The sequence below is a fragment of the Trachypithecus francoisi genome, unplaced genomic scaffold (assembly GCF_009764315.1).
Source record: "Trachypithecus francoisi isolate TF-2019V2 unplaced genomic scaffold, Tfra_2.0 Contig00314, whole genome shotgun sequence".
NCBI lineage: Eukaryota > Metazoa > Chordata > Mammalia > Primates > Cercopithecidae > Trachypithecus > Trachypithecus francoisi.
In genome coordinates this window covers 2,605-146,783 of record NW_022680562.1, presented here as the reverse complement: position 1 = coordinate 146,783, position 144,179 = coordinate 2,605, and the positions used below count along the sequence as shown (strand labels likewise).

Here is a 144,179-nt window from a genome sequence, read left to right as displayed (position 1 = left end):
ACTATTCACAATAGCAAAGACTTGGAATCAACCCAAATGTCCATCAGTGACAGACTGGATTAAGAAAATATGGCACATATACACCATGGTATACTACGCAGCCATGAAAAAGGATGAGTTTGTGTCCTTTGTAGGGACACGGATGCAGCTGGAAGTCATCATTCTCAGCAAACTATCGCAAGAGCAGAAAACCAAACACCACATGTTCTCACTCATAGGTGGGAACTGAACAATGAGATCATTTGGACTCGGGAAGTGGAACATCACACACCGGGGCCTATCATGGGGAGGGGGTGGGGGCAGGGATTGCATTGGGAGTTATACCTGATATAAATGATGAGTGATGGGTGCTGATGAGTTGATGGGTGCAGCACACCAACATGGCACAAGTGTACATATGTAACAAACCTGCACGTTATGCACATGTACCCTAGGACTTAAAGTATAGTAATAATTTAAAAAATAAATAAAATAAATAAAAAAATAACATTAGAAAGGAAATCTAAAAAAAAAATACTTAAACATTAAAAAATAACTAACAAATCTTTTAGAAAAAAATATAGGGGAAAGACATGATATTGGTCTTGGCACTATTTTCTTAGATACCAAATTAAATGTATGAGCAAAAAAGAACAGGAAAATTTAACCAACCATACTTCAAAGTTTCTGCAGATTAAAAAAAAAAAAAATTCAAGTGCAATGTCTCCTAGGAAACTGGTAAAATATTTGCAAATCATATAATAGGAGTTAATACTCAGAACATATAAGCAGCTCTTATACTGAGCAATAAAGTTGAATAACTTGATTTAGAAAAGGATGAATAATTGAACTAAATTTTCATTTAAAAGATATACGGCTGGGTCAGGTGCGGTGGCTCATACCTCTAATCCCAGCTCTTTGAGAGGCTGAGGCAGGTGGATCATGAGGTCAGGAGATCGAGAGCATCCTGGCTAACACAGTGAAACCCTGTCTCTACTAAAAATACAAAAATTAGTCAGGTGTGGTGGCGAGCGCCTGTAGTCCCAGCTACTAGGGAGGCTGAGGCAGGACAATGGCATGAACCAGGAGGCGGAGCTTGCAGTGAGCTAAGATCATGCCACCACACTGCAACCTGGGTGACAGAATGAGACTCTGTCTCTAAACAAAACAAAACAAAACAAAACAAAAATAAAATACACACTACTGGGCATGGTGGTTCACCCCTGTAATCCCACCACTTTGGGAGGCCAAGGCTGGTGGATCACCTGAGGTCAGGAGTTCAAGATTAGCCTGGCTAACATGGTGAAACCCTGTCTCTACTAAAAATGCAAAAATTAGCCAGTTATGGTGGCACACTCCTGTAGTCCCAGCTACTCGGGAGGCTGAGGCAGGAGAATCACTTGAACCCAGGAGGTGGAGATTGCAGTGAGCCGAGATCACGCCACTGCACTCCAGCCGGAGTGACAGAGTAAGACTCTGTCTGAAAAAAACACAAACAGGCTGGTGCAGTGGCTCACACCTGTAATCACAGCAGTTTGGGAGGCTGAGGCAGATGGATCACGACGTCAGGAGTTCAAGATCAACCTGGCCAAGATGGTGAAACCCAGTCTCTACAGGCACAGTGGCAGGCGCCTGTAATCCTAACTACTCAGGAGGCTGAGGCAGGAGAATCACTTGAACCTGGGTGGCAGAGGTTGCAGCAAACCAAGATTGCGCCACTGTACTCCAAACTGAGTGACAGGGGGAGACTGTGTCTCAAAAACAAACGAAAAACACACACAAACAAAAGATACAAAAATGAGAAAGAGCATTTGAAAGGACACATAAATTTACTAATTTGTGAAGACATACATAGAAATCACAATGAAAAGCAAAATCACCCCACACCCATCATCATTAGATAAATGACCACTATCATGTTTCTAAAAAAAACACCAAATCTGGCCAGGCATGATGGCTCATGCTTATAATCCCAACACCATGGGAGGCTGGATAAAGACCATCCTGGATAATATGGTGAAACCCCGTCTCTATTAAAAATACGAAAAATTCGCCGGGCTCGGTGGCTCACGCCTGTAATCCCAGCACTTTGGGAGCCGAGGCAGGCGGATCACAAGGTCAGGAGATCGAGACCATGGTGAAATCCCGTCTCTACTAAAAAATACAAAAAAAAAAAAAAAAAAGCCGGCCGCCGTGGCGGGCACCTGTAGTCCCAGCTACTTGGTAGGCTGTGGCAGGAGAATGGCGGGAACCTGGGAGGCGGAGCTTGAGTGAGCCGAGATAGCCCACTGCACTGCAGCCTGGTGGACAGAGCGAGACTCTGTCTCAAAAAAAAAAAAAAAAAAAAACGAAAAATTAGCCAGGCATGGTGGCATGTGCCTGTAGTCCTAGCTACTTGGGAGGCTAAGGCAGGAGAATCGCTTGAACCTGGGAGGCGGGTGTTGCAGCGAGTCGAGATCGCACCACTGCACTCCAGCCTGGGCAACAGAGCGAGACTCCGTCTCAAACAAAAAACCAAAAAAAAAAAAACCACCACCAAATCTGTTGACGATGCTATGAAAATGAAACTTATGTTCATTGTTGATGGAAAACAAGGATGCAGCCATTATTTTAAAATGTTATGTTTCACACAGAATTAAAAGTGGAATTATAATTAAATACAGCAATCCCATTTATGAATCTATATCCAAAGTTTGCAACACAGGACCTAGAAGAGATACATAAACATCTATATTTATTGTACCAGCACTCACAAAAGGCAAAGGCTGAAGTAATCCAGATGTCTTTCGATTCATAAACATAAAAATGATAACATATACATACAATGGAATTTTATTCAGCCTTAAAAAAATTGTGGCCAGGCCGGGCGCGGTGGCTCAAGCCTGTAATCCCAGCACTTTGGGAGGCCGAGACGGGCGAATCACGAGGTCAGGAGATCGAAACCATCCTGGCTAACACGGTGAAACCCCGTCTCTACTAAAAAATACAAAAAAATTAGCCGGGCGAGGTGGTGGGCGCCTGTAGTCCCAGCTACTCGGGAGGCTGAGGCAGGAGAATGGCGTGAACCCGGGAGGCGGAGCTTGCAGTGAGCTGAGATCTGGCCACAGCACTCCAGCCTGGGCGGCAGAGCGAGACTCCGTCTCAAAAAAAAAAAAAAAAAAAAAAAAAATTGTGGCCAGACATGGTGGCTCATGTCTGTAATCCCAGCACTTTGGGAGGCCGAGGCGGGCGGATCACTTGAGGTTAGGAATTCAAGACAAGCCTGGCCAACACGATGAAGCTCCATCTCTACTAAAAATACAAAAAACTAGCCAGGCCTGGTGGTACATGTCTGTAATCCCAGCTACTTGGGAGACTGAGGCAGGAGAATCACTTTAACCCAGGAGTTGGAGGTTACGGTGAGCCGAGATCACACCACTGCACTCCAGCCTGGACAAGAGAGTACGACTCCATCTCAAAAAAAAAAAAAAATCAATCAAATTTAGAAGAAAATAATAGCCTTATATTGCTAAATTAAAAAGAAATATATATTTTTGCAGAATATAATTAAAGCCTCTGATATATATAAAACAAATATTTGAAAATAAATTATGTTTTTATTTAGATATAGGCTGAAGAAAGTGAGTGCAAATCCTGTAATTCCTCTTTGCCTGCAGCAAACAAATGTATAAGTATTTTAGTAAATATGGAGTGCCTACTAAGTATCTAATTTACTTTATTCATAACACTTAAATTGTGACATATTGTCCTAAATGTGTGAATCCAAAATTTTGGACAAATTTGAAATACAAAATAGAAAGAAAAATGAATAGGGTGACATTAGTTTGATGGAAAAATAAAAAGTGACATATTTTCTTATACCCTGAGAGCAAGAAAATTTGTCAGCCATCCCTAACAAAAATGTCTTTGAGAGAGCCAACCATCATGTCACACCTGTAATGACAACAACATGGTACACTGAGGTTGGAGAATTTCTTCAGACCAGCTTGGGGTATGCAGCAAGTCCTCATCTCCAAAATAAGTGCCTTTAAGGGAGCTTTAAAGGCCGGGCACGGTGGTTCATGCCTGTAATTTCAACATTTTAGGAGGCTGAGGCAGGTGGGTCACCTGAGGTCAGGAGTTCAAGACCAACCTGGCCAACATGCTGAAACACTCTCTCTACTAAAAATACAAAAATTAGCCAGGCATGGTGGTGCATGCCTATAATCCCAGCTACTTGGGAGGCTGAGATAGCAGAACTGAGTGAACCAGGCTGGGAGGCAGAGGTTGCCGTGAGCTGAGATCAGGCCACTGCACTCCATCCTGGGTGACAGAGATGAGACTCCTCTTAAAAAAAAAAAAAAGAAAGAAAGAAAAAAGGCCGGCCTTAGTGGTTCATGTCTGTAATCTCACCACTTTGAGAGGCTGAGGCGAGTGGATAATCTGAGCTCAGGAGTTCAAGACCAGTCTGGCCAACATGGCGAAACCCCATCTCTACCAAGATAAAAAAAATTACCCAGGCATGGCTGGGCACGATGGCTCATGCCTGTAATCTCAACACTTTGGGAGGCTGATGCGGGTGGATCACCTGAGGTCAGTTCAAGACAGCCTGGCCAACATCGTGAAATCCCGTCTCTACTAAAAATACAAAAATGTGCCAGGTGTGAAGGCACATGCCTGTAATCCCAGCTACTTGGGAGACTGAGACAGTAGAATTGATTGAACCCGGCCGGGAGGCAGAGGTTGCAGTAAGCCGAGATCAGGCCACAGCACTCCAGTGTGGGTGACAGAGATGAGACTCCATCTCAAAAAAAAAAGAAAAAAAAAAAAAAAAAGCCGGGCGCAGTGGCTCATGCCTGTAATCTCAGCACTTTCAGAGGCTGAGGTGGGTGAATCATCTGAGTTCAGGAGTTCGAGACCAGGCTGGCCAACATGGCTAATCCCTATCTCTACTATAAATACAAAAATCCGGGCATAGCCGGGCGGGATGGCTCACGCCTGTAATCCCAGCATTTGGGAGGCCGAGGCGGACAAATCACCTGAGGTCAGGAGTTCGAGACCAGCCTGGCCAACATCGTGAAAACCCATCTCTAGTAAAAATACAAAAATTAGCCGGGTGTGGTGGCAAGTGCGTGTAGTACCAGCTGCTTGGGAGGCGGAGGCAGGAGAATCACTTGAACCTGTGAGGAGGAGGTTGCAGTGAGCCAAGATTGTGCCATTGCACTCCAGCCTGGACAACACAGCGAGACTCCACGCCCCGCTTCCAAAAAAAAAAAAAAATTATGCAGTCATGATGGCATATGCTTGTAATCCCAGATACTTGGGAGCTGAGGGGGTAAGATCACCTGAACCTGGGAGTCGTAGGTTGCAGCGAGCTGAGATGGTGCCACTGCACTCCAGCCTGAGCAACAGTGAGACTCCGTCTCAAAAGAAAAAAGAGAGACAGAAAGAGAGAGAGAGAGAGAGCTTTGAGATCCAGGGAGGGAGTTATGGAACTGATAATGCCCCAGACTGAGGCACATCCTTTTCGGAAGGCAGGCATTCATTCAGGTGGCAAACTATAGGACCTCTGTTCTTGGCAGACCAAAAAAGAGCCCACCCAACTTGGTCCCACTGAGAATATTAAACTTACCCTGTAACAATCTCATATTCCTCCTAGTCACAGTCTGGGAGAGGTCCTGCCCTTCCACAGGGCTGGAGGAAGATACCCATTTATAGTCATGCAGGCAGGTTTGCAAGACCTTAGCCTTTACTGTGGTCCCTGAAGCAGTTCCATGACTCAGTTCAAGGCCAGTTCTGCCTACATAGAAACCCACACAGTGACCTGGCAAAATCCTCTTTGATGCTCAGTGAAAGCCATACTCAATCACATCCTGATGTAATGCTTACCACATGCAGACATGACTACAGAAACCTGCCTAGTGACTGCCCTACTGATCAAAGTCCTGAAGGATATTCAGCCTGTCCAAAAATAAAATGCAAATTACAACTACACAATCCCCTTGTAACAAGCCAACTAAAGTAAACCCTTGTGCAGACATAGCAGCCTTGTGAGCAACCTACAACCCCTCTTCATTACAAACTCAGAGGGCATCCTATTATCTTGGGAGCCCAACAAAAGATCTTTACCTCCTGAAACCAGTTGATAAAAACTTGAAGAGGTGTTTGTTTCTTGAAATTCACAGACACCAGTGCAAAACTATATGGTGCCCAGTGTCAATGTTTCTATTTTAAAATAGCACTGGAAGTATGCAGCAGAATAGTCAAAACAATTTTTAAAAAGCCATTAAAATGGAAGACAAATAGGTAAAAAGTTGCTGTTTGTAGATCATATAATCTCATATATAAAAAATCATACACAGTACATTTAAACATGTCTAAACTAATTAATATACTCAGTAAATTAGCAAAATATAAAATTAACATACATTTATAAGATAAACTTCCATAAACAAACTATCTGATAAAATAAAGGAAGAAAACAATCTTATGGTTAATAGCATTAAAATAATAAATTTCTTAGAACAAATTTAACCAAGGATCTAAAAAACCTTTGCAATAAATGATATATCAATGGAGGAAATTAGAAAAGACACAAATTTTAAAATATTTTGTGTGTATGGATTGAAAGAATAAATACTGTTAAATTGACATATTATCCAAAGTGATCTACAGATTTAATAAACTCCCTATCAAAATCCCAGTGGTATTTGTTTTCACAGTAATGAAAAATACAATCATAACATTTACTTGAAACTTCAATAAGCTCTGAATAATGAAAGCAATCTTGAGGAAAAAGAACAAAGCAGGAGGACAACATACTTTATAATTGCAAACTATATTTCAAGACTGTAGTAATGAAAACAGGATGGAATGTGCAGAAAAAAATGAACAAAAAGATGAAACAGAAACCACTATTTTCCTCATATTTCAGACATGATGTAGAAAGAAAACTTTAAAAAATAGTTTAACATAGAGTTTCTTAAAATTTCACAGATATTTATGTGTCCACCAAAACATTAAAAAAGCAGATTTTTTAGTCTTGTATATGCCAAAAAGGGGACTTTGGCTCTCATTGAAAACTAGAAAGATAACTGAAGGGAAAGTATATTCCTTAGAAAAGTTAGAAGGATAAGAAAAAAGATACCCCTATGTAAGAGAAAAAAAAAAAAAAAACTTCAGGCTTCCCAGAAACTATTTTCCTTGGATTACAACTCCCAAATTGTATTTCTTATTTTTATTCGTTTATATATTTGTTTATTTATTTGAGATGGAGTTTCACTCTTGTTGCCCAGGCTGGAGTGCAATGGCGCGATCTCAGCTCACCACAATCTCTGCCTCCCGGGTTCAAGCGATTCTCCTGCCTCAGCCTCCCGAAAAGCTGGGACTACAGGCATGTGCCACCACACCCAGCTAATTTTGTATTTTTAATAAAGACGGAGTTTCACCACATTGGTTAGGCTGGTCTCAAACACCCGACCTTAGGTAATTCGCCCACCTTGGCCTCTCCAAGTGCTGGGATTACAGGCGTGAGCCACCACACCCAGCCCCAAATCGTATTTCAAAAACTGACTTTCTCCTTGACATTTGGACCTCTCATCTGTGTCACTGTTATATTCACTATCACCTACCTGGGGGTTTGGCCACCATCTCATGTCTCTCCACATTCCAGGGTTCTTTGCCTTGCTCCAGACAGGTGATCAGGTCTGGCTTAGAGACAGCAATACCTGTTTTATTAAAAATAAATAACATGAATGCTGCTCATATTCTTCAAATAATGTGCTCAGTAAAGAGAGTGTAATTAATAGAATAGTAAATTAATTACAAAATACTAATTTAAAACAGAAATTTCTAAATATTTAGACTTTTTTAATTTGTAGGTTCTTAATTTTACTACTTAGTATTACTGAATCAAAAACTGGAGATGATAATTAGATTTTAAGGTATAGAAAACAACATTTTATGCCACTCAATTTCTGGAATTACCACTAATTTAGAGGGAAGGATATAGATCAGTTCAGGAATGTAAAAAGTCCAGATCAAAATGAAACATCTTGAATTTTTTTTTTCTACACTGACAAATCCCCAAAATTTTCTTTCTTTCTTTTTTTTTTTTTTTTTGAGATGGAGTCTCACTCTGCCACCGAGGCTCAAGTGCAGTGGTGCGATCTCGGCTCACTGCAACCTCTGCCTCCTGGGTTCAAGTGATTCTCCTGCTTCAGCCTCCCAAGTAGCTGGGACTACAGGTGTGTGCCACCACACCTGGCTAATTTTTGTATTTTTTTTAGTAGAGATGGGGTTTCACCATGTTGGCCAGGCTGGTCTTGAACTCCTGACCTCAGGTGATCCAAAGTCCTGCCTTGGCCTCCCAAAGTGCTAGGATTACAGGCATGAGCCACTGTGGTTGGCCCCCAAGACTTTCTTAGAAATAGAGATCTGATACTCATTTATACAAAGATCAATTACCAAAAAACATTCTAAAAAAAAAAATGAAATCTTTAGGGTATATTAGGAATTGTATATTGAAGTTATTCTCACCCAGGAAGACCAGGTTTCTGTAGTTCTCTAACATTACGTTCCTATATAAATTCTGCTGTGCAGTGTCCAGGCATTGCCACTCCTCCACAGAGAATTCTATGGCCACATCCATAAATGTCAATGGTCCCTGAAAAGTACACACACACATATTTACCAAGTGGCCATGGGCAAAATTTTTAATTTGACTCAAGTTGAAATGAATGACTAAAGAGTTGACTTATAAAAGTGAATGAAATTACCCAAATGAAGTAATTTTAAAGACAGAAATATTCTCTGATGTATTCTCTAACTCTGAGAAAAGACTAGAATAAGATCCACAACATCAATTTATATATGATACTTTTCTGGATAATAAAATATAAAATTAAGGGCATGAACACAAGCATGTACATTCTGGAGTGCTATATTCACATTATACATAATGAGTTCTGTTGAGATGAAAGATATGTTGAGTTACAAGGTATATTTCAAATTTTAATGTGTACAATAAACTGGAAATCTTGTTATGCTTTTTTTTTTTGCAGAAGATCTGGAATAAAGTCTGAGTTGCTGAATTTTTAATAAGCTCACAAGAAATGCCAATGATTTTGCCCCAAAGAAAAATATTTTATCAAACATCCAATAAGTGAAATAACCTGTTTTTTCCCCCTGGTTTTCACAGCCTATAAGAGAGAGATGATAGTCTTCATTTTCCAAAGACAAATATATGGAAAGAAACCTTAAGAAAGAAGAGCAGCTGCCAGATTACATTTGAAAATTTATACAAATCAGCTTCATAAAGATACTTAATAATGAAGAAAAAAATAACTCTATAGTGAAAAAATCTGTCAGAGAGCTCTTTACCAAGTGAATCATTAGCATCAACTGCACTAGGACAAATTTTCATGATGTGCTAAAACACTCAGAAGGACACAGCATCACTGCTGAAATATTGTTTCCAATTAGTAAATTATAGTCTAAATTCAACTGTGTGGAAACAACAGTTTTATGCAAATTTCAAGATACAGGTATCTTCTATCTTGATACAGGATATCTCAAAATATAGGAATCTTCTATTCAAGATCTTCTATGTTCTGTAATGTTTAATAGTGATTTTAAGTAATCTTTCTTTAGCACCCTCGAGAACAGGTATCTCCTGATAATATTTTTTCAGAACTTTCTGGGTAATAAATGCCATCCTGTTTAAATAAGCATTTTCTAAATTCTGTTCTGCATAGGGCTAATAGCAAACACAAATGGAACTTCAACATTACATGTTCTCCACCTTTACTAACGATCCCAGCTTTTCCCCAATAGTAATCTTGAGTATCCACACTTTTCCATGTTCAACAGCCACAAAAAGAACACTTTTAATACTGCAGATCATAAATTAATGGTGAGAATTTTGCAAGGCATATAAAAAGGCATAATTTAAAAAATTCATAAAAGACTCTGATATATAGGAAAGAAATATTTTTCAGAGACCCTTGATTATCACAAGAATTTTTAAAAGTAGTTAAAACAAACTCATTAGAGAGAAAAAAACACAACTATAGAAGGCAAGGTTTGCAAGTACTAAACACATAGCATTCCAGGAGGCAGAGCGGACACAGCTCTTGATTTGAGACATGTTTAGCTGAAAAAAAAAGTGCCACTTTTTCCTCTATCTCCTCCTTCTCTGGGATTTATTTTCAGATGAGATTTTCTGGACTAATTACACCTGCATCTTGAGAACATTCCACCTGTTTCCATGCTATGACCACACCCACAGGCAGAAGGACCAAGATCCTCAGAAAAAGTCCACCCATTTCTGGGTGAATCTTCAGAAAAGATTCAGAAACAATGAAGTGAAAAATAGAAGTTTCTCCTTTCCTGTCCTTAGGTACCCTCCTCACCACAGACACCAGCAATTTCTGCTACAATAATGGTAATATGAGCCATGTTGCCCTGTCTTTACTAAACCCAAACAGAACAGGCCCTGTGACCATCCTTCAGTGGAAAAGTAAAACATAACTCACATGAATGTATCTTGAACCCCTCATAGTTGATTCTGGCCTTACCTTAGAGTCACATGAGGCACTTAATTAAAACAACATAAATGTGTTCACACAAAACAATAAACAGAACCGGTGAAGAGGGCACAAGTAAAGGGATTTCTAATAATTAGCCATGTAATCTGAGTGTCTACACCTAAGTAATCCACATTACTTAGAATGGCAAAAATGTCAATTAACTTTTGCACCAACCTAATAGAAGTTCAACTGATAATCATTTAGTTAAGCATTGCCTTGCAATTTTTTTTTTAGACGGTGTTTTTTGCTCTTGTCACCCAGGCTGGAATGCAATGGCATGATCTCTGTTCATTGCAACCTCCACCTCCTGGATTCAAGAGATTCTCCAGCCTCAGCCTCCCAAGTAGCTAAGATTACAGGCACCTGCCACCATGCCCGGCTAATTTTTATACTTTTAGTAGAGACGGGGTTTTACCATGTTGGACAGGCTGCTCTCGAGCTCGATTTCAGGTGATCCACTCACCTCAGGCTCCCAAAATGCTGGGATACAGGTATGAACCACCACACCAGTTGTCTTGTAATATTTAATAAGCTTACAAATCACTTGGTAACTTTGGACCTTCCCTATGTAATTTGATTCTGCAGGTTTTCAAAGAGTTCATGAATGTATGTTTTAAATAAGTCCCCTGTCAATGCTGATGTTGCTTCTTCTAGGCTCATCATTACAATTAGCTGGAGAAGCAGGCACAGCACAGAGTCCCTTACACTCAGCACTCTTGTCACAACACAAATACTTCTGGCACAAATGAAGACAACTAATCTCCATCTTTAAGTATTATATTCTTTGCTGGTTCTGTAAAGTTTACAGAGGCAACAGAAAGTAGCAATGCCTGTGCTCAAGAGTATGTTACAGAGCACTATGCGTGGAATAACACATTATGTGATTTAATTCTCATAACAAACTGGGAGTTAGCAAGGGTATTTAATAATTCCCAGGATTTAGATTAAGGGCTCAGCATTTTTATTTAATCTTCTGTTTCTCTGTCCTTGGTTTTTTAAAAAATGTATAGAATACTAAATATTGACAGATGAGAGGGATACAGAAAGGAAGAATTTAATGTAGTTTAAATAAATGTTTATTGTGTTCATATTTACTTGTTTGTGACTTGTGGAGCAACTACTGGATCTGCAGGAATAGAAAACAGGTTGCTAAATAAAATGTCTCTGCAACTACTGGTTTAACAGAAAATTTAAAAATTAAGATGCTAAAATACATACTTTATTTTTCCAATTTTATCTGCTTTCGCGTTTCAGAAAATTGTGAGCACCAGCTCTAAAAATTGTAACAGATTCACCAGTCAAAACTTCCAATCAGTCAGTTCTGTGAGGCCAGACTTCAAGGTGGGGCCAGACAAAATAAGAGGTAAAATGGCTGACTGCTACCCTGTGAAGTTTGTAGAAATCTGAAGTGACTGGAAGCCTGAGAGGAAAAGCCCCCTCTAGAGTAAAGTTTGGCTGGAACCGTATGTGTTTATATTATGTCTAGTAATTCTAGACAATGTTTGGAAAATATAATTAAAAGAAAAAATTTCTCCAGCCCTAGAGAAACTCCAAAATGATAGAACAGAAAGTAAACTATTTCATTACACAATTAAACCAGAATGTGACATGCATCACAGTCAATCTTCTTAAGAGATTGCAGGCCGGGCGCGGTGGCTCAAGCCTGTAATCCCAGCACTTTGGGAGGCCGAGACAGGCGGATCACTAGGTCAGGAGTTCAAGACCATCCTGGCTAACACGGTGAAACCCCGTCTCTACTAAAAAATACAAAAAGCGAGCCGGGCGAGGTGGCTGGCGCCTGTAGTCCCAGCTACTCGGAGGCTGAGGCAGGAGAATGGTGTAAATCTGGGAGGCGAAGCTTGCAGTGAGCTGAGATCTGGCCACTGCACTCCAGCCCGGGCGACAGAGCGAGACTCCGTCTCAAAAAAAAAAAAAAAAAAAGAGAGATTGCAAAGACAAAAAGACACTCCCATAATTAGTCCACAAGTAAAAGAATTCACAGCACCATGTAATACATGGTTCATCCTAAATTCACCTGGTAATGGGGGAGGTGATCCGTGTATGCTAATTGGTTATATTCAATGACAAAATTAACTTTTCACATCCTCATGACAGGAGATAATTTTTGCAATTTACTAGACTCTGCTTGCCCTTTCCTGACAGCCAGTGTCCTCTCTTGACTCCTACCACAGGGCTCACAGCTGGCAGCTCACATCTTACATGAACCCCAACTGCCAGAGCAGCACTCCAGTCCCACATCAGGTAATGAAGCCTGAGCTGCAGGAGAGCCTTCAGCCCTCCTAGGTAAAATTGCACCTTCATGATAATGGGAATGGGAGCATTGTTTCAGCTTCAGTTTCTATTTATAATGGTGACATGAAAAAAAATACTGCTGGATTTTCAGCATGAGTCCACATAAAGAGTTCTCCCTTTGACAGCCCACCTCATTCACAGACACCATGGGATAGTAATAGGGCTTCTGAAACAGACACCAAAGCACTGAAGAGAAAAATCGCTCTTCATCTTAGCAAAATTATATTGAGAGTACAAAAGAAGAGCCATCTTTAAAAAAAAAAACTCAGATTAGATATAAGATTGATCATGTTGGCCAGAAAATGTTCCCCTAAAATAAACGTCTCTCTAAACACCCAAACTACACAGCCACTCTCAGCATGATAAGCATGAGTATCATGAAGAAAGGGGACATATCCTCAGCAAAATTTTATAAAATCTCTCTTTTATCTCTGCTGCTCTCTTGTCTCCTAGCCATTAAATGGGGGATTTATATTGGAATACATCTGACAATTTCCAACAGCACTTTTTAGTTTTAATTTTTTTTTTTGAGACAGAGTCTTGCTCTCTCACATACGCTGGAGTGTAGTGGCGTGACCTCAGCTCACTGCAACCTCCGCCTTCCAAGTTTAAGCGATTCTCCTTCCTCAGTCTCCTGAGTAGCTAGAATTATAGGTGCCCATCACCACCCTCCGCTAATTTTTGTATTTTTAGTAGAGACAGGGTTTCACCATGTTAGCCAGGCTGGTCTCAAACTCCTGACCTCAAGTGATCTGTCTGCCTTGGCCTCCCAAAGTGCTAGGATTAAAGAGGTGAGCCACCGCACCCAGCCTTCACTAACACTTTTTGATGAAGAATCAGAATCTGACTTTGTTTATGTAGTAAAATATATTTGAGCTTACAACATAGCTAACTGAAAAGCTACTACATTTCTTGCATGGTCACATTACCCATCACGTTTATTTGTACTGTAATAGCAGTATTCAAGTTTAGTGAAATAAAAAACACTGAAATCATGCTTACCTAGATCTATTGGGTAAATTAATATGCATGTCAGGCTAACATCTACCATAACAATTTTGTAGTGAATTTTTTTGGATATTAGATATAAACATCTAAGCATAAATAATTTTAAGGTACTAGTAATAATGTAGAATTTTTAAAAATTTTCTGTAACTATAATTTAGTTAAAATACTTCATATTTCAAAAGTACAACTAATATTAAAATGACTAAGACATTCATCCTAAATATTGTGGTCTTATATTCATACTGTTGGAGAAAATATCGTACAATTAAGGCAGGCGCAGTGGCTCATGCCCATAACTCCAGCTACTCAGGAGGCTGAGGTGGGAGAATCGCTTGAACCCAGGAGGTAGAGATTGTAGTGAGTTGAGATCGTGCCACTGAACTCCAGCATGGGCAACAGAGCAAGAATCCATCTAAAACAAAAACAAAAGGAAGAAGAAGAGAAAACAGAAGAAAATACTGTATTCATATGAAGGCAAGTTGTCTACAAACACTACACATAACAATGCTAATTGTTTTGAAGTAGTAAATAGTAGTAAATAGGAACCAAAGCGTAACCACAGACTCTACTGTTGAGTTTATACACAGAACTGTTCTTTCTTTTGCAGTGTAAGTACTTGAGCCTGCAAATATTGGATAACTACCTTGGATAATCAGTTTTTTGTCAAAGAAACTTCCTCAGCATCTTTTAGTCTTTATCATTCTGTATTGCTAAGTTTAATCCTATATTTGTGCTCCACTTTTTGTATGCTCTTAAAATAAGTTTTAATCTAAACAAATCTGTATCTACTTTAAGAGACTGAAAAAAAAAGAAAGAAAGAAAGAAAGAAAGAAAAAGAAAGAAAGAAAGAAACCTCTGGGGCCGGGTGTGGGTGGATCACAAGGTCAGCAGATCGAGACCAGACTGGCTAACACAGTGAAGCCCCGTCTCTACTAAAAATATAAAAAATTAGCCAAGCATGGTGGTGGGTGCCTGTATTCCCAGCTACTCCAGAGGCTGAGACAGGAGAATGGCGGGAACCTGGGAAGCTGAGGTTGCAGTGAGCCGAGATCAGGCCATTCCACTCCAGCCTGGGCGACAGAGCGAGGCTCCGTCTCAAAAAAAAAAAAAAGAAAAAAAAAAGAAAAAACCTTTGCCAAGGCAAAAACACTGCAATGGTTCTGAGGTCCTAGATGAAGACAATCCTGAGTCAGAAAGAATGACAAAACGTTTCTTTAGCTGTAAATATAATTTACGTACATTTCAAAAAAGCAGAGAATATCTACATATAATCAAAATGCTTCAATAAAGACAGATGAACAAAATATCCTCCCTTATGATGAGGTAAGAAAATAAAGACCAATATAAATTAATAATGGTAATTATTAATATAATTATTGATTAATAATTATAATAATCATTAATTTTACTGATTAATAAATTAATAAAATATAATAGAAATATAAATCTCTAATTTATATTTTCTCCTATAACAGCCAGATCTCGACCAGGCACAGTAGCTCATGTCTGTAATCCTTGTACTTTATAAGGCCAAGATGGTTAGATCACTTGAGGTCAGGAGACCAGCCTGGCCATCATGTTGAAACCCTGTCTCTACTAAAAACACAAAATTAGCCAGGCATGGTGGCACATGCCTGTAATCCCAGCTACTCAGGAGGCTGAGGCAGGAGAATCTCTTGAACCCAGGAGGCAGAATTTGCAGTGAGCAGAGATCGTGCCACTGCACTCAAGCCTGGGCATCAGAGTGAGACTCCATCTCAAAAAACCAAAAACAAAAACAGCTAAATGTCTGGACAGGTTCTTGATCTCTTGGAGATCTGAATTTCAGTAGATTCTAGGTTCAGGCATCTAAGGAGTAGCCTTGGGCACACAAAAGACAAAAGCAGAAGACAGAAAGGTGTTCTAAAAAAATCCATGAGTGCACATGAATATAAAACAAGTTCTTAGAGACCCCTGAAGAGAGCTAGATTCTGACACAATAATAGTGGGAGACTACAACACCCCACAGACACTATTAGTCAAATCATCAGAGCAAAAAATTAACAAAGATATCAGGACCTAAACTCAACATTTGACCAAATAGTCCTAACTGGCACCTATAGAACTGTCCAACTGAAACCAACACAGTATACATTCTTCTTATCACCACATGTCAAGTAAAAACTAAAAGGCAGAAATGAAATCCCTACAGGCAGACAGCCCGATGCCGCACCCTGGACCTGGTAGTTAAAGATTGACCCCTGAACTAATTAGTTCTGTTATCTATAGATTACAGACGTTGTATAGAAATGCACTGTGAAAATCCCTATCTTGTTTTGTTCTGATCTAATTACCAGTGCATGCAGTTCCCGGTCATGTACCCCCTGCTTGCTCAATCAATCACAAACCTCTCACAAGCACCCCCTTAGAGTTGTGAGCCCTTAAAAGGGACAAGAATTGTCCACTTGGGGAACTCGGCTCTTGAGACAGAAGTCTTGCTGATGCCCCCTGCCGAATAAACCTCTTCCTTCTGTAACTCTCTGTAACTCTGTGTCTGAGGAGTTTTGTCTGCTGCTTGTCCTGCTACATTTCTTGGTTCCCTGACCTGGAAGCGAGGTGAATGGTGGTGGACGAGGCAGCTCCTTAGGTAGCTTAAGCCTGCCCTGTGGAACATCCCTCCGGGGGACTCCAACCACCCAGAGCGATGCGGATGCTGAGAGTGCTCCTGGGTAGGCATTTGCCCCAGCGGGACAGCCAGAGCTGTGTGTGGCAGGCCCCCATGGAGGATCAATGCAGTGGCTGAACACCAGGAAGGAATGGGCACTTGGAGTCTGGACATCTACAACTTAGTAAGACTAGTCTTTGAACTTGTCCACTCTGTTTGAGTGGAAACCTGACTTGATCACCCATGGTGTGCCTTTACCGACACTCTGGTTTTGGTTTTGACTTGGTTTGAATTGCTTGACAGGACCAGTCTTGGGAACTTGCCCACTCCATTTGAGTGGAAGTGTGGCCTGATCACCCATGGCATGTCTTTATTGGCACTTTGGTTTTGGCTTTGGTTTTAACTTGGTTTGAATTGCTTAACAGGATTGGTCTTGGGAACTTGCCTACTCCATTTGAGTGGAAGCGTAGCCTGATCACCCATGGTGTGCCTGTACCAGCACTTTGGTTTCTGTTTTTGACTTGACTTGGATTCCTTGATACTTTGGTTTTGGTTTTGACCTGGCCTGGATTTCTGGATACTCTGATTTTGGTTTTGATTTTGGTTTGGTGTAAACTGCAAAAGTGTGTGTGTGTCCTTTTTACCCATTCTTTGTTTTGTGGTGTGCATGTGGTGTGAGCGTGGTGTTTGGTCTAGAGGAAACATGGGTGACACACAAAGTAAACCCACCCCATGAGGAACTATGTTGAAAATTTTCAAAAAAAAAAAAAAAAAGGATTTAAGGGAGACTATGGAGTACTATGACACCAGGAAAACTTGAAACTTTGTATAAGATAGACTGGCCAGCATTAGAGGTAGGTTGGCCATTAGAAGAAAGCCTTGATTGGTCCCTTGTTTCAAAGGTATGGTACAAGGTAACCTGTAAGCGAGGGAACCCAGACCAGCTTGTTTTAAATCCCCTGCCCCCAACACACGGTGGTTGAGAGAACGGCAGATTAAGCGGCTGGCAGAGGCAAGGAAAGACCAGCAGAGAGAAAGGAAAGAGAGAGAGAAGGGAAAGAGATAGAGAGAAAAAGAGAGAGAGGAAGAGATGGAGAGGAAGAGACAGACAAAGAGGGAGTCAAGGAGAGAGAGAGAGAGAGAAAGACAGAGGCAGAGAGAGACAGGAAGAGACAGAGGCAAAGGAAAGTCAAAGAAAAAAAGACAAAGTCAAAGAGAGAAAAAAAGAGAGAGATAAACAAGCAGTTTTTAAAAAGTGTACCCTATTCCTTTAAAAGCCAAGGTAAATTTTAAACCTATAATTCATAATTAAAAGTATTTTCCGTAATTCTATAACACTCCAATACCACTTTGTTGTCAGTGTAAATAAGGGCGCATCCCAAAAGCACTGAGGCTTTCCTAAAAGAAAAAAAAAAAAAAAATCCTTAACCCAGTAACCCACGGATGGCCCAAATGCATTCAGTCTGTAGTGACAACTGCTTTGCTAACAATGACAACAACAAAACAACAAAAAAAGTAAAAAAAAAAATAATAACTTTTAGAGAAAACCTCATCGTGAACACAACTAACCAGTTCAAAAGTATCCTAAAAAAAAAAAAAAAAAAGGAAAAAAGGGGGGGGCGGAATTTATATAAAAAGAGTGTTATATGGTAAATTCTTGTCCTAAAATAAATTAACTGGTTGTTTAAAAAGAAAAATGTTGTAGTAAGTCAGATAGTTAAGGCATGTCGGAAAATTATCTGTAAAATTCATTAAAAAAAGGTTATAAAAATATATATTAAAAAAACTTTATGCAAAAAATGTTGTATAATTTAAAAGTAACTAGGCCTCCTAAATGTAAAACTATTTTAAAAAAAGAACAGTTTTATACAAGGTGTATAAAAAAGCAAAATATATCTTTGGTAAAAAAATTATAAGGAGGCATAAGAATGTACATTTTTACCTACATTAAAAAGTTTTAAAAAGTTATTGTTTTAAAGGTTTAAATAAATTTTAAAATGTTAATTGTAAAGAACATTCTGTGTGTAAACATATTAGCTAAAGTTAAAAAATTATCATTCAGTTTTTCTGTAAACTGGACATTAAAGCAAAAGCATAACAGGTTTTTCTTAAAGCACCAACCTTCTCTTTAGCAAAAATTATAAAAAATTAAGAAGAGTCTATAAAATCTTACCTTATGGTCAAACATTAAAAAATAAATAAATATATCTACAAGGTTTTATTAAAATTAGGTTTAATCTATAACAATAATGTTGCAGAAAAGGGAAAACAATTGTCAAAGATTTGTTAGTCATAAATATTTTTGTTCTAGGAGTCCATCAGTAGGTTTAGCTCCAATATCAATATTTTGAGGCAAGAGTCTCTTGCTATTTTATTTTCATATGGGTAAGTAATTTTAGAATGATTATACATTGACCATATTAAATTGCTTCTTTTTATGTTTTTTCATTTCTGGAGTAATCATAGGACAAAGTAATGACTTTGCAGTGAATGCCAATATGTGATTCTCTCAGAGATGTGTTATTTTACTCCTCAATTTATTCTCTATATAGTTAGTGATTTGGGAATTTATATGATAACAAAAAACTCTCACTAAATGCAATGAGAGAATAAGCTATATAGATTACTGCTCAAATTGTTTATTTACATGTAGTAGAACAATACAATTCAAGCTTTTAATCACATCTAAAATACTGTTTTCACAAAACATTATATATTCACTTAAGTGTTTATTAAAGACTCATTTTCTATAGTGTTTTCATTCCACTTCAAAATTGCTATAAAGCTATCTTGTAATATTACCCAATGTGCTTTTAAATTGTAATTATTATTTGTTTAAGGAATTATACCAAGCAATGAAAAGTTAAAAAACTGTTTTTAAAATATAGGTTTACATTGTGAATAAGTACAAAAAGATTTAAAGATTCATCAGCAGCTTCAAATACAATATAATAATATTGGGGGGGAAATGTACCATATGGTAAATTTCTGTCAATAGAAAAGTCCCTTAAAATGTAAAAACATTATTAAGAATAAAGGTTTGATCTAAAGAAAAAAAAATTAGGTTTAACATTAATAGCACACTAATATAAAAATAACATTTATCTTATCTGGTATAAAAATCATACGAGAAGCATTGTTAAATGTAAAATGGTATTTGGCTTTCTTTGGTTTAAAAACCAATAAAAATAGGTGCTAAAGGAAATTTCTCAGTAAAAAGGCACTGAGAACTATAAAGTCCACTGCCAAGGTACCCACACTTAAAACAAAAGATCAATTTCTTAAAATTTATATACTTAGTTTATCTTCCACTTTCCTTTCTCACACACACACAAAAAAACTAAAAGTCTTTTAGCACATGTACCACCCCTAGTATTTCCAGCAAACCAACACCAGCCTGAAGATCACATTCTCGTGGAAAGGTGAAAAAAAAAAAAACTTGAGCCAGCCTGGGAAGGACCCTACCTTGTGCTGCTAACCACCAAGACTGCTGTTTGTACAGCAAAAAAAAAAAAAAGAATGAACTCATCACACCTGAGTCAAGAAAGCACCACCCCCTCCAGAGTCATGGGCCATAGTCCCAGGGGAAAACTCTACCAAGCTAAAGCTTTAAAAATTTAATTCTTTTAATCTATTCTATTACTCTTTTTTTCCTCGTTCTATTACTGACCATCTAGTTATTAATATAACCAAGTCAATTTAATACTTGCCTTGTTATACCTGGTGAGGACTTGCCAAGTCAAAGACAGTTTTCTACTTCAGAAAAGTACTTCTGTCCCTCCTGACTCACCTCAGACTAGGCATTAGTGAACTAGGACCATTTAATCCGGGGGCATTTTGATAAAGACCCCAGTGCCAACCAGAAGTGTTGCCCCCAGTATAGAGTTTTCATGCCATAGTTGGTCCAACGTTCTGTGGACCCGTAAAGAACAAGGATGGACTGCCCCAACCAGTTTTTGTAATTTCTCTAAAACCATGTGTTCATTTTACTAGAGAATCATAGAAGTTAAAGACTTAAAACAAAATTTAGCAATTAAGACAGGATACCAAGATGCAAATGCCTGGTTGGAATGGATCAAGTATTCCATCTGCACATTAAACAAAAGCAATTGTTATGCTTGTGCACATGGCAGGCCTGTACACATGGCAGGCCAGAGGCCCTCATTGTCCCCCTTCCACTAAGGTGATCCTCCAGTAGACCAGGCATAGGCTGCATGATAGTTCTTTTCCAGGATTCTACAGCTTAAAGTAATAAGTCACGACAAGCTCTCTCTGCTATATCCCAAAGTCCCTGTGGGTCAACCCCCGAGGGTGATCCAGCTTCCGTCTCCCAACACTAAGTTCACTTCATGTCTCTCACGGCAGGGAGAAAATTTAGCATTCCTTGGAGACCTAAAAGGATACAGTGAGCTTAAAAATTTTCAAGAGCTTATCAATCAGTCAGCCCTTGTTCATCCCTGAGCAAATATGTGGTGGTATTGAAGTGGACCTTTACTGGACACTATGCTGAATAACTGGAGTGACACTTGTACTTTAGTCCAATTGGCTATCCCTTTCACCCTGGCATTTCATCAACCAGAAGAAAAAAAATAATTAAACATCATAAAGTGAAAGAAGCCCCTTACGGGTCTTTTGACTCTCATGTCTATTTAGGCACAATTGGAGTCCCACGAGGAATACCAGATCAATTTAAAGCTTAAAATCAAACAGCTACAGGATTTGAGTCAATATTTTAGTAGGTGACAGTTAATAAAAATATAAATTAAATAAACTACATCTATTACAACCAACAGCAATGAGTTTTTCATGAGTTAAAAGAAAACTCATGTCGACCCCAGCCTTGAAGCTACCTGACCTTACAAAACTCTTTACACTCTATGTGTCAAAAAAAGAAAAAATGACAGTTGGAGTTTTAACCCAGACTGTGGGGCCCTGGCCAAGATCAGTGACCTAGCTCTCAAAACAACTAGACAAGGTTTCCAAAGGCTGGCCCCCAGGTCTAAGGGCCCTAGCAGCAAAGGCCCTGTTAACACAAGAAGCAGATAAACTAACCCTTAGGCAAAACCTAAATATAAAGCCACCCCCATGCTGTAGTAACTTTAATAAATACCAAAGAATATCACTGGTTAACAAATGCTAGATTAACCAAGTACCAAAGCTTACTATGTAAAAATCCCCACATAACCATTGAAGTTTGCAACACCCTAAACCCCACCACCTTGCTTCTGGTATCAGAGAGCCTAGCTGAACATAACTGTGTAGAGATATTGGACTCAGTTTATTCTAGCAGGCCCAACCTCCGAGACCATCCTTAAACATCAGTAGACTGTGAGCAGTATGTGAACGGGAGCAGCTTTGCCAACCCCTGCAAAGTGACTCTGAAGAAGATGACAAGCCCTGCTCCTGTCACACCTAAAAGCTGACTGGTCCACACATGGCTAAAGCATGAGGAAACTCATCACAGGACTCATTTTCCTTAAAATTTAGACTTGTTCAGTAAGAACTTCAACTAACCTTCCTCAGACTGAGGACTGCTCCCAGTGTGTACACCAAGTCACTAAGGTAGGACAAAAGGTTACTACAGTCCTATTATTTTACAGTTATTACAAGTATACTGGAACTCTAAAAACAACTTGTTTGTATAATGTTATTCTATACATGGTATGTAGCCCAGGAAATAACCAACCTAATGTATGTTATAACCCATCTGAGTCTCCCATGACCACAGTTTTTAAAAATAAGATTAAGGACTGAGGACTGGTGGGGACTCATAAATGATATGAGTAAAGTGTTAGCCAAAACAGAAGAAAAAGGGATGTCCAAACAAGTCACCTTAAAATTTGATGCCTGTGCTGTCATTAATAGTAATAAGTTAGAAATAAGGTGTGGTTCTCTTAATTTAAAAAAGGCTATATAACCAAAAATAAGTACACTTGTCATAAATTAGGACTGTGTAAAAATAAATGTAAATACTGGTCTTGTGTAATTTGGGCCACTTGAATGAAAAATTAAAAAATCCAGCCCACCTTCAAAAAAAAAGGCCCTTCCTGTACTAAGGGACAAGGTAACCTCTTAGAACTAGTAATAACTGTTAGACAAGGACCTAGGCCCTGCCTTCACTCTTACACACACCCGCAGGATTGCATGCGTCAGAGTTTCGGTTAGGCAGCTGCACTCCCTTGTGACCTTCTGCAAACCTGTAAACAGCAATTTCGGTTAAACAGTTTCTAAAGACCCCTTCCTTGTGACATTGCAGTTTCAAGACCCCCCAGGACTTATTTTGCACAACCAACTTCCCCATTGTTTGAGCTATAAAAGGTCCCTACCCTCCTCCCTCAGTGCGTCTTCCTCAGCCCGTGCCCTTGGACCGAGGAACCTCACCTACAAGCCCTAATAAAGGCTATTCTCACTGCCATTTGCCTTGTGTCTTCATTCCCAGTTTGGCTCTGGCCTCAGTTTACCTTTACATTGGTACCGAAACCCAGGAGAAGACCCCTCCCTGGACCCCTGCCAGATCGGGCAGGCTCTCCTCTCCCTGAGCCAGGATCCCCTCCTCAAGCCTGGAGCCATCTCACCAAATTTAAGACTCAATTCCATCACTGCTGGGCCTTTTAGGACTTGCGTTCCTGCCCAGATGTCTGCGCCCGATGTTCGTTGGCCCAGGCCTGGCTCATGAAATCTACTCCCTCAAGCAAGGAGAAGAATGATTCTTCCTCTTTCTCTGAGCCTCCTGATACTCTTTCCCTGCCCCCGCTTCGGTCCCCCACTCAACCTCCCCCTTACCCTGTCCCGTTGTTGTTTCTGTCCTCGTCAGCGCCACCCCTTCCCTCCACCCCTCCTATGTCCTCACCAAACCTGACGGACCCTGTCTCTCCTACCTCCTCCTCCTCTTCACCGGTTTCAGCCCATACCCAGTCCAGGAACGACCTCCTGTGCCCCTTGCAGGAAGTGGCAGGTGCCAAAGGAGTGGTCTGGGTCCATGTGCCATTTTCGCTAGCAGACCTGTCTAAGATTGAAGAGCGTGTAGGCCTTTTCTCAGCCAACCCCACTCGGTATTTGAAAGAGTTCAGATACCTGTGCCAGGTGTATGACCTCACCTGGCATGATCTCCATGTCATTATGACCTCAACCCTGTCCCCTGAGGAACGGGAGAATATCCTAGTGGCAGCCAGATAGCACACTGACCAGGTCCATTTAACTGACCCTGCCATGCCAGTTGGCACTCAGGTGGTGCCCTCGGCTGAGCCCGACGAGGACTACCAGGTTAGGCAGGCAGGCCACTGCCCCCGAAACATGATGGTTCAGTGCCTTCTTGCCAGCATGCAGGCAGCCTCCAATAAGTCAGTCAATTTTAATAAGTTAAAGGAGGTAGCCCAAGGCTCAGATGAAAATCCAACTGTTTTTCTTAACCGACTGACAGAGTCACTTATTCAGTACACCCGCCTTGACCCTACCTCCCCTGCAGGAGGAGCCATCTTAGCTTCATACTTTATTTCTCAATCAGCCCCCGATATCCAAAAAAAAGTTTAAAAGGCAGAGGACGGCCCTCAAACACCCATCCAGGATTTAGTCAAACTGGCCTTCAAAGTCTACAACTCCAGGGAGGAAGCAGCTGAGGCCCAGCAACAGGTCAGGCTAAAAGAGAACATACAACTCCAAACCCAGGCTTTAGTAGCAGCCCTGAGGCCGGCCAGCTCCAGGAGCTCTCAGAGAGGAGGTACTCCCCGAGCGCCACCTGGTGCCTGCTTCAAGTGCGGCAACAACGGCCACTGGGCCAAGCAGTGCCCCAACCCAAAGGAGCCAACTCGCCCCTGTCCAAGCTGTCGGTAAATAGGCCACTGGAAGTCAGACTGCCTCAACCTGAGGACGGTTGCTACATCTCCACGTGACGACCCTCCTCCAGGTACTGGAGGCGCCTTCCAGCTCCTCAACACTCACGAAGATTGAAGAGGCCCAGACTCAGGAACCCCTCTTACTCTCGCCAAGCCCAGGGTTATGCTCCAGGTAGCGGGTAAGTCCATATCTTTCCTCATGGACACAGAGGCTACCTACCCTGTTTTGCCTTCCTTTAGTGGCCCCAGCCACCCCTCCACTGTCACGGTCATAGGAATTGACGGCACTCCCTCCACCTACCGCCAGACTCCTCCTCTGTCTTGTCGCCTGGATGGCTCCCTCTTCTCACACTCATTTCTCATTATCCCTTTGTGCCTGGTCCCCTTACTAGGACGAGACTTCCTCTCCAAGCTAGAGGCCTCAGTTCACTTCTGACCCAATCCCTCCCCACACCTCGTGTTCCTCTTTTCCCTCCTATCACCTGATAAACCCCGCCAGGCTGACTCCCCACTCCCGTTTCCAGTCCCCATTAACCCTAAGGTGTAAGACACCTCCACCTCGATCATTGCCCAGCACCATACTCCGGTCCGCATCTGGCTAAAAGACCCTTCCAAGTTTCCCTCTAGACCCCAGTTCCCTATCTCCCTTGAACACCGACAGGGACTACAACCCATCATTATGCACCTGCTCCAGCAACACATTCTAGTCCCCGCCAACTCACCATGCAATATTCCTATCCTGCCTGTACAGAAAAGCTCTAAGGCCTATTGCCTCGTGCAGGACCTATGCCTCATCAATGAGGCAGTAGTCACCACCTTTCCAGTTGTTCCTAACCCATATACACTTCTCTCATGCATTCCCCCCGATACCACTCACTTTACTGTCCTTGACCTAAAAGATGCCTTCTTCACCATTCCCTTACTTCCCAACTGTCACTTTCTGTTTGCTTTTACACAGGAAGATCCAGACACTCATATTTCCTCCCAGCTGACTTGGACTGTTTTGCCTCAAATGTTCTGTGATAGCCCCCATTTTTTCAGACAGGCACTGGCACAGGATGTTGTCCTCTGTCCCCTGACCCACAGTACACTATTGCAGTATGTGGATGACTTATTACTATGTAGTCCTTCCTGGGAGAGCTCCCTTGCAGATACTGCTACACTTTTAAATTTTCTTGGTGACCGAGGTTACCAGGTTACCCCGGCCAAGGTTCAGCTTTGCACCCCTACTGTCACCTACCTAGGTATACTCCTCACACCCACTACAAAATACCTCATGGCGGATAGAATAAGCCTCATTGAAACTCTCCAGCCTCCTCAGGATGCGGAAGAGATCTTGTCCTTCCTAGGACTGGTAAGGTATAGGCATTGGATTCCCAACTTTGGGGTCCTAGCCAACTCCCTCTACCAGGCTGCCAAGGAGACACCCACCGGACCGCTGTCCGACCCCTCATTGGTTGCCAACTCTTTCAAGAAGCTTCAGGACTGTCTCCTTTCTGCCCCGCTCTCTCTCTCCCCAACCCCCTTCGGCCCTTTCATCTATTCACCGAGGAGCACCAAAAGGTAGCTACTGGCCTAGCCCAGCCGGTTGGGTCCACATACCAGACTGTGGCCTATCTCTCCAAGCAGTTAGACCCCACGGTCCAGGGCTGGCAACCTTGTCTACAAGCCCTGGCGGCTGCCACAGAACTTGGTGGTGGCAATCATCTGTGGCCAGTTAAGTCCTACCTTTTCTAAGCCCCTTACTAATCATTGGCTTCTTGCTACTCATAGCTCCCTGTGTCCTCCACTTTATCCAGGACCACATGAAAGAAGTCTCCCAGGTCACTTTCAATCAGATGCTGCTCCTCCCCTATACCCAAGTTCTGACCTCCGAAGAACCCCATGACGACCCATACCAGCAGGAAGCAGCCAGATGAACACGTCACCCCTTTTTCTTATTATAAAGAGATTGGAATGTTAGGCAAGGATCTAGGCCCGGCCTTCACCCTTACACACACCCACAGGATTGCATGCTTCAGAGTTTCGGTTAGGCAGCTGCACTCCCTTGTGACCTTTCTGCAAACCTGTAAACAGCAATTTCGGTTAAACAGTTTCTAGAGACCGCTTCCTCATGGCATTGAAGTTTCAAGACCCCCCAGGACTTGTTTTGCACAACCAACTTCCCCATCACTTGAGCTATAAAAGATCCCTACCCTCCTCCCTCAGTGTGACTTCCTCGGCCTGTGCCCTTGGACCAAGGAACCTCACCCGCAAGTCCTAATAAAGGCTATTCTCACTGCCATTTGCCTTGTGTCTTCGTTCCCCGTTCAGCTCCAGCCTCAGTTTACCTTTACAATAATCAATCCCCTTAATCCTCATCCTGTAGGATGACTTAATTATCTGGGACAGAAACTATATAATGACACCACAAAAACAGTCACTTAGTGGAGTTCAAATCAAACAGAGAGGAATCCATTTAGCAAATTCCCAAGGTTACAAACTGTGCAGGCCCACCCGGAGTCCCACCAGGACTGGACAGCCCCCACTGAATAGTATTGAATATATAGGCATAGAGCTTATGCCAAATTACCTGACCAGTGGACAGGTACTTGTGTTATTGACACTATTAAGCCATCTTTCTTCCTACTGCCCATAAAAACAGGCGAACTCCTGGGCTTCCCTGTCTATACTTCCCATAAAAAGAAAAGCATAACTATAAAAAATTAAAAAGATAATAAATGGCCCCCTGAGAAAATCATACAATATTATGGGCCTGCTACTTGGACACAAGACAGCTCATGGGAATACTAGACCCCCATTTACATAATCAACCGAATCACACAGTTACAAACTGTTTTAAAAATAATCACTAATAAAACCGGCAGAGCCTTGACTGTTCTAGCCTGGCAATAAACTCAGATGAGAAATGCTATCTATCAAAATAAATTGACTCTTGACTACTTGCTAGCAACTAAAGGAGGGGTCTGGAAAAATTTAACCTTACTAATTACTGTCTACACATAAATAATCAAGGGCAAGTAGTTAAAAACATAGTTAAAAATATGACAAAACTGGCACATGTGCCCGTGCAAGTGTAACATAAATTTAGTCCTGAGGCCATGTTTAAAAAATAGTTCCCAGTGCTAAAAAAATTTAAAACTCTTATAATAGAAGTTATAATAATAATAGAAACTTGCCTACTATTCCCTTGTTTAATACCTATACTTCTTCAAATAATAAAAAACTTCATTACTACCTCAGTTCACCAAAATGCCTCAACACAAATGTACTATGTAAATCACTATCAATCTGTCTTACAAGAAAACATAAGTAATAAAAATAAAAGTAAAAACTCCCACTAATAAAATAAGTAAGAGTCTCAAAAGGGGGACACAAGGGAAAAGACCAGCCCTCATATTGTCTTATGCCCAATTTCTGCCTCCAGAAAAAAAAAAAAAGTAAAAACTAAAAGACAGAAATAAAATCCACAGGCAGACAGCTGGGCGCCACACCCTGGGCCTGGCAGTTAAAAATCGACCCCTGACCTAACTGGTTCTGTTATCTATAATTACAGACATTGTGCAGAAATACACTGTAAAAACCCCTATCTTGTTTTGTTCTGATCTAATTACCAGTGCATGCAGCCCCCAGTCACGTCCCCCCTACTTGCTCAATGAATCACGACCCTCTCACGTGCACCCCCTTAGAGTTGTGAGCCCTTAAAGGGGACAGAAATTGCTCACTCGGAGAGCTCGGCTCTTGAGCGATATCTTGACAATGCCACCAGCTTAATAAACCTCTTCCTTCTTTAACTTGATGTCTGAGGAGTTTTGTCTGCCGCTCGTCCTGCTACGTCACCATATTGGTCAGGCTGGTCTTGAGCTCCTGACCTCATGATTCACCCACCTCAGCCTCCCAAAGTGCTGGGATTACAGGTGTGAGCCACCATCCGGTCCTTATAGAAGATTTTTACTGCATCTATTGAGATAATCATGTGGCTTTTGTCATTGGTTCTGTTTAGTTTACATTTATTGATTTGCATATGTTAAATGGTTTTGTATCCCAGTGACAAATGTGACTTGTTTGTGGTGGATAACTTCTTGATGTGCTGCTGGATTCGGTGTGCCAGTATTTTACTGAGGATATTCACATCAATGTTCTTCAGAGATATTGGCCTGAAGTTTTCTTTTTTTGTTGTGTCTCCGGCCAGGTTTCGGTGTCAGGATGATGCTGGCCTCATAAAATGAGTAGGGGGGAGTCTCTTCTTTTAAATTGTTTGGAATAGTTTCAGAAGAAATGGTACCAGTAGTATAGGAGTTATTAAGCAATTATTTTAGGCAGTTAGCAAGGGTAAAAAAGTTCTCAGTGAAATTTTTCTCTAATAGAAAGCACCCAAAAACCATTTCTTTTCTAACATAAAGCAGCCTGAAAAGTCAAGTTGCAAGCATAAATAAGCAAGCTGAAAGTTTGCATAAATGAATGCTGGCAGCTGTACTAAAAGCCAGGACCACCCGGTATGGCATTTCCCTCTTCCTTTTTTTTTTTTTTTTTTTTTTTTTGAGACAGAGTCTCTCTCTGTCGCCCGGGCTGGAGTGCAGTGGCCGGATCTCAGCTCACTGCACGCTCCGCTTCCTGGGTTTACGCCATTCTCCTGCCTCAGCCTCCCGAGTAGCTGGGACTACAGGCACCCGCCACCTCGCCCAGCTAGTTTTTTTTGTATTTTTTAGTAGAGACGGGGTTTCACCATGTTAGCCAGGATGGTCTCGATCTCCTGACCTTGTGATCCGCCCGTCTTGGCCTCCCAAAGTGCTGGGATTACAGGCTTGAGCCACCGCGCCCGGCTCCCTCTTCCTTTTCTTTGTCCCCACGTGTGCAGTTGTCCTGGAGCCAGCCAGGTAGAGGCCACATTTGCATTAAAAAAGATTGGGATGGGAGGGCCAGTTTTTTTGTAGGCTACATAAATGGTACACCTGGCCAAACCAATCCTTTGAGCCCTGTGTAAATCAATCACCCCCTTCTCAAGCTTTTCTAAAAAATCAGTTACATCCTGTTCCAAACCTGGAAAAAATTCTCGGGGTGCTCTGCTTTCTCTGCATAAGGAAACTGTCTTTCTCCCACTCTTCTTTCTTTTATCTATTAAACTTTCTGCTCTTAAAATCCACTTTGTGTGTGTGTTCCTGTCATTAATCTTCTCAGCATGAGATAATCAACCCCGGGTATTTACTCCAGACAACCATGCTGCTTCACCAGCTCCTCTTTTTACTGCTGGTAGAATTCGGCTGTTAGTCCATCTGGTACTGGGCTTTTTTTGGTGTTTTTTTGGTTGATAGGCTATTTATTACTGCCTAAATTTCGGAGCTTGATTGGTCTGTTCAAGGATTCAACTTCTTCCTGGTTTAGCCTTGGGAGGGTGTATGTGTCCAGAAATTGATCCATTTCTTCAGATTTTTTAATGTATTTGCATAGAGGTGATTATAATATTCTCTGTTAGTAGTTTGTGCTTATGTGGGGTCACTGGTGATATCTCATTCATCATTTTTTATTGTGTCTATTTTATTCTTCTCTCTTTTCTTTTTTATTACTTTAGCTAGTGGTGGTGTAGCAGGACAAATCAGAGACAAAACCCCTCAGATACCTAGTTAAAGAAGGAAGGGCTTTATTCAGCTGGGAGCTTCAATAAGACTCATGTCTCCAACAACTGAGCTCCCCAGGTGAGCAATTCCTGTCCCTTTTAAGGGCTTACAACTCTAAGGGAGTTCGTGTGAGAGGGTCATGATGGATTGAGCAAGCAAGGGTACATGACTGGGGGCTGCATGCACTGGTAATCACAATGGAACAGAACAGGACAGGGATTTTCACAATGCTTTTCCATACAATGTCTAGAATCTGTAGATAACATAACTGGTTAAGTCAAGGGTCCATCTTTAACCAGGCCGAGGGCACAGCGCCGGGCTGTCTGCCTGTGGATTTCATTTCTGCCTTTTAGTTTTTACTTCTTCTTTCTTTGGAGGCAGAAATTGGGCATAAGACAACAGGAGAGGTGGTCACCTCCTTTAGTGTATGTATTTTATTAGTTTCTTTAAAAAAAAAAAAAAAGGCCGTGCGCAGTGGCTCACACCTGTAATCCCAGCACTTTGGAAAGCCAAGTTGGGCCGATCACAAGGTCAGGAGATCAAGACCATCCTGGTTAACATGGTCTCTACTAAAAATACAAAAACTTAGCTGGGCATGGTGGCGGGCCCCTGTAGTCCCAGCTACTGGGGAGGCTGAGGCAGGAGAATGGCGGGAACCCGGGAGGCGGGGGTTGCAGTGAATCGACACGGCACCACCACACTCCAGCCTGAGCAAAAGAGTGAGACTACATCTCAAACAAAACAAAACAAAACAAAAGCGAAAACAAAAAACAGATTCTGGGCCAGGAACAGTGGTTCATGCCTGTAATCCCAGCACTTTTGGAGGCCAAGGTGGATGGATCACGAGGTCAGGAGTTTGAGACCAGCCTAACCAACCTGGTGATACCCCATCTCTACTAAAAATATAAAAATTGGGGCTTGGCGCAGTGGCTCACGCCTGTAATCCCAATACTTTGAGAGACCGAGGTGGTCTGATCACCTGAGGTTGGAAGTTTGAGACCAGCCTGATCAACACAAAGAAACCTCGTCTCTACTAAAAACACAACATAAGCCAGGTGTAGTGGCACATACTTGTAATCCCTGCTACTTGGGAGGCTGAGTGAGGAGAATTGCTTGAACCTGGGAGATGGAGGTTGTGGTGAGCCAAGATCGCGCCATGGCACTCCAGACTGGGCAATAAGAGCAAAACTCTGTCTCAAAAAAAAGAAAAGTGACCATTCTCTGTGATTTTGAAAGCAACATTATCTAAACAGATGTGAACTTGCATCTACATTTATCTACACATACATTTATATAGTATCTGTCTATGTATTCTTCTTCCATCCATTTATAGAATGTATAAAAAGGATGAATTTAAAATAGAGTGATTTAAAAAAGCATTTGAAATGTATTATAAAAGTTAGTTGATTACATAGTGTCCAGATACTTACATGTTCACTCAGAACATATAAAGTAAGATTATTATATCATCTTACAGATACCTAAAAAATATTTTAAAAATATGTGGCTAAGGTTATCAGCTGAAAATAAGTAAGAATATATTTATTTGCACAAATAATAAAAATGCTACTTAAACTGAATATAAAATATAAAAATATGACTGAAAAAGGCAAATAATGTACATTATCTAAAAAATGACTGTGCTACAAGAGTTATGCAGCATACAGGAATCATATATAAATATCAACTATTTATATGTATTTTTTGAGACAGGGTCTCACTCTATCACTTAGGCTGGAGTGCTGTGGTTTGATGGTGGCAGGAGAAACCACACCTTATCTAGCTATAGACATTTTAAATAATTTCAGTATGAAATACTAAATACAATTCAAAATGTATTTTCCTTATATGCAATGAGGTGAACAGTTTCAAGATCTAAACCATGAGTGAAAAAGAATTCCAACAACCTGCGGCATAATAATGCAAATAGCTCATGTGTGTAGCACTCTCGCTGTGTCAGCCTATGTTTAGAAGCATTTTAGATATTTTTGTGCATTAAATTATCATCAGAAATAACTCCTTCAGGTAAGTTTAATTATTCCCCATGTCACAGACAAGGTCACCGAACAGAAAAATATTCAGGGACTTATCCAAGATCACCCAGATAGGGAGTGAGTGAGCTAAGGTGTGCTCTGACCTCTTCTCTGCTTCCCTGGCACAGACAGTCCCATTGTTCACTGATTAAACAACTCTCACTGAGCACCTGCCATGGGTTGAGCACTGTGCCTGGTACTGGGAACATAGTGGTGAACTAGACACAGCTCCCAGGAGCAAACACTAAAGAAGTAAAAAACAAACAGCAAGATTATTTTAGAGAATGCCAAGTTGCCAAGACATGCTGCTGCTATAAAGGATGGGCGTGCATAGGGCTATTGGGGGTGGGTTCTAGTTGGAAGGAGGAGGGTGGAGCAAACCTCCTCAGGAACAGCTGAGCCCAGCCTGGAGGCTCCTGTCAGTGTGAGGATGTGGTTAGAGTCTGTCTCAGTTTCTTTCTATGCATCCCCTAAAATCTTTGGAATGTCTGAAATGAGAAGTGTCTTTTCCATGTAGGCACTGATCCTCACATACATTAGAGAACAGAACTCTTGCTGTGCCCACGGCCAGGGAAAGGGGAACAATATCTCTCTACCTCGTGGGTCTTAGAGCTCTTTGCCCTGCCAGGACACTCACCCTCACCCCCACAAGGTACAGATGGTAACCAGGGTGCCGCATACCATCCACTGGCATGCCCAAAGGATGCTGAGTCCCGTAGGGGCCGTGGGCCTGAAAAATGTTTCCTAGTCACAGTCTTTCTGATTTTCTCACTCACTAGCCCCGTGCCTCAGTTTCCCTCACTGTGGCACAAACTCAACATTCCATTCCGCATGCTAGGTGACCCAGAGAGGTCACCACAGCCCATTAAATGACTATAGCATATGAAAGTGGGAAGTGAGAATCCCTCCCTGCTCTGGGTCTTTTGCCCCAGGACAGACGTTTATTAGGCCAGCTACCTGGAGAGGGCCACATCTCCTGCCTTGGGAGTGCTGTTTCCAAATTGAGGTCACTACAGTTAAGGACCTCCAATGCATTGGGGGAGGCACAGGGGTGGGATGGGGTAAAGCAACACCGCATGACAAGAGCCTTGGATTGACCCTGGAGAGCGAGAATCAAATTTAGACTCCTCTCTGAAGCTGACCATTCGGAAGAATTAGGATTTGGGGATAAGACAATGCTCTTGGTTCAGGAAACAAAATCTTCTGGTTCTGGACTCTGTAGCTGTCCTAGGGACTTGTTTCCAACTATGTGCTTTAATTGAACCTAAGGGGATGGGGCACCCAGAAGGAACTCTGAAGCCAAGGATGAGAGTCCTGCCTTCTGCCTCCCAAACTCCCTTCCCAATGGTGGACATTGGGCGGCAAAGTTTCTTTACAAAGAAAAAAAGTATATATATCCAGAGACCAGGAAGGCTAATAAATGCTTACCAGGATTATCCAGCCTAATCATCACAACAGTCCTGCCACATTCGTCCTCTGGGACAGGTGGGGAAACTGAAGTTGGAGGAGGACACCTGGAGCCTGGTCGGGCAACGGGAAGCCTGGAGCCCCAGAGGTTCCGGAATTCACCGCCCTCCAACCCCCTCTCTCCCTCCCGGCCCCAGGAGGCTTCATTCCCAGCTCATTCACTTGTCAATCACTCAGACTCTCTGGGCCTCCAGCCCTCCATGAAGCCCCCGCACTCGTCAGGTGACGGCCTCCCTGTGTGTTGGGGGTGTCTGTGCTTCCCTGTACCAAACTGAGAGTGGCCTGTTACCAGGGGGCGGGCTTCCTCCTTGGTTGGCAGCCAGGAGTCTGGAGTGCAGGTGCCCAGCAGGCAGCACTGGGAGCGAACCCCGACTTGGCTGGAGGCCGAAGAAGCAGCCCCTCGGGGACCAGAGCGCCTTTGCAAGGTGGGCTCGCTGCACACTCTGCTCCTCTTCTGTGGCCCCTGGGCCCCTCCTAGAAGACCCTCCCCATCTCAGGGGACCTTGACCGCCAGCAGCCCCACACCAGCTACCTCTGCCTAGCGTTGGGTGCGCACCTCTAGGGACAGATGGATCCCTTAGCCCAGGGGGCTTGACAGCAGGGTGGGAACAGTGGGGAGTCCAGAGAGTATCACCCTTATGCTGGCCACCGCCGGGTAGGGGCTGGGCTCGCTGACACCCTACATCCGCCCTCCAGATTCCATTCTCTGACTTCGGCGAATCTGGCCAGGACCTGGTGTCTGGGGCCTGGACTGTGGACGTCCCTGGGCCGGGCTCCCCGCGGGGCCCTCGCACTTGGGTGGGGACCCTGCGGCTCCAGGCGCCACACACACCAATGCGTCCGCTCTGGCTGGGAATTTCGGGGAGGGGCGGCAGCAGAGCCCCGGGACTGGCTGGGTGGGGATGATCACCCGCCAGCGTCTTTTGCCACCCAGGCGCCCTTTCCAATCCCTGCGTCGCCTGCAGGGCCGCCCCTCCTCCGCCCGCTGGTTCCTTCCCACTCGCCTCTCTCCCGCCCCGCGCGACTCCGTGGCCCGGGCTCCAAGGCAGGGCCGCCCACGACGGCCACTGGCAGGGTCAGCGGGGGCAAATTTCCCAGAGCGGGAAGCCGGCAGAAGGCGGCCCCAGCAAGCCCCACGGCAGGGATGGCTCTGAATCCGAGCCCCCGACACAGCGGCCCGGTCCGCCCAGCCTGCACCCTGCGTGGATCGCTGACCGCCCGCCCCGCACCCGCTGGGTCCCTCGGGCTAGGGGCCCCTGCAGGGCGGGCGCGACCCAGAGCCACCGCGCCGGGCCTGAGCCCAAACCCCAAACCCGGACTGCAGGAACCCCGCCCTCTAGGAACCAAGACGGGCCCTCCTGGCGGGTAGTTGGGGACCTGGGTGTGTATCTGTAGAAACAGTTGGTCAAAAGTGGCTTTTTCTTTTCCCAAAGGTAAAGGCTCCTTTGTAATTATGTATTTTCTTCTTATTTACTTAAACCTGATAGAATCTCATTATTTAGATGTACCCATAATTGTGTCAGTGAATTTGAGTATACTTTTAAAACTTTTTCTCAGTTTAACTAGTCCTTTTGTTTGTTTCTATTTCAAGAAGAAGTTTAAATTCTACCTAAAATTAGTAAACTGAACTCTAAAGCATCTGAGACAGGTCTCAATTTAGATAATTTATTTTGCCAAGATTAAGGACACATCTGTGACACAGCCTCAGGAGGTCGTGACAACGCGTGCCCAAGGTGATTGGGGCACAGCTTGATTTTATACTTTTTTTTTTTTTTGAGATGGAGTTTCGCCCTTGTTGCCCAGGCTGGGGTGCAGTGGCGCGATCTCGGCTTACTGCAATCTCTGCCTCCAGGGTTCAAGTAATTCTCCTGCCTCAGCCTCCCGAGTAGCTGGGACTACAGGCGCCGGCCACCACGCCCAGCTAATTTTTTGTATTTTTAGTAGAGACGGGATTTCACCGTGCTAGCCAGGATGGCTTCGATCTCCTGACCTCATGATCCGCCCGCATCAACCTCCCAAAGTGCTGGGATTACAGGCGTGAGCCGCCGTGCCCGGCCCTGATTTTATACATTTTAGGAGACAGGAAACATCAGTCAATATATGGAAGATGCACGTTGTTCAAGAAGGTGGGAGAACTCTAAGTGGGGCGGGACCTTCCAGGTCATAGGTAGATAAAGGACTAATGGTTGCAATTTTTCTGAGATTCCGATTAGCCTTTTACTGGGTATTTCCAGGTCTGTCTTTCCTAAGCTTGCCCAAGAGAAACTTGACACCAAGTTTGTATAATTTTAATCTATTTTTGCCAAATTTTTGTGTATTTCATAACATACAACAACAGGTAATTTAACTAAAACCCTTATGGTTTTCTAGCACAATTATATTACAAACTACACATGTATTCTTAGCAAGGTAAAAGCAATAGAAATGATGATAAAATAAGAACTTTTCTGTGCATGACTAGCCCTCCCGCTGGTGATATCACACAGCCCACTGTTGAGGTTCCGAATCCTACACCCAAAGGTGGTCAAAAGATGGAAAATTGACTTGCACACATGGATCTGGTTTACAGGTTGGTTGTTGACTCTCACACCATGATTCAGCAAACCTGTAAGGTTGTGATTTTCTAAGAAGACAAAGTTTGCAGGAAGAATAGAGGCTCAGATGCAGTCCACTGTTGAGATTGTGACTCATGTACTCAGACTCAACATTCAGGAGGTGTTGACCTTCATACCTAGAACTGGGACATGTGTGGAATTATTATTGTTTTCTTTTTTTTCTTGTTTTTTTTTTTTTTTTTTTTTTTTTTGAGATGGAGTCTTGCTCTGTTGATCAGGTTGGAGTAAAGTGACGTGATCTTGGCTTACTGCAATCTCTACCTCATGGGTTCAAGCAATTCTCCTTTCTGAGCCTCCAGAGTGACTGGGATTACAGGCATGCATCAAAACGCCCAGCTAATTTTTGTATTTTTAGTGGAGACAGGGTTTCATCATGTTGGCCAGGCTGGCCTTGAACTCCTGACCTCAAGTGATCTGCCTGCCTCAGCCTCCCAAAGTGCTGGGATTACAGGTGTGAGCCACTGCATCTAGCCATGTGTGGAATTATTAATCTCACCACTGGATTTACCTGGAGATATTATTGAGACATATGCCTCTCCCAGCACCTGAGTGATTTGACTCTCCTGTGAGGTCTTAGCTGACAGATTGGATTGTGGCATATCGCTGCATCTGGCACCTAGGTGATGTGACACTATTGGGGTTTTGTGACATATGTCTGTGCTCATAACTAAGGTGATGTGATTCTCTTACCTGGTCTCTGCTTATATGGGAGATAGTGACATATTGCTGGGCCCAATAGCAAAGTGACATTACTCTTTGACCCTGACCCTCTTCTCAGAAAACATTGTGACATATTGTTGGGCCCACCACCAACATGTCAGTCTCCTGCATGGTTCCTGACCACAGAGATCATCCTGACATATCTCTGAAAGCTCAAAACTATTTGAAGCGATTATCTTGTTATGCCTGCTCTTTGCCCATAGGAGAGAATGTAACATTTCTGTGGGCCCAGCACCTAGTTGATATAAGTGTGCCTGGCCATGCCTACAAAAGGAAGAATGACTTACCCATGGGTCCAGCACACAGGTGATTCCATTCTACTGCCTTGATTCTTGCCCACAAGAATCATTGTTACATATTTTTGGACTCTCCTCCTAGATGATGTGAGACTCTTTTTCTTCCTGGGTCTTGTCCACAAAGGAGATTGGGATATATCACTTGACCCAGCACCCACGTGATCTGTCTCTCATCTGATGCCTTGGCCCTTCCCACTGGACTGATTGTGACATATAGCTGAGCACAGCTTCTAGGTTATGTGACTCTTCTCTTCTTCCTGAGTCCTGCCCACAGGGGGCATTGTGACATATCTCTAAACACTTCACCTAGATAATGGGACGCTTTCATCTGGGCCTTCCCCAAAGAGCCTATTGTGACATGTTTGGATCAAGCACCTAGGAGATGTTTCTCTTCTCTCCTACCTGTTACCTCTTACTGGCAGTGAATCCATATGGGTACAGGTCTGCAGCAACCTCAATTCTTGCCTCCTCAGAAAAAAAGAACTCAACTGAGGGGCACAAGGCAGAAGGAGAGACCAAGGCAAGTAAGAGAGCAGGAGTGAAAGTTTATGAGAACAGGAACAAAAGGAAAAAAGTACACATGGAAGAGGACCAAGCGGACGACTTAAAAGGCAAGTGCACGGTTTGACCTTTGGAGCTGGGATTTTTATGTCGGCATACTTCTGGAGTCTTGCATTACTTCTCCCCACTCACCCAACTCCTGAGATCGTATTGGGAAGCTGCTGATTACCAGTTTCAGCTGTTTTCTGTCTATTAAGAGACTGCCTTTCACTAGTGCCAGCTGTGCTGTAGCTAATTATTACTTTAGAGGGACAGGTAACAACTGCCTCACCTGACCATCACCTGATCATTGACTGACGCTCCTGGTGTGTGTGGGGTCCCTCACGTGCCCTGTTCATACCTGACTAGCTGCCTACTGCAACACTGCATGCACTGTGTATGGTGACATATAACGGGACCCAATACCTAGGTGAGGTGACTCTACTGCATGGGCCCTGCCCAATAGGGGTATTGTGATATATTTTTATATTCATGATTTAGGTAATTTGCCTTTATCTTCGTGCCAGACCCCTGCCAAAATGTGGGATGGTGACATATCACTGGGCCTAATGCCTAGGTAATGTGACTCTCGTCTTTTGCATGGGCCCCATGTATTCTGAGTACTGTGACATATCACTGGGCCAAACACCTAGAATATGGGAGGTGCCAGCCTGTGTACTGTAAACAGAACTTTAGCCCTACCACTCTCAAGAGTCTCATGACATATCTCTGCATTTATCCAGGAGATGTGACTCTCCCCTGCTGCCTTCACCTGACCCACAGGGAAGATTGTGACATAACACTGACCCAGTAACAGGATCATGTGTTTCCTTTTCCTGGGCCTTGCTCACAGGGACCATTGTGACATATCACTGGGCCCAGCACCCAGGTGCTGTGACTCTGCTGCCTGTGCCCTCCTTTCAGAACAGGATTGTAAAATATACCTGGCCGAGTAACCAGTGATGTGACCCTTCTCCCGGGTTCCTGCCATCAGAGAAGATTGTGAAAATCCCTGGCCTAGCATCAAAGTGATGTGACTCTCCTGCTCACTCTGTATCCACAGGCGGGATTATGAAGTATATCTTCGTTCAACTCATTAGTGAGATAATAACTTTCATACCTCAAACCAACCATAGGAGAGACACTATCTTTTGAAGCTAGGCTTTGGGAAATAAGATCCCATGTCTCCTCTCTGTAGGAAGATCGTAGTGGATGACTGCTGTCTTATGTATCATATCAGTCCCTCAGGTGTTACAGAGGGTGTCATCACAGGGCTCAGCAAACAGGTGACATGGCATTTCTTTCTTTTTTTTTTTTTGAGACGGAGTCTCGCTCTGTCCCCCAGACTGGAGTGCAGTGGTGTGATCTTGGTGCTCACTGCAACCTCTGCCTCCTGGGTTCAAGCAATTCTCTTGTCTCAGCCTCCCCAATAGCTGAGACTACTGATGCCCGCCACCACGCCCAGCTAATTTTTTTTTTTTTTTTTTAGTAGAGATGGGGTTTCACCGTGTTAGCCAGAATGGTCTCGATCCCTGACCTGATGATCCACCTGCCTCGGCCTCCTAAAGTGCTGGGATTACAGGCATGAGCCACCACTCCCAGCCAACATGGCATTTTTTGTATGCACACCCTGTCATCCATCAGGATTGTCGCCCTTACACATGAACAGAGCCTACTGATAAAGTCTTCAATCTCACACATGGATGCAGTCTACAGTTGAAATTGTGATTGTCATATGCGAACATCCAGCTGCAGTTGAGATGGTGACTCATTTTTAACCTAGCTCCTAGGCAGGTGAAGACTCTTTTATCTGGAAGCAGCCCATTATAGAGATGTTGACTCTCATACCTGAGCTTAGTTCCACAGGTACAATCATGGGTCCATAACGTCATGCAGGTCACAGAGCGGTTTGCAACTCTCACTAATACTGTGGAAAGCTCTCAGGTGGTACTGAGAGAGTCTTAAAGAACCTAGCACACAGGTGAGATTGTGACACTCATATGCAAATCCAGTCCACAGTAAAAATTGTCATCTTTTGACATGAACACAGCCCCCTGTTGAGGTCCCAAGTCTCCCTCATGAAAACAGTTTAAAGGTAAGAAATTGACTCTTATACATGGATTCAGTTCACAGGTGGGTTGGTGATGCTCAAACCAATATTCAGCACACCTGTGAGTCTGTGACTCCAGTAAGCTTCCGCAGTCTGGAGGAGAAACGGAGGCCCTTATAAACGAATCAAGTGCACCATTGAGACTGTGACTCTTGTACTTAGATTCAACATATAGAATGTGTTTTTTTTTGTTTATTGTGTTTTGTTTTGTTTTTGTGACAGCGCTTCGCTTTGTCACCCAGGCTGGAGTTCAGTGGCATGATCTTGGCTCACTGCAACGTCCGCCTCCTGGGTTCAAGTGATTCTCCTGCCTCAGCCTCCCAAGTAGCTGGGATTACAGGCACCTGCCACCATGCCTGGAGATTTTTTGTACTTTTAGTAGAGATGGGATTTCACCATGTTGGCCAGCCTGGTGGAGGTGTTGACTCTCAAATGTATAAATGGCACATGTGTGAGATTGTTAATGTAATCTCTAAATTGTCTTGCAGGTGTTATTGTGACATACGCCTCTGCTTAGTACTTGAGTGGTTTGACTCTCCTGCCTGGGCCCAGTCCATAGATGCAATTGTGATATATGGCAGAACCCTGCACTTAGGAGATGTGACTTCATACTCCTGCCTTGGTGCTGCCCCTCTGGTTGGAGGGGGAAGGATTGCAGCATATCACTGGGCCTTGCATCCAAGTAATGTAAGTCTTTCTTTTCTTGGCAATGCCCACAGGGGACACTGCAATATATCCCTGGGTCCCAAACCCAGTTTATATTATTCCCCTCTTTGTTCCCTGCCCACATGGGCCATCTCTACTAAAAATACAAAAATTAGGCATTGTGGTGGGTGCCTGTAATCACGGCTGAGGCAGAAGAATTGCTTGAATCCAGGAGATGGATGTTGCAGTGATCCAAGACTGAGCCACTGCACTCCCGTCTGGACGACAGAGGGAGACTCCATCTTAAAAAAAAAAAAAGTGACTGTCATATGTGAGCATCTGTGGTAGCAAAACTTTTTTGCTTTTTGTTGAGACAGAGTCTTGCTCTGTTGCTCATGCTGGAGTGCAGTGGCTTAGTTTCGGCTCACCACAACCTCCACCTCCCAGGTTCCAGTGATTCTCCTGCCTCAGCCTCCCGAGTAGCTGGGACTACAGGCATGTGCCACCAAGCCTGGCTAATTTTTGTATTTTTCGTAGAGACGGGGTTTCACTATGTTTGCCAGTCTGGTCTTGAACTCCTAATCTTGTGATCTGCCCACCTCGGCCTCCCAAAGTGCTGGGATTAAAGGTGTTAGCCACCACACCTGGCCAGCAAAACATTTTTAAATGAAACTCATAAGAAGTTGAAGGCTCTTCTATCTGGATTCAGAAAATTGAAAAGATGTTGACTCATACCTGGGCTTAATTACCTTAGATGGACTCATAGGTTTATACCAGCGTGAAAGTCTCAGACTGGCTTGTAACTCTCACTCAAACTGTATAAAGCCCTAGGATAGTACAGAGAGTGACGTAATAGGGCCAAGCACACAGGTGAGATTATGACACTCATGCACACCCTGACAACAGTAAAGACTGTCATTCTCCCATATGAACATGGCCCACTGTTGAGACTTTGAACCTCACAAAGACAGCTGAAAGTTGGAAAATCGAATTACATATGTGGATCTGGTCCACGGATGTTTTGTTGATGCTCAGAGCAAGATTCAGGACATCTGTGAGCCTCTGACTCCACTAGGGGAACACAATTCACAGACACAGGAGAGATTGAGGCTTTCATATATAGATCCAGTCCACCTTTGAGATGGTGACTCATGTAATTAGAAACAACATGCATCAGGTATTGATTCTCATACCTAGAACCAGGACATGTGTGGGATTCTTAATCTCATCCCTAGACCTTCTTGCACATGTGATTGTGACGTATGCCTCTTCCCAGCACCTGAGTGATTTAACCTTTCTGCCTGGGCCCTGCAGATGGAATTGTGGCATATCACTGAACTCATACCTAGGTGATGTGAGCCTATACTTTTGCCTTACCACTTTTCACAGAGAGCATTGTGACATATCACTGGCCCTGGCACCCAAAGAAGTGACTTTCCTCTGTTGCTTGGTCTCTGCCCAAGAACAGATTGTGATATGTCACTGGGTCCATCACCCAGGTGTTGTGATTTTTCTCTCCTACCTGGGCCCAACACTTTCATAATGCAAATCTCCTGCTTGGGCTTGCCTACAGAGGTATTATAATATATGTGTTCATTTATTACCTAGGTGATGTGACTCTCCTCTTCTGCCTGGACCCTGCTGAAAGGAGGAGTTCTTACACATCACTGGGCCCATAACCTAGATGATGCCGCTTTTCTGTTTTTCCTGGGCCACACATATTTCAGGTATTGTTACATATTGCTAGGTGTCATTCTTTTGGGCTGGGATGCTCTGGCTTGGGTCCTGCCCACAAGGAGCCTTGTAAAATATCTCTGTATCTGACACCTAAGATATGTGAGTTTCCTCTTTTGCCTACATCCTGTCCACAGATATATCACTGGACCCAGGCACCAGGTGATGTGTCTCTCCTGCCAAGGCTGTGCCCAGAGGGAGTACTGTGATGTATCACTGGGTTCAGCACTCAGGTGATATGACTCTGCTCCCTGTGCTCTGCTTTCAGGAGGGGATTGTACTACATCTGTGACTGAGCACCTAGGTGATATGACTCCCGCCTGGTTTCTGCCCTCAAGGAAGATTGTGACATATCCTTGCCCAAAACCTACCTGATGTGACTCTCATGCTTGCTCCCTAGCCACAGGTTGAATTATGACATGTATTTTGGCCAGCTACCAGGTGCATTGATTACCTCATACCTCAAACCAACCAACAGAAGAGATACTACCTCCCATAGCTAGACTTAGGAAAATGAGTAAGATCTTGGGTCTCCTCTTTGTGTAAAGGCCATAAAGGATTACTATTCTTTTACATATCGTATAAAGCCCTCCAGGGGTACAGAAAATGTCATCACAGGGCACAATTAAGGTGAGATTGTGTTTCTTGTATGTAAATTCCATCAACTGTTAAGACTGTCACCCTCACAGATGGACAGAGCCCACTGGAGAGGTCCTGAATTTCACACACTGACATAGCCCACAGTTCAGATTCTGACTGTCATATGTGAACACCCAGCTACAATTGGGATGGTGATATATTTCTAGTTTTGGCAGGTTAGATCTCTTCTATCTGGACATATCCAATTGGAGAGATGTTGACCCTCATTACCAGGCTTGGGGCCACAGGTAGGATCATGGGTCTGTATGAGCACAAATGTCCCAGAGCATATTGTGACTTTAATATATATTGTAGAAAGCCCTTTGATGGTACAGAGGGTGTCCTAATGGAGCATGGCACACAGGTGAGATTATGACACTAATGTATACACAAGCTGACAGTAAATATTGTCATTCTTCCTGATAAACACAGCCCACTGTTTAGGTTCTGAATCTCACACCCAAAGTAAGTTGAAGTTGAAAAATTGATGCCTAAATGGACTCGGTTCACAGATGGGTTGGTGACTTTCAGACCAAGATCTGGCATATCTGTGAGGTGTTGACTTCACTAAAGGGACACAGTCTGCAGGAGGGATTAAGGCTTTTATGAACAGATTCAGTAAACTGTTGAGATTGTGGGTTATACACTTAGACCAAACACACAGGAGGTGGTTCCTCTTATACCTAAAACCAAGACATGTGCAGAATTTTTCATCTCTTCTGTGGACCTTCCTGCAGCTGTGATTGTGACATATACCTCAGCCTAGCACTTGAGCAAATTTACTCTCCTGCCTGGGCTCAGCCCGCAGATTGGATAGTGACATCTTGCTGCACCCAGCGCTTAGTCAATGTGAATCTACACCCTTGTCTTCCTTCTGACCATACGAAGAATTTTGACATATCGCTGCTCCTTGCACACTGGTTATGTGACTATCCTGCCTGTGCTTTGCCTACATGGGCCATTGTGACATATTGCTGAGTACAGCACCCAGGTGATACAATCCTCCAGCCTTTCCTCTGCCTACACAAGACACTGTGACATATCTTGAAGGGGGCCAGCCCCCCTACACCTGTAGACATTTCTCCTCAGGTGGAATGAGAGACTTGAGAAAAGAAAGAGACACAGAGACAAAGTATAGAGAAAGAAAAGTGGGCCCAGGGGAGCAGCACTTAGCATACGGAGGACCAGTGCCTGCACCAGTCTCTGAGTTCTCTCAGTATTTATTGATCATTATCTTTACCATCTCGGAAAGTGGGATGTGGCAGGACAATAGGGTAATAGTGGGGAGAGGGTCAGCAGGAGAATATGTAAACAAATATCTCTGTGTCATAAAAAAGATTAAGAGAAAGGTACTGTGCTTTGATGTGCACATACATAAACATCTTGGTGCATTAAAGAGCAGTATTGCCACTAGCATGTCTCACCTCCAGCCCTAAGGCGGTTTTCTCTTGTCTCAGTAAATAGAACATACAATCAGGTTTTACACCCAGACATTCCATTGCCCAGGCATGAGCAGGAGACAGATGCCTTCCTCTTATCTCAACTGCAAAGAGGCCTTCCTCTTTTACTAATCCTCCTCAGCACAGACCCTTTACTGGTGTCGGGTGTCGACTGGGGGATGGTCAGGTCTTTCCCTTCCCACAAAGCCATATCTCAGACTATCACATGGGGAGAAACCTTGGACAATACCTGGCTTTCCTAGGCAGAGGTCCCTGCGGCCTTCTGCAGTGTTTGTGTCCCTGGGTACTTGAGATTAGAGAACGGTGATGACTTTTAACAAGCATACTGCCGTCAAGCACTTGTTTAACAAAGCACATCCTGCACAGCCCTAAATCCATTAAACCCTAAGTAAACACGGCGCATGTCTCTGCAAGCACACGGCGGGGGTAGGGTTACAGATTAACGACATCTCAAGGAAGAAGAATTTTTCTTAGTACAGAACAAAATGGAATCTCTTATGTCTACTTCTTTCTAGGTAGATACAGTAACAGTCTGATCTCTCTTTTCACCGCATATCTTTGGGTCCCTCACATAGGTGATGTGACTCTCCTGCCTCACCCTTGTTTCAAGGGATATTGTGACATACTGCTGTAACCAGCACCTAGGTTATGTGGCTATTTTCCACTGCTTGGGCCATGCCCAGTGAGGAATTGTGAAGTATCTCTCTGCCCGGTACCTAGGTGATTTGACTCTCCTCTTTTTCCTGGGCCCTGCATACATTGTGTATTTGAAAATATGGCTGAATCCAACAGCTAGGTGTCGCAACTATCCTACAAAGGCCCTGCCTAGAAGTGTATTATGATGTATTTTTTATTTATTACTTAGGAGGTGTGGCTGTCTTCTGCCTTGGCCCTGCCCAATTTGAGAACTGTGAAATATCACCGGACCCGGTACCTGAGTTATGTAATTCTCTTCTATTGCCTGGACCCTACATGTTTTGGGTATTGTGACATATCACTGCACCAAACACCAAAGAGATAAGAAGCACCTGCCTAGGCTATGCCTACAGCAGGTCTTGCGACATATCTCTGAATTCATTATGTATGAGATGTGACTCTCCTCTTCCAGCTGCACTCTTTCTGTAGAAAGATTATGACATATCACTGGGCCCAGCAATTAGGTGAGGTGTCTGTCCTGCTTAGACCTTGCCCACTGGGAGCATTATGACATATTGCTGGACCCAGCACTGAGGTGATGTGACTCTCCTTTCTGGACCTTGCCTTTAGGAAGAATTGTGACTTATCTCTAGCCCAAAACCAAAGTGATGAAACTCTCTTGCTTACTCTGTCAGCACAGGTAGGTTTGTGACATGTATCTTTGCCCAGCTCATAGGTGCGACTATGAATGATACCTTGAATTAGCCAATAGAAGAAATACTATCTCTCATAGAAAGGCTTAAGGGAAATGGATAAAACATTTGGTCCCTTTATACAAAGGGTCCAGTTGAGATTGTGACTCACATACTTTTACCAGACATACAGGAGATGTTGACTCTCATACCTAAATCCAGGACATTTGGGAGACTGTTAGTCATACCTATGGACTTTCTTGCAGGTGTAATTGTGGCATATGTTTCCGCCCAGTACCTGAGTGATTTTACTTTCCTACATGACCCAAGCCCACAGATGTGATTGTTATGTATCACTGGACCCAGCAGCTAGGTGATGCAATTATATTTTTCTCCCTTGGTGCTGTTTGCAGTGGGGCTTTGTGATGAATCACTGAACCCAGCACCCAGGTTATGAGACTCTTCTGCCTGTGCCCTACCCAGATATGCCATTGTACTATATTGCTGTATCCAACACTATGATCATGTAATTCTCTTGTCTGGGTTCTGCCTACAGAGAGAATTGTGACGTATCTCTGCACCTATTACTCAGGTGATGTGACTCTTCTCCTGCATAGTCCCTGCTCACCAGAGGGATTTTGACTAATTCATAGGCCCAGCACCTAGCTGAAATGACTCTTCTTTCTAGGTCCTGCCTGTAGGGGAGATTGTGATATATCACTGGGCTCAACACCAACGTGATGTTTTACTTCTGCTTTGGCCTGCCCTCGAAAGGCATTGTGATGTATTGCTGAGCCCAGCACCAAGGTGATGTCCGGTCTTGCCTGAATACTGCCCACAGGAGGCAATGTGACTTATCTCTGGGTCCATCAACAATTTGATGCAAACTTACTCTTTTGCCTGGGCTTTTAGCATAGAAGAGATTGTGATATATCTCTATGACCTAGGTGACATGACTGTCCTCTTCTGCCTGGGCCATGCCCACAAAAGGGAGAGTGACTTTTCACTGGGCCCAGCACACAGGTGATGTAATTTTTCTTCCTGCTCCCTGCTCACTGGGGTTATTATGACATATCTTTAGGCCCATCACCTAGGTGATATGACTATAGTTTTCCTCCTATGACTTTTTGACAGAGAGGACTGTGATATATCACTTGGCCCAGCGCCTATGTGATGTGACTCCTCTCATAATTGACCCCTGCCATCTAGGGTGATTGTGACATACACCTGATCCCAGTTTTTAAATTGTCACTCTTTTTTACTTTCTGAGTCCTAACCACAGAAAGCATTGCAACATATCTCTTGACCTCTGACGTACAATATGTAACTATCCTGCCTAAAACCTATTTTCAGGGGGTATTGTAACATATTGCTGGACCCATCATCTAGGTGATGTGACAGTCCCATATGGCATGGGCTCTGAGCAAAATGGGATTGTGATGTATCACTAGGGTCAGCACCTAAGTGAAGTGATTCTCCTCTTTTTCTCAGGCCCTGCATACATTGTGTAATGTGATATATGTTTGGATCAAATATCTAGGTGATTCGACTTTTCTGCTTGGGGCTTTCATACAGGGTACTATGATATGTCTTTTCATTTATTATCTGTGTTTTGTGACTCTCCTTTTCTGCCTGGGCCACGCCAAAAGTGGGGATTGTCACATATCACTGGGCCAAGCACCTAGGTGATGTGGCTCTCCTGTTTTATCTGGCCCCCGCATATTTTTAGTATTTTGATACATGGCTGGGCCCAACACCTAGGGGTTGGAAAGCTCCTGCCTCTGCCATGCTCACAGTGGACCTCATGACCTAACTCTGCATATATCAGTTAAGAGATGTGACCCTTTTCTGCCTGCACGCTGCCCATAAGAAAGATTGTGAAATATTGATGGGCCCCCAAACCAGGTGGTGTGTCTCTCCTGCCTAGGCCTTATTCACAGGAAGAATTGTGACATATCACTGGACTCAGCACCCAAGTGATTTGACTCTCCTGCCTGTGGCCTGCTTTCATTAGAGGATATTCACATATCCCTGGCTGAAAACCAGATGATGTGACTCTTCTTCCTGGTCCCTTCCCTCAGAGAATATTATAATGTATTCCTGACTCAAGACCCAGGTAATGTGACTCTCCTGCTTACTTCCTATCCACAGGTGGGATTGTGACATATGTCTTTGTTCAGATTATAGATGCAATAACTCTAATACCTCAAACCAACCAATAAGAGATATACTGTCTCTTCTAGCTAGGCTTAGAGAAACAGGTAAGATCCTGGGTCTCCTGTTTGCATAAAAATAATATCAAATTACTACTCTCGGCCGGGTGAGGTGGCTCAAGCCTGTAATCCCAGCACTTTGGGAGGCCGAGACGGGCGGATCACGAGGTCAGGAGTTCGAGACCATCCTGGCTAACACAGTGAAACCCCGTCTCTACTAAAAAATACAAAAAGCTAACCGGGCGAGGTGGCAGGTGCCTGTAGTCCCAGCTACTCGGGAGGCTGAGGCAGGAGAATGGTGTAAACCCGGGAGGCGGAGCTTGCAGTGAGCTGAGATCTGGCCACTGCACTCCAGCCCAGGTGACAGAGCGAGACTCCATCTCAAAAAAAAAAAAAAAAAAATTACTACTCTCTTGCATATGATATAAAGTAGTTGGGTGGTACAGAAAGTGTCATCATATGGCCCGGCACACAAATGATATGGTGTCTCTCATATACACACTCTGTGAACCATTAGAATTGTCACCCTCTGACATGAACAGAGCCCACTTTTGAGAACACAGGTAAAACTGTGACTCTCCTATGCACACTCAGCCAACAGTAAAATTATCACCCTCCTACATGGAAACCATCCACTGTTGAGGCTGTGAATCTCACACATGGAGGTAGTCAAAAGTTGGAATTGTGACTCTCATACATGGATCTGCTCCACAAGTAGAATGGTGACTCAATGACCAGGATTCAGCACACCTGTGAGACTGTGATTCAGATATTGAGACTCAGTTTGCATTTGAAATTGTGTTTTCATTCAGGGATATAGTCTACCATTGAGAGTGACTCAGGTACTTGGACCCAACTTAAAGGAGGTCTTGACTTTCATACCTGGAACCAGAAAATGTATGGAATTTTTGAATCTCATTTCTGGGCCTGCTTGCAGGAGTGATTGTGACATATACCTTTGTCCAGCACCTGAGTGATTTGACTATCCTGCCTGGGTAAAGCATCAAAATGGAATTGTGACATATGTCTGGTGCAACCATCTAAGGTATTTTACTCCCCTGCATAGACCCTGTCCTCAAGGAAAATTGTGACATATTGCTGGACCCATCGCCTTGGTTATATAATTATTCTCTCCTGCCTGGGTCCTTTACACAGGGTGGATTGTGACATATTGCTATGTCCTGCATGCAGATAACATGACTTTCCTGCCTGAACCCTGCCCACAGAAGGCACTGTGAAATACTGCTGGGCCCAGTACCCAGGTTATGTGACTTTACTGCAAGAGCCCTGCCCACAGAGTGGACATTGACATATTTTTGGTCCAGCATTCAGGTGATCTGACTCTCTTGTCTGGTCCATTCACACAGGTTAAATTTAGACATATGCATTTTGAAGCTCTTAGACATTATAGTCAAGCTTATATGGGAAGGCAGTCAATAAGAGCAATTTTGACTCTCTTAGCTAGACTTTGGACAGTGGGTAGAGTCCTGGATCACGTACATTAAGAAAGGACACAGAGGTTTATAAAATTTATGCATAACTGGCCAGGTGCAGTGACTCACACCTGTAATCCCAGCAGTTTGGGGGGCCGAGGCAGGTGGATCACCTGAGGACAGGAGTTCAAGACCAGCCTGGTGAATATGGCAAAACCCCATCTCTACTAAAAATACAACAAATTAGCCAGGTATGGTAGTATGCATCTATAACCCCAGCTACTCAGGAGGCTGAGGCAGGAGAATCACTTGAACGTGGGTGGCAGAGGTTTCAGTGAGCTGATGTCATGCCATTGCACTCCAGCCTGGGTGACAAGAGTGAGACTCTATCTCAAAAAAAATTATGCATAATTTATAAATACTTTGTGTGCTACAGAGAATGTAATAATAGGGTCTATCACACAGGTGAGATTGTGACTTCTCACAGGCATACCAAGCCAATAATTAGGATTATCACTTCCAAACATGAAAGAAGCATGCTGGTGATGTCCTGAACCTCACATACAGATGCAGTTCACAGTTAAAATTCTGACTGTCATATGTAAATCTGGGAACAGGTTGAATAGTGACTGATTTCTGGACCCAGCTCAGAGGCACAGTGATAAGCTGCATACCTGGATCTAGCCAATAGGAGATATGTTGACTCTCATAGGTAGCCTTCAAGCAATGGGCAAGGTCCTGGGCTTTCTACTTGTATGAAGGTCACAGAAGATTGTCAAACTCATGCATATTGTATGATCCCTTCTGATGGTACAGAGAGTGTCATAACAGATTCCAACATAAAAGTTAAAATTGTGATTCCTGGCCAGGCATGGTGGCTCAAGCCTATAATTCCAGCACTTTGGGAGGCCAAGGTGGGCAGATCACGAGGTCAGGAGATCGAGACCATTCTGGCTAACACGGTGAAACCCCATCTCTACTAAAAATACAAAAAACTAGCTGGGTGTGGTGGCAGGCGTCTGTAGTCCCAACTACCCAGGAGGCTGAGGCAGGAAAATGGCATGAACCTGGGAGGCAAAGCTTATAGTGAGCTGAGATCATGCCACTGCATTCCAGCCTGGGCAACAGGACAAGACTCCATCTAAAAAAAAAAAAAATATTGTGATTCTCACAGGCATACCCAGCCAACAATGAGGACTGTCATTCTCACAAATGGACAAATACTTCTGGTTTGGTCCAAAGTATCACATGTCCATACAGTCCACAGTCGAAATTGTGACTGCTATATTTGGATCTGGCCACAGGTGGGCAGATCACAGACAGGGTGAGAACTCTCATAACTGGATCTAGCCAATAAGAGAGATGTTAGCGCTCATTCCTGGGCTTAGGACAATGGGTAAGATCATGAGTTTATACCAGCACATAGATCCAAGAGTGAGTTGTGGCTCTCAGGCATACCATATAAAGCCCTCAGATGACACAAAGAGTGTGGTAACAGGGCCCAGTGCACAGGTGAGATAGTGACTATGGTACGCATGCCCAGTTCACAGTAAGAATTTTCACCCTCTTAAATAGCCACAGCCCCCTGTTGAGGTTTTGAATCTCAAACTCGAAGGAGCTGAAAGTTAGAATTGTGACTATCATATGAGGATCAGGTCCACAGATGAGATAGTGAATCTTGGACCAAGATTCAACACACCGGTGAGGCTGTGACTTTTCTACCAGGACAGTCTAAGAACTGAGGCTCTCATGCACAAATCCATTCTATCATTGAGATTCTGACTCACATACTTAGACCAAACACTCAAGATAAAGATCTTGACTATTATCCCTAGAGCCGGATATGTTTAGGATTGTTTATCTCATCCCTGAATCTTTTTTTTTTTTTTTTTTTTTTGAGGCGGAGTCTCGCTCTGTCGCCCGGACTGGAGTGCAGTGGCCGGATCTCAGCTCACTGCAAGCTCCGCCTCCCGGGTTTACGCCATTCTCCTGCCTCAGCCGTGATTGTGGCATATGTTTTTGCCCATACCCTGAGTGATTTTAGTTTCCTGCCTGAGCCCAGCCCACAGATGGAACTGCAACATATACCGAGGCCAAGCACCAAGGTAATATGACTCTTCTCATCTGCCTGAACATGTCACTTAGAAGTAATTGTGACATATTTCTGAATACCTTCAGGAAAGATTGTGTCATATCACTGAGCCCAGCACCTAGGTGATGTGCTTCTTCTGCCATAGTTCTCCCCACATAAATCATTGTGATGTATTTCTGGGCCAATTATGTAAGTTAAATGAGTCTTTGCATATGCCTGGATCTCTCCCTCAGAAGAACTTATGACATGTTGCTGGACCCAGCACCTAGGTAATTTGAGTCTTCTCCGCTGCCTGGCCACTGCCAACAGAAGGGGTTTTAAACTACTGTTTAACCTAGCACATAAATTTTATGACTCACTTCTTTTGCTAAGCCTTGCTAACCATGGGAATTACAACATATTGCTGAAACCAGGATAATGTGACAATCCTCTCTTGCCTCGGCCTTGCCCATAGTGGGCATTGCTACATATTACTGGGCCCATCTTCTAAGTAATGTGACTGTCCTCTTCTGCTTGGGACCTGCCAATATGAAAGACTGTAACATATCAGTAGGCCTAGATCCCAGTTGATGTGACTCTCTTCTTTCTTGATCCCGCTCATAGTGCAGATTGACATATTCCTGTCCTAGCATCCAAGTGATGTGACTCTTCTACCTGGTTCCTACCTACAGGTGGGATTGTGACATACACCTAGGACATGCTCACTGGTGCGATGATGACAGTCGTACCTCAACCTGCAAAACAGGAGAAATATTGATTCTCTCTGCTAGGCTTAGGGCAATAGGTAAAGTCTTCGTCTGTTACTTGTATGAAGGTCAGAGAAAATTACAACGCTCATGCAAATTGTATAAAGTTTTCAGTTGTTGCAAAGAGTGTCATAACAAAGCCCAGCACACAGGTGAAATTTTGTCTCTCAAATGCATACCCAGCCAATACTTAGAATTTTTATCCACACACAAGTTTTTAGCCCACAGTTAAGATCTCATATCTCACATGTAAATGCAGTTCACAGTTGGAATTGTGACTGGTATATGTGGATCTAGCCACAGGTTGGATGGTGACTCACTTCTGAACCCAGCTGACAGGTGCAATGATGACTCTAATACCTGGATGCAGCAAATTCGAGAGAGGTTGACTCTAATACCTGTGCTTAGGGCAATGGTACAATCATGGATCATACCAGCACAAGAGTCTCAGAGCAGATTGTGACTCTCAGGAACATTATACAAAGCCTTTGAGTGGTACACGGAGTGTCATAACAGTACCAATCACGGAGGTGAGATTTTGATTCTTACATGCACACCCACCCAAAAGTAAAAGTTGTCACCCTCCCACATGGACACTGCTCACCTTACGGTTCTGAATCTGACACTAAGAGGCAGTTGAAAGTTAAAATTGTGACTCTCATACATAGATCCCACTCACAGGAAAGAATTCAACATGCCCGTGAGCCTGTGACTTTCTTTTTTTTTTTTTTTTTTTTTTTGAGACGGAGTCTCGCTCTGTTGCCCAGGCTGGAGTGCAGTGGCCAAATCTCAGCTCACTGCAAGCTCCGCCTCCCAGGTTCACGCCATTCTCCTGCCTCAGCCTCCCAAGTAGCTGGGACTACAGGCGCCGGCCACCTCACCCGGCTAGTTTTTTGTATTTTTTAGTAAAGATGGGATTTCACCGTGTTAGCCAGGATGGTCTCGATCTCCTGACCTCGTGATCCACCCGTCTTGGCCTCCCAAAGTGCTGGGATTACAGGCTTGAGCCACCGCGCCCAGCCTAGACTGTACCCATTCTTGTACCAGCCACAATATTAGAATGTCAACTGTTCAAATCATGTTCAAATCAGGCAAATTCTAAGCTGTAATCAATCTGGCCCTTTCTGTACCTTCCTTACATTTTCTGTATGTTGCTTTGCTTTTTCCACCATGTGGCTATGCTGCAGTATCTCTGAGCCTACTCTGGATCCATGAGGTATCTGATTTGCAAATCATTTTTTGCTCAATTTAACTGTTAAATTTAATTTCTCTAAAGTTTTTGTTTTTCTTTTACAAGTTTTGAAATTATTTCTATGATGAAAACTAAATAACATTCTTGGGCTTTGACTTTCTAAGCTCATCTCTCAGCTATTCTTTCAAATTATTCTATGTCTGTTCAAAATGCTCCTGCAATTTTTTGAGACAGTGTCTCACTCTTTTATCCTGGCTAGAGTGTGGTAGGTGGTGTAACCAATTATCGCTCATTGCAGCCTTAATTGTCTTGGTTCACACAGTCCTCCTGGTTCAGCAACCTGAGTACCTGCAACTACACGTATGCAACATCATGCCTGGCTAACTTTTTAAAATTGTTTTCATAGACACAGGATCTTACTATGTTTCCCAGGCTGTACTTGAACTCCTGAATCCAAGTGATTCTTTCAACTCAGCCTCCCAAAGTGCTAGGATTACAATTGTGAGGCACCTTGTGCTTCTGCAATTTCTTGACAGGATTATTCCCAATACTAAACAGTACTACATGGGAACAAATCTAAAAAAAAAAAAAAGTCCATCTTCTATTGTAAAAGTATAATTACCCTGTATTTCATGGGTCTGCAGAAGCCAATAGTTTGATCTATGGAGGAGCATAGATCAACAAATTCAGTTTATCCTGAATTTCAGCCCAGCCACTTAGTAAGTGTGGCTCTTTGGACAAGTTTCTTGATGCAAAACAGTTGTATAAAAAAGGCAGAATAATAGTAATTGCAAAAATTGTAGCAATTTTTCTTTTTTTCTTTTTTCTTTTCTTTTTTTGAGATGGAGTCTCATTCTGTCACCTAGGCTGGAGTGCAGTGGCGTGATCTTGGCTCACTGCAACCTCTGCCTCCTGGGTTGGAGCAATTCTCCTGTCTCAGCTTCCTGAGTAGCTGAGATTACAGGTGTGCACCACCATGTCCAGCAAATTTTTGTATTTTTTGCAGAGACGGGATTTTGCCATTTTGGCCAGGCTGGTCTTGAACTCCCGACCTCAGGTGATCCACCCACCTCGGCCTCCTGGAGTGGGGGGATTACAGTCGGGAGCCACGGTGCCTGGCCATAGCAATTTTTCATCCCTCCTATATCCATGCCCATTGCCAGGTGCTTTTACAGCTGCTCCCATTGAGATACAGAATCTGTTTTACAAAGCCTAAATCTGGCTGACCTTGTTTGCTCAGGGCAGTAGAAACCCGTGAACTGACAGTGTGCTAGTTTGGGGAAGGGCTGAAATGGTCTTGAATACTACTGTTTTATTTTTAAAGTTTGGCCAATGCCAGGAGCAGTGCCTCAGGCCTGTAATCCTAGTATTTTGGAAGGCTGAAGCGGGCTGATCACCTGAGGTCAGGAGTTCAAGACCAGCGTTGCCAGCATGGTGAAGCCCTGTCTCTAATAAGTATATAAAATTAGCTGGGTGTGGTGGCAGGTGCCTGTAATCCAAGCTACTCAGGAGGCTGAGGCAGGAGAATCACTTGAGCCTGGGAGGCGGAGGTTGTAGCGAGCCGAGATTGTTCAAATGCACTCCAGCCTGGGCAAGAGAGACTCCGTATCAAAAAAGAAAAAAAAAAAGAAAAAAAAATAAAATTCACATGTGGCTCATATTTTATTTCAGAGGATTGTCTTTTTTTTTTTAATTATTTTTTATTACACTTTAAGTTCTAGGGTACATGTGCATAACGTTTATATCATGTATAACTCCCCAATGCAATCCCTCCCTCCTCCCCCTTCCCCATGATAGGCCCCAGTGTGTGATGTTCCTCTTCCTGAGTCCAAGTGATCTCATTGTTCAGTTCCCACCTATGAGTGAGAACATGCGGTGTTTGGTTTTCTCTTCTTGTGATAGTTTGCTAAGAATAATGGTTTCCAGCTGCATCCATGTCCCTACAAAGGACGCAAACTCATCCTTTTTTATGGCTGCATAGTATTCCATGGTGTATATGTGCCACATTTTCTTAATCCAGTCTGTCACAGATGGACATTTGGGTTGATTCCAAGTCTTTGCTATTGTGAATAGTGCCGCAATAAACATACGTGTGCATGTGTCTTTGTAGTAGAGTAATTTATAATCCTTTGGGTATATAGGATTGTCTTTTTTTAAAAAAACTTAAGCTGCCTCCTTAAAGAACTGAAGCCAGGAGGGTCATTGTCATGCGCGTCCGTGTGAAGAGACCACCAAACTGGCTTTGTGTGAGCAACATGGCTGTTTATTTCACCTGGGTGCAGGCGGGCTGACTCCGAAAAGAGAGTCAGCGAAAGGAGATAAGGGTGGGGCCGTTTTACAGGATTTGGGTAGGTAAAGGAAAATTACAGTCAAAGGGGGGTTGTTCCCTGGCAGGCAGGAGTGGGGGATCACAAGATGCTCAGTGGGGGAACTTTTTGAGCCAGGATGAGCCAAGAAAATGAATTTCACAAGATAATATCTTCGCTTAAGGCAAGGACCGACCATTTTCACTTCTTTTGTGGGAGGATATCATCAGTTAAGGCGAGGCAGAGCATTTGCACTTCTTTTGTGATTCTTCAGTTACTTCAGGACATCTGGGCATATACGTGCAAGTCACAGGGGATGCGATGGCTTGGCTTGGGCTTAGAGGCCTGATAGTCATAAAAGCCGAAATTTAAATATAATTGTTATTCTATTCTTTTCCTTTGTGAATTGCCATATAGTAAGTACATTACTTATAAATGTATATGACCTTATACGCAAAGCTAATGGCAAATCTCCTCTGGGGTGGGCCTGGCTCATCTCATGGAGGAAGCCCTACCTGAAAAGTCTGCAGGCTGGGCTGTCACTCTTTCTTCATTGAACCGGGCATCTGAGCACGTCTTCAGTCACTCCGGGCCTGAATGGGCGGGGCCTTAAACGACATCCAATCAGGGATGCTTGGCTAAGAATCGTCCAATCAGACCCTACGTGAAGCAGACAGGGCGGCTTCCGGGATTTGGCTGAACCTTTGTGTTTGGCAGCAGCGGGAGCTCCTGGTCTCCCTGGCCTCGTGACCTACAGGTATTGGGAGCTCCACAGCTAAGACGCCAGGACTCCCTGGAAGCCTAGAAATGGTGAGAGCGCGGGGTCCCACATCCCGAAAGAGGGGAAGGGCTGGTTGGAAGTGGTGGGAAGTGGCTGTGGCGGGACCCAGGCCTCTCCGCAGTCAGCCCTTCTGCGACTCGAGTTCTCCTAGCCCCAATCTGTCTCAGTCCGCGTCAGCCATAAGATGGCGGCTGCGCTGACAGCCTGGCTTCTCGGCCATCCTGTCTCTTCACTGCGCAGTGACTGTGCCCTGGCCTGGAGCCCTCTCTGGGCAGCTCTGCATCGCAGCGCCGCGTCTCTCCCAGATTGTGCAGGGACTACGGGAGTTCCTAAGTCCCCTTTTCTTTTAAAAATTTATGGGAGTCACCGCAAAAATATTAAAGAATTTAATTAGAGTTGTTCAAAAATTATAGAGCACCGCTATGGGTTGTAGTTTGTGGTCCATTGGAGGGGCTTGAACAAAAGACTTTTATAAGGTGCATCATGAAAAAACCCAAATTCAGTAATCAGGCACAGTTACATAGTTTCCTAATTTCCACCTTGAGCATACAAATTTCCTGGTTTGTAATCAGAGCTTAATTGGCTGTTTATATTTGGTTAAGACTGGATTTCGTTTCCTCTAATTTAGTAATTAAAAAAAAAATGCATTTGAGTTAGATTTTGTGTTTTAAAGTAGGAATCCAGAGAGTAGATTTCCACGTCAGCCTAATTCCATGTCACTTGACTATTTTCTTTTTGAGATGGAGTTTCACTCTTTTGCCCAGACTGGAGTGCAGTGGTGCACGATTTCGGCTAACTGCAATCTCCGCCTTCCTGATTCAAACTATTCTCCTGCTTCAGCCTCCCGAGTAGCTGGGATTACAGGCTCCCGCCATCATGCCCGGCTAATTTTTGTATTTTTAGTAGAGCTGGGGTTTCACCATGCTGGCTAGGGTGGTCTCGAACTCCTGACCTCGTGATCCGCCCGCCTTGGCCTCCCAAAGTGCTGGGATTACAGGAGTGAGCCACCTGTCACTTAACTGTTTTCACAGTCCACAGAGGACTGATTATGCTCTGCATAGTTTTTCTTTTCCTTTTTTTTTTTTTTTTTTGAGACGGAGTTTCATTATTGTTGCCCAGGCTGAAGTGCAGTTGTGTGCTCTCCGCACACTGCAACCTCTGCCTCCCGAGTTAAAGCGATTCCTGTGCTTCAGCCTCCCAAATAGCTGGGATTACAAGTGCCCGCCACCATACCCAGCTAATTTTTTTGTATGTATAGTAAGAGAGGGAGTTTCACTGTGTTGGCTAGGATGGTTTCGAACTCCTGACCTCGCGATCCGCCTGCCTCGGCCTCCCAAAAGTGCTGGGAGTACAGGCATGAGCCACTGTGTCTGGCTATGCCTTGCATTTTTTACATGTTTTTTCAAGCAGGGTCTCAAATGTACCGCCAGTCCTCCTTTTCTCCAGCCTAACTGTGGCTTAAAGTAAAATATCAAATTTCCAGCTCCTTCTGACAAGTCCAAATGCTAACTTTTCTTCCTCAATTCAGATTATTAACTTATTTTTTTTTATTTTTATTTTTGTAACGGAGTCTCGCTCTGTCGCTTAGGCTGGAATGCAGTGGCATGATCTCGGCTCGCTGCAATCTCAGCCACCCAGGTTCAAGCGATTCTTCTGCCTCAGCCTCCTGAGTAGCTGGGATTACAGGTGCATGCCACCATGCCCGGCTATTTTTGTAGAGACGGGGTTTCACCATGTTGAGCAGCTGGTCTTGAACTCCTGACCTCAGGTGATCCACCCACCTCGGCCTCCCAAAGTGCTGGGATTGCAGGCGTGAGCCACCGCGCCCGGCCACTATTTGTTTTTTAGTGTGCTTTTTGTTTTGTTTCTTTTTGTTTTTTTTGAGTCTCCTTCTGTTGCTGAGGCTGGAGTGCTGTGGCTCACCACAACCTCTGCCTCCAGGCTCAAGTGATTTTCCTGCTTCAGCCTCCCAGGTAGCTGGGATGACAAGCATACACCACCATGCTTGGCTACTTTTTGTATTTTTAGTAGAGATGAGGGTTCACCATTTTGGCCTGGCTGGTATCAAACACCTGACTTCAGGTGATCTGCCCACCTTGGCCTCCCAAAGTGCTGGGGATTGCAGCTGTGAGCCACTGCGCCCAGCCTGGTGTACATTCTTGATAATGTATTTTAGTTAATCATTTCTTTTTGACGGTGCATTGGTTGGAACATTAAAAGAGATTCGTTTTCTGTTTTTAAGTATTTTCCTTTAGAAGAAAGCAAAGAATAATTCCCTGACAATGCATTGTAAATAAATCTTTGTGTGTCTTTCTCTTTATCTTCCCTAGGTGCAGAGATTTTTTTTTTTTTTTTTTTTGAGACGGAGTCTCGCTCTGTCGCCCAAGCTGGAGTGCAGTGGCCAGATCTCAGCTCACCGCAAGCTCCGCCTCCCGAGTTCATGCCATTCTCCTGCCTCAGCCTCCTGCGTAGCTGGGACTACAGGCGCCCACCACCTCGCCTGGCTAGTTTTTTGTATTTTTTAGTAGAGACGGGGTTTCACTGTGTAGCCAGGATGGTCTCGATCTCCTGACCTCGTGATTCGCCCGTCTCGGCCTCCCAAAGTGTTGGGATTACAGGCTTGAGCCACCGCGCCCGGCCGCAGAGATCTTATGATCTCTTATGATCTCTTATGAAAACGTTTTGGGGTCAGTTTTTTTTTGGAAACTTTATGGGGTTTTGTGTCTGCAGCAACCATTTAGTGTTTTTCTGTTTCTGAGTTTTAGTACTCTGTATATACTTGGTATCTCTACCAAGATACCCACTATGTTTATGTCTCCTACACTATCTAGGTAGTATCAGCTCCTGGGTCATTTTCTCCCATAGGACAACTTGAGGTATGGAGTATATCATCTCCAGGGAGGAGGTGGATGCCCTGGGACTGAGAGGCATCTCCTGGCATACTCTTCCTTTGAAAGCTAACATTTAGACATTAAGATTGTCTTCACCCAACCCAGCTTCCATTTCTTGGAGACACATAGCTGGTCACCCAATCAGCTGATGGTATTGAGAGCAAAACAGAAACAATTTCTGCCACCTGGATTCTCTAAGATTAGTGAAAAAAAATAGTATCCCCAAAGACAGGAAAAAAACCTGACTCCAGTAAGAAAGTGCAAGAACTTGTGGCATAGTGCAGTGTTTCCTGAGAGCGTGGTAGAGTTGCATAGATTCATTTCTTTTTGCAAGGTAAATTTCTGACAGTGTATATTTTTGTTCTGTAGCCTGTGATCTTGATTTCTGATTTTAACGCTAAATATTATAAGATGAAACTTGGTACCTCTTAGGAGTGTTCCCATATGACTAATTGTTTACTACATAATTTTCTTTTCTTTTTTTTTTTTTTTTTTGAGATGGAGTCTCGCTTTGTCACCTAGGCTGCAGTGCAGTGGCGCAATCTTGGCTCACTGCTGCAAGCCCCGCCTCCCGGGTTCACACCATTCTCCTGCCTCAGCCTCCCGAGTAACTGGGAATACAGGCGCCTGCCACCTCTCCTGGCCAATATTTTGTATTTTTAGTAGAGACGGGATTTCACCCTGTTAGCCAGGATGATCTTGATCTGCTGACCTTGTGATCCACCCGCCTCGGCCTCCCAAAGTGCTGAGATTACAGGCATGAGTCGCCACACCTAGCCTACTACATAATTTTTAATGCAAATAATAAAATAATACATTTATTGTCTGAAAGGAATAGATACTTTGGGTTTTCTTGTTGAAGTATGAAATGTAAGCACCTTAAAATTTTTTTCCCGGATATGAACACTGTGTTTCAGTAATTTTGCTGGATGTTTCAAACACTTAGTTTTAAAAACTGAGTAAATAACTGACATAAAAATTGAAGCTTGAGCACAGTTACTCCAAGCTAAGGCTAATATTGAGCCCACAAAAGGAGGTTATTAAAGGCCTAGTTAGTTCTTCCTGGGGAACTTCCCCTGAAGATTTCCCAGCCTGCTCACCTGGGCCATGGAAGAAGCTTTTATCGTGAGAGAAGCTGCAGAGTCCTGAAAAGCTGGGGACCCTCAGGCAGACGCAGTTAAGATTAAGATGGAATGGGGCTGAAAGGATCTCACTGAAGATAAAGTTATTCTTGCTTTGAGGCAGTTTCTAGACTTTGAGAAATAAAGTCAGATTTTTGTAAATTTAAATTCTAAAGGAGTATTGTAGCAGGTGGAAGTACCAACTATAATATCTTTAAGGATTGCAAAGGATAGGCAGACAAGGGCTTTCTTTCATAGGAAGGAGCAAATAAGATTAGAAAGAAGGTGGGAGGGGAATGGCAAATGGAGGGTGAAAAGTCAGATTCTGGATCAGAGAATATTTTACCATGAAGTCAGCATGTTCTTAGAAGGGACATAAAATGGGGTTTATGTTGGCTCAGACTGAGAATAGCTCAAAGTTCAGGAGCTGTTGGAAGAAGATAAGTGAAGTTTGGATAACAAGTATTCTATTTTGACCACTAAAGACAAATTCAGCTGATTTTTCTATGAGAAAAAGATTTGCAGAGTCTCTGTCTGGCTGTGATAGGTAAGCACAAAAAGGATAGAGAATTTTATTAATTACAGCCCTTTACCAGGATTATCTTTATGCTTCATCTTTCTTCCATTTGCCATTTCCTGGGTTGTATTTTTTATTATAAACTGGTTGGCATAACTACAGTGTTTTACTGAGGTCTGAATAGCTGTATCAAATTATTGAACTTGAGGGGGATTTTGGAAGTCCCCAATTTTTAAACAGTAGCTCAGAAACATGGATGGGGCTGGCATGATTGCTCATGCCTATAATCCCAGCACTTTGGAAGGCTGAGGCAAGCAGATCCCTTGAGGTCAGGAGTTCAACACCAGCCTGGCCAACATGGTGAAATCCTGTCTCTACTAAAAATACAAAAATTACCTGGGCGTGGTAGTGTGTGGCTGTAATCCCAGTTACTCGGGAGGCTGAGGCAGGAGAATCACTTGAACCCTGGATGCAGTGGTTGCAGTGAGCCGAGATCACACCACTGCACTCCAGCCTGGGCTACAGAGCGAGAGTCTGACTCAAAAAAAAAAGAAAAGAAAAGAATAAGAAAAAGAAATATAGGTGGGCCCATGGAGTTTGTGATTGGCATCTGCAGTATCTGCAGTAAGGACAATATTGTGGGAGAGAGCCCTGAATCAAGGTCTGTGCTGACTCTGGGTGGTTTCAGAATTCAAATGTTAGACAGTGAGTGAGTTGGTGTTGAAGGATTGTTTGGTATTAACAAACAATCTGGTGCCAGAAAAAATATCATGGAGGCCTGGCCTGGATTAAAACTCTGGGCGTGTGGGAAGGAGAGGCTCTGCTGTCCTGTACACAGGCTGTCACACTGCTCATTGTTCTGATTCCAGATCTCCTCTTAGGGTGAGAGAGGACTGAAAACTTGGAGAATAGGAACTCTGGCGGGCTCAGTGGCTCACACCTGTAATCCCAGCACTTTGGGAGGCTGAGGCCGGCAGATCATGAGGTCAGGAGAGGAGACCACAGTGAAACACCGTCTCTACTAAAAATACAAAAAATTAGCCAGGCGCAGTGGCAGGTGCCTGTAGTTACAGCTACTCAGGACACTGAGGCAGGAGAATGGCATGAACCTGGGAGGTGGAGCTTGCAGTGAGCTGAGATTGCACCACTGCCCTCCAGCCTGGACAACAGAGCGAGACTCCATCTCAAAAAAAAAAAAAAGAATATGAGCTCTGATGATCCCATTTTTTCACAGCTGCCACCACAGGATTCCCACCCACTCACAATCATGCCCGCTAGACACTGCACACCACTCCCAGGACTAGGCACCACCCTCAAAAACTTAACCATGGCATTTTTGATCCTAGTGTTTTTTGCCAAAATCCCATAAAATTGTCTACAAATCTTTTGGCATATCCCTACCCCCAGACACTGAATCTGTAGCAGCAACCTGTTTTCTCCACCAACTTGGGGTTTTGGGCCACCTGTTCATAATCTCACCTGCTGTGTGGACCCAGAAATAAGCAGCACAAGCCAGACCTGCCTACATTGCACTCTTCCCCACCCATTGAGTTTCTTTCTTTTTACTGTTATTTCTGTTTTAGGGGTACAGGTGCAGGTTTACTCTATAGGTAAAGTTGTGTCGTGGAACTTCAATGTAAATTATTTTGTCACAGAGGTACTAAGCATAACATCAAATTTTTTTTTTTTTAATCTTTGCTCTCTCACCTTCCACCCTCAAGTAGGCTTCAGTGTCTGTTGTTTTCCCATTTGTGTCCATGTGTTCTTATTATTTAGCTCTTACTTAGAAAGAAAACATTCAGCTGGGCACAGTGGCTCCCGCTTGTAATCCCAGCACTTTGGAAGGCTGAGGCGAGTGGATCACGAGGTCAGGAGTTTGAGACCAGCCTGACCAACATGGTGAAACCCCGTCTCTACTAAAAATACACAAATTAGCTGGGCGTGGTGGCACACGCCGGTAATCCCAACTCAGGAGGCTGAGGCAGGAGAATCACTTGAACCCGGGAGGCAGAGGTTGTGATAAGCCGAGATCAAGCCACTGCACTCCAGCCCGGGTGACAGAGCTAGACTCTGTCTCAAGAAAAAAAGAAAAAGAACATGTGTTTGCTTTTCTCTTTCAGCATTAGTTTTCTAAGGATAATGGACTATAGTTCCATCCATGTTGCTGCAAAAAACATGATCTTGTTCTTTTTTATAGCCATACAGTATTCCATGATATTTATATACTATATTTTTCTTTTTATATAAATATTCTATTTTATTTTCTTCTTGTTTTATTATTATTTGAGATGGAGTTTCACTCTTGTTGCCCAGGCTGGAGTGCAATGGTGCAATCTCTGCTCACTGCAGCCTCTGCCTCCCGGGTTCAAGTGATTCTCTTGCCTCAGTCTCCTGAGTAGCTGGCCTTACAGGCATGCATCACTATGCCCAGCTAATTTTGTACTTTTAATAGAGATGGAATTTCTCTCTGTTGGCCAGGCTGGTCTCAAATTCCTGACCTTAGATGACCTGCCCTCCTTGGCCTCCCAAAGTGCTGGGATTACAGGCATGAGCCACCACGCCCGGCCTTCTCATTTTATTTTAAGGGGAGGCAGGGTCTTACTCTGTCATGTAGGCTGGAGGGTAATGGTGCGATCTTGGCTTACTTCAGCCTCAACATCTTGGGTCTAAGCAATCCTCCTACCTCAGTCCCTTATCTAGCTGGGACTACAGGTGCACACCACCACACCCAGCTGATTTTCCTTTAGTATACTTTGTAGAAATGGGGTTTCTCCATGTTGCCTTGGCTGTTCACAAACTCTTGAACTCAGGCAGTCTTGAGCCTCTTAAATTGCTGCGATTACAGGCATGAGCCACTGCCCTTCTCTGTATTATATTTTCTTTATCCAGTTTATGATTGATAGGATTCAGGTTGATTTCATGTCTTTGCTACTGTGAATAGTTCTGCAGTGATCATGAGTGTGCATGTGTTTTTATGGCAGAGTAACTTATATTTCTTGAGGCATACACTGAATTATGAGGTTGCTGGGTCAAATGCTAATTCTGTTTTTAGTTCTCTGAGGAGTCACCAAACTGCTTTTCACAATGGTTGAACTAATTTACACTCTCACCACCTTGCCAGGATCTGTTTTTTTTTTTTTTTTTTGAGACAGAGTCTCGCTCTGTTGCCGGCTGGAGTGCAGTGGCACAATCTCGCAATCTCAGCTCATTGCAACCTCCACGTCCTGCTTCCCAGGTTCAAGCAATTCTCATGTCTCAGCCTCCTGAATAGCTGGGATTATAGGCATTTGCCACCATGCATGGCTAATATTTTCTATTTTTAGTGGAGATGGGGTTTTACCATGTTGACCAGGCTGGTCTCGAACTCCTGGCCTCAAGTGATCCACCCACCTCAGCCTCCCAAAGTGCTAGGATTACAGGCAAAAGCCAGTGCACCCAGCCCTGCATCTGTAATTTTTTGATGTTTTAATAATAGCCATTCTGGTTTGTGTGAGATGGTATCTCATTATGTATTTTCTTTGCATTTCTCTAATGATTAATGATGAGTATTTTTTTTATATGCTTGTTAGCCACCTGTATACCTTCTTTTGAAAGGCATCTGTTCATCTTCTTGGCTTCCTTTTTAATAAAGTTGTTTGTTTTTCCTTGTAAATTTAAGTATTTTATGGATTGCGGATATTAGATGTTTGTCAGCAGCACAGTTTGCAAATACATTATTCTATTCTGTAGGTTGTTTACTCTGCTGATAGTTTCCTTTGATGTGAAGAAGTTCTTTGGTTTAGTTAGGTCTCATTTGTCAATTTTTGCTTTTGTTGCAATTGTTTTTAATATTTTCTTTTTTCTTTTTTTTTTGAGACGGAGTTTCACTCGTTTCCTAGGCTCGAGTGCAACGGCATGATCTGGGCTCACTGCAACCTCCGCCTCCTGAGTTCGAGTGGTTCTCCTGTCTAAGCCTCCTAATAAACTAGGATAACAGGCATGAGCCACCATGCCTGGCTAATTTTGTGTTTTTAGTAGAGGCAGGGTTTCACCATGTTGGTCAGACTAGTCTCAAACTCCTAACCTCAGGTGATCCACCTGCCTTAGCCTTCCAAAGTGCTGGGATTACAGGCGTGAGCCACTGCACCTGCCCTGTCCTTTGTCTTTATAATGCTCAAGTTTCTCATGTTGAGAATAGTTGTGCACTTTGGATATTTAAAGGTAATTTTTTTTTTAGGGGAATATTTTCTGGTGGACTTGATCAGTATTATATCTAATCTGAGTTTTGTTTTTAAAGATGCTTTTAACTTTTTATTTTCTCTCGATATAATCTTGCTCAGATGGAGAGCTGTTTTTTGCTCGAATCCTTTGGGTTTCTGTTCAGAAGCCCTATTAACATCCCATGGTATCTGTGAATGAGGTGGGCTGTCACAGGGAGAACTCTTAGACCTATCTCTATCCCGACTCATGCTGGAAATCAGCAGTATTTTTTCCATGTCACCATTATAAATAGAAACTGAGGCTGAAACACTGCTCCCATTCTCATTATTGTGAAGATGCAGTTTCACCCAGGAGGCCTGCAGACTCTCCTCCTGCAGCTCAGGCTTCACTGTCTGATGAGACACTGGAGTGCTGCTGTGGCAATTGGGGTTCATGTAAGATATGAGCTGCCAGCTGTGAGCTTTCTGTTGTGGCCTATGTGTCAATGGCTGATGGTAGGAGTCAAGAGAGGACACTGGCCATCAGAAGAGGGCAAGCAGGGTGCTCTAGCCCAGTGCTAAAGCAGTTAAAGAGCCATGGCTTTAAAATTTTTTGTTTTTTGTTTTTTGTTTTGTTTTTCAGAAGGAATCTCACTGTGTCACCCAGGCTGGAGTGCAGTCGTGCGATCTCAGCTCACTGCAAGCTCCACCTCCCGGGTTCACGCCATTCTCCTGCCTCAGCCTCCCAAGTAGTTGGGACTACAGGCACCTGCCACCACGCCCGGCTAATTCTTTGTATTTTTTTAGTAGAGACAGGGTTTCACCGTGTTAGCCAGGATGGTCTCGATCTGCTGACCTTGTGAACTGCCCGCCTTGGCCTCCCAAAGTGCTGGGATTACAGACGTGAGCCATCGCACCTGGCCTGCTTTAAAATATTAATAGGCAAAAAGATAACACCCTATTCAACCATTTCTGTAGGAGAGTGGGAGCCTACCTTCAGCAGGCACCTGGCTTCATGTTGCAGAATTACCTCCTGTTATGAAGATGAGAAAAGTTTATTTTGTCATTGAATATAACCAATAAGCATACACTGATGGCCTTGCTAATTGCCAGGTGAATTTAGGATGAACTACATATGACATGGTGCTGTAATTTTTTTTACTTGTGCACTTAACTATGGTGACTGTCTTTCTGTCTTGGCAGTCTCTTGAGCAGATTGACTATGATGTGTGTCACATTCAGGTTAAATTGTTTAATAAAACAGTTTTCTTTCTGTTCTATCATTTTGTAGTTTTCTGGGGCTGGAGAAAATTTTTCTTTCAATTATATTTTCCACACACTGTCTAGAATTAGCAGACATGATATAAACATTTAAGATGCCAACCAAGCTTTACTCTGCAGGGGAATTTTCCTCTCAGGCTTCCAGTCAACTCACAGAGTTCTACAAACTTCACAGGATATCAATGAACCATTTCACCTCTTTCAGTGACTCTTGTATCTTCAGACCTGAAACTGATTCAGAGACCAGGGGACCCAGAAACCCAGAGTAACATGTGAGTGTTGAGTAGGTATGTAGACATGAGAATCTCCACTTTCCCTGTCCTCTTATTGTTAAGATACCCACAAATGTGCAAGTTAACACCTGCTGCAGCTGCAAATGCTGAATCTAGGTCTTGAGATTTGGGAACCAAAAAAAGTTTCATCTGAGGAATGCAAGTCCTTTTAGTTGTCAAACTCATAGAGACATTAAAATGACAACACAATTTTGTCTTTCTCCCATCTTTGAACTGTTTTTTTTTTTTTTTTTTTTGAGACGGAGTGTTGCTCTGTCGCCAAGGCTGGAGTGCAGTGATGCCATCTCTGCTCACTGGAACATCTGCCTCCCAGGTTCATGGGATTCTCCTGCCTCAGCTTCCCAAGTAGCTGGGATTACAGGCATGTGCCATAACAGCTGGCTAATTCTTTTATTTTTAGTAGAGAAGGGGTTTCACCATGTTGGCCAGGCTGGTGTTGAACTCCTGACCTCAGGTGATCGACCCACCTCGGCCTCCCAAAGTGCTGGAAAATTACGAGCATAAGCCACTGCACCTGGCCCTGAATGAAGAGTTGTTTTTTTTTTTTTTTTTTATCTCTTAAAACTGTTAGCTATTACCACCAGTAACTATAAATTAATAATGCCACACTGGACACTATAACCCATACTCTAAATTTTAATGATGTATATCCAAACAATAATCAATGTCATTTCTGTAAATATAATAAAAATTTCTGGTAAACAACTTTATATCCATCATCTCTCTGTCCCTCGTCTTTTACCTTTTCAGATTGACTTGTAACTGCTCCTAATCAAAATGTAGATGACAGGCACCTTAAAGGTGTGCTCCCAAGTTACAATCCTCAAGATTTGCCCAAATAAACTGTCTACTTATATTCATGTTGCCTTAGCTTTTTTTTCTTTTAGGTAGACATATCTTAGTGTGTTAAAGCAGCCTCTGTAAGGTGATCTTTCCTTTGATTGTACTCTGCGTGCTGTAACACCCAAGAATGAAGAGCCAGGTTGATCCCACCTAGAATCTGCAAATAAGGTCTGGCCTCTTCCTGGAATTTACAAGATAAGGCCAGACTTTGAAGTGAGAATGTAGAGAAAACCAACAAGAGACATTTTCTGCATTGTGAGATGTCAGCATAGACATCTTAAAGTTCCCCTCTGGGAATGTGATATTTTCAGCTTCTCAGATCTTGTCCAGTGCTACCTGCCACAGTTATGTGAGGGGCACCAGGTGTAAATAGAATCTGATGGCAGAATATATGAGTGTGAACAAGCATCTTCAGAGTGAGAGATCAAGGTGATGATGTATCCAAAGCCATAACCACAGCTATACCTACCTGTAAAATGTGGGACTGGAGGAGACTATTCCTGTTCTTCCTCTTACCTAAGAGCTAGATAAATCAGGACAGGTGATCCAGGTTCTGGAGCTTCTTCAGGGCAGTTTAATTTTTTATTTAGAAGTAGCCTGAGTCCCTCCTGCCTGGCTTATCACTGGGCCATCAGCCCAGCGTCACTAGGAACTCTCACAATCTGGGTGTCTTTGAGACATTTGAGGATGCCCAGAGCAGAATTGTGCCAGGGTAACAAAAGTGGCTAATTCTGCTTCTGTCTCAGTGTAAAAATTGAGTCATCCTGTGTCTTCTCCTCCCCTCACACAAGAGATAACTTTGGTGGGTACCCAGATGAGAGTTTCTCCAGTTTTCTGGTGCTTGGGTGAAAACCAGGATGTCTGGAGACTCAAACAAATCAACCAATTGCTTTTATTTTACATGGCCATTAGAAAAATAGATGAAGCAGTCATCCAGGAACCATCCAGGAACTTTTAGTCTAGACTAGCAACTGAATAAAGGGTTGAATTAAGCATCATATGGTTGACTCATTGAAGAGATGTGTGCAAAAAACCTTGCACTTTATTTGGGTCACTTTCTTTATATTGTGGTAACTTATGTCATCACCTGGAGGGATATTTATGAACAGAAGGGTTATTATTATATGCGTTTCTATTACTTGCTAAGAATACATATTTATCTTATAATAATTACCCTAGAGAACCTTAATTATTTAAATTGCTTATTAATATGCATTATATAATTGTCAGGGCAGTGGCCAAAAAAAAAATTATACAAACTCTGAGGTTTAAGTTTCTCTTAGGCAAGCTTAGGAAAACAGAACTGGAAATACCCCAGTGGCACAGAGAACAGAATTCTACATAAGGTCCACTTCCTACCCCAGTTCTGTTCAGATTCATTCTATTTGGGGGTCTTATTTAGATCTGGCCCCGCTCTGGAGTCTTGCCTTATAGAACTGATTGGAAGAGATGAGAGTTTTGGCTGGTGAATCCTGCTGCGTTTCTAAAGCTGATGCTCACAATTTTCTGAACCCCAAAGGAGATAAATGGGAAAAGTAAAGTACATATTTTAAGGTCTTAATTTTTAAAATTTCTATTAAATCAGTGCTTGCAGATTCCATTTAGCATCTTGTTTTCTATTCCTGGAGATTCAGTAGTTGCTCCACTAGTCACACACAAAAAAATATGTAAAAACAGTAAAAGTTTCTGTAAACTGCATTAAACTTTTCTCTATTCAGGTAATTTGTGTACATTTAGCTTTTATTCTATACATTTTCTTTAAAAAACCAAGAACACAAACAGAAGGTGAAATACATATGCTGGGCCCTTCACCTAATGCTGGGAATTATTAAACACTTAGTACCAACTCCCAGTGTGTTAGGATTAAATCACATAATGTGTTATTTCTAGTGCAGTGTTCTGCAACATACTCTTGAGCACATAGTACCTGCTTAGTAAACATTGCATTAGTACATGTGTATATGTTTTCCAAATACAGGCTTATTCAGACACCGCTACCTTTTATTGCCTCTGTAAACTTTAAAGAACCAGCAAAGAATTTGATACTTTAGGATGGAGATTAGTTGTCTTCATTTGTGCCAGAAGTATTTGTGTTGTGACAAGAGTGCCAAGTGTAAGGGACTCTGTGCTGTGCCTGCTTCTCTAACAAATGCTAATGATGAGCCTGTGGGAGCATTGTCAGCATTGACAGGGGACTTATTTAAAACACACATTCATGTACCCTTTGAAAACCTGCAGAATCACATTACATAGAGAGGGACTAAAATTACCGAGTGGTTTATAAGCTCATTAAAGCTTGAGAGGCAATGCTTAGCTAAGTGGTTATAAACCCAGGGTTCTATTAGTTTGGTGCAAAAGTTATTACAGTTTCTGCCATTGTAAGTAATATGGATTACTTAGATGTGGATACTCACATTGCCAATTCACAGAAATATCTTTGCTCATGCCCTTTCCACGGGTTCCTTTTATTGTTGGACACATCCATGTTGTTTTAATTGAGTGCCTCATGTGACTCTAAGGTGAGGCCAGAATCAAGTATGAGGAGTTGAAGATACACTCATGAGAGTTCAGTTTCAGCTGTTTTCTACAGGGTGGTCATAGGTCTTGTTCTGTTTGGGTTTGGTGTGGACAGGGCAGTGTGGCCCATATTTTTATTACTGTAGCAGAGATTGTTGGTATCTGTGGCAGGGAAGGGCACCGAAGACAGGAAAGGAGAAACATGTTTCATCATGGAGCAACTAATTGTTCCTGAATTTTTTATGTTATAAAGGACAGAAGTGGGCGGACTTTTTCAGTGGGTCTTGGTACTTCTGCCTGTGGGTGTGGAGGTAGCAGGTAAACAGGTGGTGCTGACACCTTTAAAGGCATACTCTCAAGATGCAGGTGTAATTTGTCCAGAGAATCTCAACTGAAAAAGTGTCCCAGAGAAGGAGGAGATAGGGGAAAAAATACGCCTTTTTTTTTTTTTTTTTTAAGCTAAACATGTCTCAGATCAAGAGCTGTCTCCACTCTGCCTTCTGGAATTCCATCCATTTAGTACTTGCAAACCTTTAACTTCTCTTGTGTTTTTCCTCCCTAATGAGTTTGCTTTAACTACTTTTAAAAACTTCATTGATAGTCAAGGGTCTCTGAAAAATATTTCTTTTTAGAACCTTCTCTAAATTCTCAACATCATGGCTTTTTATATGCCATGCAGGATTCTAATCATAATTTATGATCTGCAGTATTAAAAATGTTTCCTTTGTGGCTGTGGAACATGAGAAGGTGGGGATACTCAAGATTTCTATTGGGGAAAAGCTGGAATCCTTAGTAAAGATGGAGAGCAGGTAATGTTGAGGCTCCATTTGTGTTCACCATTAGCACTTAGCAGAACGGGATTAAGGACATGCTTATTTAAAGAAGATGAGGGTCGGGCGCAGTGGCCTGTGATCCCAGTGGTTTGGGAGGCCGAGCAGGGTGGATCACCTGAGGTTAGGAGTTCAAAACCAGCCGGGCACGGTGGCTCAAGCCTGTAATCCCAGCACTTTGGGAGGCCGAGACGGGCGGATCACGAGGTCAGGAGATCGAGACCATCCTGGCTAACTCAGTGAAACCCCGTTTCTACTAAAAATACAAAAATTAGCCGAGCGCAGTGGCAGCGCCTGTAGTCCCAGCTACTCCGGAGGCTGAGGCAGGAGAATGGCGGGAACCCGGGAGGCGGAGCGTGCAGTGAGATGAGATCGCGCCACTGCACTCCAGCCTGGGTGACAGAGCGAGACTCCGTCTCAAAAAAAAAAAAAAAAAAAAGGAGTTCAAAACCAGCCTGGCCAACATGGCAAAACCCTGTCTCTCCTAAAAATACAAAAATTAGCCAGGCATGGTGGCGCACACCTGTAATCCCAGCTACTCAATAGGCTGAGGCAGGAGAATCGCTTGAACCCAGGAGGTGAAGGTTGCACTGAGGTGTGATTATGCCACTGCACTCCAGCCTGGGTGATACAGTGAGACTCTGTCTCAAGAAAAAAAGGTGAGATTTAGGGCCGGGCACGGTGGCTCAAGACTATAATCCCAGCACTTTGGGAGGCTGAGGTGGTGGATCACGAGGTCAGGAGATCGAGACCATCCTGGCTAACACGGTGAAACCCCGTCTCTACTAAAAAGTACAAAAAACTAGCTGGGTGAGTTGGCCGGCGCCTGTAGTCCCAGCTACTCGGGAGGCTGAGGCAGGAGAATGGCGTAAATCCGGGAGGCGGAGCTTGCAGTGAGCTGAGATCAGGCCACTGCACTCCAGCCTGGGCAACAGAGCAAGACTCCGTATCAAAAAAAAAAAAAGATTTATTACCCAGAAAGTTCAGAAGATAATTATCAGGAGATAATTCCTCTCTAGGGTGCTCAAAAAAAACTCCTTAAAATCACTACTAAAAATTACAGAAAATGGGAAATATCTGTATCTTGAACTTTAAATGAAACTGATGTTTCTGTTTGGTTACATTCAGCCTGTAATTTACTTTTTTTTTTTTTGAGATGGATTTTCACTCTTGTTGCCATGCTGGGAGCCACCACTGCTGACCAGGCTATAATTTACCTTTTGGGAACAGTATTTTAGCAGTGATGCTGTGTTCTTCTGTGTGTATCAGCACATCATAAAAATTTGTCCTATTGCTGTTGATGTTTATGATTCACTTGGATAAGCGCTCTCTGACAGATTTTATTTTTTTTACTATAGAATTAATTATTTTTTTCTTTGTTATTTTATTTTATTATTATTGTTTTTGAAACAGGGTCTCACTCTGTTGCCCAGCTTGGAATGCAGTGGTGTGATCTTGGCTCACTGCAACCTCTGCCTCCTAGGTTCAAGCGATTTTCCTGCCTCAGCCTTCTAAGTTGCTAGGACTGCAGGCACCCACCACCATGCCAGGCTAATTTTTGTAAAGGTCTTTTCTTTTTTTTTTTTTTGAGTCTCTTCATTATTAAGTATCTTTATGCAGCTGATGTGTATAAACTATCAAATTTAATCTCTCAGCTGCTCTTCTTAGGGTTTTTTGCATATATCTATCCTTGGAAAATAAAGACTTTCATCTTCTTTTGTAGTCCAGAAAAACTGGGAAAAATACAGGTTCTTCAACATACTGAATGTTTGATAAGATCTTCTTCTTTGGCCAAAATCATTGGCGTTACTGGTGAGCTTGTTAGAAATTCAGAAGCTCAGACTTTATTCCAGATGTTCTGGAAAAAAAATCTCCATTACAAGATCTCCAGTCTATTGTACACATTAAAATTTGATAGGTATGTTCTAACTCAACATGTTTTTTTCATCTCAAAAATACACAGAACTCATTGTCTAGGATGTTAACATCACACTCAAAAACATACAGGCTTAATTTTTTACTTTTATGCTTTATACTTTTTTATAATTTTATACTTTATTATCCAGAATACATGCTTTAATTTTATACTTTATTTTTATACTTTTTTTATACATGCCTTCTTTTTATACTTTATTATCCAGAAAAGTATCATATATACACTGATGTTGTGGATCTTATTCCACTCTTTTTTCAGAGTTAGAGAATACATAAGAGAGTATTTCTGTGTTGAAAATTATTTTCAACCAGGCGTGGTGGCTCACGCCTGTAATCCCAGCACTTTGGGAAGTTGTGGCTCATGGATCACCTGAAGTCAGGAGTTCGAGACCAGCCTGACCAATGTGGTGAAACCCCATCTCTACTAAAATCACAAAAATTAGCTGGGCATGGTGGCGGGCATCTGTAATCCCAGCTACTTGTGAGGCTGAGGCAAGAGAATCGCTTGAACCCAGGAGGCAGAGGTTGCAGTGAGCTGAAATTGCACCATTGCACTCCAGCCTGGGCAACAAGTACAAGACTCTGTCTTAAAAAAGAAAAAAAAATTTATTGGATGATGTAGTCATTCTTATAAGTCAGAACCTGTTCTCTTTACTCTCGTTTCACCTTTAGTCAAATTAAAAATTCTGCCCTTGGCCACCTGATGTGTGTGTGTGTACGTGTGTTTTTCAGGGACCATTGACATTCATGGATGTGGTAATAAAATTTTCTCCAGAAGAGTGGCAATTCCTGGACACTGCACAGCAGAATTTATATAGGGATGTGATGTTAGAGAACTACAGAAACCTGGTCTTCCTGGGTAAGAATAACTTCAATACACAATTCTAAGATACTCTACACTTTGTTGTTGTTGTTGTAGAATATTTTTTGGTAATTGATGCTTTGCATAAATGAGTTTCACATCACTGTTTTGAAGAAAATCTTGGGAATTTGTCAGTTTAGAAAAGGATTTCTTTAAGATAAACATCTTGAAGTTCACCTTGATTTGAACTTTCCACATTCCTGAGCAGACCTATTTTTTATTCTACATTAGTGACAATTTCAAAATTTAGTGACATAAAATATTGTTGCCCACATCTTAACATGTAATTGTCAACACCAGCTTTTGATTCATTGGTACTGAGTAAACTAGTAATTATTTGTTTATTTATTTATGAGAGGGAGTGTTCCTGTTGCCCAGGCTGGAGTACAATGGCATGATTTTGGCTCACTTGAACCTCCCGGGTTCAAGAGATTCTTCAGCCTCAGCTTTCTGAGTCACTGGGACTACAGGCGTGTGCCATCAAGCCCAGCTAAGTTTTGTATTTTTAATAGAGATGGGGTTTCACTGTGTTGGCTAGGCTGATCTCGAACTTCTGACCTCAAGTGATCCACCCTCCTCTGCCTCCCAAAGTGCTGGGATTACAGGCATGAGTCACTGTGTCCAGCCCATTTTCTAAATATTTAGAAGTTAGTGTTTTCGGGTTAATATACTAGAATATTCCATTATGTTCTCTTTACTGAGCACATTATTTGAAGAATATGAGCAACATTCATGTTACTTATTTTTAATAAAACAGGTATTGGTGTCCCTAAGCTAGATTTGATCACCTGTCTGGAGCAAGGAAAAGAGCCCTGGAATATGAAAAGACACAAGATGGTAGCCAAACCTCCAGGTAGGTGAGAGTGAACACAATAGACAACACAGATGAGAAGAGGTCCAAAGGTTAAGGAGAAAACCAGTCCTTAAAATAGATTTTGGGAAGCTGTGTTCCAAAGAAAATAGTTTCAAGGAAATCTATATTTTCAGGGGAACCATAAATATCTGCATAATTTTATAAAACTCTGTGTTAGGCTGGGCAAATGTCTCACGCCAGTAGATCCAGCACTTTGGGAGGCCAAGGCGGTGGATCACCTGAGGTCAGGAGTTCGAGACCAGCCTGGTCAACATGGTGAAACTCGTTCTCTACTAAAAATGTAAAAATTTCCAGTCGTGGTGGTGCACACCTGTAATCCCTGCTATTCGGGAGGCTGAGGCAGGAGAATCGCTTGAATTAAGGAAGCAGAGGTTTCAGTGAGCCGGTGTCGTGCCATTGCGCTTCAGCTTGTGTGAGAAGAGAGAAAATCCGTCTCAAAGTTAAAAAAAACAACAAAAAAACCCAATGTTAAACTATTTTTTAAGTTCTCTTATTTTACCATGTTTAAAATATGTGAGAGTAGTGGTTTCTGTTCCATTTGTTTTTTCATTTTTCTGCATAATTCATCCTGTTTCTATTAGTATAGTCTTGAAATACAGTTTGGGATTATTAAGTATGACATCCTCCCGGTTCTTTTTTGTCAAGACTGCTTTGGCTATTCAAAGTTTATTGAAGTTTCATGTAAATTTTAGGATTGTATTTTACATTACTATATAAAAGATACCACTGGAGTTGTTTTTTTTTTTGAGATGGAGTTTTGCTCTTGTTGCCCAGGCTGGAGTGCAATGGTGCGATCTGGGCTTACCGCTACCTCCACCTCCTGGGTTCAAGCGATTCTCCTGCCTCAGCCTCCCAAGTAGCTGGGATTACAGGCATGTGTCACCATGCCCAGCTAATTTTTGTATTTTTAGTAGAGACGGGGTTTCACCATGTAGGCCAGGCTAGTCTTGAACTCCTGACATCAGGCGATTTGCCCACCTCAGCCTCCCAAAGTGCTGGGATTACAGGTGTCAGCCACTGTGCTTGTTTTTTTTTTTTTTTTAATTGAGATTGAGTTTTGCACTTGTCACCCAGGCTGGAGTGCAATGGCGCGATCTCGGCTCACTGCAACCTCCGCCTCCTGGGTTCAAGTGATTCTCCTGTCTCAGCTTCCCCACAGCTGGGATTATAGGGAAGAGCCACCACACCCAGCTACTTTTTGTATTTTTATTTTATTTTATTTTATTTTATTTATTTATTTATTTATTTATTTATTTTTTTTTTTTTTGAGACGGAGTCTCGCTCTGTCGCCCAGGCTGGAGTGCAGTGGCCGGATCTCAGCTCACTGCAAGCTCCGCCTCCCGGGTTTACCGCCATTCTCCTGCCTCAGCCTCCGAGCAGCTGGGACCACAGGCGCCCGCCACCTCGCCCGGCTAGTTTTTTTTGTATTTTTTAGTAGAGACGGGGTTTCACAGTGTTAGCCAGGATGGTCTCGATCTCCTGACCTCGTGATCCGCCCGCCTCGGCCTCCCAAAGTGCTGGGATTACAGGCTTGAGCCACCGCGCCTGGCTTTTTGTATTTTTAGAGACAGGGTTTCATTATGTTGATCAGGCTGGTTTCAAACTCCTGATGTCAGGTGAACCACCTGCCTAGGTCTCCCAAAGTGCTGGAATTACAGGTGCGAGCCACCACTTCGGGCCAATCACATGTGATTTGCAAATAGTTTTGCCGGTTTGCAAATATTTTACCAATTTCCTTTGAAGAGACACATTGTAACTCTTTTGATTTTTTTTTTTTTTTTTTTTTTTTGATGTGCAGAAATATTGAAGTATGGTGTGGTTAAATTTCTATTTTCTTTTTTCTGTTGTTCATGTGTTTAATATCATAGCTGGCTGGGCGCGGTGGCTCAAACCTGTAATCCCAGCACTTTGGGAGGCCGAGACGGGCGGATCACGAGGTCAGGAGATCGAGACCATCCTGGCTAACACGGTGAAACCCCATCTCTACTAAAAATACAAAAACTAGCTGGGCGATGTGGCGGGCACCTGTAGTCCCAGCTACTAGGGAGGCTGAGGCAGGAGAATGGCATAAACCCAGGAGGCGGAGCTTGCAGTGAGCTGAGATCGGGCCACTGCACTCCAGTCTGGGCGACAGAGCTAGACTCCGCCTCAAAAAAAAAAAAAAAATCATAGCTAAGAAAATGGTGCCAATACCAATTTCATGTCTTTCCCTATATTTTTTATAAGGAATTGTTATTTTTATTCTAAGTATCATATAAATATATATATACCACACCCCTATATATGTGTGTGTGTGTGTGTGTATATATATATATATATATATGTAATTTTCTTTCTCTTTTTTTTTTTTTTTTTTTTACAAGATGTAAGCTTGTTCTGTTGCCCAGGTTGGAGTGCAGTGCCATCATCTCGGCTCACTCCAACATCCACCTCCTGAGTTCAAGTGATTCTCCTGCCTCTCAACCTCTCAAATAGCTGGAATTACAGACACCTGCAACCATGCTCTGCTAATTTTTGTATTTTTAGTAGATATGGGGTTTCAACATGTTCTCCAGTCTGGTCTCAAACTCCTGACCTCAGGTAGTCTGCCCACCTTGGCCTCCCAAAGTGTTGGGGTTACAGGTGTGAGCCACTGTGTGTGGCCCTAAAAGACTTTTTGTATATAGTTCAAAGAAACAATCCAGCTTTATCAGTGTAGGTATCCAGGTTTCAAAAGTATTATTTGAAGAGATTATTTTTTCTCAATTGTGTGCTCATGGTAACTTTGTGGAAGATCATTTGATCATATACAGAAGCTTTTATTTCTGAGCTCTTTATTCTTTTGTTTTTTTTCTTCTGTTTGTCTTTGTGTTAGTATCACACTGCTTTTGGGATTGTAGCTTTTAATATGTTTTGAAATCAGGAAGTATAATACCTATTTTTCAGGGGTGTTTGGCTAGTTATAGTTTATAATCAAATTTAAAATTTTTGAACAACATATTTGTTTAAAAACTCTGTGCTATTAGGATTTTATAAAGATTATATTAAATTTGTTCACACTTGTAGGTTGTATTGACATGTTAACAAAATAAAATTTGTTGACCCTTCAGCAAGTATATATTGAAGAGTGTGTTTTATGTCCATTTATTTTTCTAATCCCTTTTTAGAGACAGGGTCTTACTATGTTGTGCAGGCTAGTTTCAACCTCCTGGGCTCAAGCAGTTCTCTTGCCTTGGCTTCCAAAATTGTTAATATTACAGGCATGAACCACCATGCTTGTCCCGTGTGTTTTATTTTATATATTTTTGGATTTGCCTGTTTTTCCTAGTTTCATTCAGTTTTGGTCAGAATACTCATAGTGTATGATTTTGGTCTTCTTAAGTTTATTTGTTGTTGTTGTTTTGAGAGAATCTCACTCTGTCACTCTGACTTTTCTTTATAAGTTATCCACTTTCAGGTATTCCTCTATGTGCAAAATAATTAATACAATCTATAGCGTTGTCTACGCTTCCTGTTTTCTTATCGATCTTTTATCTGAATTTTTAATTTATTATTTAAAATGAGATTTTGGTGTCTAAAATCATTGCATTGCTATGTATTTTCTGTTTCACTTTGCCAATATTTGCTTCATATATTTTGGATATATGTCTCATATAATATATGATATTTATATATATATCATAAGATATATGATAGTTATAGATTCCTGGTAAATTGACCCCTTTGACCATTACATATCAATCTTTGTCTCACATTAGTACTTGACTTAAGGCATACTATGCGTAATATAATTATGACCACCTCACATAATTGTGGTTACTATTTGCATGGAATATAGATTTTTTCCATTATGTTACTTTCACCCTGTTTGACTCAATGCTAAAATGAGTCTCTTATAGACAGCTTATTGTATGCTTTTTTACTTAATCCTCTCACACATCTTGTTTCTTATTCTTTTTATAAATTTAATTAATTAATTATTTTTTGAGACGAAGTCTCTTACCCAGGCTGGAGTGCCAGTGGCTGATCTCAGCTCACTGCAAGCTCTGCCTCCCAGGTTCACGCCATTCTCCTGCCTCAGCCTCCTGAGGAGCTGGGACTACAGGCACCTGCCACCACGCCCGGCTAATTTTTTGTATTTTTAATAGAGATGGGGTTTCACCATGTAGCCAGGATGGTCTCGATCTCCTAACCTCGTGATCCGTCCGCCTTGGCTTCCCAAAGTGCTGGGATTACAGGCGTGAGCCACCGCACCTGCCCCTTAAATTTAATTATTTATTTAGGATAGGATCTCACTCTGTTAACCAAGCTAGTTTGCAGTGGCCATATCACAGCTCACCACACCCTCAACCTTCCCAAACTCAGATGATGTCATTTCAGCCTCTTAAGTAGCTGGGTTACAGGCATGTGCCATCATCACCCAGCTGGACTTTTTGTTTGTTTGTATTTTTTGTAGAGGCGGGGTTGCGCAGGCTGGCCTTGAACTCCTGAGATCAAATGATAAGGCCACTTGGGCCTCACAAAGTCCTGGGATTACATAATTACATTTCTGTTTTTGTTTTTTTTTTTTTTTGAGACGGAGTTTTGCTCTTGTTGCCCAGGCTGGAGTGCAACGGCGCAATCTTGGCTCCCCACAAGATCTGCCTCCCAGGTTCACATGATTCTCCTGCCTCAGCCTTTTGAGTAGCTGGGATTACAGGCATGTGCCATCATGTCCAGTTAGTTTTGTATTTTTAGTAGAGATGGGGTTTCTCCATGTTGGCCAGGCTGGTCTCAAACTCCCGACCTCAGATGATCCTCCTGCCTCGGCCTCACAAAGTGCTGGGATTATAGGCGTGAGTCATCGTGCCTGGCTACATTTCTCTTTATTAAGTTGTTTAATTTACATTTAAAATAATTGCTTAAAGATATGAAGTTACTGTTAACTGTTTATTATTGTTTTACGTATTTTTGTAGATATGTTTTTTCTCGTTTCCTGTTTTACTGCCTTAATTTTTATTTTAATTTTGTTGTGACATGCGTTGATTATTTTTTATTGTTTCACATACTTTCTATAAATATAATGCAATCATCCTGAAATACAATGTAATCATTTTGAAAAATGGAGATTAAATAAAACATCTTAAAGTTAAAACAATACATTTTAATATAACTTCAATTGAATACAAAAATCTATAGCTTTATATTTTCCAGTTTGTTATTGATATTATAAATATATTGTATATCTGTTAACAAATGTATGCAGATTTAGTCTTGGTTTTTATATTTACAGAAGTTGTTTAAGGGTTTTATGTACCATCATTATAATAGAATTCTGTATGTGTCTCTATATTTACAGTTAACAGAGAGCTCTCTTTCTATATACATATATATATATATATATATATATGTATTTTTTTTGAGACGGAGTTTTGCTCTGCCGTGCAGGCTGGAGTGCAGTGGCATGATCTTGGCTTGGCTCACTGCAACCTCCGCCTCACGGGTTCAAGCGATTCTCCTGCCTCAGCCTCCTACGTAGCTGAGATTATAGGCATGAGCCATCACATCCAAATAATTTTTCTATTTTTAGTAGAGACGGGGTTTCAGCATGTTGGTCAGGCTAGTCTTGAACTCCTGACGTCAGGTGATCTGCCCGCCTTAGCCTCCTAAAGTGCTGGGATTTTATGATGCTGTCCAGCATGATTTTCTTTTCTTTTTTTTTGAGACGAAAGAGTCTCGCTCTGTCGCCCAGGCTGGAGTGAGTGAAGTGGCACTATCTCAGCTCACTGCAAGCTCCGTCTCCTGGGTTCACGCCATTCTCCCACCTCAGCCTCCTGAGCAGCTGGGATTACAGGCGCCCACCACACGCCTGGCTAATTTTTTTGTATTTTTAGTAGAGACGGGGTTTCACCATGTTAGCCAGGATGGTCTCGATCTCCTGACCTCATGATCCACCCGCCTCGGCCTCCCAAAGTGCTGGGATTACAGGCATGAGCCACTGCGCCCAGCCTCAGATTTTATTTTTCAACATAACAGATTCATCTTAGGATTTCTTTTTATTTATATACAGTCTCACTCTATTGCTCAGGCTAATCTTGAACGCCGGGTCTCAAGTGATCTGACTGTCTTGGCCTCCTAATGCTATAGGATTACAGGCTTGAGCCACTATTCCTGGCCACCATGTAGCATTTGTTATAGGAGTGTGTTAGTGGTGATGAACTCCCTCACTTTTCATTTTGGAAAGTATTTTTATCTTGTTTTTGAAGTAAAATAATTTTAAATAAAGTATTACTTGTTAGAATTTTTTTTTTTGGAGACAGAGTTTCACTCCTGTTGCTTAGGCTGAAGTGCAGTGGTACTATCTGGGCTTACTGCTACCTCTGCCTCCTGGGTTCAAGCGATTCTCCTGCCTCAGCCTCCTGAGTAGCTGGGATTACAAGCATGCGCTGTCACGCCCAGCTAATTTCATATTTTTAGTCAAGATGAGGTTTCTCCATGTTGGTCAGGCTGGTCTTGAACTCCTAACTTCAGGTGATCTGCCAGCTTCAGCCTCCCAAAGTGCTTGGATTACAGGTGTGAGCCAATGTGCCCAGCTAGAATTTTTTTTCATAACATCAAAGTTGGTAAAGTTCTTAGTTTTTGTTGTCTTCAAGTAATCTCTGTATTACTTTTTCCTTATATTTTTCTTGTAACATTTCTTTCATAAATATATTGTTTATAGTGTCCAATAAGCTTTACATTGCATGTTTAGTGTTGTTTTACAATTTTATGTTTCTGTGTTATATATTTTAGAATATGCCACCTCATAGCAGTTGTGTTTTGATGTTTTAGGTTATATTATAATTTTGTATGACAACATTGAAGTCTGTACTTCAATGGGTGGAGCAAAATCAAATATTAATCATTCATATATCTGTTGCCAACATAGTTATCTTTGTGTTTGCTTGTATAAATATTATCTCCGTATCTTTTATGACTATATTTTTTCTGTAGGTTTGTTGTGAATGGTTGTTTAATCTTTTCTAGGTAAGCAGTCATAATAATTTTACTAGTTTAAGCCTCTCTTTATGAATCTATATTATTTTTGTATGGGGAGAAATTTTGGACTTGATAGTTTAAAACCTTATCAGAACTTTATTAAGTATTATTGTTCATTTTTACTTGTCAAAACCACATAACAATATTTACAATCAAATGTTTTTAAATATTCAGTTTAGACATGTTAATTATATTGACAATGCTATGCAACATATCCCTAGAATGCTTTTATCTCCCAAAGCTAAATCTCAATACACATTGAACAACTACCAATTTTTTTCATTTCCTGGTGCTTTTCAAACACCACTCTGTTTTCTGTTTTTAAGATGTAACTGCTACATATATCTCATTCAATCTCTGACTTTGTATGACTGGCTCATTTCATTTTGCGTAATATCATCAAGCTTTATCTTTATAGTTGTTAAGAATATTTTCTGCTTATTAAATCCTGAATGATATTCCAGTATTTTTATATTGCAAATTATTTCTACTGAATGATTTGGTGACAAATTCGCATTGCTTTTAGATATTGGCTTTCAGTAAAAACACTGCAATAATTATAGATATGCAAACAGCTCTTTATATAACCATATATATGACAGTTTATATATGTGCTGCATTCTCTTTTATTATTCTACTTTTTAACCTTTATGTTCATAGTAAATTGTTTTAATTCTGTAGCTTTGTAATGTGTTTTGAAATCAGGAACTGTAATGCCTTCAGCATCATTTCTTTTTTGGAAGACTGTTGAGGATTCTATTTTCTCTTGATATTCTATATACTTTTGGTATTGCTGTTTATACTTTTTCAAAAATGCAGTGAGAAATTGAATTAAAAATTGCCTTAAATCTGTAGATTACATTGAACAGCATGGACATCTTCAAAATATTAATTCAAATTTTGAATAGATACATTCTCAAGAGTATGCTGTTTAATTTTTATGTATACATTTTTCAGGTATTTTTCTATTATTGTTTTATATCTTCATTCCATTTTGGTCATATATAGTAATGCACAAAAATTTTGTTTTACAAAAATTTGTTAAGACTTTTTTCAAGGAGAATGTTGTATGATTATATGAGGTTTTTGTTTTCGTTTTTGTTTCTGTTTTTGTTTTGAGATGGAGCCTTGCTCTGTCACCCAGGCTGGAGTGCAATGGCCTGATCTTGGCTTAGTGCAACCTCTTCCTCCCAGGTTCAGGTGATTCTCCTGCCTCAGCCTCCCACGTAGCTGGAATTACAGGCATCTGAACCATGCCCAGCTAATTTTTGTATTTTTAGTAGTAGAGATAGGGTTTCACCATGTTGGCCAGGCTGGTCTCAAACTCCTAACCTCAGGTGATCCACCTGCCTTGGCCTCCCAAAGTGCTAGGATTACAGGCTTGAGTCATCGCAACCGGCCATATGAGCTATTGAGAAGGGTGTGTATCCTGATGTTGTTGAGGAGTGTTCTCTGTACTTCTTTTAGAAATGTTTTATACTCTTCAAATTTTCTCTTTCCTTACCAATATTCTATCTTGTTTTATTTTTATTACAGTGGGGTAGTAAAATATCCTACTATAATGATATTGCTCTCTATGTGTTTAATTCTGTCACCCTTTGCTTTATTTATTTGAAAGCCAAATGTGAGATACACAGGCACACACACACACACACACATTTATGTTTACAGTAAATGACTATTAATTTCCTTCTTTGTCTCCATGTAATTTTGACTTAGAATACATTTTATAAAATATGACAGTTTTTGACTTAAGATACAGCTTATGTAATGTTATTTTGATCTCTTCTACTCTCATTTGGTTAATATCTGCACAGAATGTCTATGTCCATCTTGCCACTTTCAGTCTTTTTTTAATCATTAGATCTCAGCTGACTCTTGCAGGAAAATAAGTTGGATTTTGGGTTTTAAGATTTTTTAAATAAATCCTTTCGTTGAAAATATGTCTCTTGATTGGAAAATTGTTTATATATTTAAATAATTTTCTGAAACAGAAGAACTTAATAATTTTTTATTGTTTTATTTGATTCCAGTATCTTTGTCCCTCATTTTCTCTCTTTGTCCTCTTTTGGGTCTGTTTTATTTTTGTATTATGCTTTTACTTCTTATTTTGTTTTGTTTATCTAAACATATATTCTTTGCAGTACCTTGGGGATTACACAAAACCTCTAAAAGATGTAAGAATATATTTTAATCTAGTAAAAAATGAACTTCAGCTGAATATAAAAATGTTTCCTCTGCTATGCTTGGTGACTTGCACCTGTAATCCCATCACTTTGGGAAGCTGAGGTGGGTAGATCACTGGAGGTCGGGAGTTTGAGTCCAGTGTGACCAACATGGAGAAACCCTGTCTCTACTAAAAATATGAAAGTACCCGGGTGTGGTGACATATGCCTGTAATCCCAGCTACTCTCTAGTCTGAGGCAAGAGAACCACCTGAACCTGGAAGGCAGAAGTCGCAGTGAGCTGAGATTGTGCCATTGCACTCCAGCCTGGGCAACAAGATTGAAACTCCATGTCAAAAAAAAAAAAAAAAAAGCTTCCTCAAATTTTTAATTTTTATGTTGTTCTCTAGAATCTTTAAATTTTGTAGCATAATTACAATTGTTTTCTGCATCATTATAACAATGGTAAGAAATTTCATTTTTATGTATGTGCATATCTTTCCTAGAAAATAATGTATTTTTATATGGTAATGTGTTATTTTCTCTCTCTTTTTTTTATTTTTGAGATGGATTCTTGCTCTGTCACCCAAGCTGGAATTCAGTGGTGCAATCTCGGCTCACTGCAACCTCCACCTCCTCGGTTCAAGTGATTTTCCCTCCTCAGCCTCCTGAATAGCTGGGATTATAGGCACACACCACCACACCTGGCAACTTTTTGCATTTTTAGTGGAGACAGGGTTTTGCCATGTTGGCCAGGCTGATCTTGAACTCCTGACCTAAGGTGATCCATCTGCTTTGGCCTCCCAAAGTGCCGTTATTACAGGTGTGAGTCAGCACACCTGGCCTGTTGTTTTTTTTTTTTTTTTTTTTTTTGAGACGGAGTCTCGCTCTGTCACCCAGGCTGGAGTGCAGTGGCCAGATCTCAGCTCACTATAAGCTCCGCCTCCCGGGTTTACGCCATTCTCCTGCCTCAGCCTCCCGAGTAGCTGGGATTACAGGCGCCGCCACCTCGCCCGGCTAGTTTTTTGTATTTTTAGTAGAGACGGGGTTTCACAGTGTTAGCCAGGATGGTCTCGATCTCCTGACCTCGTGATCCGCCCGTCTCGGCCTCCCAAAGTGCTGGGATTACAGGCTTGAGCCACCGCGCCCGGCCTGTTGTTTTCTTGAATCATGTTATTTTCAGTGGAAGAAACTGCTTTCAGCATCTTTTATACATAGGGTACACGCAGCGCCAATATACTTTTTCAGAATCTGATTACTTTGGAAGGTTTTTTTGTTTTATTTTTGGCAGGACAGATTTGCTGATGGTATTATTCTCAGTTGGCAGCTATTTTTTCAGGACTTTGACTATATCACACAGTTCCCATCTGGCCTCCACAATTTTTGTTGACAATTCAGTGGTTATCTGAAAGCCTGCTTGTAAGTGATATATCTTACAAACTGCAAGCAGTTTCCAAGATTCTCTTTTTGTCTGTGACTTTTAAAAGTGTGCCTATATATGTGTTTGCTATAAATACTTTTGTGTGTTTCCTAGTTTGTTGAGCTTCTTCATTTTTATTTTATGTTTTCTATTATAATTTTTTTGTTTGTTTTTGTTGAGACAGAGTCTTGCTCTGTCTCCCAGGCTGGAGTGCAATGGCCTGGTCTTGGCTCACTGTAACCTCCACCTCCCAGGTTCAAGCAATTCTCCTGCCTCACCCTCCTGAGTAGCTGGGAGTACAGGTGCTTGCCACCACACCCAGCTAATTTTTTGTATTTTTAGTAGAGATGGGGTTTCACCATGTTAAGCAGGATGGTCTCGATCTCTTGACCTCATGATCTTCCCGCCCTGGCCTCCCGAAGTGCTGGGATTATAGACATGAGTCACCGCGCCTGGCCAGAATTTTTTAGTTATAATTTTTTTTGTATTTTTTACCTCCACAATTTCTGTTTTTTTTTGATATTTCATACTTTCATTACGTTCATTTTTCTGTTTTTCTATAGTTCTCTGTTTCTATTTCACTCATTGAGTATTATTCACTTTATTTTCAATTTTTAAAATTAAATACAAACATCTTTTTTTTTTTTTTGAGATGGAGTCTCACTCTGTCCCCCAGCCTGGAGTGCAGTGGTGCGATCTCGGCTCACTGCAAGCTCTGCCTCCCGGGTTTACGCCATTCCCCTGCCTCAGCCTCCTTAAAAGCTGGGACTACAGGCGTACACCACCACGCCCAGCTAATGTTTTGTATTTTTAGTAGAGATAGAGTTTCACTGTGTTAGCCAGGATGGTCTTGATCTCCTGACCTCATGATCCGCCAGCCTTGGCCTCCCAAAGTGCTGCGATTACAGGCATGAGCCACCATGCCCAGCCTATAAACATCTTTTTTATAATTTATTTCTGAAAACTTTTGATATATTTGATGGAACTGTGGTGCCCTATTTTGTATACATTGTAATCTTTAAGATTCGGACGTTATTAAAAGCTACCTGTCACATAAGTTATGGCATAGTCTGAAAATAATTGTCTTGGTTAGAGATGTTGGGAGTCTGTCAGACAAGTTCTTGTGACATGTCTTGTCTGAATTTAGTGTTTACTTTCTAGTTAAAGAAGTTTCTTCATGTTTCTTTAGAGTCATGACTTGCTACACCTGTTCCCTGTCTATTATACTGCAGTTTCTCTGCTACTGTAACATTTACATTTAGTCTCAGCAAACTCAAAGTGTCACTTCAAAGTATATGACCAGTTCTTCTAGCACTTTATGTCATTGGAAACAGAAACCAAGTGTCTGGAAAAGCCCCTAGAAGACGAAAATAAAGATGAATGTGCCAGTATTTTACTTGTCTTTTAAAAAAGAATTCAGGAGCTTACAATTTACTTGTAAAGGTTCTTTGGTATATTGGGGAGCAGGGAGAGCTGTTTTGGGTAGATGTAATAAACTTTTCTCTTCATTCTATGAGGGTCTTTGGGGGCGCTGCACATACTTAACTCATTTATACATTTTCCACAAATGTATTTTGGTCTGTATGTTTTTGTTACATTTATATGTCTATGAAGTAATTATGGCCTGTGGTATTTTCCTATGCCATCTTGCTTATGTAGTTTGTGTAATTTTATAGCTTAGATTTGTAAAGTATATCCATCTGAGTCTAGTAAGTGATTTGTTATTTATATTTTTTTCAGTTGTGTATGCTCATTTTGCCCAAGACCTTTGGCCAGAGCAGGGCATAAAAGATTCTTTCCCAAAAGTAATACTGAGAAGATGTGGAAAATATGGACATGACATTTTACAATTAAGAAAAGGTTGTGAAAGTGTGGATGAGTGTAAGATGCACAACGGAGGTTATGATGAAATTAAGCAATGTTTGATAACTACCCAGAGCAAAATATTTCAATGTGATAAATATGTAAAAGTCTTTCATAAATTTTCAAGTTCAAATAGCCATAAGATAAGACATACTGGAAGTAATTCTTTCAAATGTAAAGAATGTGGCAAATCATGTTGCATGCTTTCACACCTAACTCAGCATGAAAGAAATCATACTAGAGTGAATCGTTACAAATGTAAAGAATGTGGCAAAGCCTTTAGTATGCCCTCAAGTCTTAATAATCATAAGAGAATTTATACTGGAGAGAAACCCTACAAATGTGAAGAATGTGGCAAAGCTTATAACTGGCCTTCAATCGTTAGTAAACATAAGATAATTCATAGTGGAAAGAAACCCTACAAATGTGAAGAATGTGGCAAAGCCTTTAGTGAGTCTTCAAGCCTTAATATTCATAAGAGAGTTCATACTGGAGAGAAACCCTACAAATGTGAAGAATGTGACAAAGCCTTTAGTGAGTCCTCAAGCCTTAATAATCATAAGAGAATTCATACTGGAGAGAAACCCTACAAATGTGAAGAATGTGGCAAAGCCTTTATTGTGTCCTCAAGCCGTAGTAAACATAAGAGAATTCATACTGGAGAGAAACCCTACAAATGTAAAGAATGTGGCAAAGCCTTTAATGTGTCCTCAAGCCTTAATTATCATAAGAGAATTCATACTGGAGAGAAACCCTACAAATGTGAAGAATGTGGCAAAGCCTTTAGTATGTCCTCAAGCCTTAGTCAACATAAGAGAATTCATACTGGAGAGAAACCCTACAAATGTAAAGAATGTGAGAAAGCTTTTAATGTGTCCTCAAGTCTTAGTAATCATAAGAGAATTCATACTGGAGAGAAACCCTACAAATGTGAAGAATGTGGCAAAGCTTTTAAAATACGTGCACACCTTACTAGACATAACAGAATTCATACTGGAGAGAAACCCTACAAATGTGAAGAATGTGGCAAAGCCTTTAACCGATCCTCATCCCTTACTGTACATAACAGAAATCATACTGGAGAAAAACCTTACAAATGTAAACAATGTGGCAAAGGTTTTAGCGAATCCTCATCCCTTACTAAACATAAGATAATTCATACTACAGAGAAACCCTACAAATGTGAAGAATGTGGCAAAGCCTTTAACCAATCCTCATCCCTTACTGTACATAACAGAATTCATACTGGAGAAAAACCTTACAAATGTAAACAATGTGGCAAAGGTTTTAGCCGATCCTCATCACTTACTAAACATAAGATAATTCATACTACAGAGAAACCCTACAAATGTGAAGAATGTGGCAAAGCTTTTAAAATACGTGTACACCTTACTACACATAACAGAATTCATACCGGGGAGAAACCCTACAAATGTGAAGAATGTGGCAAAGCCTTTAACCGATCCTCATCCCTTACTATACATAACAGAGTTCATACTGGAGAAAAAACTTACAAATGTAAACAATGTGGCAAAGGTTTTAGCGAATCCTCATCCCTTACTAAACATAAGATAATTCATACTACAGAGAAACCCTACAAATGTGAAGAATGTGGCAAAGCCTTTAACAAGTCCTCAATTCTTAACATACATAAGATGATTCATACTAAAGAGAAACCACAAACCTTAAAGATGTGACAATGCTTTTTACGAAATCTCAAACTTTTTTAAATATGAAAGAAATCATGCTGGTGAGAACTAGAAATGTGAAGAATATGACAAAGCCTTTAAAGGCTATTTAAATAGTTGTCTCACTTGATTGTAGGTAAGATACTTTATACTCGAGAAAACTCCTACAAGTGTGAAGAATGTGGCAGAACTTAACTAATGCTCGTACCTCAGTGCACAGGAAATTATTTTTGAGACAAATTGTACAAATATAAAGAATGTGACAAAGCCATTAATAACTGCTCACATCTTAACATTAGAGAGCTAATACAAGCATTAAAGGTGCAATTACTGTCAAAAGATCTTCCAGAAAATAGAAGCCTTTAAAATGTATTAAATTTATTGCTGTAATTTCTTATGGCTTACAATTCAGAATCTCTACATGCAAATTTTTTTTTTTAATTTTTCTGGTACTCATACTAGACCCATGATTTTCTTGATTCTTATTTCTTTTTTTTTTTTTTTTTGTGTGTACCATTTTAGTTTTTATTAATAAAATAGAAACCTAAACTCAGAGAACTGCTTTATTCTTGCATCTAATCTGACCATATATTGGAGTAGCAATTCTTTATAAAAGGACTTAGAACTGTCAATATATCAGTTCCATCAAAAACTCTAGGTTGAAATATCTTAAAAAGAGCAAGTTAAATATGAGAAAGCACAGAAATCTCTCCCTCAAACAAGAAGGGCTTCCTTTAATAGTCTTTAATATAGCTCATTTGCAATTGTATGAAAATCCATCAAGATCAATCATGTTGCACAATCCCTAAAGGATAAAACTGAGGGAACTCATGGATAATTTTCACAGCTTCGTTGTAAAGTCCAGGATCAAAAGGATGGTTATCTTCTTTAAATTGGACATAAGATGTACACAAGATGGTGGCCTTGGCAGTTACTCTTCCAACCACTTCCATAATTCCAGAGATTTCTTCATCAAGGGGTTCCATCAACTGGATGGTTCCATTTTTTCCTTCTCCATCTGAAAGAATAAACATTTTTCCAGTGGGATGAATCTTTTCCAGCCTCCCTACGAAGCAAACACGCTTGTCTATGAACTGAGCTGGCATGCCGACATTGATGCACGACCTCGGCAACTCCATCATGTCCACTGTGATTATGGTCGAAGAGTGCGGCTGGTGGGAAACCCACAGACTACTGAAACTGTGTGGCCCACGGTGTCTGTGGGGCAGATTTCTTCTTTCTGTTTTATAAAGTATTCGTTATGTTAGCCGGTCAGTGATTATAGGAATTGTTTTTATGAAATTTAGTAGTGCACACAAAGCAATTTTCAAAGGTAATTCCATTAGTGTATTAAGTTTTATTGAGTGTTAGAACATTCCATTTTGTTCTTATAAGTGCAGAAACTTACATAGGGCTTTTTTTTTTTATTTTTTTATTTTTTCAGATGGAGTTTCACTGTTATCACCCAGGCTGAAGTGCAGTGGTGCAATCTTGGCTCATTGCAGCCTCCACCTCCCGGGTTCAAGTGATTCTCCTCTCTCAGCCTCACAAGTAGCTTGGATTACAGGCATCTGCCGCCATACCTGGCTAGTTTTTGTATTTTTAGTAGAAATAGGGTTTCATTGGCCAGGCTGATCTCGAACTCCTGACCTCAAATGATATGCCCACCTCGGCCTCCCAAAGTGCTGGGATTACAGGTGTGAGTCACCGCACCCAGCCGAGCCTATCTTTATTTAGTTATTTTTTTAAAATTTTATTATTGACATAAATTTTATTTATTGAGTCAATTTGTTCAGGTAAGTACTAGGGAAGCTTTGTAACTTTTGAGGATGTTTTTATATGTAAAATATATCAACAAACATGACAGTGCTTGCTGTATAACAGATGCTCCATAATGCAGAAATATTCGTGCTGAACTTAGTTTGTAACTTTGATTCAGAAATGAAAAATATCATTGGGCCAGGTGCAGTGACTCAGCCTATAATCCCAGCACTTTGGAAGGCAGAGTTGGGCAGATCACAAGGTCAGGTGATGAGACCATCCTGGCTAACACAGCGAAACCCTGTCTCCACTGAAAATACAAATCATTAGCCAGCCATGGTAGTGGACGCCTGTAGTTGCAGCTACTCAGGTTGCTGAGGCAGGTGAATGGCATGAATCTGGGAGGTGGAGCTTGCAGTGAGCCAATATTGCACCACTGCACTCCATCCTGGGCAACAGAGCAGGACTTTGTCTCAAAAAAAAAAAAAAAGAAAATACCAGCTGGGCATGGTGGCTCATGCCTGTAATGTCAACACTTTGGGAGGCCGAGGTGGGTAGGTCACCTGAAGTCAGGAGTTCAAGACCAACCTGGCTAACATGGTGAAACCCCAGCTCTACCAAAATACAAAAATTAGCTAGGCATGATGGCAGGTGCCTGTAACACCACCTACTTGGAAGGTTGAGACATGAGAATTGCTTGCATGTGGGAGGCAGAGTTTGCAGTGAGCTGAGATCATGTCATTGCACTCCAGCGTGGGCGACAGAGTGAGACTTTTTTCTCAAAAAAATAAAATATCAATGCTGAAGATACAACATTGATTTTTTTCATGTGGAGAGAACACTTTTTTTTTCAGGCTGCAAAGCTGAATCTTGCTGAATTTAAAGAGAGATTCTGCTGCTTTAATTTCCTAATTATCTTGACTTTTTAAAAAAAAATTTTATGTGTATTCTAACTATGTGTCACACCCCTTCTTCTTCTTGCTCTATTATGGCTACAGGTTTCTCACTTATCTCCATGTGATGTCATTTCACTTGGTACTTTGTAGGTTCCGATGAGAAAGTTGGTACTTTTTAATGCATTGAAAAATTGGTTTTAACTAGAGTGTTTGTTTATTAACATAACTTTCAGATTAGTTAATTAAAAGACATAACACTTTCCACAATAATGTATCACTTAGCATAGAATATATATCAGTGAGAAGAATATCAGTTAGCATGGTTTGTTTATAAAAGGAAAACCTTGTTAGATTCTCACACAAAGAGTGAAAAATATAGTTTGCTAAAATAGATGTCTTAGAAGTTTAATTTTTAAGAGTTGATTGTGGCCGGGCGCGGTGGCTCAAGCCTGTCATCCCAGCACTTTGGGAGGCCGAGACGGGCGGATCACAAGGTCAGGAGATCGAGACCATCCTGGCTAACATGGTGAAACCCCGTCTCTACTAAAAAATACAAAAAACTAGCCGGGCGAGGTGGCAGGCGCCTGTAGTCCCAGCTACTCGGGAGGCTGAGGCAGGAGAATGGCGTGAACCCGGGAGGCGGAGCTTGCAGTGAGCTGAGATCTGGCCAGTGCACTCCAGCTTGGGTGACAGAGCGAGACTCTGTCTCAAAAAAAAAAAAAAAAAGTTGATTGTAAGTGAAGAATTTCAAATTTAATTTTTATAACGTACTTATACCATGACTTGTGTTTCTATACAGTATCTTCCATTTTTAAGTGTGAATTTTGAAGTTGGCAAAATAATAAAATGATCTCTGGATTTGACATTTGATGCAATTTTTTTTCATGTTGATACTACAATTTGGAGGAACTTCTCACTTTTTTTTCTAGTCTACAGTTTTTACTCTTTGTCACCTAATTGTAGTCAACTCCCTGGTCCTTTTCTCTGGAAAACTTTTGGAGAACATGTCTGCTTTTGGATTAAAATATTTCCCATTATTTTGCATAAAAACTAGTTTACTGTGTTCACGGAGTGGCCAGTCATGGGACCGTAAGCAACAGCTGCACCTTTTAGTGTTTTTCTTATTATTACCATCAACAACAGAAACTTTAAATACCCTATGCTTGAAATAAAAGCCCTAACGTACATTGGCTCTTCCCATACACTCTGCTGGGTCCAGAAAATGCTGTTATATATTAGAGTTTCTAAGCTGGGCATTGTGGCTCACGCTTGTAATGCCAGCACTTTGGAAAGTTGAAGTGGGTGAATCACGTGATGTCAGGAGTTTGAGACCAGCCTGGTCAACATGGTGAAACCCGATCTTTACCAAAAATAGAAAAATTAACTGGGCATGGTGGTGGGTGCCTGTAGTCCCAGCTACTCGGGAGGCTGAGGCAGGAGAATCCCTTGAATCCAGGAGGCGGAGGTTGCATTGAGCCAAGATCGTGCCATTGTACTCCACTCTGTCTTAAATAAGTAAATAAAATAAATAATAAATATCAGAGTTCCTATGGTCATGGCTGACAAACTAAATGACAACTATTTTTGATACTATTCAGCTGTTTAAGACAAACACACAGTACTTGAAACATTTGTGTGTGTGTGTATATATATATATATATATATATATACATTTTAGACAAGGGTCTTGCTGTGTTACCCAGGCTGAAGTGCAGTGGCATGGTCTCAGCTCACTAAAACTTCCACATTTCAGGGTCAAGCAATTCTCATGTCTCAACCTCTCGAATAGCTGGGATTACAGGTTGGTGGCACCATGCCTGGCTACTTTTCCTATTTTTCATGGAGATGGGGTTTCTTCATGTTGGCCAGGCTGGTCTTGCCTTGACCTCAAGCGATTCACCAACCTTGGTCTCCCAAATTGCTGGGATTACATGTGTGAGCCAGTGCATCCATTTAATTATATGTAGATATATATAATTTATATATAATTTATATATAGATATATATAATTTATATATAGATATGTATGTGTGTGTGTGTATATATATAAATCTTTTTTCCAAAATGGTCTCACTCTGTCCCCCAGGCTGATCCACCTACTGGGTTTAAGTGATTCTCCTATCACAGTCTTCTGAGTAGCTGGGACTACAGACCACCACTCCTGGCTAATTTTTGTATCTTTGATAGAGACATGGTTTCACCCTGTTAGCCAGGCTGCTCTTGAACTCCTGACCGCAGGTGATCCACCCACCTTGGCCTCTCAAAGCACTGATTACAGGTATGAGTCACCATGCCAAGCTAAAAATACACTTTTCAAATTGACAGACAAAATGTGTATTTATTCTGCAAAACAATATTTTTAGGTATGTATACATCGTCACATGCTTAATTCTAGGTAATTAATGCTTTACCTCATGTAGTTAACAATTTTGTTGTGAGATCACGTGGCATTGTCTTAACATTTTTGAAAACCAGAAATACATCAGAATGAACTATAGTCACTGTGCTGTACAATAAATATTTTGGACTTATTCCTCTTATTCAAGTATAATTGTATATTCTTTTCTTTCTAACTCCCCATTCTAAACAACTTGGCATCAGGTATTCACCATTTTATTCTCTACAGCAATGAGATTGTTCTTTAGAATTCTTGTGTAAGTGAGACCGGACCTGGTGGCTCACGCTTGTAATCCCAGCATGCTGGGAAGCCAAGGCAGGTGAATCACTTGAGGACAGGAGTTCGACACCAGCCTGGCCAACATGGTGAAACCCTGTCTCTACTGAAAATACAAAAAAAATTAGCCAGGCATGGTGGCAGGCACCTGTAATTTCAGCTACTTGGGAGGCTGAGGCAGGAGAATTGCTTGAACCCAGTGAAGGTTGCAGTGAGCCGAGATCACACCATTGCAATCCAGCCTGGGAAACTTGCAAAACTCTCTTTAAAAAAAGTGTAAGTGATATCATAAGATAGTATTCATTCTGTGTCTGGCTTATTTAAAGTAATATTATGTTCTCCAGGTTAATCCATGTTACTGAAAGTAATAAATTTTCTTTTTTAAAAGATGAATAGTATTCAATTTTGTGTGTATACCGCATTTATTTTATTTACTCATTAGATGTCAAACTGTTAACTTTGTATTTTAGCTATTGTGAGGAGTGCTGCAAACAACATAGAAGTGCAAATTTTTTTTTTTTTTTTTTTTTAGACAGGGTCTTGTTCTGTCACCCAGGCTGGAGTGCAGAGGCCTGATCTCGGCTCAGTGCCACCTCTGTCTCCCAGGTTCAGCAATTCTTCTGCCTCAGGCTCCCAAGTAGCTGGGATTACAGGCACGCACCACTGTGCCTGGCTAATTTTTTTTTTTTTTTTTTTTTGAGACGGAGTCTTGCTCTGTCGCCCAGGCTGGAGTGTAGTGGCCGGATCTCAGCTCACTGTGAGCTCCGCCTCCCGGGTTGACGCCATTTTCCTCCCTCAGCCTCCCGAGCAGCTGGGACTACAGGCGCCCGCCACCTCGCCCGGCTAGTTTTTTTTGTATTTTTTTAGTAGAGACAGGGTTTCACCGTGTTAGCCAGGATGGTCTCGATCTCCTGACCTCGTCATCCGCCCGTCTCGGCCTCCCAAAGTGCTGGGATTACAGGCTTGAGCCACCGCGCCTGGCCTAATTTTTGTATTTTTAGTAGAGACGGGGTTTCATCATGTTGGTCAGGCTGGTCTTGAACTCCTGAGCTTGTGATCTGCCCACCTCAGCCTCCCAAAGTGCTAGGATTACAGGCGTGAGCCACTGTGCCCGGCCAAATGTTTCTTCATCCTTATTTTATTTGTTGTGGATATATATCCAGTATTGAAATTATTGTATTATATAATAATTTTGATCTTATATTTTTTGTGAAATCTCTTTCATTGTTCATAATTACCGTCCTCATTTACATTAAAACCAACAGTGTGCAAGCATTCCCTTTTCTTCATATCTATGCCAACACGTTTTAGAAAATTTTTTAATTTTTATTTTTTTGAGACAGAGTCTTGTTCTTGTTGCCCAAGCTGGACTGCAATGGCACAATCTCAGCTCACCACAACCTTCGCCTTCCAGGTTCAAGTGATTCTCTTGCCTCAGCCTCCCGAGTGACTGGGATTACAAGCATGTGCCACCGCACCTGGCTAATTTTGTATTTTTAGTAGAGACAGGGTTTCTCCATGTTGGTCAGGCTGGTCTTGAACTCCCAACCTCAGGTGATCCGCCTGCCTCGGCCTCCTAAAGTGTTGGGATTACATTTTGCCAACTTCAAAAATTCACACTTAAAAAGGCATGAGCCACCACGCTTGGTCATTTTTTTTATTTTTAATAAAAATCATTTTAACAGTGGTGAGCTGGTATCTTGTAGTTTTCTTGCTTTTTGGCATGCCTTTCTCTGATAATAATTGACACTGAGTATTTTTTAATATATTTGTTGTACATGTATATGTTTTGAAATATATTTAAGGTTTTTGATCATTTTCAGTACTTATTAGTTTTTTGTTGTATAGTTATTTGAGCTTTTTTTTTTTTTTTTAGATGGGATCTTTCTCTGTCACCAGGCTGGAGTGCCGTGGCGTGATCTCAGCTCACTGGAACCTCCAACACCCTAGTTAAAGTGATTCTCCTGCCTCAGCCACCTGAGTAGCTGGGATTACAGGCATGCACCACCACCCCAAGCTAATTTTTGGATATTTAGTAGAGATGGGGTTTCGCCATGTTGGCCAAGATGGTCTCAGTCTCCTGATCTCATGATCCACCCACCTCAGCCTCTCAAAGTGCTGGGATTACAGACGTGAGCCACCCTGCCTGGCCTTGAGTTTCTTATATATTTTTGATATTAAACTCTTGCCATGTGTATGATTTGCAAATATTTTGTCCCTTTTTTTAGTTGTTTCATTCTGTTTTATCATTCTGTGCAGCAGCTTTTTAATTAAAGGTAATCTGCGTAATCCATTTTTCCTTTGGTTATCTGGAATTTTGGGATTAAATTTAAAAATTCACTGCCCAGGTCAATGTTATTATGATTTCACAATATTTTTTTGTACTCATTTTAGAGTTTCAGGCCTTACATTTAATAACCTAATTTATTTTGTGTTGATTTTTATATGTGGTGTGAGATTAGGGTCTCATTGTTCTGTATGTGGGTGTAAAGTTTCCTTAACCATTCATTGAAGATACTGTTCTTTAAGAAATTGTCACCTTTATATTTGTGTGAAATGTATTTCATTTCTTACTATAATGTTCTTTAGATTATACTCTACAGTGTTTCAACTTTTTGGTTAAAAGTATTTCAAAGTTTAGTTACTAGAGTTTTTGTAGATGGGATTTTTTTTAAATTTCATTTTGATATATTTATTGTACAGAAATGCTACTGAATTTTGGGTATTGCCTTTGTATTCTATGAGTTTAATGAATTTGTTTATTATAATAGCTTTTAGTCAAGTCAGGCTTTTCTATACTTAAGATTGCATATAGAAATACAAGATTATTAAACAGGGATAATTTACTTTTTCCAATTTGGATGCCTTTGGTGTTATTCTCTTCTCTGTTATGTTTAATAAGACTAAAAAAAGCGCACATTCTTGCCTTGTTCTAGCTCTTAGAGTAAAATCTTTAACTTTTTTTGTTTAGTATGTTGTTAGCTGTGCATTTTTTTTTTTTTTTTGGTTACATATAGCATTTATCAGCTTGAGTTGCATTGCTGCTATACCTAAGTTTTTCAGAGATGTATTATGACGGAATGTTGAATTTTGTCAAATTTTTATTCTGCATCTATTTATATAGTAGAGTTGTGAAATCACAAATAATTCTACATAAATACAAAACATCCTCAGAAACTTCTATGAACATCTCTATGCATGCAAACTACAAAATTTAGAGAAAATAGATAAACTGAATACAAACAACTTCCAAGATTGAATCAGGAATTAACAGAAGTCTTGAAGAGAGCAAAGAGCATAAAGTGTATAATGAATTAGTAATTTAAAAAAAAAAAAAAACCTACCAACCACAAAAAGCCCTGGATCGGATGAATCCGCAGAAAATTTTATCACATATGCAAAGATGAGCTGGTCCTAATTGTACTGATTGTATTCCAAAGAAATCATGTTGGGATTCCACTCTAACTTGTTACATAAAATTAGTATCGTGTTGCTCTCAAAATCTAGTGAAGACAGAACAACAAAAACAATTACAGGCCTATATTCCTGGTGAACATAGAAACAAAAATCCTCCATGAAATACTAGGAAGCTGAGTTCATAAGGAAATAAAGTTATTTTGCCACAGTCATGTGAGCTTTATTCTATGAATGCAAGAATGTTTCGTCATATGCAAGTCAGTAAGTGTAATTCAGCATGTGAATATAATTTTAAGCAAAAAAGCATGTATCACAATATATGCAGAAATAGCATTCAAGAAAATTCAATATTGACTCATGAACATATTCTCAAAAATCTTGGCATTCAAGAATCATACCTCAAAATAATAAGAGGCATGTATGACAAATCCTCAGCCAACATCATACTGAACAGGAAAAAGCTGGATACATTCTCTCTAAGAATAAAAATAATACAAGAATATTCACTCTAAACAGTCCTATTCAACATAATTCTGGAAGTCCTAGTAAGAGCAATCCAAAAAAGAAAGAAAAGGAATCTAAATTAAGAAGCCAAATTATCTGCACTGATGATATTCTTTTTCTAGAACCATTAAAGATTAGACCAGAAGACCTCTCTGCCTAAAAAAGACTAAAGCAAAGTCTTAGGATACAAAATTACTATATAGAAATGAGTAGCATTTCTGTACACCAATAACAAGCTGAGAAAAATAATTCAAGAACATAGTTCTATTTACAATAGCCACAAAGAAAAATAATATATGTAGAAATGCATTAAATCAAGGAAGTAAAGTATCTCTACAAGGAGAACATCAAACACTGCTGAAAAAATGATACAAAGCAAATAAATGGAAAAGCATTTCATGCTCATGAATTTGAAGAATTAACACTTAAAATGTTTATGCTGCATAAAGCAAGCTACAGATCAAGTGCTATTTCAAACTATCAATGACTTTTAAAAATAGAATTTAGAAAAGAAGCCTGTGAGCACTGGTTCACACTTGTAGTGCCAGCACTTTGGGAGGCTGAGGTAGGCAGATCGCTTGGGGTAGGATTTCGAGACCAGCCTGGCCAACATGGTGAAATCCTATCTCTACTAAGAGTTCAAAAAAAAAAAAAAAAGCCAAGTGTGGTGGTGTATGCCTGTAATCCTAGCTACTCAGGAGGCTGAGATGGGAGGATTGCTTGAACCTGGGAGACAGGTTGCATTGAGCCGAGATAACACCACTGCACACTCCAGACTGGATGACAGAGTGAAACTCCATCAAAAAAAAAAAAAACTTTTAAAATATATATGGAAGAATAAAAGAATCCAAATAGTAAAGGCAACTTTAGACAAAAAGGACAAACCTGGAGATCTTCCATTACTTATCTTTAAACTGTACTATAAGCTACAGTAATCTGTATAACATATTTCTGGCACAAAAATATACATATAGGCCAAAGCAAAAGATGAGAGAGCGCTGAAATAATGCTACAATACTCCAACTTATTATTGAAAAAGTCTATAGAAATAAACGAAAAATAACATCCTATGCAATAAATGACAGTGGGAAAACTGGCTAGTCATATGCAAAAAAAAATTGAATCCCTGCCTCCTATCATAAGAAGTATGACAAGATAGATTTATAACTGAGTCTTCAAGCCACAGAAATCCTAGAAGAACACATAGAAGGTACATCTCTAGATACTGGCATCTAGAAGTAACTTATGACTAACACCTTAAAAGTGAATGCAACAAAAATTAAAATTTTAAAATGGCGCCTAAGCAAACTAAGGAGCTTTTACACAGTGAAAAGCTATCCACAAAGTAAACATAGAGTCTACAGTGTGGAATAAATTATTTGTATACTGCATATTGCAAAGGATTAATACATGAAATCTATAAAAAATTTAATAAGAAAGAAAAGTGATATAAATACTTCTCAAAGGAAGACTAAAAGCTGCCAATAAACATGCAGAAAATTGCTCAATATCTCTAATCAGAGAGATGTAAAATCTTGGAGAGAAGATAATTTGTGTATTTTTAGTAGAGACCGGGTTTCACTATCTTGGCCAGACTGGTCTCAAGCTCCTGACCTCATGTGATCCACCTGCGTTGGCCTCCCAAAGTGCTGGGATGACGGGTGGGAGCCACCGTGTCCAGCCCAGATCTTTTAAAATTAGTGCTGTTTAGATTTGTGCAAAATTCATAGGCTTGCAGTAGCAGACATTTTAATATTTTTTTCTAATAGAAGAGAAAAAGTGGGCAGGCACGTGGCTCAGGCCTGTAGTCCCAGGACTTTCGGAGGCCGATACAGGTGGATCACCTGAGGTCAGGGGTTCGAGACCAGCTTGACTAAGATGGTGAAACCCTGTCTCTACTAAAAATACAAAAATTAGCCAGATACAGTGTCGGGTGTCTGTAATCCCAGCTACTAGGGAGGCTGAGGGAGGAGAATCGCTTGAACCCTGGGAGGCAGAGGTTGCAGTGAGCCAAGATTGTGTCATTGCACTCCAACCTGGGTGAAAAAGCAAGACTCAGTCTGAAAAACAAACAATGAAAACCAATAAAATTAATTTTTAAAATACGTTTAAAAGAAACTTCACATTTGTTTGTTAAATAAGATTTAAAACCACATTTTAAGTGACTGATTAGTAATTCCAATCTATTTCGTTTTAGTCACTGAAAAAACCCTAATATCCTTTAATTATTTTAAAAAAATATTTTTTTAAAAGGTATTCTTACATTAGTGTTTCTGAAACTTTCAGAAACTGTGGACCACTTAATGGATGATGACGTACATGGAGACAAATTTTCTATATGATAATAGGCTCATCCTAGCTTTTATTTATTTTCATTTTTTAAATTTTTTGAGACAGGACTTTTTGAGATAGAGTTTTGCTTCTGTTGCCCAGGCTGGAGTGCAATGGCACGATCTTAGCTCACTGCAACTTCCGCCTTCCGAGTTCAAGCGATTCTTCTGCCTCAGCCTCCCGAGTAGCTGGGATTACAGGCACGCACCATCATGCCTGGCTAATTTGTATTTTTTATAGATATGGGGTTTTTCCACATTGGTTCGGCTGGTCTCGAACTCCCGACCTTGCGTGATCTGCTCACCTTGGCCTCCCAAAGTGTTGAGATTACAGGCGTGGGCCACCTCACCCGGTCTCATACTAGCTTTAAATTTAAAAATTCAATTTATTTCAAAAGTAAAATTAATGACTCTTTTAAGTCATGAGAGGGATATCATTGGTAGAATCCATTTACCAAAGTGTATATCTTAGGCTTAGTAATGACTGCTTTAAACCAAAAATCAATTTCTACATACTATCTAGTGCAAAAAGAGGTGGTTTATAAATTCCTCTTTATTTCTGCTTAGAGAATTCAAAGCCAAAATGTTAAGTTAGGGATAAAAACAAGCATTGGATAAGAGTGTGTTGGGTGCAATGATTAAGAGTCAAACTCGACATCAAGTGGTTCCTGATTGTATCTGAGTTCTGCTATTTATGGACTGTATGACCTGAATACAGTTTCTTCACTATGTGCTTGACTATTCAGCTGTACAGTGAGAATAATGGTGCCTAAATCCTAGGGTTTTGTGACAATTAGAGCAAGTAATACAAATAATGTCCCGGAAGAGCATCCAACACATAACAAGTGTACAGAAATTTTATCTCTTATTTGTTGATTCTGTTAGATTTTGATCAATGTTAAGCCTAAAAACCAGGTGACACATCAGTGGATTCTAACCTATGTTCATTCTACTCAGCCAGTCTGAGGCTGTATAGTAGTCGAATGTTTCTAATACTATCCTTGGCAAATTCTCATATATTCACATGTGTGTGTGTTTGTGTGTGTGTGTGTGTGTGTGTGTGTGTGTGTTTCCTGAAAATTTTAAGATGAACAGCACTTTCTTCTCTGGCTAAATTTCTTAAAGCTTTTTTTCTGTCTGATTTTTTAAAAGTATTAATATTTTTTATTGGCAAATCAGAGTCATATACATTTATGGGGAATAATATGAAATTTTAGTATATGTATATAATATGGAATGAAAAAGTCAAATTAACATATCAACTCACTCAACTATCACTTTTGAGATGAGATATTTGAAATTTACTCTTGGTCATTTTGAAATATACAATACATTGTCATTTACTATAATCACACTGCTGTGCAATATATCTCAAAAGCTTTTTACCCTATTTGAAACTTTGTGCCCTTTGATCAATAGCTCCCTATTTTTCTTACTTTCTTGCTTTCTTTCTCTCTCTCTGTTGGGGTCCGCGTGTTTCCTGAACAAAGGAATGAACAGACAAGACAACAGAAGACAAGACAAAGATGGCGGCCGTGCCAAACGACATGCTCCGCTTTATTTTATATCGCCGTTTGTGGAATGTTACCAAGTCACAAGACACATTGTTGTTTTTCTGACCTTTCCCTGACTTTCTGGATTTCCAAGATGTTTACATATAAACAAGCCCACAGGGTCTGCTATTTGCAACTGGCTCCTTTGTCCTCCCTGTTTGCAGGGGAGGAATGCCCTGCTTCGTTTGCAAGAGCAGGACTTATGGGGAAAACCCTGCTTCATTTGCAAGCACATAGTCCTCTACATTTCCCCTTTCCTTATTTACAAGTTTGAATTTCTTTCAAAACCATCATTACATATTGAGCTCACTAGGATTCGGTGCTTGCCCTTTGGCACCATCTCCAGCAGACTGTGAAAATGACAAAAGCAAGAACAGCAATCAATACATTGCTAGAAACAGAGGTCAGCAAGGTTTTTACAGGGCTCATAGGGTTCAAAGATGTCAAACTTTGTGCAATACCAGTCATCAAATCTGCACCAGTCAGCAATGGTAATTGATTGCAAAATGTTTCAGAAATGTTCTTTGTTAATTCTTGTATTTCTCGGGAAAGATTATTATGACCAATTAAAAGTCTCTTTATCTCAGTCCAATTATGTACAGTGCTGTTAAAAGGAACAGGAATAATACAAAATTGGGTAGTATTCCAATCACATTTCAACAAAGCTCGTGTATTCAACACTATAAGCTGATCTCCCAACCAAGAAACCACTTGCTCCAGATTACCCACTTGCTCAGTCAAATGAGCATCTATGTCTCGCTGCTGCCACAACAAATGTGATTGTTCATGCCACTGTTGCACAAATTCTGCATTTTATATACTCTGGTGTAGAGCTAATCCAGCAACGGCAGTGGTGGAAGAAATTGCTACAAGCCCTATCACCGCGGTCACGACAATTCCAACCATCCTCCGACTGCGGTGGACAAGATCTTGCATAGCCTTGTAAATTTGAGTAACCCCAGCAGATTCACTCCAAGTACGTGTTAAGTTTACAGGTAGCCAGGTTTCTTTTCTGGCTCTTAGTATATATAAATTGGAATGAGACTCATTCCAATTATTATTCCACCAAGTAATATTTATACAACTTAAGAATGTACAATTGTTTGTACAGTTAACTACCCCTGTATTATTATCCCATTTAAAAATTCCTGTCAACAACAAGTAAGGCTTTCTCACACATGCAATAACATATCTAGAACTATTTCGATGCAAAGATATATGGAAAGGGTTAGCAGTATTAGTAAGATTTAAGGACATGTTTCCTGTGAAAGTGAACATTGGTTTACCAGCAGCTAGCAACTTCCAAATATGACCTTGTATTTGTGAGGTATTAGCCAAATGTGGCATAGGGGGTGATAGACCACCACCATGCCAAATAATAGTTTCATTGCCATCTGCAGAAATGCTGTGATTACCTTTATGCCAACGCAGGTTGACATGGCTGAATTTAGTCTGGAAATTCCCATGTACACTCCAATCTGTAACAAGGTGTTTACGACTCTTCCCTTTAATTCTAACAACAATCGTGGCCCACTACCTCTACATCTAGTCCACTCTAGTCAGGAAACAACTCCGTTCACATCAGAGATAGGGCATAAAGATAATGTATTGGGCAGAGTTTCTTTTAGTAATGCAGTATGATTATACTTAAAACTTTGAGCAACAATAATAACAGTAAAGGCAGCAATGTGACTATAATTATAATGAACAGCCCAAGCCTCATGAAAAAGATGCAGACAATGTGGACTACTCCCAAGACATATAGGTAACCCTTCAACCCCAAATTGATATGAACTATTTACTGTGCCAGTGTCTAATTCAGGATCCTGGTTTTAAAAAGGCAGTGGCATCCAAGCAGTATCATTAGTAAATAGTGGGACTTCTCTGTCTCCCCAGGCCACACCTTGATATAAGGGTGGAAAAGGAATATAAGCCCAGTATGTAAATTCTCCAGCCGTTACCTGACAATTTACTATGGCCAGCATAGCCAGGAACAAAGTCAGTGGGGTTTTGGGCTGCCCAGCTTGTTGAACAACCCCTTCGGCTTTCTGAGTAATCTTTTTCAGTTGACCTCATGTCGGGGGCTCCACACTCCCAGTCCTGAAGGTGAATGTTCTCTGAGAGTTCAGATTCAGCTCCTGAAATTCCTTGAGGAACTCTTTGGATTGGCTCCTTTTCGCCATGGCACTGTTTCAACCGTCCAGATGGAAACCACTCGTCTCCGGCACCTGTACGGACAAGAGCATAGCCTCAGCCCCATTGTAAAACTTTTCCTTTTAAATATTTCCCTTGTAATGAAGGATAATACACCCACAGATTACTGTTTTGTGGCTTTTCTAAAGGCTGTTGAAAATGTTTCACCGCTGCAGACTGCTGTAATTGGTGCCAATGGTTGAGAAAATTTAAAGTAAATAAAGCTTTAGAATTTGGTGTTTTGGGGAATCTCGCCCATTTCCCCCTTTTGTTTTGAAAGTTGTAATTTTAAAGTTGCATTGGCTTGTTCAATAATAGCTTGACCTTGACTATTAAACGGAATACCTGTTGTATGATGAATGTGATATAAAGAAAGAAAGGCGGCCAATTTATGAGAGCAATAAGCAGGGACGTTATCAGTTTTTAATTCAGCAGGAACACCCATAACTGCAAAGCAAGTAAACAAATGAGTAATAATAGAGTCAGCCTTTTCAGAAGGTAATGGTGTAGCCCATTGGAAATGTGACCATGTATCAATTGTATGATGAACATATTTTAAACGACCAAAAGAAGGGACATAAGTTACATCCATTTGCCAAATGTGATTCTGTTGAGTGCCCCGGGGGTTAATACCTGGACTTAAAAAGGGTGCAATGATAGGAGCACAGGATGGACAGGCCCTGACAATAGCTCGGGCTTGACGCGTGTGATAGAAAATCTCCATTGTAATCCTAGACTATTAGTGTGACGTAATGGATGTTCCTCTTGAGCTCATTGGACACTGCCAATAAGTAAAGAATCAATCTGACCATTACCAAAAGATAAAGGTCCTGGCAAAGCTGAATGAGAACGAATATGAGTGATGAAAAGGGGGGCAGTGCGAGAAGTAAGTGTTACAAATAATAAAGAAAATAACTTTTGTTTACATATACAGCATATTGGGAATCACTAACTATATTACAAGGGGTTTGAGGCCAGTCTTGTAGAACCATAAGAATGGCAAACATTTCTCCCTGTTGTACTGATTCAAATGGATAGCAAGGAATTTTTGAATTGTCAGATGTCCAGTACCCAGCTTTTCCATTGCTAGAAGCATCAGTAAAAATGGTGGGACCTTTAACTGGTGTAGAAGAGATAGAATTATATGGTAGTAGGGAAAATTGTTGTAGGAAGGCAAATAATTTATGACTAGGATAGGGCTGAGAAAAAGAACCAGTAAACTCAGCACAAGCCACTTGCCAACCCTCATGAGTTTCTAGCAAGGATTCAATGTATTGCTTAGATAATCGGGTAATAATTTTTACAGGGTCAGCACCAAACAGTTGACGAGCTCGATGTCGTCCTTTAATAATTAATTCAGCCAATTTATCAATGTGGGGGTGAATCTTTTTAATGGCTTTATTAGCCAAAAATAGCCACTCTAAAATGTTATTATCTTGATGTAAAATGGCCGTTGTTGAATGAGGAGTATGAAAAAGACACAAGGAAAGTGGAAGATTGGGTGCAATATAATCAAGGTGAGCTTCACTAATTCTATTTTCCACAAATGTCAATTCCTCTTCTGCTAAAGGAGATAAATGACGAGAACTATTTAAATCTGAATCTCTTTCTAAGGTAGCAAATAGATGTCGCAATTTGTAAGTGGGGATGCCTAAGATGGGGCGAAGCCAATTTATGTCTCCTAACAGTTTTTGAAAATCATTAAGGGTTAAAAGTTGATCTCATTGAATTTAAACTTTTTGTGGCTGAATATGCTTTTTTTGCTAAAAGGTATCCCAAATATTGAATAGGGAATTGAGTCTGTATTTTCTCAGAAGAAATATGTAAATTATATTGAGTTAATTGTTGTTATAAGACCTGAAAAACTTGACCTTGTAGGACTTCGTCAGGAGTTGCTAATAGAATATCATCCATATAATGGTATATTAACACAGTAGGGAATTGACATCTAACAGGATTTAAGACTCTATGAACAAACTCTTGACATAAGGTAGGACTATTAAGCATACCTTGAGGAAGAACTTTCCATTGATATCTTTGAGTAGGCTGTCCATTATTATATTCGGGAACAGTAAAAGCAAATTTTTCACAATCTTGGGGTTGTAACAGGATAGTAAAAAAAAAATCTTTAAGATCTATAACCATTAATTTCCAATTTTGTGGGATAAGAGTTGGATTAGGAAGCCCGGGTTGTAAAGTCCTCATAGGTTGAATACAAGCATTTACAGCTCTAAGATCAGTTAATAAGTGCCATTTTCCTTTTTTTTTTTTTTTTTGACAAGACAAACACAGTGGAATTCCATGCAGAAATACTTAGTTCAATATGCCCCTCGGCCAATTGTTCCTTAACTAAATTCTTTAAAGCCTTAAGTTTTTCTTTAGATAATGACCACTGTTCCACCCAAACAGGAAAGTTTGAGGCTTGTGGACAGTGGCTAAGAGTTTAAAGGATTGTAGCCCATTTTGAACATCATATTTTTGGCAGCTGAAGAAATATGAGGAATGCTTAAAAAGGCACCAAATTGTTGTAAAAGATCACAGCCCCAAAAGTTAATATTAATGAGAACAATATAAAAGCACACTTTTCCTTGTTGTCCTTCAGGTCCTACACAGCTCAGGGGCTGGACACTTTGGTAGACTATAGAAGCAGTACCTAGGCCAAATACAGTAACCGATACTTGTTTCTTTTTCCAGTGATCAGGCCATTGAACCAAGCATATAATAGATACATCCGCTCCTGTGTCGACTAATCCCTCAAAAAGTATCCCATTAATTTGCAATGAACATAAAGGTTTTTGATCAGAAACTAAAGTTTCCCAGAAAACAGTTTTCCTAGTACTACTGAAACCTCCTTAACAAGACACATCTCTAGATAAGAAAGGGAAAAAAAAAAAACAATAAAAGCAATTGTGCAATACGTTCCCCTGCCTCTAGGCGCATAAATTGTGAGACTTCTACCATGATAAGGATTTCATCAGTAAAATCAGGATCAATAATTCCTGGGACCACCATTAACCCCCGCATAGCGCTGCTGCTTTGACCTAGTAAAAGTCCTACATGTCCCTTTGGCAAAGGACCACACACTCCAACTTATATATTCCTCCATTAGGAGATAAAGTATAAGGCTGGACAATAGCTAGGTCAGCAGCAGCACTCTGCTTAGTGGCAGCATAAAGCAGAGAAACTGGTGTAGGGTAAGATTTCTTTAAGGAGGACTCGAGGTCATTCCTTGATGTTGTAAGCCACTGCTCACTGGGTGCTGGGGTAAGCCTGCATTGTAGTTGTTGGGGCCCCAAGCCTGCGGGCCCCGGCTCCCGTTTCCCAAGAGGGGTAACAATACATTCCCACTTTTATCAGTTTTTGAATGGCATTCATTGGTCCGATGTTGATCCTTGCCACATCGTTTACACATATCAGATGGTAACCTTTTTTCTTTTAGAGCAGAAGAGCCTAATTTTTTCCGGCATTCCTTTTTAAAATGACCAGGTTTCTCACATTGATAGCATATACATTGTTTAGAATTGCCTTTTAAAGCCTTAGAAAGTGCCCCAGCAAACAATTGAGCATTGTAAATAGCTCCTCCAACACCTGCACAAGCCTGAATGTATTCATCTAAATCAGCTCCACTAGCTTTTAGAGGATGCAGCAATTTTTGGCACTCGGGATTAGCACTCTCAAAAGCCAGAGTATCCAAAAGAATTTTAGCAGCAGGGCCTGAACCTACAGTCTTTAATACCGCATCTTGAAGACGGGCTACAAAATCTGGATATGGCTCAGTGGCTCCTTGTAGGATCTTTACAAAATATAAAGAAGTTTTACCCGCTATTTCAACCTTAGTCCATGCTTTTATAAACAAGGCTTTAATCTGAGTGCGAGCAATATCATCTAGGCCTGCCTGAGCATTAAGAGTGGCGTATTGTCCTGAACCCATAAGCTGCTCTTCAGTAGGTCCTGGGGGATTTTGGGTAGCATTTTTTCTAGCTTGTACTCTTGCTTCCTCCCACCACCAACTTTTTAATTGAAGCCATTGTGAACGATCAAGGACAGCCTGTCCCAACGTTTCCCAGTCAATAGGAATCATCATATGTTCTGGAGAGAAGGAATCGAGAAGGCCAAGAACAAACGGTGACTGAAGTCCATAATTAGAAATTGCAGCTTTCATTTCTTTCATTTCTTTCTTCATTTCTTTCATTTCAAAAATTTAAATTTTAGGGCTGTAAAAGTCACATTCTGGCCACCGTTTGGGAACTGAGCATTGGGGCCAAAAACAGCCCGTGTTATTGGGAATAAATTTAATTCCTCGAAATCATCCTTTTCCTTCGATTCCTTCTTTTCTCCTACAGGAGGAAAAGGCACAGAGAAAACCTGACCTGACATAGGTAAAGAGGTTGGAGGTGGAAGCAAAGGGAAATCTTTTTAACAGGGAAGGCTCTTGGCGGAGAGATAGGAGAAGCAGGAGCAGCGACACCTAGCAATTTTAACAACTGTTGTAACATCTCTAGAATATGCTGCAAATCAGAATTTCCTTCAGATGAAGGAGGCATTAGCTCTTCTTCCAATTCCTTGTCCTCAGCAACCGGGGTGTAAATATGTTTCTCTCTAGGATCATTCCTCTCTAAAGCTTCAGATGCCTCACCTCCTATGGCAGTATCGCCACATTCTCAGTCAGTTGCAAGTAACTCTAATGCCTGAATAATGGAACTACACAAAGTCCACAAAGTCAGAGGCATCGTTTGCCCTCGCTGATGAGCTCGATGCAGGACTTTAACAACTTGTAACCATTCCTTTCAATTTAATTGCATTTTGGTTTGATATTGAAACCAATAACAATTTCTTCAACATGGGCAAACAATCGCTTCAAAGTCTTATGTTCCTTAACTAACTTCTACTCCTATAGACATCAACAGTCTCTGGAGTAACCGCAAATATTCAGAGGCCAGACAGGTGGAATTCCCCATAATTTTCCCATGGGTCCCCCTTCTTATTTATTTACCTGCCCGTGGTCTCCCTGTGCCTGCCCGGGGTGTTCCCCCTCTGGTTCCTTGCTCTTATGGAGCCACGGACCCTGCTTGCTGCACCAGATGTTGGGGTCCGCGTGTTTCCTGAAAAAAGGAATGAACAGACAAGACAACAGAAGACAAGACAAACATGGCAGCCACGCCGAACTTTATTTTATAAAATAAAGCCGCTCCGCTTTATTTTATACCGTCGTTTGTGGAATGTTACCAAGTCACAAGACACACTGTTGTTTTTCTGACCTTTTCCTGGCTTTCTGGATTTCCAAGATGTTTACATATGAACAAGCCCGCAGGGTCTGCTATTTGCAACTGACTCCTTTGTCCTCCCTGTTTGCAGGGGAGGAATGCCCTGCTTCGTTTCCAAGAGCAGGACTTATCAGGAATGCCCTGCTTCGTTTGCAAGCACAGAGTCCTCTACACTCTCTCTTTTTCTTTTTCTTTTGTCTTTATTTGAAATGGTCTTGCTCTGTTGCCCAGGCTGGAGTGCATTGGTGCAATCTCAGCTCACTGCAACCTCCATCTTCTGCGTTCACGTGATTATCCTGCCCCACCCTCCCAGGTAGCTGGGATTATAAACATGCACCACCAAATCCGGCCAATGACTCCCTATTTTCTTCCCACCACACCAGTGGAACAACTGGTAACCATTGTTCCACTTTATACTTTTGTGAGATAAAATTTATTAGATTCTACATATAAATGAGGTCATGCAGTATTATTTTTTCTGTATCAGGCTTCTTCCGTCTAGCATAATGTCTTCTGAATTTATCCATATTTTTTGAACGATAAGATTTTCCTCCTGTTTGTTTTTTATTTTTATTTTTTTATTTTTTGAGACAAAGTCTTGCTCTGTCACCCAGGCTGTGGTGCAGTGGCACAGTCTTGGCTTACTGCAACCTCTGCCTCCCGGGTTCAAGTAATTTCCCTGCCTCAGCCTCCCAAGTAGCTGGGATTACAGGTGCCAGCCACCATGCCCAGCTAATTTTTTTGTATTTTTAGTAGAGATGGCGTTTCACCACGTTGGACGGGCTAGTCTTGAACTCTTGACCTCATGATCTGCCTGCCTCAGCCTCCCAAACTACTGGGTTTATAGGCATGAGCCACCACACCTGGTCAGGATTTTCCTCTTTTTAAGGCTGAATAGTACTCCATTGTGCATCTATGTCAAATTTGTTTAAAAAATTTAAATACATATTTATTATTGGTTGAAAAACTTGGGTTGTGAAAAGGTAAGGTATTTCTGTGTTAAGCATGTATTAATGTAATTCAGCATTAAATATTAATAATAGCTGGTTTGTACAGAGCACTAACCATAACACTATGCACGTGTTAATGAGTTTAATTCTCCCAGTAACTTAATACCATAAGTATTATAATTATTCTTATTTTACAGAGGAACAGAAAGAGCCACTGAGAAAGACCACTTGCTCACAATATCCCAGGCTGGAGTTTAGTGGTTTGATCTTGGCTTACTGCAACCTCTGCCTCCCGGGTTCAAACTATTCTCATGCCTCAGCCTCCCAAGTACCTGGGATTGCAGACGTGGAACACCATGACTGGCAAATTTTTGTATTTTTAGTAGAAATGGAGTTTTTACGTTTTTGCCAGGCTGGTCACAAGCTCTGGAGTTTATGTGATCCTCCCACCTTGGCCTCCCAAAGTGCTGAGATTACCAGTGAGATCCACCATGCCCAGCCTAATATGAATGTTTCTTGAACCCAGAAAAGTTATGCAGATAGTTTCTTGTAGGTTAACGAAAAGAACAATTAGCATTAGCGAAAACATTTGAAATGGGATAAAATTAACTAAAACCACATCTTTCCAATAAGTGGTCATAATTGCTGTGCTTTTTAAAATGGCTAGATTACCAACAATATGCAAAGACAAGACTTTGGCTTAAGTTTTTGAACAGTTTGACATTTGAAATCTTGGCTAAAGAATTTTTTTTTTGGCCGGGCGCGGTGGCTCAAGCCTGTAATCCCAGCACTTTGGGAGGCCGAGACGGGCGGATCACGAGGTCAGGAGATCGAGACCATCCTGGCTAATACGGTGAAACCCCGTCTCTACTAAAAAATACAAAAAACTAGCCGGGCGACGAGGCGGGCGCCTGTAGTCCCAGCTACTCGGGAGGCTGAGACAGGAGAATGGTGTGAACCCGGGAGGCGGAGCTTGCAGTGAGCTGAGAGCCGGCCACTGCACTCCAGCTGGGTGGCAGAGCAAGACTCCGTCTCAAAAAAAAAAAAAAAAAAAGAATTTTTTTTTTTTTTGATATGGAGTTTTGCTCTTGTTCCCCAGACTGGAGTGCAATGGTACGATCTTGGCCCACCACAACCTCCACCTCCTGGGTTCAAGTGATTCTCCTGCCTCAGCCTCCCGAGTAGCTGGGATTACAAGCATGTGCCACCATGCCTGGCTAAGTTTTTATTTTTTAGCAGAGATGGAGTTTCTCCATGTTGGTCAGGCTTGTCTCAAACTGACCTCAGGTGATCCACCTGCCTCAGCCTCCCAAACTGCTGGGATTACAGGTGTGAGCCACTGCACCTGGCCTAAGATTTTAAAAAGAATATTTTTTAGGTGACTTTTTAGTGCTTCCAAGGTAATACAAGAAGAATTTTAATAGGCAGGAAAATGCATTCTATATACACACATTGCACTTCTCTGATTTGCTTTAACATTGGAAGATTAAAGATTGCAAATCTAGTTTCTCAATTTAGAGTAAATTAACAAAAGATTTCTTTTTCAGCTAGTCAAATAATTGTATAGAACTAATGGATAACAGATGCCAGTAGCTGTCAAAAAGTAGCATGAGTAGATTGGGTAAGTATCTAGCCATGCAAATGACAGTCCAATAAAATTAAAACCCTAATAAAGCATTGATGTGCAGTGCCATGTACCTCCACTCAGCACCTCCTTATGCCTGTTTACAGAGATACCAATTTCTCCTTTGTGACTAAGGGTGAATTCTGGGGAACTGAGAATGCTGTGTTCAGAGTGATTACTGGCAACATGGTTAACACATTTCTTTCATATTATAAGAAATTTTATGAATCTTACTCTGCCTCACAATGCCTTTTACTAAAAGTTTATTTATTTAAAGTATTCAATTTGGATTTATAAAAAATGTCAATATTCTGGATAAGTCACAAATACTTAAATTTCAACCAAATTTTATAAAACATATTTGAATAAGATGAAGTGTTCTTAGCCAATAATTGTATTTTATTACTAAATTTAGAGACAAATAGAAAACCAGTACTTTGGGCCAAATAACAGTGTTTGGCACAGAAATACTCCCAAACAAGTACTCTTGATCATCAACATTAAAATAGCAATGGCACCACTTGCTTTCCTGAAAACAGCTGGACTCTTTTCCACTGATATAAAGTGGAGAGGACATTGAAATAGTGAAGGAAGCTGACATAAATGGAAGACTTATATAAAACAAAAGTAAATACAAGTGAAATACTTATATGAAATACTTTTTAAAATAAAGTAACATTTGATGTCGTACGACTGTAGATGAAACTATTAGTATGAGATCCTCATATTTTTACTTCTCTTGACAGAATAACTTCATTCACAATGTTCTTTTTTCAAAAAATATTCTTTCTGTTAGATATTTGCTAGCTTTCAGTCAAATATTACCTGAGCTCAATAGAAATCAACCAAAGAAATATTTTACCACAAGCATTTTATTATTGATGCATATGCTTGTTTTACTTAAAATACATTCGCTTTTGATGAAAGATTTACACTTTTTTTATCAGTGTGTTTTTTATTCTCCTTCCAGGAAACTACTCTTCTCCACACTACCCGCATTGACTAATAGTGAGTAAAAGTTCTGTTTGGTTAAGAAGCAAATGTGTCTTCTCTGCATCTCTTTTTTCAGTTGTTGGCTGAAGAAAGGAGAATGCAGATAGAAGATTAAAAAAATATAATCCCTTAAAGATTATTTAGAAGTCCTCTTAACCAGAAAAAAAACCCTCAAGGAATTGTGATACGAGCAGAAAATACAATATCTTGCTAAGCTTCTAAAATTTCTGTATAAAACCTGTATTGCTGGCCGGGCGCGGTGGCTCAAGCCTGTAATCCCAGCACTTTGGGAGGCCGAGACGGGCGGATCACGAGGTCAGGAGATCGAGACCATCCTGGCTAACACGGTGAAACCCTGTCTCTACTTAAAAATACAAAAAACTAGCCGGGCGACGTGGCGGGCGCCTGTAGTCCCAGCTACTCGGGAGGCTGAGGCAGGAGAATGGCGTAAACCCAGGAGGTGGAGCTTGCAGTGAGCTGAGATCTGGTCACTGCACTCCAACCTGGGCGGCAGAGCGAGACTCCGTCTCAAAAAAAAAAAAAAAAAAAAACCTGTATTGCTTTAACAAATATATTATTCCGGCCGGGCGCGGTGGCTCAAGCCTGTAATCCCAGCACTTTGGGAGGCCGAGACGGGCGGATCACGAGGTCAGGAGATCGAGACCATCCTGGCTAATACGGTGAAACCCTGTCTCTACTAAAAAAATACAAAAAACTAGCCGGGCGCGTTGGCGGGCGCCTGTAGTCCCAGCTACTTGGGAGGCTGAGGCAGGAGAATGGCGGGAACCCGGGAGGCGGAGCTTGCAGTGAGCTGAGATCCGGCCACTGCACTCCAGCCTGGGCGACAGAGCAAGACTCCGTCTCAAAAAAAAAAAAAAAAAAAAAAAAAAACAAACAAATATATTATTCCTTCAGTTTTGATTTTTCAGAATATGATTCAATTTCTTGGTGAATCAAAACTGAGAGGAGAATAACTTATTTGTGAAGGTAAAAAATATAGGGAATACTTACTATTTATGACCAACATCTTCTCCACCCCACATCGTTCTATGCTCTGCTTTTATTGATACCAGAGCGCAAAAGAAATTATTTAGGCAAATGGTGAGTATAAGACAGTCCTCAGCAAAGCTTCTCTTTTAACAAGAAACAGCCCGCAATTGATTTTTTTTTCAACAAAGAGCAGCCTGTAAAATCCAGCTGCAAACATAGATAAGCAAGCCGGAAGCTCACATGGGAGAATGTCGGCAGCTGTGCCAATAGGAAAAGCTACCTGGGGCCAAGCATTTTCAACATGGAGGCGCCATGTTTTTTTTTTTGTGAATCACGTGTGTAAAGGAACAGGAAACAGGGCACTGGCTGGGTAAAGAACCCATGTGCATAGTAGAAAATTAAAGTGAGGTGGCCAGCTTCTTCATGCACTGTGTAAATGGCACACCTTGTGTGACCAATCTTTTAGTCCCTATGTAAATCAAAAACACTACTTCCTCAAGCTCATCTGTAAAACCCCATGCATTTCACCACAGAACTGGAAGACCTGCTCGAGAGCCCATCTCACTCTGCAGGAGAGAGAGATTTTCTTTTTCTTTTGCCTATTAAACCTCTGCTCTTAAACTCACTCCTCATGTGTTTGCATCCTTAATTTTCTTCCTGTGAGGCAATAAACCTCAGGTATTACCCCAGATGAATGACACCGCTTCATTGTGGGGGCTTGTCCAGGATTATAGGAAGGGCAAGTAACAAAGCAAATGCTGGCCAGGTGCAGTGGCTCACACCTGTAATTGTAGCACTTTAGGAGGCTGAGGTGGGCGAATCTCTTGAGGTCACGAGTTTGAGACCAGCCTGGTCAACATGTGTTTTTAGTACTAAAAGTACTAAATAGCTGAGCGTGGTGGTGCATGCCTGTAATCCCAGGTACCCAGGATGCTGAGGTAGGAGAATTGCTTGAACCCAGGAGGCGGAGGTTGCAGTGAGCCGGGGTCACACCATTGCACTTCAGCCTGGGCGACAGAGCAAGACACTGTCTAGAAACAAAACAAAACAAATCAGACCCCAACTCTGTCCTTTTATTTTGAGGCTCTCACACTCCATTTTAAAATCAAATAAAACCAGAAATAGGTGTCCTATGGCCATCTGAATGAATGTTGGCTATTTTTCAAACTGCTTTTCATTTATGGAGGTCCTAGCCATCACATGAGGCTGGAAAAGGTCTTAAAGTAATTGAGGATTTCTTTTCTGTACCACACCTTGGTTTTATCTGAAGGCTTCTGGACTGATTCCAGCCTCTGACTGCTCAATTGGTTGTTGGCAACAGGATTTCCAAGCTTTCCCCATCACAAGTTTTCTCCCTTTCCTGTCTGTGACCACCATGTCTTCTATCCTCTCTTCAGATGCGGCAGGAATTTTCACAGTTCAGGAAAGTAATCCTGTTAGGCAAGATCAGAAAAATGCCAATAGTAACTGAAAAGATAGCTCAAGGGGTTACTGGTTTTGTGAATTTTTTAGGAGCAGAGTGTCCCACCAAAGTCAAGAACACTGTCCTTCTCTCCACCTTGGACCACTTCAAGGGAAAGAAAGGATACTAAAAGGATGCCTTTCTGTGACTTTTCTTTCCAGTGGGTAACAAGCCATCTTTGGCCTGCACTCCTCTTGAGTTCATTCAGAAGCATTGGCACTCCTAGAACCCCATGAATTTGAAAAAAGAAAAAAAAAAGTGACATTGCACAAGGGACTGACATTTTTACTAGACCTTTGAAAGCACTGCAAAATCAACCCAGCTCTATTAGCAGTCATATCAATCAGGTCTATAGGAGTGATTCTCCAAAATTAGAGAAGCAACTTCCAGGAGAACCATCTGAGGATCCCCCTTATTCAGGACCCCCTTAAGTTCCCATGTACTGACAGATCCTTAGTCAAATAAAGAGAGATTTAGATAAATTTTCTGATGACCCCAATAGGTATATAGAAGCTTTTCAAAATTTACCTCAGGTGTTTAACCTCACATAGAGGGATGTTATGCTGCTTCTAAGCAGCTGAAAAATGAGAAGGTCTGCAGGCAGAAAATTTTTGGAGATGAGCAATATTTCTCCTATAGTAGGCCAAAAAGGAAAAAAGAAAATAGTGAGTGAAAAAATAGGAGAAACATTATTCCCAATAGAAAGAGAGGCAGTACCTCTTGAGAATCCTGATTGGAACCCCAGTGATGCCACAGATAAATAGAAAATCAAACATTTTTTAACGTGCATATTAAAGGGCCTATGGAGAACTAAGGCCAATCCTCTTAATTACTCTAAACTGTCCGTGATAGACCAGAAGTTAGATGAGAATCCTGCAGCCTTTATGAAAAAGCTGAGAGAGGCACTAATAAAACACACCTCCTTATCCCCTGATTCAGTTAAGGGACAGCTAATCCTAAAGAACAAGTTTATTACACTGGCAGCTCCTGATACTTGAAGAAAACTGTAGAAGCAGGTTATAGGAGCAGACAGCACCTTGGAGAACCTCCTGAGTGTGGCCAACTTAGTCTTTTGTAGTGACCAGGAGGAGTTCCCAAAGAAAGAGAGAAAGCACAAGAGAAGAACAAAGGCTCTGGGAGCTGCTTTGCAGGCTTACAAAGTTCAGGATCCCAAGGTGCATCCACTAATTGCTACCCACGTGGCAAGTCAGTGCACTTTGAGAAGGGGGGCCCAGGCACCAAGAGGAATCCACCTCAACCCTGTCCAGCCTGTGGCATGATCCACTGGAATCAAACTGCTTCCAGAAATGGAGGTCATCAGCTTCTGAACCAGCCTCACAGATGGTCCAGAAGGACTTACGGGTCCCAGGGCTCAAACCCCTGGTTCTAGTGACTCAAAATGCCATTACAGCACAGGATCCCCAGGTGATTCTGAAGACTGAAGGAAGGTAGACTTCCTTCTGGAAGCTGGAGTCAACCTCTCTCTTCTTCTAATTTTCTACCCTTTTCCCATAGCATGACTGTGAGAGAGATCTCAGGAAAAACTCTAATCCAATATTTTTCTCAATCCCTTAATTGTGTTAAAAGGTCCTATTATTTACACATGGCTTTTAAATCATGCCTGAAAAAGTTCCACTCCTTTATTAGATAGAGACATTCTAACTTGCATCCTTACAGGCCCAGGACAAGTTCTTTGTCTTTATCTGGTGGAAGATAATATTAATCCAGAAGTGTGGGCAATTCAAAGAAGAATAGGTCAAGCTGTAAACATGAGGCCAGTCTGGATCCAACTTAAGGATTCCACTTTCTTTTTATTTATTTATCTATTTATTGATTTGTCTTTTTTTTTTATGGAGTTTTTACTCTTGTTGCCCAGGCTGGAGTGCAATGGCAATTTCTGGGCTCACTGTAGCTTCTGCCTCTGGGGTTCAAGCAATTCTCCTGCCTGAGCCTCCCAAGTATCTGGGATTATAGGCATGTACCACCATGCCTGCGTAATTTTTTTTTTTTTTAAGTAGAGACAAGGTTTCACCATGTTGGCCAGGCTGGTTTCTAACTCCTAACCTCAAGTGATCTGCTCACCTCAGCCTTCCAAAGTGCTGGGATTACAGGTGTAAGCCACCACACTTGGTGGATTCCACTTCCTTTCTAACCAGAAAAAGTATCTCCTAAAGCCAAAGGATAAAAAAGGGCTAGAAGCCATTATTAGTAACCTAAAAATCTAGGCCCTCCTCAAACCCTGTAACACCCCAATATTCAGAGTGCAAAAATGCAATGTGAAATGGAAACCATCAAAAAATCAACAGGGTATTATCCTCAGTTTACCTTCCACAAAAGGTAGCAGTAATGCATTCTAAGGAATATAAAAAGAAAACAGGAAGTAGCCAAAGGAAATAGTTTGGCTGATCAGGCAGTTAAATCAGCAGAAAGGAAGCTTCAGGGCAATAACATACTTCATGCCCCTCTAATTTGGGAAGGCTCCATGAGAAAAAATAGGCCCCAGTACTCTCCTGCAGAGATAAAACGGGTCATTACTCAAGGGTACACTTTCCAGCCCTCAGAACAGCTAGAGTTAAAGAATGGCAAACTCCACTTGCCAGTCTCTAGCCAATGGAAAGTCCTTAAAATGCTTCACCAAGCTTTTCACTTGTGGAAAGAATAAAACTTGTCAATATGCCCAGAGATTGTTTTCAGGAGATAACTTATTTAGAACAGTCACACAGGTTGTTAAAGCTTATGAAGCCTATCTTAAAGATAATCTCCTCAACAGGCAGCTTCTCCCTCTCTGAACCCAAAGGGTGGGAAGCTATTCAAGGGAGATCTGGAAGATAAACTTCACCCACATGTCAAAACCAAAGGGCATCCCGTGCCTTCTGGTATGGGTGGATACTTTAAGGGTCTTTGTTTTCAGGGGCTATGTAATTGGCAGACCTAGTCAAACCAATCCCCTGTAAATCAGTCATCACCTATGTAAATCAATCACAGCCTCCTCAAGCCACCGTATGAAATCAGTCACATTCTGCCCCAAATCAAAGACCCTCTCTTGGGTAACGCACATGTTCAGAATGAGGAAGCTTTTTCTCTCTCTCTTCTTTCTGTCTATTAAAATTTCTGTTTCTAAACACCCTGCTTGTGTGTGTTTGTGTCCTGAATTCTTTCCTGATTCAAGACACAGAACCACAAGTAGAGGCCCAGACAACAAAGCCATTTCATTTGGGGGTTCTCATTTGGGATCAGAATCAGAACAGAAGATACAAACATCGGATTGGTGAGTATGGAGTGGACCTCAAATCTGTCTTTTAATCTCAAGGCTTTCTTCAAATCAGTTTTACTCACAGAGGTCCTAACCATCATGTGAGGCTGGAAGAAGTCTGAAGCAACTGAGGATTATTGTCCAGGGCACACCCTGACATTATTCAAAACCTTCTGGACTGAAGCCAGCCTGTGATGGCCCATCGGAGTGTTGGTAAAGGATCTTCAGCTATCCTGTCACAAAATTCTCTTTCTTTCTCTCTGGTGTCACTATGTGTCTTATTCTCTCAGTGTGAATTCTCTCTTATTCTCTTCTGTGTGTGCAATGTGCAGGAAGGTTTACAGTTCAGAGAAACACTTCTGTTAGGAAAGATTGGCAAATGCCTCAGGCAGAACTCGATAAGCATCTGTATCTTCCCTCTAGTGAGCACATGGTATTTCTAAGCCAACAGTGTCACCTAGTGAAAATAGAAATTCTCTTCATGAAACACATTTCAGTCATTGACCATAACACTGTAGTTTCCTAATTATTTTTGTGCTGCTAGAAAAGACCCTTCTGTGAATGGGAAAGCTCTGCCTTCAACAATTAGGAGTAAAATATCCTCCATAGCCAAATTTTAGTTCTGATACTGTCCTGTCGGTAAGAAAAATCTCTGTTAGGTCCCTACCTTCATTTAAGGCACCCAGTCTGCCTCTAATTAGAAAAGTACTTAATTAGTAAGGAGAATTTTAAGTTTAGAAGTTAATCAGAAACACTTTTCTAAGGGTGAATGTTTTATCATGAGCCATAATAGCAGGCAATCTAGCAAATTTTTTTGTTGTTAAAGAAACCGTGCCCAAAGGTGACTATTAGATTCTCTGCAAAGATTCGTTTTTTGGGGGAGCCAGGAAGATCACACAAGTCTAGAAAGTCAAAGGGGATCACAGGTGGATAAGCTAAGGTTGCATGGGTAAAGCACGGTTAATCCTATCACTTAGTTCATCTGGTTCCATGGCTCAGAAAGCCACACCGACAACCATGGGCAGCACATTTAACACGGTGCCAGGACCCAGGAACCAAGAAAAGAGAATGGTCGGGAGACACTCACACTATCTTCCCCTCCACCCTGGGTCACAATGAAAGAAGGAAAACTAAAAGGATGCTTTTATTCTCACTTGTTTTTCTAGATGGGTAATAGACGATCTTCACCTTGCACCCCTCTGGAGTGCACTGTGAAACACTAGAATTTCTTTTTTTTTTTTTTTTTTTTTTTTGAGACGGAGTCTCGCTCTGTCGCCGGGGCTGGAGTGCAGTGGCCGGATCTCAGCTCACTGCAAGCTCCGCCTCCCGGATTCCTGCCATTCTCCTGCCTCAGCCTCCCGAGTAGCTGGGACTACAGGCGCCCGCCACCTCGCCCCGCTAGATTTTTGTATTTTTTAGTAGAGACGGGGTTTCACCGTGTTAGCCAGGATGGTCTCGATCTCCCGACCTCGTGATCCGCCCGTCTCGGCCTCCCAAAGTGCTGGGATTACAGGCTTGAGCCACCGCGCCCGGCCTCTGTGGTGGTTCTTGATGCAGAAGTTTGTAATGTGAATATCCACATGCTATTCTGTCTATGCAAGTGGGAGCTGCAAGTTAGTCTTGCCTTCTAGTCACCACTTTCCCTCGCTCTCAAAGGTGGTCTTTTAACGTAGCTATTGTTTCTTAGCTATAATTATTGAGTTCAGGGTGGAGCCCATTAAGAAATATTCTCTATGCCTGGACTCAAAAAGATTCTCTATGCCTGGACTCAGCATGGATACATCTTAAAAAGGAGCAAACCTACTTTACCTAAGGGTCTACTTTTACAAATACTTTAATATACACACACACATATATATATACACATACAGTGTAAAATCAGCCCTGCTATTTTAACAGACATATCAGGCAGGATTATAGGGGACAATCCTCCAGAATTAGAAAAGCAACTTCCAGGGGAACCATCTGAGAACTCCCAGTATATATAGATATATATGTTAACCTTCAAGGAAGGATAATGACTAAGCAAAAAGGTTGGCAGATTTAATTTTTGTTATAAATCAGTCTTTTATTTACCTTTTATGAAGATTATCTTTAAAAAATAAATATATTAAAATCTTTTTAGAAGCAGTTGCACATCAGCAGTCAAGCCTAGAAGAGGAACTAGGGAGACTTCTTTTTAAATGCACATCCTAAAGTGCAGTGATGTTTATTTGGAATACCCCGTTGTAATTTTAAATTACCTTTAGTAAAAATTTTCCCATTTCTGTGTTTGCTGCTACCAGGGTCTAATACATACTCATGTAAATGTAGGCATACGTGGAAGATAAATTACTCAGTTCTTAAAAAATTAAGGATTCTATTCTTATCTTGAACCTTGCTTTGGCCGATATCATTCTGACAAACTTAGCCAAAGATTCTTTTCTGTCTAAAAGAGCACAAGAATAAGAAAACAAGGGGATAAAACACAATTTCTGCCAGTTTACAGATGTCAGAGCTTACACCCCTTGCATTATTGCCATTCACTAGTGATTTCTACCTCACCCAGTGAGATGTCATAGACCTCTAACTGAATCCAAGCCAGTCAGTTATCAGATCCAGTCTGACTCTAGATCCAGTCCATTTTCTGTCCTGACTTCTTAATCCAGTTTGAATTCTAAATTCACTAAAACTCAGAGAGTTCAAAACACAAATCCATGACACTTTGGAATCCAAGAAAGAACTTATCATGCTCCCTAGTTGCTGCAAGACAGCAGCGAACACAATAAGCCATTGTTTGGTCACTTGGTGTTCCTGGGGGTTGCTAGAGGCTCTATTTCAGATTTTACTTCTAGTTCAATCTGTTAAAAATGTCTTAAACCATATATATATATATATATTAGAGATGGACTTTCATTCTTGTCATCCAGGCTGGAGTACAATGGCAGGCACGTTCTTGGCTCACTGCAAACTTTGCCTCTCAGGTTCAAGCAATTCTCCTACCTCAGCCTCCCAAGTAGCTGGGATTACAGGCACCCGCCACCATGCCCGGCTTTTTTTTTTTGTATTTTTAGTACAGACAGGGTTTCACCAAGTTGGCCAGGCTGATCTCGAACTCCTGACCTCAGGTGATCCACCCACCTCGGCCTCCCAAAGTGCTGGGATTACAGGTGTGAGCCACCATGCCCAGCCAAACAAAATAAATTTAACAGAGTTTAATCAAGCAAAAAGTTATTCACTAATTTTGCAGTCTGGTGAGCCAGAGTAGGCTCAGAGAAAACTCCCAAGCAGTCACACTGTTGGAGGCATTTAAACTAGAACAATTTCACTATGTGTAGGGGATGGATAAAATAACGCTGAGACGTGTTGGACTGCATTCACAAAAAGTCAGGCATTCTTAGTCATAGGATGAGATAGGAGTTCATTAGGTTTGGGATCACAAAATACAGAAAAGAGACCCAATTGATAAAACAGAATGCAATAAAAAAAGCCAGACAAAATCCATCAAATTCAAGATGGTAATGAAAGTGACCTCTGAGGCCAGGCGTGGTGGCTCACACCTGTAATCCCAGCTCTCAGGGAGGCAGAGGCGAGAGGATAGCTTGAGCCCAGGAGTTTGAGACCTGCCTGGGTAATATAGCGAGACCCTGTTCTCCACAAAAAGGAAAAAAAAAAAGAAAAAAAAGATGAAAATGACCTCTGGTCATCCTCACTGCTGATTATACATTGATTACAATGCATTAGCATGTTAGAAGAAACTCCCACTGGTGCCATGACAGTTTACAAATGTCATGGAAAAGTCCAGAAGTTAAACTACATAGTCTAAAAGGGGGAAGAACTGTCAATTCTGGAAATTGCTCACTCCAGTCATGGAAAACTCATAAATATTTCACCTCTTGTTTAGCATATAATCAATAAATGACTATAAGTATACTCAATCAAGCTGTCCATGCCATTGTTCTGTCTATAGGTAGCCACTCTTTTACTTCTTCACTTTCTCAATAAACTTGCTTTTACTTTATAGACTCACCCTAAATTCTTTGTTTGTTTGTTTGTTTTTGAGATGGAGTCTCGCTCTGTCACCCAGGCTGGATTGCAGTGCCATGATCTCAGCTCACTGCAACCTCACCTCCTGGGCTCAAGTGATTCTCCTGCCTCAGCCTCCTGAGTCACTGGGAGTACAGGCGTGCACCACCACGCCCAGCTAATTTTTGTATTTTTAGTAGAAATGGGGTTTCTCCATGTTGGCCAGGATAGTCTCCATCTCTTGACCTTGTGATCCACGTGCCTCAGCATCTGAAAGTGCTGGGATCAGAGGTGTGAGCCACTGCGCCTGGCTGACTCACCCTAAATTTTTTATGTGTGAGATTCAAGAACGCTCTCTTGAGGTTTGGATTGTGATCCTGTTGTGGGATGTAGGACGAGAGAGACTAGCACAGGTGAGTAAAGGAGGATATTTATTTTAAGGTACCCACTGGCTCAGTGGATTCACATCTCAAAAGCTGAGCCTTCAACAGACAGAGCAGGGTTTTTATAAGTGGGCTTACAGAAGCAAAACAAAAGCAGTTAATCATATATGTGTAACTTGTGGCCTTGCATAGCTGGTGGCCTTGTAGCTGTGTCAAAAGGAAAACAAGAACTGGCTAAATACAGACATTTGTAAAACATAATCATGCTTAAGAGGCAAAGGAAAGGAGTAACAGTAAGGGAATTTGTCATTTTTTTTTTTTCCTTCAACCTTGCTCTGGAGTGAGGGGGGCGCCTGGAGCCTATTCCTTTGATCTTGGCTTTTTGGATAGTGTTATCTTATAACTGTACTTGAAGCGAACTGCTAAGCACAGGAACACTTGTTTCTTTTTCTTTTTAACCCTTAACTACAATCCCTTTCTGGTCACAACATAATGGAAGAATATTTATGCATAGATAAAAAACCTGAAGTACAGGAAAGAAAAGTGAGTTACAGAAACAGTGATTAATTACAGTTTGGCATTTGCTTTATTTAGACATGAATTAAGCAGTTGGCCTCTTTTGATTGGCCAAAATTTGATAACTGACCCAAAACTAGGTTACAGTTTATTTACATTTTCAGTTGGGTTTCAGCTGACCATGTATGAAGAAACTCTCAGTCTCAATTCAAAACACACAAAAAGGCAGCTTTAGGTTAAACTTTATTTAACAAACAGATTTCATATGTCTGCAAATGCTTTTCATCCTTTTTTGATATTTGGAGGCTATTTATGATTTTCATTGCTGACTAAAACTACTGTGCCTGAAACAAACTCTAACCTTGATATGAAGTGACTTATAGACAAATCTGCTAACAGGACATTTTATTCTGCTGAATTGTAGAAAAATAGCTGAGTACATCTGAAGTTGTCCTTTGATTTTTAAAATAACAGAGCTGCTTTTTAAGATTCTGAAGGGGTGGTCTGCCCCTCCACACTTGTGGGTGTTTCTCGTTAGGTGGAATGAGAGACTTGAGAGAAGAAATAAGACACAGAGACAAAGTATAGAGAAAGAAAAGCGGGGCCCAGGGGACCGGCGCTCAGCTTACAGAGGAGCCACACCGGCCCCGGTCTCTGAGTTCCCTTAGTATTTATTGATAATTATCTTTACCATCAAAAAGATAAGGGAGTAAATCAGCAGTAAGACATATAGATAAAGATCTCTGTGACTTGAATAAGTTCAAGGAAAATGCTGTGCCTTGAGATGCATATGCAAACATCTCCATAAACCTTTTAGCAGTATTGCTCCAGCAAATCCCACCTAATTCCTAAAGGCAGTTTTCTCTTTGCTCAGTAAACAAAGCACACAATGGGTTTTACACGGAGATGTTCCATTGCCCAGGGATGGGTAGGAGACAAATGTTTTTCTCTTACTTGAGATTAAGAGAATGGTGATGACCTTTAACCACAAGCAGCCTTTAGGCACTTGTTTAACAAAGCACATTCTGTACAGCCCAAAATCCTTTAAACCTTAAGTCACCACAGCACATATCTCTTGCAAGGACAAAGTTGGGGGTAGGGTCACAGATTAACAGCATCTCAAATACAGAACCAAATGGAGTCTCTGAAATCTACTTCTTTCTATATAGACACAGTAACAGGCTGATCTCTCTTTTCCCCACAGATTCTAAAGTCAGAAGTAGCCATGAGGCAATTCTCAGCAGCACACATGAAAATCACACACAGTGAATGCATCTTTCACTGTGAAACAAATGTTTTCTCCCAAGTCTGTGTGTAAAAATCACCTGGGAGAGGGCCTTTAAAACTCTTCCCAATTCAAGTCGACACACCCCAATTAAATCAGAATTCCCGGAGTGGAACCTGGGCAACAGTATGGTTTAAATCTTTCAAGGTGACGACAGAGTACAGCCAAGCTCAAAGCCACTGCTTTAAATCAACACTTTTTAGATCACCTACTTGCCAATTATTTCTCAAATAAATAAAAAATTGTTTGCCACTAAATCATGGCCTTTCAGTCTTACCAGTATTATCAAATTACTATTTTTTTCAGAACCAACCTTGCTATTGGTTCTGTTCCCGATTCAACCTGGTTCCATAGATACTGCACACTATGTGGAGGACACTGTGCAAGGTGTTGTGGCACTGATGATTATTACTGTGAGGAAAACATTTCCTTAAATTAAAAAAAGCTGCATTTCCACAAAACAAAAAACATTACATGTACCAAATTAAGAAAGAAAAATACCTATCACTCACCCAAAGGTTAGAGCTTTAATATTCCCTTTGAATATTAACATCTGTATGATTATGTCCTGAGTGAGTGTGTTCCACCAGAAAACAAAACAAAACAAAAAACTAAAATCCTGTCATTATTCTGAGATACTGATTTAGCATTTTTGTACAAATATGTATATATTTAATTTTTTTTTTTTTTGAGATGGAGTCTCACCCTGTCTCCCAGACTGGAGTGCAGTGGCCTGATCTCGGCTCACTACAACCTCTGTCTCCCGGGTTCAAGCAATTCTCCTGCCTCAGCCTCCTGAGTAGCTAGGACTACAGGCATCTGCCACCACCCCCAGCTATGTTTTGTATTTTTAGTAGAGACGGTGTTTCATTATATTGGCCAGGCTGGTCTAGAACTCCTGACCTTGTGATCCGCCCGCCTCGGCCTCCCAAAGTGCTGGGATTACAGGCATGAACCACTGTGCCCGGCCTAATTTTTTTATTAATATGTAGCATACAGAACGACATGCACAAAGCATTTATTCATGTAAAGCTCAATAAATTGTTACAAAAAACACACTTGTGTAATCAAAAAATAAAACTACGCCTGGTGCAGTGGGTCACTCCTGTAATCTTTGTATTTTGGAAGGCCGAGGCCTGCAGATTGCTTGAGCTCAGGAGCTTAAGACCAGCCTGGGCACCATGGTGACACTCTGTCTCTTCTAAAATTAAATACCAAAAAAACAACCAAGCATGGTGATGCACACTTGTGGTCCTAGCTCCTTGGGAAACTGAGGTGGGAGGATCATTTGAACCTGATTGGTGGAGGTTGCAGTGAGCCAAAATCACACCCCTGCACTCTATTCTGTGTGAAAGAGTGAGACTTTTTCTCAAAATAAAATAAAACTAGACTCATCCATGCCCCAACAATTGCCTTATCCTTTCTTCTCCAACAATAGCCATAATCTTATGAGCTAACATTATAGATTAATTTTGTGTTTTATTACAGAAAATTTTTAACATGTGCAAAACAAACAAAACACATATTGTTGAGGCTTCATGACAACCACAATAGACTTGTCATGAAGCCACAGCAACAACTGATCTTGTGTGATTCTGGTGTCATCTACACTTCTCTACTTCAGTCAGCCCCAGTCAACCCATTGGCCACCCTACATTATTTACTTCAGTTTTGTTTTTTTGTGAGGTCAAATGTGCATACATTGAAAGGCACAAATCCTAACTGAAAAATTTTGACAGATAAATACACTCATGTAACCTTCATATCTTTTAAGAATGAACTGAACTTTGTTCTATTCTAGTGATAGAATATAAAAATAGAATGATGAATTTTTTTTTCATTCTCAGATAATTCCTTCAGGCCTTTCTTTCAGACAATTTTGTTGTCATGAGAGGCTATTTTCTGGGTGATTTTTTGTTTGTTTGGTTTACCATTGGTTCATTTTGCCTGACATCATACAATATGTACTATTTTATTTTAAGCTTGTCTCATTTAGCAGGTTTATGAGATTCATCCAGCATGTTTGCTTCAGTAGCTTGTTTCTTTCTATGACTGAGTAGCATTCTCTTGTATGAATGAGTTACAATTTCTCCATCCATTTTCCTAGAGATGGACATTTGGGTTTTTTCCTGCTTTAAGCTATTTTGACCAAAAAAAAAGTTTATAAACATTATTGTGTAAATACTTTTTAAAATATAATTTTATTCCTTTATTAGCATTTAAATGACACCTCTACTTTTTAAAATGGTTTCTCCAGGTATTACAATATGCATCTTTAACATATCACAATCTACCTAGAATTAATACTGTACTATTTTAATAACTATAAAATATGAAGGCCTTGTTGTTAAAAAGTTTGAATTACCTCCTTCTATTTTTTGTGCTATTTATAAATTTTATGTCTATGCATTATATATATCACAATATTTATTAAATATTCATGAGTCTTATAAAGAAATTAAGAGAAAATGATGCCTATAAATATTTAGAGGCAAATATTTTGAGGCTATGTAAATACACTGTTTTTCTTTTAAATTTACCCACAATTTGTGCATTCTTCAGTACATCTTGTCTACAGTAATTATTATTGTTGTGTCCTAGTTGTGATTTTCTACTTTGCGTTACCCATCTACATTAATTAGTACTTGGAATTCTATAGAAAAGATTTTCGTTCTATCTCTCTTTTTTTCTATTTATTTATTTTTTCTAGACCTGTATGGACTTATGAATATTTCTTTTATTCTCAGGGTTGTAATCCAATCCTATGATTATTTATTTTGTTTCTCACGCTATTCCAGCTTGGGCTGCTTGAAAGTCTTTCAGGTTGACTTCCTCTGACATGTCTTTTTCTGTTGTTCATAAAGCACTTTTTTAACTTTCTGGCTTCACAAGACACTCTATCTTAACTTGAACGTTCTATTCCACTGCTAGAATTATCTAATTTTTCAAATAGTCTTGCTTCCTTTTATTAGCGAATAGTACTTAGAAACCATGATATGAGAGCTAAGCGTGCTCATTAATACTGGGATGTCACTGCTTCTGAAACCTCTCGGCAGACAGAGTTTGAAAATTTACATATTACTATAGATTCTTGTAGCAACACCTCTCCTTTCTTTCTCTCTCTTTCTCTCTCTCTCTGTCTCCCTTTCTCTCAATTGACATATTATGAGACATGCATTTATCTAAATATTCCCAACTCTGGTCCAGCAACACAGGGTTTGTTCTAGAACTCTCCTCCCTTTTTTTTTTTTAACTTCAGAGAGAAGCTGGAAGTAATGACCTTATGTATAGCATGTGTACACACACACACAAAGACACGTACACAAATACAAACACATATACACTAACAGAAAGAGTAGTCTTAAAAATTGCTAATCCATATTCTTAAAAACAAACAATACTAACCAGAATACAATGTTTGTGTTCAGTTCTTGAGTCTTGTGGTATTCAATTAAAACACTGTTTTTCAAAGTGATATACATCAAGACCTTTCATTCCAATATTCTTCAATAGTGTTAGGTTAGATAATACATTTTTAGTAAGGTTAAACTCTATTTTTTACTGCCTGCATTTTATCAGAATTTCCTTAAAATCATGTTTTGTTTTGTTTTGTTTTTTTAATTTGCTGAAAGGAAAATTTATTCTTCGTGATGTACAGTTCCACGAAGTTTGACAATAGTCTAGAGTCATGTCCTCATCTCCACAGTAACACACAGAACTCTTTCATTACCCCAAAATCATCTAATGCTTCCCATTCGTAGTAAACTTCTACCCTCATCTATTCTTTGGCACCAGTGATTAGTCTTTAGTTGTTGTTGTCTTCCCCCTCCTCCTCCTCCCCCTCCTCCTTCTCCTCCTTCCTTCTTCCTTCATCCTTCTTTCTTCATCTCCTCCTCCTCCTCCTGTAGGGAGATCTTGCTATGCTTCCAGGCTGGTGTTAAAATCCCGGGCTCAAACAGTCCTCTCACCTCAGCACCCCAAAGTGCTGAGATTACAGACTTGAGCCATCAAGCCTGGCCTGATTATTATCAATGCCTGTAATTTCTTTTTCTACAATGCCATAAAATTGAATCTCATATTATGTAGCCTTTTGGATCTTCCTTTCTTCACTTAAAGAAATGCATTTTGTGGCCGGGCGCGGTGGCTCAAGCCTGCAATCCCAGCACTTTGGGAGGCCGAGACGGCGGATCACGAGTCAGGAGATCGAGACCATCCTGGCTAACAGGGTGAAACCCCGTCTCTACTAAAAATACAAAAAACTAGCCGGGCGAGTGGCGGGCGCCTGTAGTCCCAGCTACTCCGGAGGCTGAGGCGGAGAATGGCGTAAAACCCGGGAGGCGAGCTTGCAGTGAGCTGAGATCCGGCCACTGCACTCCAGCCCGGGCGAAAGAGCAAGACTCCGTCTCAAAAAAAAAAAAAAAAAAAAAAAAAAAAAAAAGAAATGCATTTGACTCCTTCATACCGTGATGTGAATCAATAGTTTCTTTTTGTTGACAACTGGGATTCTATTGTATGGATAAACCACAGTTTGTTTATTCATTCACCTGCAGAAAAGTATCTGGTTTACATTTAGCTTTTTGCAATTACAAATAAAGTAGACAATAAACATCCTAGGTCATTACTAAATAATAAACACTCCTAGGTCATTACTAAGGCAAATAGAAAACTAATGTTAGTTTTCTATTTGCCTTAGTAATGACCTAGGAATGGAATATTTTGGTAACATAATAAATATATGTTTAACTTTATAAAAAACCACTGAACTGTTTTTCAAAGTTATTGCAGGAGTTTATATTTCTAGTTCTAGTTGCTCCAAGTCCTCGCCAGGACTAAGTCTTTGCAATTTTTCTCTGCATGGTTGTCATTCTCATGATCGTGTGCTATTTCATTGTGGTTTATGCTTTATTTTTTTCCATTAATATTGGGAAGCCCAAAATATATAATCAATGTAGGAAGAAATGTATAGAATACCCTGGCGTAAGCCTTGGATTCTGGAAACTGACTTCTAGAAGTCTGTTATGCAATTAGCGCTTTGCAGACATTAAACAAATACTTTATAGCTTATTTTCTGTGGTTCTCTCTCTCTTTTTTTTTCAACATAGTTTCTCTCTGTCATCCAGGCTGGAGTGCAGTAGCATAATCGCAGCTCACTGCGTCTTCGACTATCCGTGCTCAAGCTATTCTGTTACCTCGGTCTTCTGAGTAACTGGGAGCTTTCCGCGGACGGAGTCGCAGGTGCCGCGCAGGGGGTGGCCATGGTGAAGGGGGCATCCCTGTTCAGCGTCCTGCCTCTACGGTTACCACCTCTTTCCCCCACTCCGTCGGGGGCTCATCCCGGGCTGAAACGGGGTTTGGGGAGGGTCATGGGGTTTGCTGAGTCGCGGGCGTCGGAGAGTTGTGGCCCTGTGGCCCCTGTTCCAGGGGTGGCCGGGCGGACTTGGGGGTGGTCGTTCGGTCCGCAGCAGGAGGTGGGCGGGGCAGGCCTGGCGTCTTTCCTTCTCTTTCTGCCACCCGGGAGACCAGCCAACCGCGGGAGAGAGGTGAAAAGGAAGGTCAGAGGACTCAGACTCAGGCTGCAAGCGCCACACTTGGCCCCTTCCCGCGACGGCCACGTTGACCAGATATCGGCCTCGAGCCTTGGCATTGGCCACCAGCATGAAAGGTTTAAGGTCGACCAGATGGTTATAGCGTGCGGCAGCACCGCCTATGTCCAGCAGAGGGCGAGATCCTGGCTCACTGCAGCCTCCACCTTGCAGGCTCCCTCAGGTGATCCTCCCATCTCAGCTTCTCAAGTACCTGGTACTACAGGGATCTTCCTCTGTTTTTGTTTCTTAACTGGTTTTTTTATTTGTTTGTTTTTGTTTTTTTGCCAGTTTCCAGTTCGTTTCCACAGTACTTTGAGTTGCTGTTTTAGTTTTTGTTGTTATTTTCTCTCTCTCTTTTTAAATTTTCTTATGCTCCTTGTGAAGTTGCTGTTGTTTTATATTTACTATTTTTTTTTTTTTTTGAAGTGAGGTCTTTGCACTCTGTCACCCAGACTGGAGTGCAGGTTCGTGATCACTGCTCACTGCAGCTTCGACCTCCCTAACTGGGACTTACAGGGATCACCCTCCAGCCTGGGTAATGGAGACCCTGCCTGAGAAAGAGAAACAGATAGAGACCGGTTAAACACACACACACATACACACACACACACACACACACATATTTTTTTAAATTAAGTACAATTGTTATCTTGATTACCTTTTATCTTTCTTCACTCCCATTTATTTTGTGTTATTGTTTGTAATAATTTTTGTTGTTGTTTGTTATTTATTTGTCTTTTTTTTTTTTTTTTTTTAAGACAGGGCCTCACTCTGTCACGTAGGCTGCAATACAGTGGTACAATCTTGGCTCACTGTGGCCTTAAACTTTTGGGCTCAAACCATCTTCCCAGCTTAGCCTCCCCCCAAGTAGCAGGAACTACAGGCATGTGCCACCACACCTGGCTAATTTGTGCTTTATTTATTTATTGTAGAAATGGGGTTCCACCATGTTGCCCAGGCTGGTCTACGATAGTCTCAAACTCCTGAACTCAAGTGATCCATCCATCTTGGCCTCCTCAAGTGCTGGGATTACAGGCATGAACCACCACACCTCACTCTATATCTATCTATATCTATCTATCTTTTTAGTAGACATGTGATCTCCCTATGTTGTTCAGGCTCTGGTCAATATATTTTTTAACTTTAATTATTATTATCATTATTTAATAGAGATGTTGTCTCACCAAGTTGCCCAGGAGGGTCTCGAACTCCTGGGCTCACACTATCCTCCCACCTTGGCCTCCCAAAGTGCTGGGATATAGCCATGAGCCACCACACTCTGCTCTATCTATCTATCTATCTCTCTCTCTCTCTCTCTATTCCTTTAGCAGGTACGTGGTCTCACTATGTTGTGCAGGCTCTGGTTATATATATTTCTTTTTAAATTTCAATTATTGTTTCAATAGAGATGGGGTCTCACCACATATCCCAGGATGGTCTCAAACTCATGGGCTTAAGTGATCCTCCCCTCTTGGTCTCCCAAACTCCTGGGATTACAGGCATGAGCCACCTGGTTATATTTTTGATATGTTGATTCTTTGCAGTTGGTGTTCCAGTCCAGATGTGTAGTGATAGTAAAGGGATTGAAAACAAAAATTTTGACACAGATCAATGTCACGAACTTGCCTTTCCTTTCTAGTAGCACAAGCCTCATCAAGTGAAGTGCTCCTAATCTCTGGTGGGTTTAAATATTGTAGAAAGCATTGCCCTATTTAACTCTATGCACTGAAGATTTTTTCTAGTTCTGGAATACAAGTAAATCTAGATGTATGTCCTTGATCAACCACAAGAAAATCAATAAGGCTTTTTCCTTATTCTACCTCCCTTTCTTGAAAGGGAGGGCCTTGATTTGCATTGCTGCCTATGCACAGCGATTTGTCTAATTTTTGTTTTAATTGGGAGAAGACTGAGCCTGACTAGGCTGCAGGGCTGTAAGGCCCTGCCCCCAAATTAAAAAAAATATTTAGGGGGTATATGTGCTTGTTTGTTAAATGAGCATACTGCATTCTGCTGGGGAGTGGGTTCCAGTGCAGCCAATACCCACATAGCAAACATTGTATCTGATAGGTGATTTTTCATCCCTTGTCCCCCTCCCATCTTCCTCCCTTTTGGAGTCCCTGAGTGTGTGTGCGCTGTTTAGCTCCCACTTATAAGTGAGAACATGAAGTATTTGCTTTTCTATTTTGGAGTTAGTTCACTGAATATAATGGCCTCCAGCTCCTTGTTGCTGTAAAAGACACAAAATCATTCCTTATGGCTGCACCATTGGATAATTTTTGCTTTGTTATTGGTCTTCCTTCCTTCCTTCCTTCCTTCCTTCCTTCCTTCCTCCTTCCTCCCTTCCTCCCTCCCTCCCTCCCCCCTTCCCTCTCTCTTTCTCTCTCTCTTTCTTTCTTCTTTCCTTCATTTTTGTTTTCTTTTGTTTGTTTGTTTTTTTATCTCAGATTACACAGACCAAAATTTATTTTTTGAGACAGGATCTTACTCTGTCACCCTGGCTGCAGTGCAGTGGGCATGATACTAGCTCACTATAATCTCAAACCTCCTGCCTCAACCTCCCCAGCCTCCTAAGTTGGGGCCCAGTGTGACGTGTGGGTCAACACCTTGCCAAGTCTTTTTTTTTTTTTTTAAGGAGGTGGATTCACCCTCCCCATGTTGCTCAGTCTGGTTCTCAAACTTCTGGCCTATTTTGAATTTTTTTTTTTTTTTTTTTTTTTTTTTTGGCAAGGCAGAGCGGGGCAACTGCTGCATAGCTGTTCTACATAGGGAAAATCTGTTTTAACGGGAAAGGGGGAAGGAGATACTTCTTGAAACTTTCCTCTTCAAATCCAGCTTCTGGTTGTTTAAATGAGCATCTGTCGTAAAATAGAAAATATTGAAAAATAAGGGCCGGGCGCGGTGGCTCAAGCCTGTAATCCCAGCACTTTGGGAGGCCGAGACGGGCGGATCACGAGGTCAGGAGATCGAGACCATCCTGGCTAACACCGTGAAACCCCGTCTCTACTAAAAATACAAAAAACTAGCCGGGCGAGGTGGCGGGCGCCTGTAATCCCAGCTACTCCGGAGGCTGAGGCGGGAGAATGGTGTAAACCCGGGAGGCGGAGCTTGCAGTGAGCTGAGATCCGGCCACTGCACTCCAGCCTGGGAGACAGAGCCAGACTCCGTCTAAAAAAAAAAAAAAAAAAAAAAGAAAAATAAGAACAAAGATAAAAAGCACAAAATAAAGTTTCTCTTGTCATCACCAAGGGTGTCCCTTTGACCAGAAACGGAAGTTTTAGTACTCAATCATTCCTCTCTCTGAAACCACCATTGCAAAATTATAACCGAGACAGTGAAAAATATCTGACCTAACCAACTCTATTTTGTTTCTAACCTTCAGGTTGCCCTTGCTTATTCCTGGGAATAGGCTGAACTAACTTTGGAAAGAACTTCATTTATAGATTATAGTTTAAAACAAAGATGATAACAACCCTTTCCCAAAACAAACCTCCTTCTTGCCTGGGGACTAAACTGCCTTCATAGGACTAACAAATTAGACACAAGATTAAAAATTATGATTTAGGAGTCATGCAGCTGGAGGCTACAAGATTCTGACCCTCTAAACTACTCCTAAGATCAGTGCTTGAGATATTTTGCAGATCCTGTACTTGATGGATCAGCTGGCACCACCCAGATTGATAAACTGGCTCATATGGTCTCGTGGCCTCCACCCAGGAACTGACTCAGCACAAGAAGACAGCTTGGACTCCCTATGATTTCACGTCTGACCTCACCAATCAGCATTCTCGACTCACTGGCCTTCCCCCACGCCCCAAATTATCCTTAAAATCTGTGATCCTCAAATGCTCAGGGTGACAGATTTGAGTAATAATAAAATTCCAGTCTCTCACACAGCCCATTCTTTGTGAATTACTTTATCTGTTGCAATTCCCCTATCTTGATAAATTCACTCTGTCTAGGCAGCAGGCAAGGTTGGGTTATTATGACACTAGAGATGCACAGAATTCCATTGAGAGGCAAAAAATTTATCGGGCTCTCTAGTGACCTTGGCCTAGGGAAACTGCTCTACACTTATTATAAATACGTAATGTGCGGTCAAAGGGAGAGGTTTCCCTTTGGCTCTCTGAAGGTTCACTGAGAAATCAACTCATCAAAGGCAGATGAATAGGAGAAAAGGCAGACACGTTTCTGGGATGTGTGCACAGAGCTTTCAGAATGAAGACCCCAAGATAATGAGGAAATTTTGCTTGGGTTTTATTTATTTATTTATTTATTTGAGATAGAGTCTTGTTCTGTCACCCAGGCTGGCATGCAGTGGTGCGATCTTGGCTCACTGCAACCTCTGTCTCCTGGGTTCAGGTGATTCTCCTGCATCAGCCTCCCAAGTAGCTGGGATTACAGGCTCGTGCCACCACACCCGGCTAATTTTTGTATTTTTTAGTAGAGACGGGGTTTCACCATGTTGCCCAAGCTGGTCTCAAACTCCTGACCTTGGGTGATCCGCCCACCTTTTATGGCATCAGCAGCATTAAAAAATATGTGTAGTTATTTCTTGAGTACCCCCCTTCCTTCTTTCTCTCTCTCTCTGTCTCTCTTTAAAATAAGCTCAGGCAGATCTAATCCATTTCCAAAGCCTGAATTCTTTTTTTTTTTTTGAGACAGAGTCTCACTCTGTTGCCCAGGCTGGAGTGAAGTCTCACGATCTCGGCTCACTGCAACCTCCACCTCCCAGGTTCAAGCGACTCTCCTGTTTCAGCCTCCCAAGTAGCTGGGATTACAGGTATCTGCCACCACACCCAGCTAATTTTTGTAGTTTTGGAAGAGGCAGGGTTTCACCATGTTGGCTAGGCTGGTCTTGAACTCCTAACCTCAGGTGATCTGCTTGCCTCAGTCTCCCACAGTGCTGGGATTACAGGTGTGAGTCATCATGCCCCAAAGCCTGAATTCTTAATCCAACATTGGATCTCTATCCCAAATCCTGTAGAGAACCAGTAAGTTGATTTCTGGACTTGTATGCCTCATAGACATTACACCTTAATAATGATCCAACCCTAAAACCGGGTTTGCTTCTTCCTCATTCAACTCAGCTGTGACCCAGACTTACTGGCTCAATAAATTGTACCACTGTTCACCTAGGATACTGGGAGAGTTTACTCAATCTGTATCTCCCCATCTCCTAAACAACCCATAACCAAGTCCTTCCATTCTTCCTCCAGTAGGTATCTCCAAAAACTTCTTTCCATTTCCACAACTACCCATAGCCCTTTGTGGAGCCACTGGCTCTTTGGAAGGACATTGCAAAATTTGTTCAGGTTTGCAGGTGTGAGGCTGAAGCCTGCTAACATTCCTGCCCCGGATTTTGTGTAAACAAAAGTGTCTCTGCTGGGGGCATTGAGACCATACTCGCTAGGTTTGAATGACTCTCTGGAAGGATGCATGGAACCCCACAAAACTGACACCCCCAACAAGGTCCGACATGTGCTACTGCATGGGCCAAGGCCTCCACCATAGATCACCACTGCTGTGAGCCTAAACTGCCAAAGGCACCAACTCCAAGAAGACTCTTGGGAAGCCAGCCTTCCTCTGCTAAAGTTGAAAGTCACAGGAACCTCCACCCACAAGGTCCCCACTGCACTGTGAAGATGCGAAGAGTGAGTGGGACAAAGAGAAGGCATGGAGGGGAGACTTCCTGGCCAGAATCAGTTTCCTAGGCTCTGGTCACCACGCCAGCGTCTCAGCCCACCAGACAGCACTCTCTCTCCTCCTCTGTCCACAGACCCCTGAAGAACACACTGCAGGTGAGAAAACCACAGAGTGTGAATAGAATAGAGCCTGACATTCTCCTTATGTGAGTGTATCCTGAGCACATAGACAGGAGGTCTGTTTGTTGGTGGCATCATTGTTTATCTGCAGCTGTATCCTAGGGAAGCAATTCTCCTGTTTTCTTTTTTTCTTTTTCTTTTTCTTTTTTTTTTTTTTTTTGAGATGCAGTCTCGTTCTGCTGGCCAGGCTGGAGTGCCGTGGAGCAATGTCGGCTCACCACAACCTCTGCCTCCCAGGTTCAAGCGATTCTCCTACCTCAGCCTCCCGAGTAGCTGGGACTACAGGCACACACCACCATACCAAACTAATTTTTGTATTTTTAGTAGAGAAGGAGTTTCACTATGTTGGCCAGGCTGGTCTCGAACTCCTGACTTTGTTATCTGCCCGCCTCAACCTCCCAAACTGCTGGTATTAGAGGCATGAGTCACCGTGCCAGGCAATTCTCCTATTTTGATTGAAGGGAACAAGAGCTAATTTCAGGAGGAAGTCTATAGAAAGCCCGATTCTCCCACAGGCTGCAGGCTAGAAATGAATATGGCTTCTTGGGCAGTGGGGATTCAAATGAATATGGCTTTTTGGACGGAGGGAATTCCTTTGGCCTTCACGTTTTCGGGAGCATCTCTCTAACCCTCCCTTGAGACCACAGAATAGCTTTCCCCCACATTTCCTTAAGTGCCCTATGTATCCTGTCAAGCAACCCAAAGATGACACATTGAGTTGAAAACCCCCGTTGGTTATAACTGGAGATTTTAGATTCAGGCCACACCTCACTCTATGCCATAGAATGAGCCTTTCCAGAAGCTAAGCAGCAGAGCTGGGCTCCAGAGAAAGGAAAGGGCTGAGAAAAGCACAGGCGGAGAAGAGACGCCTTTTCTTACAGGGCTAACATGCAGGGGACTTCCTTATCCTGCCGACTCAGGGAAGCGGGGCCCCTTGTGATCCACTGCTGAAAGCCACCTCATGTCTGAAAAACGGATCCCTCCCAACTTCGGTGGATGGACGTGACATGTAGCATGAGGGATTCTGTTCCTTCTGACGTGGTCTGTTCCGTGGGGCTTATGGCTGGAGCTCGCGCACACCAATGGCTCCTTCTGCATTGGGTTCCATCATCTCTACCCTGGAACATGGGCCTTGGCGAATTCTGGCTCTCAAGTCGCTGTCCAAAACCCCATCCCGTGCTCAGGCGACCCGAATGACAGTCTGTTGCACCTCTCCAGAAACGTTTCAAATCTATCCTCCATGCATGGCCACCTAAAAACGCAGAAGCACAGAACACTCAGTCGCCATTCACCTCACTGCTTTCAGGAGAGAATGCTCAAGATCTCTTGCCGACTTTTTTTTTTTTTTTAGACGGAGTTTCGCTCTTGTTGCCCAAGCTGGAGTGCAGTGGCGGGATCTCGGCTCACTGCAAACTCCGCCTCCTGGGTTCAAGCTATTCTCCTGCCTCAGCCTCCCAAGTAGCTTGGGATACAGGCGCCCGTCACCATGCCCGGCTAATTTTTGTAGTTTTAGTAGAGACGGGGGTTTCGCCAAGTTGGTCAGGTTGGTCTCGAACTCCCGACCTCGGGTGATCCACCCGCCTCAGCCTGTCAAAGTGGGATTACAGGCCTGAGCCGCTGCTCCCAGTCTTTCTGAATCTTGACTCTGCGGGCACTGCGCGTTAGGGAGACTCGCGTCCCTGCACACGGGCCTTCCTTAACCGAGGGGGCATGCCAGGCTGAGCGTGTATCCTAGGAAGCCCCCGCTGGGGGCTCCTTCTCTGAGACTGGGTCCCGGAGCGTGGTGGAAATGATCGAGGTGCGGAAGTTGGAGGTTAGGGGCCCAGCTGCTTCTGTCCCAGGGGGTGGCCGCGCGGGCCTGGGGGTGGCCATCTGGGTCCCAGCCCTTCCTTCCCTGTGGCAGGGGCGGGCGGGATGCATCCTGTTGCACCTCTGCGCCCTTCTCCTCCCCGCCCCGCTCCAGGTGGACCAACAGACCGCGGGCAGTGGTGGGAAGGTGGGCGGGCTTATGCCACCAGCCGCCCCCACTCCGCCGCCCGCGTCTAAGGCTCCAGCGGGGCGTTACAGTCTCAGGTCGCGAGCGCCACACTTGGCTGTAGGGTGGACCCGGTGCGCCACTGTCCATGGCCACCGACTGGTTTCTTAGTCCGGCCACCGGGTCAACCAGATGTGGGCTGCGAGCCGTGAGCATTGCACTTGGTCACCAGCTCGAAATATGGAAGGTCAGGCCGGGCGCGGTGGCTCAAGCCTGTAATCCCAGCACTTTGGGAGGCCGAGACGGGCGGATCACGAGGTCAGGAGATCGAGACCATCCTGGCTAACACGGTGAAACCCCGTCTCTACTAAAAAAAAAACAAAAACAAAAAAATTAGCTGGGCGAGGTGGCGGGCGCCTGTAGTCCCAGCTACTCTGGAGGCTGAGGCAGGAGAATGGCGTGAACCCGGGAGGCGGAGCTTGCAGTGAGCTGAGATCCGGCCACTGCACTCCAGCCTGGGGGCAGAGCGAGACTCTGTCTCAAAAAAAAAAAAAAAAAAAAAAAAAAAAAAAAATATGGAAGGTCAGGCCGGGCGCGGTGGCTCAAGCCTGTAATCCCAGCACTTTGGGAGGCCAAGACGGGCGGATCACGAGGTCAGGAGATCGAGACCATCCTGGCTAACCCGGTGAAACCCCGTCTCTACTAAAAAATACAAAAAACTAGCCGGACGAGGTCGTGGGCGCCTGTAATCCCAGCTACTCGGGTGGCTGAGGCAGGAGAATGGAATAAACCCCGGACGCGGAGCTTGCAGTGAGCTGAGATCCGGCCACTACACTCCAGCATGAGCGACAGAGCGAGACTCTGTCTCAAAAAAAAAAAAAAAATATATATATGGAAGGTCAACCTTACTATTTAATATCAAACATTTAAATATGTACGCACGGCAGTGCCTCCTAGATCCGGCAGAGGGGTGTGAACAGGACTCGCTGCGGCTTGGAACCCACGTCCCTACTCTCGGGCTTGCCCAAGTGGCCCTCCCGTTTCTCTCTTCAGAGGAGCTGGGATTCCAGGGATCTTCCTGTGATTTTTTTATAGTTCCACTTCCGTTTTCTTTCCTCAGTACTTTGAGTTGTTGCTTTTCCTTGTTCTCTGTCTCTTAACGCTCCTTCCTGCACATTAAATTTGCGGTTTTGATTTCTTTCTTTCGTCTTCTTTTTCTTTTTTCTGCATGAAGTCTTCTCACTCTGTCACGCGGGCTAGTGTGCAGTTGGGTGATCAGGGCTCCCTTCAGCCTCGACCTCCCTGGGCTCAGGGGTTGCTCCCGTCTCAGCCTCCCAAGTGGCTGAAACTACAGGGATCGCTTGAGCCTGGGAGGTGGAGACTGCAGTGAGCCATGGTTGCGCCATTGCCCTACAGCCTGGGTGACAGAAGAACCTGCCAGAAAGAGAGAGAGGGTACAATTAATTGGGATCTTACTTACCTTTTGCCTTTGTTCACTCCATTAAAAAAATTAATAGTTTGTTCTTTCTTTGTCACTTGTTACTGTTTGTTTTTATTATTTATATTTTTCGACAGGGTCTCACTTTATCACCCAGGCAAAGTGATGTGATCTTGACTCACAGCAGCCTGAACCTCCCAGGTTCAAGCAATCCTCTCATTTCATCCCCCCAACTCCCTAGTAGCTGAGGCTACAAGCACACGTGACCCGCCGGCTAACCTTATTTTGTGCTTTGTGAATTTTATTTTTGTAGAGACTGGGTTCCACCATGTTTTCTGTGCCCAAGCAATCCGCCCACCTTGGCCCCCTCCAAAGTGCTTACAGGCGTGAGCCACTGTGCGTTGCTTGCTCGCTCTATCATCTGTCATCTATCTATCTATCTATCTATCTACGTATCTATCTACCTACCTTTTTAGCAGAGATGTGTTCTCACTATGGTGTCCAGGGTCTGCTGATATATATTTCTTTTTTAACATTATTATTATTTTATGAGATGGTGTCTCATTGTGTCACCCAGGCTGGAGTGCAGTGGTGGGATCTTGGCTCACTGCGACCTCTGCCTCCTGGGTCTAAGCAATTCTCCCACCTCAGCCTCCCAAGTAGCTGGGACTACAGGTGTGCACCACTATGCCTGGCTAATTTTTGTAATTTTACTAGAGACGGGGTTTCTCTATGTTGGCCAAGCTGGTCTTGAACTCCTGACCTCAAATGATCCACTCACCTGGGCCTCCCAAAGTGCTGGGATTACAGGCATGAGCCACCATGTCCATGCCGGTCATATTAGTTATGTGTTGATTTTTTTTGGTTTTTGTTTCAGTCTGAGTGCATAGTGATAGTACAGGGATAGGAAAAAATGTCGAGACAGATCAATCTCAGGAACTTTTTTTTTTTTTTTTGGTTGTTGTCTGTTTCTTTTTAGGGGCACAAGCCCCACTGAGTGAAGTGCTCCTAATCTCTGGTGGTTTTGAATATTGTAGAAAGCATTGCAGTATTTAACCCTGTGCACTGAAGATTTTTTCTAGTTCTAGAATACAGATAAATCTAGATGTATGGTTCTCGATCAATCACAAAAGGATCAATAAACCCTTTTCCTTATTCTACTTCTCTTTCTTGAAGAGGAGGACCTTGATTTGGATTTGCTGCCTACAGACAGCAATTTGTGTATATTATTTTCTCTTCTTTTTCTTATCAGGAGGGAACTGAGCCGGAGAAAGCTGCAGGGCCACTTCCAATGAGAGGAAAGGAAGTGTGTGTGACAATACACTGGGAGGGAAATCTGGGGAGGTGGCAGAGCAGGAAGCACCAGGAATCTGTCTCCCCACATAGGCAAAAGGGAAGCTGGCAGAATCTGTCTAATGGAGCGAGTTGGGAACTCTGGAGTCTATGGGAGGGGAAGCCTGGAAGATACATTGTAATCAATACTAGTTTGCACTAGCTCTGTGTTTCCCCCCCCCCACCCTTTCTATGCCCCTCTCAGGCCCGAGTCACAGCAGTGGAAAGGCTGAAAGGCTTCTAAGGAGAGGTATGTGGGAAGGTTCTCCTACAAGTCAGGTTCTTTAAGCTGAACCTATTTTATTTCTGGTCTCATGTTCACCAGAATAAAGAAGATATTCCTTAGTGACTTGATGGCCTTACTTAATTTTCCGCTCACAGGTTTGAGCTATAAAAACCAATTTTTCTTCATACATGAAAGCTATGTATGTCAGAACATGCTTCTCTTAGTGTACTCTTGGGGGTATAGTTTAAACAGCAAATAAAATTTTGCATGTATGGAAGTTTCTTTTTATATTACTAAGAGTACAAGTATCTATCAATATCTTTACCTCTTATGTCTCTACTCTGTATGAATATAAAGAGCATGATAGTTTGATCTGGATATAGATATTTGTAGGTAGATAAACACAAACATAAAATTGTGAGTTTGTCTATGTAAATATTTATGTAGACAAAATAAATTCAAGAGAAAATAAGTTCAAGAGACATTCTCCTCCAGCGAAAAGTGATGTCGTAGACATAGATGTACATTCACATATATGATTCTATACCATCTCAGGCTGGAACCCAGCTATACAATGTCATGTATACAAATCAACAAAGCTGAGCATTGAGGGACATAGCCTAGGAAGTAAGCTTCCAGTACTGTTATGTAAGGTTTTATGGAAAGCTTGGAATTTGAAGGCCCTGCTTTTTTCTTTTCACTGTATGCCTCTGTTGTTTATATCCACCATTTGGGGTCTTTCTTGATGCTTCTGCTTTCCCAAATTAGCTAAATGGCTGATTGTATTTGCCTGGGCTGAGCTAATTGGCTGATTCAAATCACCTGAGCTTAGCTAATGGCTTATTGAATTCACCTGGTCTGGATGGGTAGGAAAGGAAAATGAACTTTGACCTACTTTTCTTCTGAGGCTTTTTTACCAGGCATAAGCATGAATGGACTTTAGCTAGATACACCTATGTGAACCATTCTGGGTGTATATATTTCACTATTCACATATCATATCGATAAATACATATACAAAACAAAGCAAAACAAAGCTAAGTAAGAGGTCATTTATATTTTCTATCTTTCCAGACTAGGTGAATCAAATCAGGCTGTTAGCTCAGCAGTGATTTACCCAATCCAAGCTACATATTGCATCACATTCTTCTTCTTTTTTTTTTTTTGACAAGAGTCTTGCTCTGTCACCCAGGCTGGAGTGCAATGGAGTGAGCTGGGATTACAGGCGTGTGCCACAATGCCTAGCTAATTTTTGTATTTTTACTAGAGACGGGGTTTCTCCATGTTGGCCAAGCTGGTCTTGAACTCCTGACCTCAAATGATCCACTCACCTCGGCCTCCCAAAGTGCTGGGATTACAGGCATGAGCCACCATGTCCATGCCGGTCATATTTGTTATGTGTTGTTTTTTTTTGGTTTTTGTTTCAGTCTGAGTGCATAGTGATAGTACAGGGATAGGAAAAAATGTCGAGACAGATCAATCTCAGGAACTTTTTTTTTTTTTTTTTGGTTGTTGTCTGTTTCTTTTTAGGGGCACAAGCCCCACTGAGTGAAGTGCTCCTAATCTCTGGTGGTTTTGAATATTGTAGAAAGCATTGCGGTATTTAACCCTGTGCACTGAAGATTTTTTCTAGTTCTAGAATACAGATATATCTAGATGTATGGTTCTCAATCAATCACAAAAGGATCAATAAACCTTTTTCCTTATTCTACTTCTCTTTCGTGAGGAGGACCTTGATTTGGATTTGCTGCCTACAGACAGCAATTTGTCTATATTATTTTCTCTTCTTTTTCTTATCAGGAGGGAACTGAGCCGGAGAAAGCTGCAGGGCCACTTCCAATGAGAGGAAAGGAAGTGTGTGTGACAATACACTGGGAGGGAAATCTGGGGAGGTGGCAGAGCAGGAAGCACCAGGAATCTGTCTCCCCACATAGGCAAAAGGGAAGCTGGCAGAATCTGTCTGATGGAGCGATTTGGGAACTCTGGAGTCTATGGGAGGGGAAGCCTGGAAGATACATTGTAATCAATACTAGTTTGCACTAGCTCTTTGTGTCCCCGCCCCCACCCTTTCTATGCCCTCCTCAGGCCCAAGTCACAGCAGTGGAAAGGCTGAAAGGCTTCTAAGGAGAGTATGTGGGAAGGTTCTCCTACAAGTCAGGTTCTTTAAGCTGAACCTATTTTATTTCTGGTCTCATGTTCACCAGAATAAAGAAGATATTCCTCAGTGACTTGATGGCCTTATTTTATTTTCTGCTCACAGGTTTGAGCTATAAAAACCAATTTTTCTTCATACATGAAAGCTATGTATGTCAGAACATGCTTCTCTTAGTGTACTCTTGGGGGTATAGTTTAAACAGCAAATAAAATTTTGCATGTATGGAAGTTTCTTTTTATATTACTAAGAGTACAAGTATCTATCAATATCTTTACCTCTTATGTCTCTACTCTGTATGAATATAAAGATCATGATAGTTTGATCTGGATATAGATATTTGTAGGTAGATAGATAAACACAAACATAAAATTATGAGTTTGTCTATGTAAATATTTATGTAGACAAAATGAGTTCAAGAGAAAATAAGTTCAAGAGACATTCTCCTCCAGCAAAAAGTGATGTCGTAGAGATGGACTTACGTTCACCTATATGATTCTATACCATCTCAGGCTGGAACTCAGCTATACAATGTCATGTATACAAATCAACAAAGCTGAGCATTGAGGGACATAGCCTAGGAAGTAAGCTTCCAGTACTGTTATGTAAGGTTTTATGGAAAGCTTGGAATTTGAAGGCCCTGCTTTTTTCTTTTCACTGTATGCCTCTGTTGTTTATATCCACCATTTGGGGTCTTTCTTGATGCTTCTGCTTTCCCAAATTAGCTAAATGGCTGATTGTATTTGCCTGGGCTGAGCTAATTGGCTGATTCAAATCACCTGAGCTTAGCTAATGGCTTATTGAATTCACCTGGTCTGGATGGGTAGGAAAGGAAAATGAACTTTGACCTACTTTTCTTCTGAGGCTTTTTTACCAGGCATAAGCATGAATGGACTTTAGCTAGATACACCTATGTGAACCATTCTGGGTATATATATTTCACTATTTACATGTCATATCGATAAATACATATACAAAACAAAGCAAAACAAAGCTAAGTGAGAGGTCATTTA

At 41.7% G+C, this 144,179-nt stretch overlaps 3 protein-coding genes across 6 annotated transcripts; 1 reads left to right on the top strand and 2 right to left on the bottom strand.

Annotated features, from left to right (window-relative positions):
• Positions 1 to 7,570: 7,570 nt before the first annotated feature.
• Positions 7,571 to 9,336, bottom strand: LOC117083242 (zinc finger protein 724-like). Its single transcript, XM_033210655.1, has 2 exons — positions 8,497 to 9,336; positions 7,571 to 7,685 (listed from the first exon to the last, which is right to left on the bottom strand). Exons 1-2 carry the CDS (start codon positions 8,642 to 8,644, stop codon positions 7,582 to 7,584), a joined length of 252 nt encoding a protein of 83 aa, XP_033066546.1. The 5' UTR covers positions 8,645 to 9,336; the 3' UTR covers positions 7,571 to 7,581.
• Positions 9,337 to 73,445: 64,109 nt separating this feature from the next.
• LOC117083250 (zinc finger protein 723-like) lies at positions 73,446 to 88,781 on the top strand. 4 transcript variants are annotated; one of them, XM_033210695.1, is made up of 4 exons: positions 73,446 to 73,574; positions 74,335 to 74,430; positions 86,773 to 87,137; positions 87,375 to 88,781. In XM_033210695.1, exons 1-4 carry the CDS (start codon positions 73,463 to 73,465, stop codon positions 88,590 to 88,592), a joined length of 1,791 nt encoding a protein of 596 aa, XP_033066586.1. In that variant the 5' UTR covers positions 73,446 to 73,462; the 3' UTR covers positions 88,593 to 88,781. The 4 variants fall into 4 exon arrangements, with proteins under 4 accessions (XP_033066586.1, XP_033066576.1, XP_033066568.1 ...); XM_033210685.1 differs by having other exon boundaries at positions 86,773 to 88,125; positions 88,210 to 88,781; XM_033210667.1 differs by having other exon boundaries at positions 73,452 to 73,574; positions 86,773 to 87,117; positions 87,538 to 88,781.
• A 308-nt stretch (positions 88,782 to 89,089) lies between these two features.
• Positions 89,090 to 129,907, bottom strand: LOC117083261 (replication protein A 14 kDa subunit-like). Its single transcript, XM_033210707.1, has 2 exons — positions 129,826 to 129,907; positions 89,090 to 89,823 (listed from the first exon to the last, which is right to left on the bottom strand). Exons 1-2 carry the CDS (start codon positions 129,905 to 129,907, stop codon positions 89,369 to 89,371), a joined length of 537 nt encoding a protein of 178 aa, XP_033066598.1. The 3' UTR covers positions 89,090 to 89,368.
• Between the last annotated feature and the right edge of the window lie 14,272 nt (positions 129,908 to 144,179).

Bases quoted from the DNA above. Each gene is read 5' to 3' on its own strand.
- LOC117083242 (XM_033210655.1), bottom strand. From the start codon at position 8,644: ATGTGTGTGTGTACTTTTCAGGGACCATTGACATTTATGGATGTGGCC. The intron at 7,686-8,496 runs GTGAGAATAACT...TTAATAAAACAG, and splicing joins CAGAAACCTGGTCTTCCTGG to GTATTGCTGTCTCTAAGCCA.
- LOC117083250 (XM_033210677.1), top strand. From the start codon at position 73,463: ATGGATGTGGTAATAAAATTTTCTCCAGAAGAGTGGCAATTCCTGGAC. The intron at 73,575-74,334 runs GTAAGAATAACT...TTAATAAAACAG, and splicing joins CAGAAACCTGGTCTTCCTGG to GTATTGGTGTCCCTAAGCTA. The intron at 74,431-86,772 runs GTAGGTGAGAGT...TATTTTTTTCAG, and splicing joins GATGGTAGCCAAACCTCCAG to TTGTGTATGCTCATTTTGCC.
- LOC117083261 (XM_033210707.1), bottom strand. From the start codon at position 129,907: ATGCCCCCTTCACCATGGCCACCCCCTGCGCGGCACCTGCGACTCCGT. The intron at 89,824-129,825 runs GTAACAGAATAG...TTTATAAAACAG, and splicing joins CAGTTACTCAGAAGACCGAG to AAAGAAGAAATCTGCCCCAC.